General features: G+C 47.9%; 1 protein-coding gene across 1 annotated transcript; it reads left to right on the top strand.

Annotated features, from left to right (window-relative positions):
- Nucleotides 1–36467: 36467 nt before the first annotated feature.
- On the top strand, nt 36468–101318 carry LOC141153931 (uncharacterized). Its single transcript, XM_073639228.1, has 30 exons — nt 36468–36688; nt 39155–39231; nt 39703–39792; nt 39871–39989; nt 43235–43354; nt 43490–43571; nt 45595–45662; nt 56841–56915; nt 57064–57203; nt 62939–63068; nt 70943–71068; nt 71176–71319; nt 71459–71618; nt 71704–71857; nt 73573–74059; nt 74485–74544; nt 74629–74796; nt 75807–75932; nt 76040–76183; nt 76323–76482; nt 76568–76721; nt 78434–78920; nt 79348–79407; nt 79492–79659; nt 87264–87458; nt 88256–88368; nt 88475–88572; nt 88662–88818; nt 90008–90522; nt 100983–101318. The coding sequence occupies exons 1-30, from the start codon at nt 36537–36539 to the stop codon at nt 101081–101083; spliced, it is 4830 nt and encodes a 1609-aa protein (XP_073495329.1). The 5' UTR covers nt 36468–36536; the 3' UTR covers nt 101084–101318.
- Nucleotides 101319–144179: the final 42861 nt, after the last annotated feature.

Below are 144179 nucleotides of genomic sequence, written 5' to 3'. Positions count from 1 at the left end.
TTGCTAAAGTGGACTTAGTCGCTTTCCTTCCTCTGTTCTGCCCTGAGTGTTGTATGAATAGGTTTCCATCCAATCTCCAAGACTCTGCGGACATCTAGGAGGTGGAACTCTGCTTCCTTTGGATTTGAAGGATTCTGGCAGAAGGAGGGAAGGATGATTTCCTGGGAACGATGGGAGTCCGTAACTACCTTTGGGAGAAAGGAAGGGTTCAGGCGAAGCGTAATCCTATCTTCAGTCACGTTCATGTAAGGTTCCCTGATAGAAAGGCCCTTAAGTTCTCCTACTCTCCGTGCTGAAGTGATGGCTACTAAGAAGGCAGTCTTATGAGAGAGAGTCTGTATTGAGCTAGAGGTTAGAGGCTCTAAGGGAGAGAGGGTTAAACCCTTGAGTACCACATTTAGATCCCAGGATGGGACCTGAGACTGAATTTTTGTGTGAAGCCTGAGTGCTGAAGTTATGAATCTCTTGATCCTATGAGAGGCTAAATCTTGGTCGAATATGGAACTTAGGGCTGAAATCTGCACCTTAAGAGTGCTAGGTTTGAGACCCAATTCCAATCCACTCTCTAGAAAATCAAGGATCCGAGCAATGTTGGGGTGTGAGGTGTCAGGAATATCCGGAGCGTACCATGATAGAAATTTTTTCCATATTTTGCCATATATCGCGTTGGTTACTGGTTTCCTACTCTGTTGAAGAGTTTTTATAACTTCTTCCGAGAGACCTTTGGATCTTAAGATCTCGGCTTCAGTAACCAGGTTGCCAGGTTTAGCCACTGAGGATTGGGATGGAACAGGGGCCCTTGAGAGAGAAGATTGTTGACTTGTGGTAGTATTACCGGACCCTCTAGGCAAAGTTCTGCGATAGCCCCGAACCAAGGCCTTTTGGGCCACAGAGGGGCCACCAGAATTATTGCCACTCTCTCTATCCTGACTTTCTGGATGGTTCTTGCTATCAGCGGTATCGGAGGGAACGCATAGGCCAGCCTGAAATGCCAGGGATGGGCTAATTCATCCAAATTCATTGCCTTGTCTCGTCTGTCCAAGGAAAAGAAGAGGGGAAGTTTTGTGTTTGACCGACTGGCAAAGAGATCTACCTCGGGGAGACCCCATTTGGCTACCAGCGACTGGAAGATCTGAGGATTCAGGCTCCATTCTCCTGGCTGGATATCTTCCCTGCTTAGAAAGTCTGCTTGGACGTTGTTTAAGCCTTTCAGGTGGATTGCTGAAAGTGATAGGAGATGACGTTCTGCCCAAAAAAATATTCGGCCTGGAATCTGTTTTAGGCTGTGTACCTTCGTACCTCCTTAATGATGAAGGAAGGCAACTGTGGTCACGTTGTCTGAGAGAATCTTGATGTGAGAACCCTGGATTAAGTCAACTGCCGCTCTGAGCTTTTTTTCTACCGCCATTAGCTCCCTGAAATTGGAAGATCGGGCACTGATCTCGGGACTCCATCTGCCTTGAAAGGGAATCTGGGCCACCATAGCTCCCCAGCCTCGTAGACTGGCATCGGTAGTTACTGTAATCAGAGGGTCCTGGGTCCAAGAAACCCCCCTCTGAAGATTTCGGGAGCTTAGCCACCAAAAAAGAGTTTTTATCCGACCGGGGGTCCTGCACCGTTTGTTTAGTGAGTCCTTTTGTCTGTTCCAGGATCTTAGGATATGATCCTGGAGAAGCCTTGAGTGGGCTTGGGCCCACAACACCGACTGGATACAGGCTGTCATAGACCCCAATACAGACATTGTCGCTCTCAACGTTGGATTCTCTTGGCGTCTGAAATTTGAGATTTTGGATCTGAGAGCTGTCTGATGCTCCAATGGTAGAAAGGACATCTGTTTGTTGGAGCCCAGAGATACACCTAGGAATTTTCTCCTTGATGAAGGGAGGAGTTCCAATTTTTTTAGGTTTGGAATTCAACCCAGAGACCGTAGGGTTCTTAAGGTTATACAGACGTGAAGATTGAGAGCTGCTACTGAGGGAGGGACAATCAACATGTCGTCCAAGTATGGAATTATGCACACGCCCTGTTTCTGGATGAGTGCGATGACTTCTGCCATGATCTTCGTAAACACCCGGGGTGTTGAAGAGATGCCGAAGGGCAGTACGTTGTGCTGGTAGTGGACTGTTATATTGTCCCTGAGGACTGCAAACCGCAGGAACTTTCTGTGGGACTGATGAATCGGCACATGGTAGTGCGCATCCTTTAAATCTATAGTTGCCAAGACGAAGTCTTTCCCTATTAGGGGAATAGTTGATTTTATAGCCTCCATCTTGAAACGTCGATATTTGATGTGATGGTTTAGGGACTTCAGATTGATTATGATGCGTGGGGTCCCTGATGGCCTCCGTATTAGGAATATTTTTGAGTAGTGACCCGACCCCTCCGAACTAGAGACACTACTCCCGAATCCAGAAGGTTTTTAGGGCGACTGATAGTAGATCCTGAGCCCCCCGAGAAGGAAGGGACGTGACCCTCAGGATCTGAGGGGGGCGACTCTCGAATTCCAATAAAAGACCCTCCTCGATGGTACTGAGGATTCACTGGCAGGAAGATATTGCCTGCCACTGGGGAAAGAAATTCGAAAGCTGCCCCCCTACACGGACCAAGTCATTGTCTGTCCTGTTGCTGGTGTTGTTGCTGGGGTACAAGGATGTTGCGACCCTTGCCGCCTTTGGAATAGCCCCAGCGCCCAGATTTTCCCTTTCCTCTGTATTGTGAGGGGTGACTTTGGGAAGGCCAAAAGGAACGTTTCTTAGCCTATTTCTGTTCAGGAAGTGTTTTCTTCCTGTCCGAGGCCTTTTCCAGGATTTCATCCAGGGCTGGGCCAAATACATATTTTCCTTGGAATGGAATGGAACAGAGCTTGCCTTTAGAGGTGACGTCCCCACTCCATGTTTTGAGCCATAGTGCACGGCGAGCAGTATTGGACAGGACAGCTGCCCTAGCCGCGATACGGACTGACTCAGCCGAGGCGTCCGCTAAGAAACCTGTGGCTTTTTGAAGGAGAGGGATGGAGTCAAGTAGGTCTGCCCTGGACTTGCCCTGAGACAGGTGTTCCTCCAGTTGGGTCAGCCATTTGAAGAGGGATCTGGCCACAGAAGTCGAAGAAATATTGACTTTAAGAGAGGCAGAGGAGGTTTCCCATGATTTTTTAAGGATGCTTTCCATTTTGCGGTCCAAAGGATCCTTTAATTGGGACGAGTCCTCAAAGGGAAGTGAGGTTTTTCTCACTACCCTAGCCACCTGGATGTCCACTTTGGGGACTTCCCATTCAAAACCATCACCCTCTAACGGAAACCTATGTTTTAATTCCGAAGGGGTGGAGAGGCGATTTTCCGGGGACTCCCATTCCTGTCGGATGAGATCCCTAATTACCTCATGGACTGGAAAACCAGTCTGTTTTTTTTGTTTTAAGACCCCTAAACATCTCGTCCTGAACAGAACAGGGAACCTCCACTTCTTCCAGCCCCATAGTGCCTCTAACAGCGTCCAGTAGTTCCTCTAAGTTGTCCGAGGAAGAATAATATCTACTGGTTTCGATTGCTTTGGCAGGCCCCACGGACGCCAATTCCTCAAAATTATCAGAGGCTGAGCTACTAGCGTCCATAGAGACCACATCAGAGTCTAACTCTTGGATCTTCCTCTTCTTAGGGGGAGAGGGCCTGGAGGAGGAATAGACAGGCAGGGCAGCAAAGGAGGCCTGGACCTCCTGTCTAACCACCTGGACCTCCTGTTTAACCAGTGATCTAAGCTCCTCGATCAGTGAGGGGTTTTCTTCTCTAATTATTTTATCCGTACAGGGCTGACACAACTTCTTATAAGATGAGGACAGCTTTTTTGTACAGATGCCACATCTACGGCGCTGGTCTTTATCCTTCTTAGAAGAGGGGGCCTTGTCCTCATAAGAAAGGGGAGAGAAGGGGACCCATGTGGAATAGAAGGAGGGGAGATCTAGTGTCATCTCAAAAGGAGGCCGAGATAACCCCATAGTGACCACCCAGGTACTACTCACTGTAGCCGAGGGCATGCTGGGCTCTGCAGATGCAGGGGTACAGGACCTATCACCTTCCATAGTGGGAATGTCGTGGGAATAGCCTTACCTTTGGTGTCTTCAGGCGGGTTTTAAATAAAACCGTGCCTCCCAGCAAGGGACCTCAGTCCCCTCCCCTTTCCGGTCACTTTAAAGGGCCAATCCAGGTTTGGTATGGGCCTTTGGTCCTTCATTCAGCGTTCCTCGTGGAATGGCCCGACCGGAGCGATGGCCGCAATGACGTCACCCGCGCACGCCCAACCGCCCGCCGGTTCTGGAGCCTGGGATCCACATACAGCGTGGAATGCTCCTGTTGGAGCAGCAGAGCCGCGGCGACACCACTTCCGGTGTGTGTGCGCACGGCAACCGGGCTCCAGGAAAGGGGAGATGCCGGAGGGCGGAAGCGGCCTCCAGCATGAATGATCCCCCGGCTTGCTTTACCCTCAGTGGGGTGCAGGAAGCCAGGGTGGTCCCCCCCAAGGGGGAACAGCAAGGAGGGAGCACCCCGACCGACCACTGCCCGGCACACAGGTAGGAAAAAACAGCGCTGCCCTGCCGGCCTGACAGCACTGCAGGATCTCTCCATGCCCCAAGGGGGACAGGAAAACACTGGGGATTGACGGTGGGGAGGAGCTTTTAATCTCTCTGTGTTCCTGTCCCCCAATAGGGCATGGACAACATCCTCCAATGCTGTCGTGGAATGTGTATTGAGAAATAGGGGGACCCCACGTCATTTTTTGGGGGGTCCCCCATTTTAATAGCCAATAAAGGCTAGGTATTCAGCTGGGGGCTGATATTAGTAGCCTGTGAAGCTCCGTGGGTATTATCCCCTTCCCAGGCTTAAAACATCTGCCCCAGCTGTCTGCTTAACCTCTGCTAGAGTATAAAATTAGAGGGGACCCCACAACATTTTTTTTTGTTAATAAATTCTTTAATTTAACAATAAATGACAAGTACAGTAACCAACAGTCACTGTACTAATTATTTACAGTACAGACCAAAAGTTTGGACACACCTTCTCATTTAAAGATTTTTCTGTATTTTCATGACTTTGAAAATTGTACATTCACACTGAGGGCATCAAAACTATGAATTAACACATGTGGAATTATATACTTAACAAAAAGTGTTCTAGGTTCTTCAAAGTAGCCACCTTTTGCTTTGATGACTGCTTTGCACACTCTTGGCATTCTCTTGATGAGCTTCAAGAGGTAGTCACTGGAAATGGTTTTTACTTCACAGGTGTGCCCTGTCAGGTTTAATAAGTGGGATTTCTTGCCTTATAAATGGGGTTGGGACAATCAGTTGTGTTGTGCAGAAGTCAGGTGGATACACAGCTGATAGTCCTACTGAATAGACTGTTAGAATTTGTATTATGGCAAGAAAAAAGCAACTAAGTAAAGAAAAACGAGTGGCCATCATTACTTTAAGAAATGAAGGTCAGTCAGTCCGAAAAATTGGACAAACTTTGAAAGTATCCCCAAGTGCAGTTGCAAAAACCATCAAGCGCTACAAAGAAACTGGCTCACATGAGGACCGCCCTAGGAAAGGAAGACCAAGAGTCACCTCTGCTTCTGAGGATAAGTTTATCCGAGTCACCAGCCTCAGAAATCGCAGGTTAACAGCAGCTCAGATTAGAGACCAGGTCAATGCCACACAGAGTTCCATCAGCACACATCACTTCAAACACTGTTAAGAGGAGAGTTTGTGCAGCAGGCCTTCATGGTAAAATAGCTGCTAGGAAACCACTGCTAAGGACAGGCAACAAGCAGAAGAGACTTGTTTGGGATAAAAAGAACACCAGGAATGGACATTAGACCAGTGTAAATATGTGCTTTGGTCTGATGAGTCCAAATTTGAGATCTTTGGTTCCAACCACCATGTCTTTGTGCGACGCAGAAAAGGTGAACGGATGGACTCTACATGCCTGGTTCCCACCGTGAAGCATGGAGGAGGAGGTGTGATGGTGTGGGGGTGCATTGCTGGTGACACTGTTGGGGATTTATTCAAAATTAAAGGCATACTGAACCAGCATGGCTACCACAGCATCTTGCAGCGGCATGCTATTCCATCCAGTTTGCGTTTAGTTGGACCATCATTTATTTTTCAACAGGACAATGACCCCAAACACACCTCCAGCCTGTGCAAGGGCTATTTGACCAAGAAGGAGAGTGATGGGGTGCTACGCCAGATGACCTGGCCTCCACAGTCACCAGACCTGAACCCAATCCAGATGGTTTGGGGTGAGCTGGACCGCAGAGTGAAGGCAAAAGGGACGAGTGCTAAGCATCTCTGGGAACTCCTTCAAGATTGTTGGAAGACCATTTCCGGTAACTACCACTTGAAGCTCATCAAGAGAATGCCAAGAATGTGCAAAGCAGTCATCAAAGCAAAAGGTGGCTACTTTGAAGAACCTAGAATATAAAACATATTTTCAGTTGTTTCACACTTTTTTGTTAAGTATATAATTCCACATGTGTTAATTCATAGTTTTGATGCCTTCAGTGTGAATGTACAATTTTCATAGTCATGAAAATATAGAAAAATCTTTAAATGAGAAGGTGTGTCCAAACTTTTGGTCTGTACTGTATGTGACGGACATCTTTCTATCTATTCTATGTGTGTAGATCTGTTCTTTCTATTCTATATTGTCGGGTACCACTGTGTTGTAACTGTACAGGTTGATGAATTGCCGGCTTTTAAAGAGACGGTGCGTGAAAATCGGACGGCACTTGCATGACACTCGTCCGTTTTTTCGGTCCAGAAAACGGAACTTTTTTTTCACACATATGGGTATGAGCCCTAAATCTGGTCTTTTGTGCCACCATACTTATCAATGTCATGCTTGTTCAAATGCCATTTTATGTGACTCTACAGTTTACAGGGCCTGTACAGTTTCTTGCTAGACCAAAACTCCCTGACTTCTCATTTCTGCTATTTCCCACTGATCAATGGAAGAATTGGAATCCTCTCAGAAAAATTACAGACAAAACTGCATTACATCAGATTAGAGTGAATATTCCCTGACATATGGTGATATGGTGCGGTATTTATAATAGTAGATATATAATTATTACTGAGAGTTTTATCATGTACAATCCTATGACCTTTGCACTTGACCTGCAATGAGCTGTGAACTTATCTTTTTCTTAAGTATATGGATAGAAGATAATTAACGGTAGACAAAGCTTTGAGAAAAAAATGGTCAGAATATCTGCTATTTCATGCTTTTAAATAATATTCTGCATGTAAATACATTTATGCCCAATAAAGACAGAAGTATTCCAGGAGTGTAACAAGCAAAACGCTCCTCCATTTAATGGAATGATCTTTCATGTAGCACATAAGATCATGGTTCTCGGTGTTATATCCTCTTGTGTAAGGCTATGTGCCCACGATGCAGAAATGCTCCGGATTTTTCCTGAGCATTTTTGTATCTCCCTGGCAGAAAAAACACATGCGGATTGTACATGTGGATTGTACATGAAGATTGTACATGAAGATTGTACATGAGGATTGTACATGCGGATTGTACATGCGTTTTTCCTGCCAGGGACATGCGGATGTGAAACGTTCTTCACATGCATTTCCGCATGCGGGTTGTCAAGCGCTTTCCAAGCGATTTGAGGCTGCGTGCCCACTATGCGTTTTTCAAGCATTTTTTATGCGGGATTTCCGCAGTGGAAACGCTTTAAAAATACTTAGTAATACGTGCCCCAAGGTCCCCAATGATAATCCGCATGTACTGTGCAATTTTCCGCTGCGGATTATCATTGCGGAAAAATCTGCAGTATGTCCATTATTTGTGCGTTTCCGTATGCGGAATTGACTTCACAATGCATTTGAAAAAAAAATCCGCATGTAAAAACGCATGTAAAATCCGCATGCGTTTTTACTGGCAAGGACATGCAGAAACGCTGCGGAAATTTTCTGCTTCAATTCTGCATCGTGGGCACATAGCCTCAGCATCACTTGGAAAGTGCTTGACAACTTGGTCACACTATATAAATCCATGCAACCGGCATGGATTTATATAGTGTGACCGTAAAGAATGGTAAAAAATAAATATATACTTACCTTCTGATGGCCCCCGGTGTCTTTATCCGATGCGTCCTGGCTTGCCGGCAGGTCGCGGTAGACTAAAGGACCTGCAGACGTCAGCGGTTGCGTGACTCGTCACATGACTAAATTACATCATGGCAGGTCCTTGAGTCCACCGCGAGTTGCCGGCAAGCCGAGACAAGGACACCGGGGGCCATTAGAAAGTAAGTATAATATTTATTTTTTATTTTATTCTTTTTTTTTTTTTACAGGTACTATGGTACCCAGGTCCGTAGGAGAGTCTCCTCTTCTCCAAAGCCGGGTACCATCCGAACATTGAAACGCATGGAATCCGCATGTACAGATGCAGTGATGCGGATTCCATGCTTTCCAATGCAAGTCAATGGCAGCGAAAACGCTGCGCTTCCGCAAAATAATTGGTAGTGCTGCGGATTTTTCCGCAATGATAATCTGCAGCGGAAATTGCCGCAGCATGTGCACAGCACATGCAGATTATCATTGGGGAACATGGCAGACCTTCTACCAAACGTTTTTTAAGTGTTTCTGCAGCGGAATTGCTTAAAAAACGCATAGTGGGCACACAGCCTTACACAGGACTCGTACTGCCAAATACAATGGCAGCCTATGCGCACTGAGCGATCTACTACAGAGTGCTCGGTGGGAATCGTTTACTTTGGTCTGAGAATGAAGCAGATTTCTGTTATAAAATATATAACAAAGCTGCTTATTTTCACTTGTACTATTGATTTCTGAAATATAAATGAAAATGATAGTTACGCTTTAATTTCATAGCCTTGGCTTATCTTAAGGAGTCATCACCTCCCTTCCATTGCCCTCCTGTAACTTTGCCTTACAGAGGTGCGTCAGTGCTCTGGGAGTGTACAGAACAAACAAGGTGAGCACTACCATTATATAGGGATCCACTCTCCAAGTGCTCCAACAAGGTGAGGGTCACCAATAAAGTATTCATTTTTATTAAGAAACAGGATACCAAATAAATCACAATTAAAAGCATTTTTCCTCCTGCTATGTTGCACTTGTCCTTACTTTACTTATGCCTGTTTATTTGGCTTATTAATCCACTACCATTTATGTTGTACATTGGCACCCGACCATAGGTATAATTTTTCATGCTCCAATCTTCTCAGCTGTGGTTCACTTTACATCTGACCATCCCCCTGGACTGTGGACACCTTGCCTCAGGTTTCTTCTCACTTACCATATACCATTTAAGATACAGTCTAGGGCATTGTTTAGTCCATTTATTCATTTTTAACATAACATGACTATTTACATCTTTTGCTTAGACGTTCAGTGCATTAATAGGGGATTAACTATAGTATGAAAACCCAGACAACCTCTTATACACTTTATTATGGCCCCCACGTCTCCATATATATAGTATGATGACCCCCACAACCTCTTATAAACTTTATTATGGCCCACACAGCTCCTTATATATAGTATGGTGAACCCCATAACCGGATAATATAAAAAACAATAAAGATTATACTCACCTAATCCTGATTCCTGGTATGGCAGCCTCCATCTCCTCTTCTGACTTATATGGCGGGCCTACAGAGGTGGCCTGATGCAGTTATACTGCCTGCGTGGGCACACTGAAATCTTGGTAGCTGCAGGCCTATAGTGGTCCGCGGCTTAGGAGACAGACAATAATAGGGCAAGGAGCATGTTGCTCGCTGCTTTATCACGGAATCGAACCGTGCCGGCGTCATTACCTACAGATAGGACACAATCAAAAATGTGTAAAATGTAACATTATAGATGTTATATATAGTATGGTCTGGCGGACACATAGTATAGGACTATTTCTATTTTGTGTGCATGTTGACTCTGACACAGTTCAATGCGGTGGTCGCAGGAGATCCGGGTGTCAGGGCACGAAGTTTGGGGCCAGAGCACCGGATCTTTGATGCTAGCAGTTCCCCTGAAAACCACTATGAATAGCAGGTATTAACTGAAAGTGGAGGGAGCACCGAAATTAATTGGCTGTGTATTAAAGGGAATCTGTCCGCCCAAACTTACAGTATAACCTATGCACATAGCCTTGTACAGGATTTAGCCTAAAAAAAAATTGCAGCTTTAGAGATCTAATCGCTGCCTCCGTTCTACAGTGACTGAAGTGTAATCCAATATGCCACTAAGGTGCTCGATGCATCCTGGGTGTGGCAAGAGGCTCAGCGCACCGTGCTGCCCATGCATTTTACGTGTCCTGGCTCTATCCCCGACAAGGTAGTGTGATTAGCTTATACCATCAGTCAGGGCTCACAGATTCCTCTTAAAGTCCATTTAGACGTGTTGATTTTGGAGGATTCACATATACAAGTTTATCGGTGCTCATTTTCTGGCCTGATGAAAGATCTCGACCTGCACATGTGCCAACTTCGGCGCCATTTTATCGAAGACCCGAAGACCAGACGTGGAATCACACACTGCAAACCCGTCACCCACCCAATGATGGCGGCGTGAAATTTCAAAACGGAGGCAGGTGACAGAATAGTCCGTGAGTAGAAACAAAGGAGGCAGGCGGAGGGAGCAGAAGAAGACGACCCAATGCCGCCAGCTCCGCTCTGATGCACCGAAGACATCATCAGAACAAAACTTAAAACCATGATTAACCCCTTAACAACATTAGACGTGCTAATACGCGTCTGTGCCCTGGGACTTAAGAGCCAGACCCGTATTAGTACGTTATCGCGCACGCACACAGGCTGTGTGGGCGCGATCGCCGCCGGGTGTCAGCTGATTGTCACAGCTGACACCCGGTACTATGTGCAGGGAGCGGTCCCGAACCGCTCCCGGCACATTAACCCCCGCAATGCTGATTGAAGTCGATCGCAGCATTGCGGTGGCAAGGGGAGGTGATCGGTATACTCACCTCCTCTTCCGGCCTCCAGCGCTGTCTGCTGCGGCTTCCCGGGTGTTGCCATAACGACCCGATGTTGTCATGACAACATCCGGGTCACCAGGCAGCAGGAACATTGTTTGGACATGCGCAGTGCATGACAAAAACAATCTTATCACTGTGCAGCGCTGACTGCCTGCATGGCACAGGGATCGTGCTCTATCCCTATGCTATGCAGGCGATCAGAATAAAAAAAGTGAAAGTCCCACAGTGGGATAAAGTAAAAGTGTAAAAACTCCCAGAAAGTGAAAAAAATAAATAAAAAAAAATAAAAAAATTGTAAAAATATTAAAAAAAAAATAATAATAATAATAATCCACTAAAAATAAAAATATAATGTACCCATCAATAAATATTATGAAAAAAAGCAAACAAACAATAAAAGTACACATATTTGGTATCGCCGCGTCCGTAACGACCTGACCTAGAAAACTGTTCCACTAGTTAACCCCTTCAGTGAACATGGTAAAAAAATAAAACAAGAAGCAAAAAACAATGCTTTATCATCATACCGCCAAATAAAAAAATGGAATAACACGCGATAAAAAGACAAATATAAATAAAAATGGTACCGCTGAAAACGTCATCTCGTCCCGCAAAAAACAAGCCGCCATACAGCCCCATCATCCGAAAAATCAAAAAGTTGTAGCTCTCAGAATAAAGCGATGCAAAAACTAGATTTTACAAAATATGTGTCTTTTAGTGTGTGACAGCTGTCAATCATAAAAACCCGATATGATTTTGGTATTGCTGTAATCGCACCGACCCGAAGAATAAAGTAATCTCATCACTTATACCGCACGAGGAACGGCGTAAAAAATAAACGCTAGGGCTGGGGTTGGGGTTGTGCTAATGTTAGGGTTGGGGTTGTTTTTTTTTATTTCAAAAGTAAAAAAAAAAAAAGATGATGATATGGCAACTAGTGTTGAACGCAAGTGCTCGCTACTTGAGTTTGCATCGGGTGCCCCATATGCTTCGCGGCCAAAAAAAACTTGCGGGGATTGCCTGCCATGCACGAGCAATCCCCGCATGTTTTTTTTTGGGTGTCTAATAACCGTGAAACATGTGGGCGGGGACTCGAGCATGTCACTCGAGCACCCGTGATACATACCTGAGTACCCGATGCAAACTCAAGTAGTGAGCACTTGCGCTCAAGAGTAATGACAACTTATTCAATATGATGACCCAATGTTATCAAATTCTGTGTCGTACCTCTGGGTTCAAAATGTTCACTATACCCCTTAATAAAATCCTTGAGGGGTATAGTTTCCAAAATGGGGTCACTTGTGGGGGAGCTCCACTGTTTAGGCACATCAGGGGCTCTCCAAATGCGACATGGTTCCAATTTGTTAGCGGACACCATGTCACGTTTGGAGAGCCCCTGGTTGCCTAAACATTGGAGCTCTCCCACAAGTGACCCCATTTTGGAAACTAGACCACCCAAGGCACCTATCTAGATGCATAGTGAGCACTTGGAACCCCCAGGTGCTTCACAAATGGATTCGTAAAAATGAAAAAGTGGAAAAAAAAATACTTTTTCATTTTTACGAATCAATTTGTGAAGCACCTAGGGGTTCCAAGTTCTCACTATGCATCTAGATAGGTGCCTTGGGGCGTCTAGTTTCCAAAATGGGGTCACTTGTGGGGGGTTTCCACTGTTTAGGCACATCAGCGGCTCTCCAAACGCAACATGGCGTCCGCTAATTATTCAAGCAAATTTTACAATCAAAAAGTCAAATGGCGCTCCTTCCCTTCCAAGCCCTGCCGTGCGCCCAAACAGTGTTTTTTCCCCACATATGGGGTATCTGCGTGCCCAGGGGAAATTGCACAACAAATTTTGGGGTCCATTTTTTCTTGTTACCCCTGCGAAAATAAAAAAAATTGGGTCTAAAGTAACATTTTTGTGAAAAAAGTTAAATGTTCATCTTTTTCTTCCACATTCCAAAAATTCCTGTGAAGCACCTGAAGGGTTAATAAAGTTCTTGAATGTGGTTTTGAGCACCTTGAGGGGTGCAGTTTTTAGAATGGTGTCACTTTTGGGTATTTTCTGTCATAAAGACCTCTAAAAGTGACTTCAAATGTGATGTGGTCCCTAAAAAAATGGTTTTGTAAATTTTGTTGGAAAAATGAGAAATTGCTGGTAAACTTTTAACCCTTATAGCTCCCTAACAAAAAAAAATTTTGGTTCCAAAATTGTGCTGATGTAAAGTAAACATGTGGGAAATGTTATTTATTAACTATTTTGGGTGACATATCTCTCTGATTTAAGGGCATAAAAATTCAAATTTTGAAAATTGCAAAATTTTCCAAATTTTCGCCAAATTTCCGTTTTTTCACAAATAAACACAAGTGATAGCGAAGAAATTTTACCACAGTCATGAAGTACAATATGTCACGAAAAAACAATCTCAGAATCAGGGGGATCCGTTGAAGCGTTCTAGAGTAATTACCTCATAAAGTGACAGTGGTTAGAATTGTAAAAATTGGCCTGGTCATTAACGTGCAAACCACCCTCGGGGGTAAAGGGGTTAAAAAAGGAACACTGATTGGATTCCTTCAACAAAGATATCAATTTAATCAGCGTAATAGTGCCATTATGGCCATACCAATACTTTAAAGTGTTAAATCCTGTAGACAAGTTGTCTTTAACGTTCCTTGAGGTCTCTGCAGACCCCAGAGCATAATAAACGAAGAGGAGAGGCTAAAAAATGAATAGCTGGCTGGGGACTATAAAGATCTGACTAGTGAGGAGAAGCCCCAGGCTGGCTTTCCTCCGCCCAATCCAAGAAGACTGACATGTCTCTCCTTAGGTACACAAATGGGGAGAGACCTGTCAATCATTCAGATCAAGGCAAGGTCAGCTTTTCAGATTAAAACATAACTGACTGCAAAAACGCAGCCGGTGGTTCGGATGGGATAAATCTGGTGACAGGATCCCTGTAAAAATATACTTTACAGAAGCCGCAAGGACCATAAGCAGCAGTTGATGACTCGCTGATATACAATCATAGATGTGGAAATGTAAAAAAAATTTACATAAAAAAATCAATTTAGGTACTTCGGTTCTGATGACAGGTTCTCTTTTGATTTGCCCTAGAAGCGCATGTAATAAAGAGGGGCCACTCAGTGTCCTGTATGTGATCATGGGAGTGGGACACTGCACCAAACACGCAGTGTGAACATGCCAAGTGCCATGTGTTGTACAGTGGGAGAAATAAGTATTTGATCCCTTGCTGTTTTTGTAAGTTTGCCCACTGACAAAGACATGAACTGTCTATAATTTTAAGGGTAGGTTAATTTTAACATTGAGAGCTAGAATATCCCCCCAAAAAAGTCAAGAAAATCACATTGTATAAATTAAATACATTTTTTTGTATTTTGCAGTGAAAAATAAGTATTTGATCCCCCACAAACCATTATGAGTTCTGGCTCCTACAGACGAGTTAGACGCTCCTAATCCAATCGTTACCTGCATTAAAGACAGCTGTCTTACATAGTCACTAGTGATGAGCGAGTATGTTTTGTTAACCCTTTTGGCGAGTATGCTCGGGCCGAGCACAGAGTAGTTACAGCTGCTTGGTGATATGTTTGAATCACTCCCGTGTGCATGATTTGCGACTGTTTGACAGCTCTAATACATGTGAGGAACGTCTATTTCTTACACATTCCTCACATGTATTAAAGCTGTAAAACAATCACGGGAGTGATTCAAACATATCACCGAGCAGCTGTAACTACTCGGTGCTCGCCCGAGCATACTCTGCGAAAGGGTTAACAAAACATACTCGCTCATCACTAATAGTCAATTAATCAGTCAGACTCTAACCTCTACAACATGGGCAAGATCAAAGAGCTTTCTAAGGATGTTAGGGACAAGATCATAGTCCTGCACAAAGCTGGAATGGGCTACAAAACCATAAGTAAGACGCTGGGTGAGAAGGAGACAACTGTTGGTGCCATAGTAAGAAAATGGAAGAAATACAAAATGACGGTCAATCGACATCAATCTGGGGCACCATGCAAAATCTCACCTTGTGGGGTATCCTTGATTATGAGGAAGGTGAGAGATCAGCCTAAAACTACACGGTTGGAACTTGTTAATGATCTCAAGGCAGCTGGCACTGAAGGCCCATCTACACCTTTCTGACTACAGGCGTGTCTGATGCAATATTAGTTGGTGATACTGCACATTTGGCTTCTATTTTGCAAAAGTGGAAATGATTGCTTGAATATGACTATTGTAGTATTGTTGTCACTTTTATTACAGAAGGGTTTGACCGAAACCTCGACTGACACTAGTGTGTGACATCACAGTGATTTATATGTATGACATCGCGCCCTATTTGCATTGTATACACTGACATAGCTGCATGTGACATTTGCAGGTTTGCCCCCATATAATATTCTGGGTTCTGTGCAATATTGGCCACTAAAGACATTTTCTAATATTAGCCTGTGACGTTATATGGATTTTTTCTTATTTATTCTTATGATCATGTTGAAAGGTTCCCAAAGTAGATGGATGCATAATCAGTGGACTCTCCACTAGATTTTTTTTAGTTGGGTTTTAATGTTTTTGGCATGTTCACGACTCTGTATATGTGTCTATATTATATATATATATATATATATATATGTGTCTATATATGTCTATATATATATATATATATATATATATATATATATATATATATATATATATAAATAAATTGATGTATTTTTGCACTTCTCTATATACTATTTGAGATATATATATATATATATATATATATATGTGTGTTTTTTTTCTGTAGGTGATCACTGCTCAGTTACATGCAGTCTTTTCTTATTTGCCACATGTAAGGCAGCTGGGACCACAATCACCAAGAATACCATTGGTAACACATTACGCCTTAAAGGTTTAAAATCCTGCAGTGAACGCAAGGTCCCCCTGCTCAAGAAGCCACATGTGCAGGCCCATCTGAAGTCTGCCAATGAACACCTGGATGATTCTGTGAGTTATTGGGAGAAAATGCTGTGGTCAGATGAGACAAAATTTGAGCTTTTTGGCATTAACGCAACTCGCAGTGTTTGGAGGAAGAAGAATTTTGAGTACAACCCTAAGAACATCATCCTAACCATGAAGCATGGTGGGGGAAACATATTTTGGGGGTGCTTTTCTGCAAAGGGGACATGATGACTGCACCGTACTGAAGAGAAGATTGATGGGGTCATGTATCGCGAGATTTTGCTCAACAACATCCTTCCCTCAGTAAGAGCATTGTAGATGGGTCATGGCTGGGTTTTCCAGCAAGACAATGACCCAAAATATACAGCCAAGGCAACAAAGGAGTGGTTCAAAAAGTAGCACATTAAGGTCATGGAGTGGCCTAGCCAGTATCCAGACCTTAATCCCATAGAAAACTTATGGAGGGAGTTGAAGCTCCGAGTTGCCAAGCGACAGCCTCAAAATCTGAATGATTTAGAGATGATCTGCAAAGAGGAGTGGACCAAAATTCCCCCTGACATGTGAGCAAACCTCATCATCAACTACAACAAAAACGTCTGGCTGTTGTGCTTGCCAACAAGGGTTTTGCCACCAAGTATTAAGTGTTGTTTGCCAGAAGAATCAAATACTTATTTCTCACTGCAAAATGCAAAAAAAAGGAGATTTTTGTGTACTCACCGTAAAATCTCTTTCTCTTAGCCTCTAATTGGGGGACACAGGACCATGGGTGTTATGCTGCTGTCCACTAGGAGGCGATGCTATGCATAATCTGAAAAAGATTAACCGTGGCTCCTCCTCTGCAGTATACACCCCTGGACGCCGTCAGCCTTCTCCAGTTTTGTGCAAAAGCAATAGGAGGAACGTAACATGGATAACATACCATGCCTATAAGAAGGCAACTATGTACGAGCTCAAGAAAAAAACAATATGAGAACTCAACATAACAACGGCCCGGAACAGGCAACAGGGTGGGAGCTGTGTCCCCCAATTAGAGGCTAAGAGAAAGAGATTTTTTACGGTGAGTACACAAAAATCTCCTTTACTCTGTCGCCTCATTGGGGGACACAGGACCATGGGACGTCCCAAAGCAGTCCCTGGGTGGGAAGCAATGGACGAATATTGTGTAGACAGGCCCCTATAATTGGGGCACTGCCGCCTGCAGGATACGTCTACCCAGGCTCGCGTCTGCTGAGGACTGGGTATGAACCCTGTAGTGTTTGGTAAACGTGTGTAGGCTAGTCCAGGTGGCTGCTTTACACACTTGTGCCGAGGCCTGGTGCCGAATGGCCCAGGAGGCCCCTACCGCACGTGTAGAGTGTGCCGTAATACCTGCTGGATTTTATCCACCTGGCAAGGGTAGCTTTGGAAGCTGGCAGACCCTTGAGGCCGCCTTCCAGAAGAAGGAAAAGAGAATAAGACTTCCGGAAGGGCGCAGTCCTAGACACATAGATACGTAATGCCCTGACAAGGTCAAGCGTATGCAGAGCCTTCTCCACTCTATGAACCGGGACCGGACAGAGGGATGGCAGTGAAATTTCCTCATTGAGGTGGAAGTTGGACACAACCTTTGGAAGGAAGGATGGGACAGGACGGAGAACTACCTTATCCTGGTAAAAAGCCAGGAAGGGTTGCCTGCAGGAGAGTGCTGTGACTTCAGACACCCTGCGTAGCGAGGTGAATGCCACTAGGAAAATCACTCTCTGGGATAGAAGGCGGAGTGAGACCTCCCTAAGGGGTTCAAAAGGTGTTTCCTGCAATGCTGTCAGCACCAGGTTGAGGTCCCACGTTTCTAGTGGTCGTCTGTAGGGGGGAACCAAATCGGGAAACCCCCTGAAATGTCCTGACTTGCGGCTTGTTAGCAATGCACCTCTGAAAAAGCACTGAGAGAGCTGACACCTGGCTCTTAAGGGAGGCCAGGGACAGTCTGGCCTCCAGACCCGATTGGAGAAACCCAAGTACCCTGGGGAGGGAATAAGGGAATGGGGTCTGGTCACGAGATTCGCACCAGGTAAAGAAAGCTTTCCAGGTACGGTAATAAATCTTTGCAGAGGTTGGCTACCGTGCTCTGATCATGGTTCCAATGACGTCAGGCGAGAACCCTGACTGGGTTAAAATCCAGGTCTCAATGACCATGCCGTCAAATTGAGGGCCCCTGAGTTCTGGTGGTAGAACGGGCCTTGTGACAGAAGATAAGGGCGGTCGGGGAGACGCCAGGGGACGTCTCCTGTGAGCTGCACGATGTCGGCGTACCATGTACGTCTGGGCCAGTTTGGTGCGATTAGGATAGTTGGAACTCCCTCTTGCTTGATCTTCCTCACCACTCTGGATATCAGGGGGAGAGGTGGAAAAATGTACAGGAGCTGGAACTGGGTCCAGTCCTGAACCAGGGCGTCCGCTCCTAGCGCCCGTGGGTCGTGTGTTCTGGCCATGAAGTTGGAGAACTTGGCATTGAAGTGGGATGCCATTAGGTCCACGTCCGGAGTCCCCCAGCGATGGCAGATCTGGCGAAAAACTTCGGGATGGAGAGACCACTCTCCCGAGTCCATTCCTTGCCGGCTGAGGAAGTCGGCTTCCCAGTTGTCCACACCCGGAATGTGGACCGCAGAGAGAACCGAACCTGTGTCTTCCGCCCAGTGGAGAATGTGTGTCACTTCTCGCATCGCCTGTGCGCTGCGGGTCCCCCTTTGGCGATTCACATATGCCACAGCCGTGGCATTGTCCGACTGTACTCTGATGTGAGAGGCTGCCAGTAAGTGATGGAAGGCTCTCAACGCCAGGAGGATGGCACAAATTTCCAAGATGTTGATGGGCATGGTCGCTTCTGCTGGGGACCACTTGCCATGTGCTCTGTGGTGTATGTTATGTTCTGCTACCAGAGCTAAGGAAAGAGAGGAGATCTGTCCCTACGATAGAACTCAGCTTAATCCCTACGATGTAACAGGGGACCTGATCCTGCGATCAGACCTGCTAAAGTCCTAAGCTAGTCTGTACGAAGACCTATAGATGTGGGGAGGGAATCCCTACAAGTACTAAGGACTGGGAGGAATATGGGACACCTCCTAACAGAAATAGTAGCAGACAGACGAACAAACAAAATATATAGAACATAGAGGTCAGTAGACCAAGCAAACTAACAGAGCAAGACACAGAGCACAGGCTAGCTAGAAAGTAGATATACAATGAAGTCCAGCAAAGCCAGAAGGGCGGAGCAGGATTAAATAGGCCAACAAGGTCATGTGACCAGCAAAGGAAAAAAAACCTAACAGCAAGGTTCTAACAGTACCCCCCCTTCTAAGAGGATCCTCCGGATCCCCTAGGACCAGGCTTATCAGGAAATCTCCTGTGAAACGCTCTGATAAGTCTGGACGCGGAAACATCATCTGACCTCACCCAAGAGTTATCCTCGGGTCCGAAACCTTTCCAGGCCACAAGATACTGCAAACTACCTCTATACCGTCTAGAGTCAAGGATGCGAGAAATTTCATATTCCCCGTCCTCCACCACCGGAGGAACAGAGGCAGAGGCGTCACCATCCGACACAACAGCTTTTTTTAACAGAGAGACATGAAAGACCGGATTAATTCTCCAGGAGGTAGGAACCTCCAACCTAACAGCAGATTGGTTGACAACCTGAAGCACCTTAAAGGGCCCTACAAACTTGGGACCCAATTTCTTAGAAGGAATCCTCAACCGCAGATTCCTAGAGGACAACCAAACCATGTCACCAACAGCGAACAAAACCTCCTGTCGTTTCCTATCAAAGTAGTCTTTAGATTTTCTGTTGGCCTCCTGAAGATTACCACGCACATCCGTCCAAACTCTTTCCAAATCACCGGAAAAATTCTCCTCCTCAGGCACAGCAGATCCCAACTTGGAGAACGACCCAAACGACGGATGTCTCCCAGAACAACAAAAAAAAGGCGAACAACCAGCAGAAGAAGATGTATGATTGTTCAGAGCAAATTCGGCAAGTGGCAGAAACTCAGACCACCCCTCTTGATTGTCTGCCACAAAACAACGCAAGAACTGCTCAACATCCTGGTTTTTCCTTTCTGTCTGGCCATTAGATTCAGGATGATATCCGGACGAAAACGACAAATGAATTCCCAACCTGTCACAAAAGGCACGCCAAAAACGAGCCACGAACTGAGGACCCCTATCAGAAACAATGTCAGTAGGAACGCCATGAAGTCTGACAATTTCCTTGACAAAGGCCTTAGCGAGAGTTTTAGCGCAGGGCAGTTTGACGAAGGGAACCAAGTGACACATCTTGCTAAAACGGTCCACGACCACCCAGATGACAGTAAAACCCTCAGAGGGGGGAAGGTCAGTTATAAAGTCCATAGCCAAATGTGTCCAAGGAGCACTGGGGACCTCCAAAGGACAAAGCAACCCCGCAGCAGGAGTATGTGAGGACTTAGATCTAGCACACACAGTACATTGGCGCACCCACTTAATGACTTCCTTCTGCCATCCAGGCCACCAAAAACTGCGACCCACCAGTCTCTTGGTCTCAGAGATTCCGGGATGACCTGCCAACCGAGATTCGTGACACTCAACAAACAAATCTCTCCTAAAGGTCCCAGGCACAAACAACCTCCCATGGGGAGTGTTAGATGGGGCATTCTCCTGAGCTTTAAGAATCTCATCTTCCAAAACGGAGTCTAAAGCAGCTATCACAACACCTTCTTGTAAAATGTTTTCCTCTTTCTCAGCACCGACTATGGGAGAAAAACTGCGAGACAAGGCATCCGCCTTAACATTCTTAGTACCAGGGATGTAAGTAACGGAGAAATTAAACCGCGAGAAAAACAGTGCCCACCTAGCCTGACGGGCATTCAGGCGCTTGGCAGCGTCAAGATATATCAGATTTTTATGATCCGTAAGAACCTGAACGGGAAATTCCGCACCTTCCAAGAAGTGGCGCCAGTGTTCAAATGCGAGTTTAATAGCCAATAATTCCCGATTACCAATATCGTAATTCAATTCAGTCTCCGAAAATTTTTTTGAAAAAAAGGCACAGGGATGTAATCCATCCCCGTTATCCTGAGACAATACTGCGCCAACCCCCACAGAGGAAGCATCAACCTCAACCAAAAATGGCCTAGTAACATCAGGCTGCATAAGGATGGGAGCAGAGGTGAACCTCTCCTTGAGATACACAAAAGCTTCAATGGCCTCAGAAGACCACTGAACCGCATCAGCACCTTTCCTGGTGAGATCAGTCAGAGGTTTGACAATACTAGAAAAATTTTTTATGAATTTTCTATAGTAATTGGCGAAACCCAAAAACCTCTGTATCGATTTCAAACCAATAGGCCTAGGCCATTCCTGCACAGCCTGAACCTTAACCGGATCCATCTCAAAACCTTTGCTGGAGATAATGTAGCCCAAAAAACTAATTCTCTGTACAGCGAACTCACATTTCTCCAGCTTAGCAAAAAGCGAATTGTCCATTAATAACTGTAATACCTCACGCACGCTCCGCCAATGAGACTCCAGATCTGGCGAATAAATCAAAATGTCATCCAAATACACAACCACATTTTTACCGATCAAAGGTCTAAGGATGTCATTAATCAGATTCTGAAAAAATGCAGGAGCATTAGTAAGACCAAAAGGCATAACCAGATTCTCAAAATGACCCACAGGAGTGTTAAAAGCAGTCTTCCATTCATCACCCTCCTTCATGCGCAACAGATTGTATGCCCCCTTAAGGTCAATTTTAGAGAACCACTTGGCCCCCAATAACTGGTTAAACAGATCAGGAATCAATGGCAGTGGGTAAGGATTGCGTACCGTAATTTTGTTAATCTCACGAAAATCCAGACAAGGACGTAAACCGCCGTCCTTTTTTTTTTACAAAAAAAAATCCAACCGCCACAGGAGACTTAGAGGGCCTAATGTGACCGGCGGCCAAACTTGTCTGTATGTATTCCTCCATCAATTACATTCAGTGTAGACCCGCAATCAACAAACACCCGAAATTCCATTAATTTTTCCTGAGCAATCGTGGAAGCAGCTAAAAATATACCCTTGGAATTTAAACAGGCAATACGGGCGTGACTGACCATTTTTTTTTCTTTCTTCATACGAAGCTCACAGCCTTTAATCAAATGACCAGATTTTCCGCAATAGAAACACAAGCCTTCCGAAAAACGACGGTCTTTTTCTTGAGAGCGAGGTGCCACCGATCCAATCTCCATCGGTTCACCACTGTTAGTACACACATTCTCATAACCAGAAACTGACATAGCAGAGGATTTGCTCTCATTAACCCTAGCACGCAGTCTTCTATCCACCCGTATAGCTAATTGCATAGCCTGTTGCAAATCCTCAGGTGTAGGATAAGCAATTAGCAGGTCTTTAACCCTTTCACTGAGCCCAGCAAGAAATAAACTTTTCAGAGCAGAATCGTTCCACCCTGTTTGAGTGGACCAACGACGAAAATGAGTACAATATTTTTCGACATTACCTGATCCTTGTTTTAAACGTCTCAACTCAGTCTCAGCTGATGCCACACGGTCAGGATCATCATATAATAGTCCTAAAGCAGAAAAAAAACTATCCACTGATCTGAAGCATGTATCACTAGGTTGCAAAGAAAAGGCCCACTCCTGAGGCTCTTTGCGCAAAAGTGACATTATGAACCCTACGCGCTGGGATTCATCCCCAGAGGACTTGGGTCTCAAACGAAAATACAATAAGCAAGCATTTTTAAATGAAAAAAATTCTCGATGTTCACCAAAAAATAAATCCGGCAAACATACCTTAGGCTCCAAGAAATATGCTCCAGGACAGTTACTCACGTGCTGACGGAGCTCGGCCACTTCCAGAGAGAGTCCCTGCAGGTGTTTAGCCAAATCCTGAACCGACACCATGATGGAACAAAAAAAAAAAAAAAATCTTTCCTTAGAGAATTTGCAGGCTGGACTTACTGTTATGTTCTGCTACCAGAGCTAAGGAAAGAGAGGAGATCTGTCCCTACGATAGAACTCAGCTTAATCCCTACGATGTAACAGGGGACCTGATCCTGCGATCAGACCTGCTAAAGTCCTAAGCTAGTCTGTACGAAGACCTATAGGTGTGGGGAGGGAATCCCTACAAGTACTAAGGACTGGGAGGAATATGGGACACCTCCTAACAGAAATAGTAGCAGACAGACGAACAAACAAAATATATAGAACATAGAGGTCAGTAGACCAAGCAAACTAACAGAGCAAGACACAGAGCACAGGCTAGCTAGAAAGTAGATATACAATGAAGTCCAGCAAAGCCAGAAGGGCGGAGCAGGATTAAATAGGCCAACAAGGTCATGTGACCAGCAAAGGAAAAAAAACCTAACAGCAAGGTTCTAACAGTGTAGGTGTAAGGCACCCCAACCTGTCAGGCTCGCGTCAGTGGTCAGAACCTTCCATTGACCCATGAGAAAGGATTTCCCCTTTGTTAGGGAGGTTGGCTTGAGCCACCAGTGCAAGGACCTCCTGGTTGACGTCAACTGGAACTCCCTGTCGAGAGAAAAAGGGTTCCTGTCCCATGACTTGAGGATGGCTAGTTGGAGAGGCCCGAGGTGAATCTGGGCAATTGGGACCGCTTCTATTGCCGCCACCATCCTGCCAAGGACTCTCATGGCAAACCGGAGAGATCGAGGGGGTTTGCTTAGGAGGGTGTGAACTCCTAAATGGAGAGGCAGTGCCTTGTCCTTGGGAAGGAGCACTAGACCCCTGGAGGTGTTGAATAACATTCCCAGGAAGGTCAGAGACTGACTCAGGGTTGGTGATGACTTTTGTAGGTTGACTAACCAGCCTAGGCGACTCAGAATGTCGATTGTGATTGAGACACTGAGCTCGCAGTCCTTGAAGGTGGAAGCCTTGATAAGGAGATCGTCCAGGTATGGAACGACTACTATGCCTCTGGAGTGCAGGACGTCCATGGTGGCCGCCATGACTTTGGTAAACACTCTGGGAGCCATGGCGAGTCCGAACGGGAGAGCCACGAACTGGTAGTGGTCCTGGTCGACTGCGAACCTGAGAAATCTCTGATGGGCGGGCACAATTGGTATATGCAGGTATGCGTCTTGTATGTCTATGGAGGCGAGAAATTCTCCCTTCTCCATGGACGCAATGATGGACCGAAGGGACTCCATGTGGAAATAACGTACCCGTACATATTTGTTGAGCTGTTTTAGGTCCAGTATGGGCCGTACGCCGCCTCCTTTCTTGGGGACTACGAATAAATTGGAAGCGCTCGGCCGCGGGGACCAGTACTATGACTCCTGCTTGAAGAAGCGAGGAGACCGCTTGGTGGAAGGCAAGAGCCTTGGCTGGCAGTTTTGGGGGAACAGACAGAAAGAGTCTGTTTGGTGGGTTGGAAGTGAACTCTATTTTGTATCCCGAAGACACTAGTTCCCTGACCCACCTGTCTTCTGTAATAGGCAGCCAGACTTGATGAAATAGCGAAAGACGGCCGCCTACAGGTGGGGTGTCTTCCAGAGTCCGTGAGTCATGATGAGGAGGAAATCTGAGATTTTCCTCCTTTAAACTTTGACTGGCCTGCTTTTGACTTCCAGGTCTTGTCCGACTTTTGCGTCGACCGCGAGTTGTCTGTGCATGGGGCGTGGTTGCTATTTTGTGCTGGTCGCGAGACGGACCAGCCCGAAGAGTTCCGAAAGGATCGGAATCGAGTTTGGTTACGCTTCTTGTAAGTGTGTTTGGGCTTCAGTTGGGGGAGAGAGGTACTCTTACCCCCGGTTGTGTTGGATATCATGGTGTCCAACTGTTCACCAAAAAGTCGACCACTGAGGTACGGGAGGTGCGTGAGGGACTTCTTTGAGGCTGCATCTGCTTTCCATTCCTGCAGCCAGAGGATACGCCGAATCGTGATGGCGTTTGATCCTATCCCAGCTGCACCCCTTGCAGAATCCAGAGCTGCATGGAGCATGTAATCTGCTACAACTGCTATTTGAGCCGCTTGGTCCGACAGCTCAGGAGCAGATACTTGTAGGCTAGCTTGTAAATTTTGGGCCCAAGCCAGGATGGCCTTGGCAGCCCAAACTGAGGCGAACGCGCGAGCCAGGGAGGCCCCTGCGGCCTTGAAAACTGAACGAGCCATGCGTTCTACCCGCCGGTCTGCTGTGTCCCTGAGGGTTGAGCTATCTGGCAGTGAAAGGAGTGACTGTGCTGCTAGCCTAGAGACTGGGGGATCCACTTCAGGTGGATCTGTCCATTGTTTGGTTACCTCCTGTGGGAAGGGGTACCGCGCCTCCAGATACAGTACAGACCAAAAGTTTGGACACACCTTCTCATTTAAAGATTTTTCTGTATTTTCATGACTATGAAAATTGTACATTCACACTGAAGGCATCAAAACTATGAATTAACACATGTGGAATTATATACTTAACAAAAAAGTGTGAAACAACTGAAACTATCTCTTATATTCTAGGTTCTTCAAAGTAGCCCCCTTTTCCTTTGATGACTGCTTTGCACACTCTTGGCATTCTCTTGATGAGCTTCAAGAGGTAGTCACCGGAAATGGTTTTCACTTCACAGGTGTGCCCTGTCAGGTTTAATAAGTGGGATTTCTTGCCTTAGAAATGGGGTTGGGACCATCAGTTCTGTTGTGCAGAAGTCTGGTGGATACACAGCTGATAGTCCTACTGAATAGACTGTTAGAATTTGTATTATGGCAAGAAAAAAGCAGCTAAGTAAAGAAAAATGAGTGGCCATCAATACTTTAAGAAATAAAGGTCAGTCAGTGCGAAAAATTGGGAAAACTTTGAAAGTGTCCCCAAATGTAGTTGCAAAAACCATCAAGCGCTGCAAAGAAACTGGCTCACATGAGGACCGCCCCAGGAAAGGAAGACCAAGAGACACCTCTGCTTCTAAGGATAAGTTTATCCAAGTCACCAGCCTCAGAAATCTCAGGTTAACAGCAGCTCAGATTAGAGACCAGGTCAATGCCACACAGAGTTCTAGCAGCAGACACATCTCTACAACAACTGTTAAGAGGAGACTTTGTGCAGCAAGCCTTCATGGTAAAATAGCTGCTAGGAAACCACTGCTAAGGACAGGCAACAAGCAGAAGAGACTTGTTTGGGCTAAAGAACACTAGGAACGGACATTAAACCAGTGGAAATCTGTGCTTTGGTCTAATGAGTCCAAATTTGAGATCTTTGGTTCCAACCACCGTGTCTTTGTGCGACGCAGAAAAGGTGAACGGATAGACTCTACATGACTGGTTTCCACCGTGAAGCATGGAGGAGGAGGTGTAATGGTGTGGGGGTGCTTTGCTGGTGACACTGATGGGGATTTATTCAAAATTGAAGGCATACTGAACCAGCATGGCTACCACAGCATCTTTCAGGGGCATGCTATTCCATCCGGTTTTCGTTTAGTTGGACCATCATTTATTTTTCAACAGGACAATGACCCCAAACACACCTCCAGGCTGTGTAAGGGCTATTTGACCAAGAAGGAGAGTGATGGGGTGCTATGCCAGATGACCTGGCCTCCACAGTCAACAGACCTGAACCAAATCGAGATGGTTTGCGGTGAGCTGGACCGCAGACTGAAGGCAAAAGGGCCAACAAGTGCCTAGCATCTCTGGGAACTCCTTCAAGATTGTTGGAAGACCATTTCCGATGACTACCTCTTGAAGCTCATCAAGAGAATGCCAAGAGTGTGCAAAGCAGTCATCAAAGCAAAAGGTGGCTACTTTGAAGAACCTAGAATATAAGAGATATTTTCAGTTGTTTCACACTTTTTTGTTAAGTATATAATTCCACATGTGTTAATTCAAAGTTTTGATGCCTTCAGTGTGAATGTACAATTTTCATAGTCAAGAAAATACAGAAAAATCTTTAAATGAGAAGGTGTGTCCAAACTTTTGGTCTGTACTGTATTTGCGATTGGCAAACTTCTTCTCAGGCTGGGAGAACTGCTTTTTAAGGATTGCCTTAAACTCTGGGTGGTCAAAGAAGACCTTAGGCGGTTTCAGAACTCCTTCAAAGGAAATCTTATGTCCTGGTGTCTCCGGGGGTGGATCAGAGATGTCCAGCACCCTATGGATGGATGAGATTAGATCATCAACTAGTACTGTATTGCTAGGGGGGATAGGGATTAGGGACCCTTCGGTTTCCTTTTCTGACTCGGAATCACAGATGTCTTCCGAATCCTGTGTATCACTAAGGCGTCTGCTGAAGGGTGAACCGGAGCGGAGGCCTTCTCTGGTCAGGGATGGCTGTGGGGATCTGTATTGTCTGTCCCTGGCAGGGGATGGTCTAGATGAGCTGGGACTACATTGTCTCTCCCTAGAAGGGGATGACCATGTGGTATGGGATGACGCAGATGAACGTGACCTGTGGGTTTGCTTGCGTCCTGATCTAGATGTGGATGTGCCCATGCCGTCAAGTCCCTGAGTGGAACTCTCCCTTTGCTGGGTAGTGTTCATAGCCGAGGCATGACTCTGCAGAGCCTGAAGCAATGTGGATGTGAGGTTATCTATAGATTGCGTCATAGATTGCGACATCTGAGTGACCCATTCTGGCGTGGCATTAGACACCGAAGCATTGGCAGGGGCTTATTGGGGCTCTGCACAAGAGTCTGGATGCAGTCCTGGCAGTGTGGGTACGTGCTGCCACTGGGGAGAGTATTACTGCAGGCTGTACAGAGTGCATATTAGCAGTCCTGCCTGGTTCTCTTGGACCTTGAGCCCGGCATAGTGCCCAGGGGTGGCTATGTAGAGGGCCCTGGCTATGCAGAGGAGCTTATAGGATTCACAGCCAAGGGAGAGACTCCAGTGTGTCTCTAGGTCCAGCGCCGAAGATCCACAGTCCTGTGCCCCCCAGAGACTGGCAGGCCTGGTCTGTATGTGCCGACCGGTAGCTGCAGGGTTAATCTTTTCCTGCAGTAGATAATGGCTGCCGGAGTTGAGGAAGAACGTGGGCGGATTGCTGAAATAGGGCGGCAGTTTGCTATGAAAACGCGCCCTTTCAGTCTGGATCCGCCCCTTCTATGACACTGTAGTGTGACATATTTGTCATCCGGGGGGCGGGCCGGGGGCGGAGAGGGGGTGGCGGTTCGGCTAGGCCGGAGCCGCGGTGTAAATTAGAAACCTGATGCCCAAAGGGGCTCCAGGCCGGCGCGGAAGTCCGGGAGGGGGCCGGATCTGAACCAGACCCCCCCCGGATCTAAAGGCAGTAATAGCGGTGGGAGTATCAGTGGAAGGGGGAGCCCTTGAAAGGTCTCCCTGAGGCACCATAGTGCTGGTGCTGCCATAGAGACAGGGCCAGGAAGGCCTGTGTCTGTATTTGCTATGCCTGCCTGCACTCCCCCCCCTGGCCCCAACAGGAGTCCGCAGCAGGGCTGGGGTCCCTGGATTCAGTGCAGTGTGCTAGCTACTGGGAGCTGCAGATTGCTGCCTGTACAGGCCCTACCTGAGGCGTCTCAACCTAATACTCCCAGAGGGGGATTAGGGAGGGTGCTGCTGTCACCATCAGGGGGCTTTATCCTTGCCCTCAACCCAGAGGCCAAAAGGAATTGGGGAAGGAGGGGGGTCTCGACTTCGAACCAGCACCCGAGGGGCTGGGGAAGGAGCGACATGGTGAATAGTCATCTCGACTTCAACTGTGCACCCCGTAATAGGGGGCAGAGGAAGGAGCCATGCCGGGAGTCTCGCCGGAGACCCACTTTTCTTCATCTGTAATCCCGTCGGAAAAATACGGAGTAAAAAATTTTAGGTGTGCCTCTTTGCGACACTAAGCAAAAACTGGAGAAGGGGTGTATACTGCAGAGGAGGAGCCACAGTTAATCTTTTTCAGATTATGCATAGTGTCGCCTCCTAGTGGACAGCAGCATAACACCCATGGTCCTGTGTCCCCCAATGAGGCGACAGAGTAAGTATCTAATTTATACAATGTGATTTTCTTGATTTTTGGGGGGATATTCTAGTTCTCAATGCTAAAATTAACCTACCCTTAAAATTATAGACTGTCCATGTCTTTGTCAGTGGGCAAACTTACAAAAACAGCAAGGGAGCAAATACTTATTTCTCCCACTGTATGTGCGACCGATCTCCCTAGCTCCCACAGGATGCTAAAGAAGAGAACACGCAAAGTCCATAGTATTATGCACAGGGAGAAAGGGACTGTCCACTTTTGGGAACAATTTCCTTTTTTTTTTTTTTTGGGGGGGGGGGGGGTAAATACTTTTTTGGGCTCAAAATCATTTTGGAAATTGGGTTTCAATTAAAATGTGCCTGTGTGTTGCACTGTCTATGGCTGGCTGCAGAATGAGTTATTTATGTTGCTCACTTATATAGCACCATTAATTCCACAGCGCTTTACAGACATTATGGGCACTGTCCCCAATGGGGCTGACAATCTAAATTCCCTATCAGGATGTCTTTGGAGTGTGGGAGGAAACCTACGCAAACATGGGGAGAACATATAAACTGTTACGGGTCCAGGAGGTGGAACCTCTGTGCTACGGTGCAAGGAGGGACTAAGAGGGGCGTAACTAAGTATCAACTCGGACCGACCCTGGTCGTACGGCAGCTAACGACTCCGTGACCAGGGAGGGACCGAGCAGAGGGACCAGGTGCTACTCTGGGGACGACCTTGTAAGGGAGCAGGTGACTCCCACGGTACAGATGGCAGGGACTGACCAGAACAGCAGGTAGGCACAGCAGGCAGGCTGGCAAGCAGAAGCCTCCAGGTAGGCTATCAGGTAGACACGGCAAGTGACGGCAGGAGTCTCTAGGTGGGCTGGCAGGTGGTCACGGCAAGTGACGGCAGGAGCCTGCGGGTAGGCACGGTGGGTAACGAGCGGGTAACAGGCAGGTCACAGGCAAGTGCTCCCAGGTGAGCGGGCTGGCAGGCACGGCAGGTAACAGGCAGGCAAAAGGCAAGTGCTCCCAGGTGAGCGGGCTGGCAGGTAACAGGCAAGTGCTCCCAGGTGGGCGGGCTGGCAGGCACGGCATGTAGCAGGCTGGCGGGCAGGACTGGTAGTCAGGCAAGCAGCGGGACCTGAGGGCTGAAGCAGAGGTCAGAAACACTGTGCAACAACTTTTGCTCGGGCACCTCCATCTTGGAGGAGGTGCCTAATATATGGGAGGACCCTCGGCTATTGGCCGGGGACTCCTTAGGACGGCGCGCGCGGCTCCTTTAAGAGGGAGGGAGCGCGCGCCCTAAGCACAGTGCCCGGGGAGCTGCGCGCGCTGGCAGCAGGAAGAGGAGCGCTGGAGAACGCAGAGCGGGGAGGTGAGTGGGATGGCGTCTCTGCCTGGCAAGGGGCAGAGACGCCGATGCTACAGTACCCCCCCCTTTACGCCTCCTCTTTTTTTAGGCCAGAAAGGAATTTTTCAAGGAGAAGCGGGGCATGAATGTTCTCCCTGGGTTCCCAAGTTCTCTCCTCTGGGCCAAACCCCCTTCCAATCTACTAGAAAAAGGGTCTTTCCTCTTACCCTCTTAGTGGCCAGAATGTTCTCTACCTCAAAAACGTCCTCAGCGGAAACCGGAGAGGGGGGAGTACCTGGATTGTTGGAAAAAGAGTTAAACACAACTGGTTTGAGGAGAGATACATGGAAGGAGTTGGGAATCCGTAAGGTGGCCGGGAGTTTTAACTTGTAGGCCACTGGGTTGATTTGTTTGAGAACTTCAAATGGACCGATGAACCGAGGACCCAACTTATAAGAGGGTATTTTGAGTCAGACATGTTTGGAAGAGAGCCAGACTTTATTTCCCGGGCGGAATTGAGGCGGATCCAGACGTCTCGTCAGCATGTTTCTTCATCCGCTCGGAGGACTGAAGAAGTGCGGACCTAGTATTTTCCCAAATGGTGGAGAATTCGCTGAGAAGAGCCTCCGCGGCAGGGTTGTCCACCGAGGCGGAGATGGGAAACGGAATCCGAGGAAGTTGACCGTAGACCACGAAGAACGGGGATTTAGAAGTAGATTCGCTCTCATGGTTGTTGTAGGAGAATTCGGCCCATGGTAGGAGCTCCACCCAATCGGTATGGTGAGCGTTAACAAAGTGCCGGAGGTAGCTGGTAAGGATTTGGTTGATACGCTCCACTTGGCCAATGATACATCCATTGGACTGTGGATGGTAGGCGGAGGAGAAATCCAGGGTGACATCCAGTAGCTTACAGGTAGCTCTCCAGAAACGTGAGGTGAACTGAACCCCTCGATCCGACACAATGTGGAGGGCTAGGCCATGGAGACGGAAGATATGACGGAAGAAATCCTTTGCCAGCTCCGATGCAGATGGGAGACCAGGCAGAGGGATGAAGTGGGCCATCTTAGAGAAGCGGTCGGCGACCACCCAAATGACTGTACAACCGGCAGAAACAGGGAGATCAGTAATAAAGTCCATGGCAATGTGCTGCCACGGGGCAGCAGGTACGGGAAGAGGCAGGAGGCGACTGGCTGGAAGATGTCTGGGAACTTTGTTGCGGGCAAAGGACGAACAGGCCGAGACGAAGTCTATCACATCCTTGCGCAGGGTAGGCCACCAGTAATGCCGGGTAATGAGTAGGAAGGTCTTCTTTTGGCCAGCATGGCCGGCTAGTTTAGATGAATGACCCCAGTGGAGAACCTTCTCACGATCTGGAACTGCTACAAACGTCTTACCGGGTGGAAGACGAGTCAGATCCAAGGGGGCCACATTCATCACTTTGGAGGTCGATGATGTGCATAGGCTCCTCCTCTTGATCGGAGGACAGGAAGGAACGGGACAAGGCGTCGGCTTTGACATTCCGCCGGGCGGAAATGTAGGACGAAGTCGAAGCGGGCGAAGAACAAAGACCACCGGGCCTGACGCGGATTGAGTCTTTGGGCATTCTGGAGATATGCCAGGTTTTTGTGATCCGTATAGATGATCACCGGGTATAGAACCCCTTCAAGCAGGTAACGCCACTCGTCCAGCGCCAATTTAACGGCTAACAGTTCTCGGTCTCCTATGGAGTAGTTGCGCTCAGACGAGGAGAAGAGTTTGGAGAAGAAGCCGCAGGTTACCATTCTCCCGGATGAAGACTTTTGGGTGAGCACCGCTCCAGCTCCGGAGGAGGAAGCATCAACCTCCAGGTAGAACTGTTTGTTGCAGTCCGGATGGTGCAGCACTGGGGCAGAGGAGAAGGCTTCCTTTAAGGAAAGGAAGGCCTCCTCAGCTTCGGGCGACCATTCCTTGGGATTTGCTCCCTTACGGGTGAGCGCAGATATGGGAGCAGTCCGGAAAGAGAAGTGCGGGATGAAGAGACAATAGTAGTTGGCGAAGCCCAGGAATCGCTGAATCGCCTTCAACCCCTCCGGACAGGGCCACTTTAGGACAGCAGAGAGCTTCTCGGGATCCATTCGTAGGCCTGTCTGGGAGATAACATAGCCCAGGAATGGAAGAGAGGTCTGCTCGAAGAGGCACTTCTCGAATTTTGCATAGAGGTGATTCTGCCTGAGCCTAAGCAGGACCTGACGAACATCCCTCCGGTGTGTGGGAAGATCCGGAGAGAAGACCAAGATATCGTCCAGGTACAGCACCACGCAAGAGTAAAGAAGATCACGGAAGATGTCATTGACCAATTCTTGGAAGACGGCGGGAGCATTGCAGAGACCGAAGGGCATCACACGGTATTCATAGTGACCGTCCCGTGTATTGAATTCCGTCTTCCACTCGTCTCCTTGACGGATTCGGACCAGGTTATACGCCCCACGTAGATCTAGCTTGGAAAAGATCCTAGCTCCCTTAAGACGGTCAAACAACTCGGAGATGAGCGGCAGGGGGTATTTGTTTTTTACCGTGATTTGGTTGAGTCCTCTATAGTCAATACAGGGGCGTAATGAACCATCTTTCTTCTTGACGAAGAAGAATCCGGCTCCAGCCGGGGAGGTAGATTTCGGAATGAATCCCCTGGCCAGATTCTCCTCGATGTACTCCGACATGGCCCGGGTTTCGGCCGACGACAACGGGTAAATACGCCCACGGGGTGGAGTGGCGCCGGGTACCAGGTCGATCGGGCAATCATATGGCCTATGAGGTGGCAGTGTCTCTGCTTCCTTTTTACCGAAGACATCTGCATAGGACCAGTAAGGTGCCGGTAGACCGGGTAAATTAGCCGGGGTAGGTGGAGGAGGAGCCGGGCGAACCAGAACCAGGCAGGTCTTATGGCAATCCTGCCCCCGCCAGAGTACTTCACCGGATTGCCAGTTCAGCACGGGTTCATTTGTCTGGAGCCAGGGTAGACCTAGCAAAAGGGAGTGAGAGAGTCCGGACAGCACATGGAAGGAGATCTTCTCAGAGTGCAGCATTCCCACCTGCAGGGTTATGGGTTCAGTGACGAGCAGGATGGTCACCGGAAGGAGTCTTCCATCCGCGGAGGCGACTGACAATGGTTCAGCCAGGGGTTTGGTGGGAATCCAGTATCTCTCTACCAGGGACTGGGAAATGAGGTTTCCAGCAGCTCCAGAATCCAGGTGAGCAATTTAAAAGTGACGGTTCTCTCCCCAGGAGATAGAGACAGACAAAGTCAGGGACGGAGAGGGCTTACTTCTGCATAGGACGACCTCTCCGAGCGGTCCTAGACACTGGAGTTTCCCGGCTTCTCCGGGCAGGAACGGATGAGGTGCTCCTTACTGCCACAATAGAAACAGCTCCCCTCGGCTCGGCGTGACTCTTAGCGAGATTTGACCATCTTGGTCTGGTCGATCTGCATAGGTTCGGGTGAGTGCGCCCGGGGACTTACTGGTTGAGAGGCAGGTCTCTGGAAAGTAGGAGCAAGGCGAGGAAACTTTCTCTCCCGGGTAGTCTCTTTGGTACGTTCTTGGAAACGGATGTCAAACCGGGTAGCTAGTGACACCAGGTCATCCAGGGTGGTAGGAATGTCCTGACCAGCTAAACCGTCCTTAATCCGACCGGAAAGACCCTCCCAGAAGACGGACACCAGAGCCTCGTTGTCCCAGGCAAGCTCAGAAGCGAGGGTACGGAACCGTATGGCATATTGGCCCATGGTGAGACTCTCTTGGCAGAGACGTAGCAGAGAAGAGGCTGAAGAGGATTTTCGTCCTGGTTCATCAAAGACTTTTCGGAAAGCAGCAAGGAAAGACGAAAGGTCGGACACCAGGGGATGCCCTCTCTCCCACAGGGGATTTAGCCATGCCAGTGCTTCCCCAGTGAGGTGAGACATGATGAACGCCACCTTGGCCCGGTCGGAGGGAAACTGATGTGCCAAAAGTTCAAAGTGCAGCATGCACTGGTTCAGAAAGCCCCGACATGAGACGGGGTCACCTCCAAAACGAGGAGGCGCAGAAAGCCGGGGACCTGGGCTGGATGCCATGGTATAGGTGGGCAGCGGTGCTGCCGGAGCGGAAGTCATACGACTCGAGGTGGATACAGGTGGGACAGACAGCGTGTCCAGACAGGAGTTGACATTCCGCAGGTAATTCAGAATGGTTTCCTGTTGGGATCTCTGACGAGAAACCTCCTGGTACAGGTCAGTAAGCGAGGGGGCTTGGGGGCTACCGGGTTCCGGGAGGTGGAACCTCTGTGCTACGGTGCAAGGAGGGACCCAGAGGGGCGTAACTAAGTATCAACTCGGACCGACCCTGGTCGTACGGCGGCTAACGACTCCGTGACCAGGGAGGGACAGAGCAGAGGGACCAGGTGCTACTCTGGGGACGACCTTGTAAGGGAGCAGGTGACTCCCACGGTACAGATGGTAGGGACTGACCAGAACAGCAGGTAGGCACAGCAGGCAGCCTGGCAAGCAAAAGCCTCCAGGTAGGCTATCAGGTAGACACGGCAAGTGACGGCAGGAGTCTCTAGGTGGGCTGGCAGGTGGTCACGGCAAGTGACGGCAGGAGCCTCCGGGTAGGCACGGCGGGTAACAGGCAGGTCACAGGCAAGTGCTCCCAGGTGAGCGGGCTGGCAGGTAACAGGCAAGTGCTCCCAGGTGGGTGGGCTGGCAGGCACGGCAGATAACAGGCTGGCGGGCAGGACTTGTAGTCAGGCAAGCAGCGGGACCTGAGGGCTGAAGCAGAGGTCAGAAACACTGTGCAACAACTTTTGCTCGGGCACCTCCATCTTGGAGGAGGTGCCTAATATATGGGAGGACCCTGGGCTATTGGCCGGAGACTCCTTTAAGAGGGAGGGAGCGCGCGCGTGCCGTAAGCACAGTGCCCGGGAAGCTGCGCGCACCGGCAGCAAGAAGAGGAGCGCTGGAGGTGAGTGGGACGGCGTCTCTGCCTGACAGGGGGCAGAGACGCCGATGCTACACAAACTCCTTGCAGATGTTGTCTTTGGTGGGATTTGAACCCCGGACCCCACAGCAAGGTAATAGTGCTAACCACTGAGGAGCCACTGCCCTGCCCTGAGTTAACTGAGAATCCATCACTGAGCTCGTCCTCAGTCTTAAAGGATCCGTTCCCGGGTGCAGCTTAGTATTAAAAAAAAACAAAGCGTGCTGTACTCACCTTACCCAGGTCCAAGGGAAACTCTACGCCATTGCTCTTGTGTATGGCATTGCCTGCGGTGCAGACGTCACATGGACAGTACGGCAGCCAATCAGTAAGCTCAGCGCCTCTGCCAGTATAGATGGAACGCCCCTGTCAGTACTGCTGAGCTCACTGATTGGTTGCCCCAATGTCGATGTGATGTCAGCACTGAAGCCATTGCCAAACATTGGGAGCAGCGGTGGAGAGTCGCTGATGGACCCGGTGAAGGCAAGTTCAGCGCTGTTTGGTGTTTTTACACTAAAAAGTGCCCAGGGACACATTAATTAAAAGGAGACCACGGTTTTAAAGTCTTAAGACAGAGCTTGTAGATCTTCTCTCAGCTGATTTATGGCCACAGACCACATAGTCACATGGACTGTGCAGAGACGCATCGGGCCTGTAAAAGCCAATCAGGGCAACATTTGTAATGAAACTCAATTGGAAAAATGATTTTAAGCCCCAAATACATGAATTTAGATGAAAGAAAGAGCTGTGCACACTAGATGGCCGCCCCCTGTAATAACCGAGCTCCTCAGTGTACACAAGGGGGCAGCATCTCCTCCCCACTGGAAACAGCTGGACCCCACAATCAGGCAGCAGTGTATGTGCTTCTGACTCAGTCATGCACTGCCCCCTGCAGGTGAAAACAAAGACTGACGACTACATAGAAATTGGACAGAAATATTCCAGCATCTCGCTGCATAGAACAGACTTTCCACAGCCCTGTGACCTGCGCAGTGTCCGCCTTCATATAAGCCACAGGAAAGACTTCTTCACGCCACAATTCGCACTGCCAAGTTTGTCCCTTGCAGCGTTCCGTACACAGGCACAACGGAACATACCATTTTTACTTTATATCGGGAGAAGCATTGTAGGGCACGTTTGTACTGCAATTAGATTCACGTCTGTAGCTATCACTTCTCTAAATATGTCACGCGTTCCACTTCAACTCCAGCTATGAATGTATTATGTTTTATCTAAGGAATGAAATAATGAAAACTCCGAATGGTATAGTCCGGCCTAGATGACGATCCTGACACGTCACTGCAGGGATGAACCAATCAGCGTTTGGCTCGAGGGAAATTCAAACTTACACCGTTGCTGGCAGCTGGGACGGGAGAGAGAGAGAAACTGTCCCTGGTGGCGACATGTCTGTGGAGGACGCTGTGAAGGTGTGCCTGAGGGTCCGGCCGCTCAACCTGAGGTAACTGCCAGTAATGGCGCCTCGCCTGCTTATATGGAGCCGGGGGTAGGCTGCCACTTATCGCTGAGCCCTGGTGTGCGGCCCGGGAAGCGTCACTGCCTAATCCTGTCTGTCACCTAGAGCAGAGTCCCCCAACTCCACTCCTCAAGACCACCAACAGGCCATGGTTTCAGGATTTCCTTCGTATGGCCCAGGGGATAATTCCATCAGCTCCACAGGCAATAATTCCATCACCCGAGCAATACTAAGGAAATCCTGAAAACATGACCTGCTGGGGAGCCCTGACCTAGAGCATGCCGTGCTGTCTGTCTGCAGGCCGTGTATCATGGCGGAGGGGTGGGGTTGTGGTATGATATAGCCGGTGCTCTCAGAACTAAAGGGGAATTCTGGGACTTTACCATTAATGGCCTGTCCTTAGGATAGGTGATCAATGTCTGACCGGTGGGGTGCGACACCCGGCCCCCTGTCTATCAGCCGGGGCTGCCCAGCTCTGTCAATGGGATAGTGGCTGCGGCCGAACACTGCACATCCGCCCTGTTCACATCAATAGGAGGATGTTCAGTGCCCGCCGCAGCCACTATTCCATTGATGTGAATGTGCTGCTTACACTTGAACAACTGATCGGCAGGGGAGCTGGATGTCACATCCTCGCCGATCAGACATTGATCACCTATCCTAAGGACAGGCCATTAATGTTAAAGTCCCAAACAACCCCCTTAAACCTCTGCTATCTCTGTAGGCACTTAGGCTATGTTCACACGTTGCATTTTTGCTGCTTTTTTTTCTGCAGGCAAAACCTGCTCTCTTGGCAGTAAAGAATCCGCTTACAAAAAGCAAGTTTTACTGCCTTTTTTTCAGGTACATTTGTGTGTTGTGCTTGCTGATAAAGCTTAGTGTCCCCCAAAAATACATGTTTCAACTTCCTGAGTTTTCTGCACCAAAAACGCAGCAGAACCTGATACCTGCGTCTTTTGCTGTGTTTTTGCACTTACTCATTGCTTTCTATGGGTGAAGAAATGTTGCAAGTGACATGCTGTAGTTATCTAATTCAGTCAGGAAAACAAAACAATGTGTGCATGAGATTTCTGAAATGTAGCTTTTGCTGGTACTGTAAAACACAGCAAAAATTTGCATAAAAAACCTGCAACCTGTGAACATAGCCGTTGGGCTCATTCACACGTCCAATTTTTCCATGTACAAAATAGACCAGTTTATTCTGATCTGACTTTGATCAGAGTGTTTGTTTTTCATGTATGTGGAGAAATGGAGGGGGGAGGTCTCCACCTTCTCCTGTATGACAGTTCATGAAAATCAGGCCGTGCTCAGATGTCATCCAACCAATCAAAATCAAACCTGTCTGAAAATTCAGGGACATGTGCCCAGCCCCATAGATTATCACAGATACAAGCGGTATCCGTGAAAATCGGACGTCTGAAAGAGACCTTCTCCAAATAGAGCTCTCAGATAGGATAGCCCACTAGACTGACAATCCCAGGTAGGCAGAGTTTTACAGCAGTTAAGTCTTAATTTTTCTGGATATGGGGCCAAGTACCAACAAGCCAATAGCTGCTAACTACCTGCTGTTCTGCCCGGCGACTATTTCTGCTAGCTTAGAGCGATCACGGACCGTACCTGCCGATGATTCTTCTGCTGACGTCCAGTCTACAGAGCAGCGCCTTTCCTTCTGCTCCTCACCGTTCTGCTCTGTTGATGGAGCATATCTGCCAATCTCATGCTGACTGACCGTTGGCTCTCCGCTGCCTAATTGCAGGGAGTTGACTGTTAATCAGGATGACGTTGGCAGTGACGCCCCATCGACGGAGCAGCCCGTGAGAGGAAGAGCTCATTTGTTGACATGAGGTCAAATAAAGCAGGGAATTGCCACTGCCAGCAGAGTCCCTGTGCAGAACAGGCAGGTAGTTGGCAACTACCTGCCTGATAGTTCTTAGCCCCAACGTCCTGGATAACCCCTATAATTATAAGCTCTCCCTGCTCTATAACATGGTGCCTGCAGATTAGATTGAATTTTCTTGGTGACTGGTTCCTTTTATTTTGGCTGAAGCAAAGTGTCAGTCACAGGAAAGGCGATGACTTCTAGATCAGTGGGGTCTAACTGCTGGGATCCCAGCGAGCACCAGAACTGGGAACATTATCCCCCTTAGAAGGGAGGGGCAGTGTGCAATGCAAGAGTTGGTGACACTCCAAATATTTCTTTTATCTATTGTATTCTGTAGCTTAAGCAGGACAACCCTCTACACGTGCGTCACAGGGACGGCAAGGGAGATCTGGGGATATCTCAATTAACAGTGATTGTTAATGGATGGCTGGGAGAACCTGTGAAGAGAACATTTACGAGTGGCCGCAGCCCCGAGTTCATCAATATTTTTCTCATTTAGAGAGGAAACCCCTTTGGTGTCATGGTGGGCGAAATGATCTGTATTGTATTAAAGTCTCTCTAATTTGCAGAGAACAGGTGAACCTAGTATGGAAAGTTGAGAACAACACCATTACTCAAGTTGATGGCTCACGGTCTTTCAATTTTGGTAAGCGTTTGTAGTTCTTTGTATTTGATAGCTTGCTGTTTTCAAGGCAATGTTGTATGCCCTTTATAAACCTACTGTACATTCTGATTTAAATTGGATCCAGTCAGGGACTTGAGTGAGATTTTGGGTGTAGGGAACGCCGCTACACATCATGAATTAGACAAGCTGTGGCATCATGCCCCAAGCCAGAATGAGAAACTGACGTGGAAATGACAAAAGTTGACAAATTTTTGTGAAACTCCAAGTTGAACCTAAGTTTTGTGACTTTTCATAACTTTTACGTCAGACTTCTGGTGCGACAGCTCTGATGAATCGGGGCTGTTTTCTGCACATACCCTGAGCGCCTCTATAGTGGCTTATCAGGAGGGTACAATAATCATGTGTATTGCCCGCTTAACATGTACAATATGGGGCACTATTGTCATTATCTTGGCATATAGGAAGTGTAAAGTCTTCTATTTCGTTCTTTAGATCGTGTCTTTCATTCTCATGAAACGACAGCTCAGGTTTATCAGGAAGTGGCTGTTCCCATTATCCGCTCCGCTTTACATGGTTACAATGGTGAGTAATTTCTGCCTCTGATCCAGCATTACTACAGGATGTGTTGAGTTGGTGATAATAGATATATCTTTGTATTAGGCACAATTTTTGCCTATGGGCAAACCTCTTCGGGAAAAACCTACACCATGATGGGGGCACCAAAAAACTTGGGAATAATCCCTCAAGCTGTTGGAGAGGTTTTTAAAATCATTCAGGAGGTAAGTTCATTGGCTGCTCGTTGTAGCACTTTCACTATATTTTGAGATGAATTGTAGCTGCTGTGGCTTATAGGACATACCCGAGCAGTGGGGACATCTGTTATTTCTAAATCGCCTAATGGTGCATATAGAAAGGGATATCCTAAAGCAGAAGACCTAGTGTTAAAGAAACTTGATGAATGAAATACACACTTCATGGCCTGTGCACATGTTGCAGATTTGTCACAAAACCTGAAGGGTTTCCTGATGCCAGCAAAGCGAATGAGAATCCTGAGGTCTCAAGCACACGTTGCTTATTTGTGACTTGCAGATTTAAATCTCCAGCATGTCAATTCTCTCAGCGTTTTTGCGGTAGATTTCCTTTCTAATGAGTGGAGGAAAATCTGCATCTAAAGCGCCTATTTTATTCAGCGTTTTTCTTGCCAAAAGATGCAGAAATTTCTGAACCAAATACTTAACGTGCACATACCTGAAAAAAGTTGGTCAGTTTATTTTCAGACATATGCTGAAATATCGTGTAATATGCCACTTACTGATGTTAGCAGATCAGTGCCGATTTCTTCTTGTTAGTAGTATTTTCCATGGACTTCACACCACTTCCATCCTAAGCATGGGTCACAAGCTACCCCGTCAGCAACCAACACATCCATGCGTTACACAATCAGAAGTCTCCCATGTGCAACAACAGCCATGATCAGGCCAGTAGCACCATGCAGGACTGCACTAATAAGGGGGTAGTCTTTCACAAAAGAAGAAATCGACAATTACATATTCTGTTTCCACCACTCGTGGCCAACTTCTTAAAGGGGTGTTCCCAAGTTTAAAAGTTATCCCCTATTCCTTGGATAGAGAATATCTTTCCGATTGCTGGGGGTCTGACCTTCATGACCCCATCAATCCGAAGCAACAGGACTCTGAAGAGCCCCAGCTAAATGGAATGGAGGCCAGTCAGGCGCATTATGGCAAATGGTCTATGTGTTTGATGTCATGGATCTAGAGTTCATGGAACCAATTGTGAGTTCCATATTACACCTATGCTAGATATAGTCCATGTTGGCTTCCAACAGATATATAACTATAATCCCATAGGACACACTATACACAGCAAAACCCAAAGCAGAACTTTTATTATCTGTGATCTTTACAAAGAAAACCTATTTCTGACACCCATAAGATAACAGAAGACACACAAAGACTGTGATCTATGATAAAGTAATCTGGCTCCCACATGGGCTCATACAGAATATACTGTGCGGTTACACTGGTTAGGGCAGTTCTTAATTTGGAACAATTTTCTATCATCCAAAAATAAATGCTGCATCGAGAGCATTTAATGAAATATGGCATATTCACAAAAAAAAAAATAGATCCATTTCAAGTCAGTGGGTGAAGCAAACCCCACACATCAGCAGTGTAACTGGCTTTCTGATGGACAGGTCTGTTCACACGCTCCGCCACCAGCAGCCATTGTATGGCCAGGACGTCTGTGCTATCTGTGAGGAGAGCTGCATAAAACAAGAGCAGGAGGAGAACCTGTCATATCTAAATAATGGTAATCGCCACAAATATCCCAACACATCTGATAAAATGAAGATAATGTGGACAACCCTGATAACTGATTCTGCAGCCAGCAATAGTCAATGTAATACAGAAGCTATAGAATGCACATTTTTAATGCAACCCAATTGCAAAAAAAAAAATCTTTAGCCCCAAATACGTGCATTTAAGTAAGGAAAAAAAATTGTCCACAAACGGCGGGTTTTAATGAATTAGTCGCATCCTACTCCAGTAGTTCTTCATTAAGAGTGGCATGCACAGCACCAGCCTTAACCCTCCGTCAGGCGCCTGTCCGGCACTCCGAGTTCAGGCACAGTTAGAAAACCCCCTATAATATCTAATTATCTCAATTTCTGGGCTCTAAAAGTATTCAGTGACCTTTAGGGATGTATTAAAGGAGAGTACACAATCGGATGCAAAAAAAACCCAAAACATTTATTAACTATAAGGCTGCTTGCCCACGAAGCATTTTCCAAGCATTTATGCTGCGGAAACGCTTGGTAATCCGTCCCCAATGACAAGCCGCAATGTCAATGCCCATGCTGCGCTCAAAAATCTGCAGCATGTCCATTAATTTTGCGGACACGCAGCGTAATCACCGCCATTGACTTGCATTGGACCGCGTGACATCCGCATCACTACATGTGCACAAGCGGATATCACAAGGTTCAATGTGCGAATGGTACCCAGGTCTGGAGGAGAGAAGACTCTCCTCCAGACCTGGGTACCATAGTACCTGTAGAAAAAAAAAAGAATTTAAAATATGACGTCATGGCTGGTCCTTCACACCACCGCGAGCAGTGCAAGAGACCAGACAAAGGGGAGAAAACACAGGGAGGACATCGGAAGGTGAGTATCATCCTTTTTTTTTTTTTTTTACCATTCTTATTCTTTTATTTTTTAACTGACTTGGTCACACTACTATAAATCCAAGCCGTTTGCATGGATTTATATAGTATGAACAAGTTGTCAAGCACTTTTCCAAGTGATGCTAAAATCGCTTGGAAAAGCTCTTGATAACCCGCACGCAGAAATGCATGCAAAAACGCTTCACAAACGCTTCTACCTGGCGGGAAAAACGCTTGATAACCCGCATGCAGAAATACAAGTGAAGAACGCTTGACAAACACTTCTACTTGGTGTGAAAAACGCATGTAAAAACCACATGCGTTTTTCCTGCCAGGGAGAAGCGGAAAAAATCTGCAGCATTTCTGCATCGTGGGCACATAGCCTAAATGTAATAAAACAAAAAGTACCAAATTTCACAACTACTGCCAAATGGCTTCCTGTTTTCAGGACATAATTATTACTAAACCTTAAAATTAGGAAAAAAAACGTAATTGTAAGGCACTTAGATGCTACTGGAGTCATATTCACTCAGATTGAGATGTTAAAGTTCAGCAGAAGAAACATTGGTAGAGAGAAAAAAGAGGTTGGGAGATGAGATTATCATATCAGATTATTATTACGTGTTCGGGCGCAATGTGCCTGAGAGGCCATTTCTAAGAAAGACCTGACATACTTTAAGGGAATGCCAAATGTTGCTATTCGTGTTTTCTCCTTGGCTTTTCCTCGGCACATCTGGTTGAACACTCCACGACATCTCCTCTGAATGTGACTGTATGGATTGATGAGGACCTGATGGGTAGGACGGTATTGTGCAGTTCACCATTTGTTGTTCTTTTTAGATCCCAGCCCGAGAGTTTTTATTGCGAGTTTCCTATTTGGAAATCTATAATGAATCTGTCACAGATCTTCTGTGTGATGACAGAAAAAAGAAACCTTTGGAAGTACGTGAAGACTTCAATGTAAGTGGAAGCTAAAAATCGTTTTTTACTTTGACAAATCTTATTAATGGCCTACTTAATGCAAGTCTTTGTAGCTTACTTTCCTTGACGTGGCTAAGCTAAACCTACTTTTGTGCGTCATTGCCTATTTTGCAGCGTACAGTGTATGTTGCGGACTTGACTGAAGAGGTTGTCACTATACCTGAGCAAGTGATGCAATGGATCAAAAAGGGAGAAAGTAAGAATCTTTTATTGTTAGTGTGGGGAACCCTGCAGCAGCTTACCACGGGGAGACACATGGGTAGAGACATGCTGCATCCTTCCCTGCAGACAGACCCCTCATACAGGCACCGAACCGGTTCAGATGACCAGAGTAAAGCTAAATGCTGAACTTTACCCTGGACATGGGCTTCTAAAGGGAATCTGACAGTAGGATCAGCCCTCCTAAGCCGTCTATATGGGCATGTAGGTCATAGGAAGCTGAATAACATGATACCTTTTATACCTGCGATCTGAATCCACACTTTTCTTCTATGTAAATGAGCTGTTCAAGGCTATGGGCCTGACACTGATCTGCATGAGAATCTGCCTCCAGAGCTTATTATACATGAAAGGGGTCGTTACCATTGCGATGTGTAATGGCCGCTCTTTGCAGAGCGGTGTGTGATTATATCTGACATCTGCATGTTCCTCTCATCTTCCATCTCAGTCAGACAGGGTTGTAATATTATTACAGAGCTCTCCAAGCTCTGCTGTATTGTAAGAGTGCACAGACGCGTTTCTGCCCCTGAAGATAACTGCGTTTTGGAAATATCATGCATTTTATTCATATGTTGGGTCATGTGAATTGTGTATTATGGTTTTAGGTGTATACGTTAGTATGATAATGTATAGAGTAAGATATAGATTACAGCATATGGTTGTGACTATAGGGTAAGAGACTTTGGTAAGCATTATAGGTGTAACCTGGTTAATGTATCGTTAGTGTAATAAGCATAGTGTGCAGTAGGAGTATAGGGAATAAAATATAAGATTATAATACATAGTGTTGTGAGGGTGATCTGCCCAGTTACATATAGTAGGGAGAGTCATAGAGTTGGAATTAGCCCATAGTGGCAGGGGAAAGCCCTAGGAAAAAGGAATTGCTTCCTGATAGATGGTCAGATGGGGAAGTACAGTCATCAAGTTCAAGTGCAGTTGGCTGCTGGCGCCAGCAATATTCTACCATTGGGAGTCCTTGCGGAGCTCAAGGCTCAATACAGGTACTACGAAGAGTGCTTTATCCTCTGGTGTACAGGGGACGATGGATGCAGAATCATGTGAAGGGAAGGTAACTGATCCCGGGTGCACTGTGGAACTGGATGGGAAATCCCTGGGACTGACAGGTAGTAAACGTATGGATAGCCCAAGAGAAACAGATACTAATGCTGGAAACGTACTGTATTAAGGAAACAAGGAATAAGTTTTGTGCTCTATACTGAGTATTAAAATCTGATGAACTTGAACTGTCCAGCAAACCTTTGGTTGTTTAAAACGAACTGCGTGTCCCCTTAGTTATGTGTGGCGGCTCCTGAAGATGGAGGCCTGCGGCCTACAAATGAGTATGATGCACCCCACACCTGACAGCACATTGGGACTGGGGCACAATATTCCTGTAAAGTGCCAGGGCATTATGGAGCAGCAGCTCTTCCCACGGTCATTTTACAGCTGCAGAAAATTGTTTGCAAGAAGACAAATTTCAGTTCCCTGGTTCTGTGTTAGTTACTTGTCTCACACTGGTAACTCTCCTTTTATTTATAATGAGCTGGAGGCAGATCCTCAGGAAGATCTATATCCAGCCCATAGTCTGGAACAGCTCATTTACAGTACATGTAAGGAAAACGTGGATTTCTCTGGAATAAGACATCAGATTGCAGATATCAAGATATCCTTTTATTCAGCTTCCTATGACCTGTGTGTCCATATAGATGGCTTAGGAGGATTGATGCTACTGAGAGATTCCTTTTTAAATATTTGCATATTCGGGACACTGATATCATCATGTGTTGCTGCCTGCCACAGCCACCAACCTAGCAAGCAATGTGGATATGGACAAAAAAGTCTTGTATGGGGGGTGGGGGGGTCAGCATAAAGGGACATACCATAATTTTTATTTTTTGGTTTATCAAAGACCAATAGAATGTTGTCAAGCACCTTTTTATAGACACTTTAAAAGTTACTGCTTGAAAAGTTTTCACTCTTTTATATATTCTCTATTGCAGAAAACAGGCACTATGGAGAAACAAAAATGAATGACCACAGCAGCCGCTCCCACACTATTTTTAGGATGGTAAGAGATTTTTCTTTTAGTGTGTGATGGCAGCCAAACCTAAAAAAAAAACCTATATAAATCTGGTATTGCTGTAATCACACTGACCCGAAGAATAAATCCATCTAATCACTTATAGGACCGGCATGAAAAAAATTAAATAAAATCAATTCTTGTCCTGCTGTTTTGTTCATTCTGCCTCCCAAAGATCACTGTATGGCTCGGCTCACATTTATCCTGTGCTCTACAGTGGGTTTCCATGTAAATCTCTGGAATACGTTATTCAGGCAGAACCCCTGGTGGAAGATTCCCTATAATAAGGCAGATGGAGGCACTGTGGATGCTGTCTGGCCTGTGATCCAGCAGCGTCCGTCTTTTTAAGTGTGTGTACGCGGTTGACCAGTTTTGTGTAAGTCTGAAAAGGACGACGCTGACAGAGGCCAGACAGAGTCCATAGTAACTCTGCTGCATCATTATAGTGAATGGGTCCCTCGGGGATTTCATCTGAATCGCGTCACTCGGAGATTTAGATGGAAACCCTGATATAAGTGCTAAGTGTAGAACACAGGATAAATGTGATCCCAAATGTTATGTAAAGTGTTTCCAGTAAAAGCTTCACATAAAAAGCCGTCACTCAGGTCCGTCATCTGTTATCAGAATATAGGGGCTTACACATTACTGGTAGCACAAAGGATCTGAAAAAGCGCCATTGCTATGGTTATACCCCCCTCTCCTCCCCAAAGTGAAATCCAGCAAAATCTGCTTTCCCAAATCCAAATGTCCCCCCTCCCTTCTGAGCCCCATTGTGCCTAAACCACAGTTAGCGTCCACATCTTTGCATTTCCATAGCTATGAAAGCCCGCCTAATTTATGGGTGCATGTCTCCAGAAGCATGAGCTCGGCAGAACTGGTCACTACAATGTACGAGCACTGTGAAGTATGGGCCCTATTCTGGCAGATTTGTGGGTTTTTTTTTTTTCTTGTCCCCTTTCCCTTCCTCGGCAACATCCGCTACTGCTTGTTTCTGGAAAACACCCATGGAGTCAAAATCATCACTGCTCCTGTGAATAAATTCCCAGATGGGTGTAATTTACAGAATGGGGTCACTTGTGGGGGAGTTTTGCTGCTCTGGCACTTAAGGGCTCTGTATATGAAGTCTGCATACTATTCTATGATTTGTTCTCTTGAGACAAATAGCGCTCCGTCCCTCCCGGGTCTCGCCGTGTGGCCAAGCAGTACTGTACAGCCTCATATGGGATATTGCCACATTCAGCAGAAATTGTGTGACACATTTTGGCATCATTTTTATCCATTTTCCAGTGTGAAAATGTAAAATCTGGGGCTAAAACTATTTTACCACAATAAAAAATAAACTTATTTACTCGGTCGCCTGATTGGGGGACACAGGACCATGGGTGTTATGCTGCTGTCCACTAGGAGGCGACACTATGCTTAATCTGAAAAAGATTAACGGTGGCTCCTCCTCTGCAGTATACACCCCTGGACGGAGTCAGCCATCTTCAGTTTTTGCTTAGTGTTTCAAGGAGGCACACCTAAAGATTTTTACTCCATTTTTTTTTTTTCCGACGGAATTACAGATGAAGATAAGTGGGTCTCCTGCGAGACTCCAGGCATGGATCCTTCCTCGGCCCCCTTTTATGGGGTGCACAGTTTAAGTCGAGACGTCTCCTTACCATGACGCTCCTTCCCCAGCCCCTCGGGTGCTGGTCCGAAGTAGAGACCCCCCTCCTTCCCAAATTCCTTTTGGTCTCTGGGTTGAGGTCGAGGCGAGGGTAACAGCCCCCTGATGGTGACAGCAGCACCCTCCCTAATCCCCCTCGGAGGGGTATTAGGTTGAGACGCCTCAGGTAGGGCCTGTGCAGGCAGCAGTCTGCAGCTCCTAGTAGCTGACGCTCTTAACCGAGTTTCAGGAATCCCAGCCTTGCTGCAGACTCCTGTTGGGGCCAGGGGACAGTGCAGGCAGACAAGGCATGCAGAGATACAGGCCTTCCCAGCCCTGTCTCTCTGCTGGCACCTCAAGGTGCCTCAAGGGGACCCTTTAAGGGCCCCCCCTTAATCTGATACCCCCCACCGCCATCTCTGCCGTTAAAACCGGGGGGGGGGAGGGGGGTACGGTTCAGATCAGGCACACACACACACACACACACACACACACACACACACACACACACACACACACACACACACACACACACACACACACACACACACACACACACACACACACACCCCGGACTACCGCGCCGGCCTGGAGCCCTTTTGGGCATCGGCTATAAATTTACACAGCGGCTCCGGCCTAGCCGAAGCCGCCGCCCATTCTCCGGCCCCCTGGATGACGAATGACACTCTACAGTGTCATAGAAGGGGCGGAGACTAACTGAAAGGGCGCGTTTTTCAGCATACTGCCACCCTTTTCAGCTCTCCGCTCACCTTCTTCTCCACACTCTGGTGGCCATTATCTGCTGAAGGATCATTGACCCTGCAGTTACCGGTCGGCAGCCAGTCTCCGGGGGGGCACAGGATTGTGGATCTACGGCGCTGGACTTAAGAGGCACACTGGTGGGGTAAGATCACAGCTGGAGTCTCTCACTCGGCTGTGAATCCTATAAGCTTCTCTGCATAGCTGGCCCCCTCTGCATAGCCACCCCTGTATACTACGCCGGGCTCAAGGTCCAAGAGAACCAGGCAGGACTGCTATTATGCACTCTGTACAGCCTGCAGTAATACTCTCCCTAGTGGCAGCACGTATCCACATTGCCAGGACTGCATGCAGACTGCTGCGCCAGAGCCCCATGAAGCCCTTGCCAATACTTCAGTGCCTAATACCACACCGGAATGGGTCCACTCAGATGTCGCAATCTATGACGCAGTCTATAGATAAGCTCACATCCACATTGCTTCAGGCTCTGCAGAGTCATGCCTTGGCTATGATCACTACTCGGCAAAGGGAGAGTTCCACTCGGGGACATCATGGCACGGGCACATCCACGTCTAGATCAGGACACAAGCGGACGCACAGGTCACGTTCATCTGCGTCATCCCATACCACACGGTCGTCCCCTTCCAGTGAGAGACACCGTACTCCCAGCTCATCTAGACCGTCCTCTGACAGGGACAGACAATGTAGATCCCCACAGCCATCCCTGACCAGAGAAGGCCTTAGCTCCGGTTCTCCCAGCAGGAGACGCCTTAGTGATACACAGGATTCGGAAGACATCTGTGATTCCGACTCAGACAAGGAAATCGAAGGGTCGCTAATCCGTATCCCCCCTGGCAATACAGTGCTAGTTGATGATCTAATCTCATCCATCCATCGGGTGCTGGACATTTCCGATCCACCCCTGGAGACACCAGGACATAAGATTTCCTTTGAAGGAGTCCTGAAACCGCCTAAGGTCTTCTTTGACCACCCAGAGTTTAAAGCGATCCTTAAAAAGCAGTTCTCACAACCTGAGAAAAAGTTTACTAATCGCAAATGTCTGGAAGCGCGGTACCCCTTTCCACAGGAGGTCACCAAACAGTGGACAGATCCACCTGAAGTGGATCCCCCAGTCTCCAGACTAGCAGCACAGACACTCCTTTCACTGCCAGATAGCTCAACCCTCAAGGACACAGCAGACCGGCAGGTGGAACGCATGGCTCGTTCAATTTTCGAGGCCGCAGGGGCCTCCCTGGCTCCCGCGTTCGCCTTAGTTTGGGCTGCCAAGGCCATCTTGGCCTGGGCCCAAAAATTTACAAACTGGCCTCCAAACATCTACCCCTGAACTGTCGGACCAAGCGGCCCAAATAGCAGTTGTAGCAGATTACATGCTCCATGCAGCTCTGGATTCTCCAAGGGGTGCAGCGGGGATAGCATCAAACGTCATCACGATTCGGCGTATCCTCTGGCTGCGGGAATGGAAAGCAGATGCAGCCTCAAAGAAGTCCCTCACGCACCTCCCATAGCTCAGTGGTCGGTTTTTCGGTGAACAGTTGGACACAATGCTATCCAACGCCATTGGGGGTAAGAGTACCTCTCTCCCCCAACTGAAGCCCAAACATACTTACAAAAAGCGCAATCAAGCACGATTCCGATCCTTTCTGAACTCTTCCGGCTGGTCCGTCTCGCGACTAGCACAAAATAACAACCGCGCTCCACACAGGGACAACTCGAGGTCGACGCAAAAGTCGGACAAGACCTGGCAATCAAGGGCAGGCCAGTCAAAATTTAAAGGAGGAAAATCTCGCATTTCCTCCTCATCTTGACTCACGAACTCCGGAAGACACCCCACCTGTAGGAGGCCGTCTTAAGCTCTTTCACCAAGTCTGGCTGCCTATTACAGAAGATAGGTTGGTCAGGGAACTAGTGTCTTCAGGATACAAGATGGAGTTCACTTCCAACCCACCAAACAGATTCTTTCTGTCTGTTCCCTCAAAACCGCCAGCCAAGGCTCTTGCCTTCCACCACGCGGTCTCCTTGCTTGTTCAAGCAGGAGTCATAGTACCAGTCCCCATGTCCGAGCGCTTCCAAGGGTTCTACTCACATTTATTCGTAGTCCCCAAAAAAGGAGGCAGCGTACGGCCCATACTGGACCTAAAACAGCTCAACAAATATGTACGGGTACGTCATTTTCGCATGGAGTCCCTTCGGTCCTTCATTGCGTCCATGGAGAAAGGAGAATTTCTCGCCTCCATAGACATTCAAGACGCATACCTACATATACCAATTGCCCCCGCCCACCAGAGATTTCTCAGGTTCGCAGTCGACCAGGACCACTACCAGTTCGTGGCTCTCCCGTTCGGACTCGCCACGGCTCCCAGAGTGTTTACCAAAGTCATGGCAGCCACCATGGACGTCCTGCACTCCAGAGGCATAATAGTTGTTCCATATCTGGATGATCTCCTCATCAAGGCTTCCACCTTCAAGGACTGCGAGCTCAGCATCACAATCGACATTCTGAGTCGCCTGGGCTGGTTAGTCAACTTAAAGTCATCACCAACCCCGAGTCAGTCTCTGACCTTCTTGGGAATGTTATTCAACACCCTCAAGGGTCTAGTACTCCTTCCGAAGGACAAGGCACTGCCTCTCCATATAGGAGTCCGCACCCTACTACTCAAACCCCCCTCGGTCTCTCCGGTTTGCCATGAGAGTCCTTGGCAGGATGGTGGCGGCAATAGAAGCGGTCCCATTTGCCCAGCTTCACCTCAGACCTCTCCAACTAGCCATCCTCAAGTCATAGGACAGGAATCCTTTTTCTCTCGACAGGGAGTTTCAGTTGACGTCGTCAACCAGGAGGTCCTTGCACTGGTGGCTCAAGCCAACCTCACTAACAAAGGGGAAATCCTTTCTCACGGGTCAATGGAAAGTTCTGACCACCGACGCGAGCCTGACGGGTTGGGGTGCGGTACACCTACACCACAGAGCACAGAGCAAGTGGTCCCCAGCGGAAGCGACCATGCCCATCAACATCTTGGAAATTCGTGCCATCCTCCTGGCATTGAGAGCCTTCCATCACTTACTAGCAGCCTCTCACATCAGAGTACAGTCGGACAATGCCACGACTGTGGCATATGTAAATCACCAAGGGGGGACCCGCAGTGCCCAGGCGATGCGAGAAGTGACACACATTCTCCACTGGGCGGAAGACACAGGTTCGGTTCTCTCTGCGGTCCACATTCCGGGTGTGGACAACTGGGAAGCAGACTTCCTCAGCCGGCAAGGAATGGACTCGGGAGAGTGGTCTCTCCATCCCGAAGTTTTTCGCCAGATCTGCCATCGCTGGGGGACTCCGGACGTGGACCTAATGGCATCCCACTTCAATGCCAAGGTCTCCAACTTCATGGCCAGAACACACGACCCGCGGTCGCTGGGAGCAGACGCCCTGGTTCAGTACTGGACCCAGTTCCAGCTCCTGTACATTTTTCCACCTCTTCACCTGATATCCAGAGTGGTGAGGGAGTTCCAACCATCCTCATCACACCAGACTGGCCCAGACGTACAGTACAGACCTAACCTTTGGACACACCTTCTCATTTCAAGATTTTTCTGTATTTTCATGACTATGAAAATTGTGCATTCACACTGAAGGCATCAAAACTATGAATTAACACATGTGGAATTATATACTTAACAAAAAAGTGTGAAACAACTGAAAATATGTCTTATATTCTAGGTTCTTCAAAGTAGCCACCTTTTGCTTTGATGACTGCTTTGCACACTCTTGGCATTCTCTTGATGAGCTTCAAGAGGTAGTCACCTGATATGGTCTTCCAAAAATCTTGAAGGACATCCCAGAGATGTTTAGCAGTTGTTGTCCCTTTTGCCTTCACTCTGCGGTCCAGCTCACCCCAAACCATCTCGATTGGGTTCAGGTCTGGTGACTGTGGAGGCCAGGTCATCTGGCATAGCACCCCATCACTCTCCTTCTTGGTCAAATAGCCCTTACACAGCCTGGAGGTGTGTTTGGGGTCATTGTCCTGTTGAAAAAGAAATGATGGTCCAACTAAAGGCAAACCAGATGGAATGGCATGCCGCTGCAAGATGCTGTGGTAGCCACACTGATTCAGTATGCCTTCAATTTTGAATAAATCCCCAACAGTGTCACCAGCAAAGCACCCCCACACAATCACACCTCTTGCTTCATGGTGGGAACCAGGCATGTAGAATACATCCGTTCACCTTTTCTGCGTCACACAAAGACACGGTGGTTGCAACCAAAGACCTCAAATTTGGACTCCTCAGACCAAAGCACAGATTTCCACTGGTCTAATGTCCATTCCTTGTGTTCTTTAGCCCAAACAAGTCTCTTCTGCTTGTTGCCTGTCCTTAGCAGTGGTTTCCTAGCAGCTATTTTACCATGAAGGCCTGCTGCACAAAGTCTCCTCTTAACAGTTGTTGAAGAGACGTGTCTGCTGCTAGAACTCTGTGTGGCATTGACCTGGTCTCTAATCTGAGCTGCTGTTAACCTGCGATTTCTGAGGCTGGTGACTCCGATAAACTTATCCTCAGAAGCAGAGGTGACTCTTGGTCTTCCTTTCCTGGGGCGGTCCTCATGTGAGCCAGTTTCTTTGTAGCGCTTGATGGTTTTTGCAACTGCACTTGGGAACAATTTCAAAGTTTGCCCAATTTTTCGGACTGACTGACCTTCATTTCTTAAAGTAATGATGGTCACTCATTTTTCTTTACTTAGCTGCTTTTTTCTTGCCATAATACAAATTCTAACAGTCTATTCAGTAGGACTATCAGCTGTGTATCCACCAGACTTCTGCACAACACAGCTGATGGTCTCAACCCCATTTATAAGGCAAGAAATCCCACTTATTAAACCTGACAGGGCACACCTGTGAAGTGAAAACCATTTCCGGTGACTACCTCTTGAAGCTCATCAAGAGAATGCCAAGAGTGTGCAAAGCAGTCATCAAAGCAAAAGGTGGCTACTTTGAAGAACCTAGAATATAAGACATATTTTCAGTTGTTTCACACTTTTTTGTTAAGTATATAATTCCACATGTGTTAATTCATAGTTTTGATGCCTTCAGTGTGAATGTACAATTTTCATAGTCATGAAATACAGAAAAATCTTTAAATGAGAAGGTGTGTCCAAACTTTTGGTCTGTACTGTACGTGATACGCCGACATCGTGCAGCTCACAGCAGACATCCCCTGGCGTCTCCCCGACCGCCCGGATCTTCTGTCACAAGGCCCGTTCTACCACCAGAACTCAGGGGGCCCTCAATTTGACGGCATGGTCATTGAGACCTGGGTTTTAACCCAGTCAGGGTTCTCGCCTGACGTCATCACAACCATGATCAGAGCACGAAAGCCAACCTCTGCAAAGATTTATTACCGTACCTGGAAATCTTTCTTTACCTGGTGCGAATCTCGTGGCCAGACCCCATTCCCTTATTCCCTCCCCAGGGTACTTGGGTTTCTCCAATCGGGTCTGGAGGCCAAACTGTCTCTGGCCTCCCTTAAGAGCAAGGTATCAGCTCTCTCAGTGCTTTTTCAGACGCGCATTGCTAACAAGCTGCAAGTAAGGACATTTCTTCAGGGGGTTTCCCGATTGGTTCCCCCCTACAGACGACCACTAGAAACGTGGAATCTCAACCTGGTGCTGACAGCATTGCAGGAAACACCTTTTGAACCCCTTAGGGAAGTCCCACTCCGCCTTCTATCCCAGAAAGTGGTTTTCCTAGTGGCAATCACCTTGCTACGCAGGGTGTCTGAACTCACAGCACTCTCCTGCAGACGACCCTTCCTGGCTTTTTACCAGGACAAGGTAGTTATCCGTACGGTTCCATCCTTCCTTCCGAAGGTTGTGTCCAACTTCCACCTCAATGAGGAAATTTCACTTCCATCCTTCTGTCCGTCCCCGGTTCATAGTGGAGAAGGCTCTGCATACGCTTGACCTTGTCAGGGCATTGCGTATCTACAGTGATGGCCAAAAGTATTGGCACCCCTGCAATTCTGTCAGATAATACTCAGTTTCTTCCTGGAAATGATTGCAATCACAAATTCTTTGGTAGTATTATCTTCATTTAATTTGTCTTCAAAAAAAAAACACAAAAAGAATTGTCCTAAAGCCAAATTGGATATAATTCCACACCAAACCTAAAAAAGGGGGTGGACAAAAGTATTGGCATTGTTTGAAAAATCATGTGATGCTTCTCTAATTCGTGTAATTAACAGCACCTGTAACTTACCTGTGGCACCTAACAGGTGTTGGCAATAACTAAATCACACTTGCAGGCAGTTAACAGGGATTAAAGTTGACTCAACCTCTGTCCTGTGTCCTTGTGTGTACCACATGGAGAAAAGAAAGAAGACCAAAGAACTGTCTGAGGACTTGAGAAACCAAATTGTGAGGAAGCATGAGCAATCTCAAGGCTACAAGTCCATATCCAAAGACCTGAATGTTCTTGTGTCTTCCGTGCACAGTGTCATCAAGAACTTTAAAGCCCATGGCACTGTGGCTAACCTCCCTAGATGTGGACGGAAAAGAAAAATTGACGAGAGATTTCAACGCAAGATTGTGCGGATGGTGAATAAAGAACCTCGACTAACATCCAAACAAGTTCAAGCTGCCCTGCAGTCCGAGGGTACAACAGTGTCAACCTGTACTATCCGTCGGCGTCTTAATGAAAAGGGACTGTATGATAGGATACCCAGGAAGACCCCACTTCTTACCCCGAGACATAAAAAAGCAAGGCTTCACAATATTCGTCCATTGCTTCCCACCCAGGGACTGCTTTGGGACTTCCCATGGTCCTGTGTCCCCCAATGAGGCGACAGAGTAAAGGAGATTTTTGTGTACTCACCGTAAAATCTCTTTCTCTTAGCCTCTAATTGGGAGACACAGCTCCCACCCTGTTGCCCGTTCCGGGCCGTTATGTTGAGTTCTCATATTGTTTTTTTCTTGAGCTCGTACATAGTTGCCTTCTTATATGCATGGTTATGTTATCCATGTTACGTTCCTCCTACTGCTTTTGCACTAAACTGAAGATGACTGACGCCGTCCTGGGGTGTATACTGCAGAGGAGGAGCCACGGTTAATCTTTTTCAGATTAAGCATAGTGTCGCCTCCTAGTGGACAGCAGCATAACACCCATGGTCCTGTGTCCCCCAATTAGAGGCTAAGAAAAAGAGATTTTACGGTGAGTACACAAAAATCTCCTTTTTTCTTCACTGCCCAATGTTATAAAATTGTGACCCACCTGTGGTGTCAATATGATCACTGCACCCTTAGATGAATTAATTGAGAGGTGTAGTTTGTAAAATAGCTGTTCTGGCACCTCAGGGGCTCTGCCAATGTGACATGGCACTGCAAACCACAACCGTAAAATCTGCATTACATTATGGCTTTCCTTCCTTTCTGAGCTTTGCACTGGGCCTGAGAAGTCGTTCCCAATTACATGGAGGGTATTGGCGCACTCAGGGAAAAAATGGACCTCCCAGTTAGCTTTACAATTTCTCCTATTAGATTAATTTGTTGGAAAAATTGCTGAGCGACTTTTAACCCTTCTAATTTCATAACAAAAAAAGTTTAAAAATTCTGCTGATGTAAAGTAGACGTGGTAAATGTTATTTATTAACTATTTTGTGTGACATGTCTCTCTGGTTTGAAAATTGGGAACTTTTTTTTTCTTTTTTCTTGTCAAATTTTTGAGCTCTTCATAAAACTATGCAAATCATATCGACCTAAATTTACCCCTAAGATGAAGTACAATATGTCACGAAAAAACAATCTCAGAATCAGTGGGATCCATTGAAGCGTTCCAGAGTAATTACCTCATAAAGTTACAACGGTCAGAATTGTTAAAATTTGGCCTCATCAGGAAGGTGAAAAATGGCTTGGGAGGGAGGTGAAAAAAAAAAAAAAAAAAAAAAAAAAACCTTTTCAGCCTGATATTCGGTTCTCGGTGCCTCTTCACTCCAGGCTCTAGCTTACCAGCTCTGAGGCCTCGGAGTGTCGCTGTGCGCCATACAGTCACCCGTTAGGACATTACGATGTCCTTCGCCCTAGTGATGACATACATGGCACGCGTGCGCAGTGACTTCTAAGGCCTTGTCAAACCATGGACTGATTTGAAGAGCATATAGGGGGGAGAGTAAAAAAGGAGCTGAGGTCCAGATAGCGGGACAAACGAGTGTGAAGTGAGTGGAGTTTATTATGATTGTGATGATACCCCAGAGCAGAGGTGGCCAACTAATTTTCCCAAGGGACCACATCCGAGACTGAGGCTGGGGTCACATATGCATGCAAGAAATTGGTCCGATTTTTCATCCAAGAAGGTGGGATTTTTTTTTTCTCACTTGTCATCCGTGTGCAGTCTGTAGGCAATTTGTTTTTTGTTTTGTTATTAATCCGTTACAGGACTATTTACAGTTTCCTATGCTACAGAATTGTAGTGAATGCTGTGTTTTACGGTGGTGTGAGTGTCCATCGGGAGAAGGCGGCCGCATGATGCAGCCCGTGGGCCACTGTTTGCAGCCCATAGTGCAACAGCTTGAGGGCCGGCTGTGGCCAGTGGGCTGCACTTTGCCCAGGTCTGCCCCTAGCATAATAAGCAGAGAATAACTTTCCTGCAAACCTAATTTCCCTGTAAAATTCTCGCACTTACACCAGTTCAGATGAGCAGATGTGATATGTGGTGTGGTTTTGTTCATTTCTTTTTTTAAACAAATTGTTTCTCTAATAGATTGTTGAAAGCCGTGAGAGAAATGACCCAGAGAGTTCTGAAAACTGTGAGGGAGCGATTATGGTGTCTCATCTGGTAAGTAATGTATTTAGCGACCAGATTTTTTCCCCAAAAACACTTTGATGGCCTATCCGCAAGTCTGGTGACAAATGTTTGACCCCCAAATAGTTCCCTTCTTATTGAGTTGGGTTCTGTTCTCTTATCACCCTTTTAATTTCTTCAGAATCTCGTTGATTTGGCTGGCAGTGAACGGGCAAGCCAGACTGGGGCAGAAGGCGTGAGGCTTAAAGAAGGCTGCAATATCAACCGCAGCTTGTTTATCCTTGGACAAGTCATTAAAAAACTTAGTGATGGCCAGGTTGGGTAAGTCCCTATTGACTTTTTTTTTAAAGTAGACTATAGTGAAATCAGTGTTTACTCTGTCGCCACATTGGGGGACACAGGACTATGGGTGTTATGCTGCTGTCCACTAGGAGGTGACACTATGCTGAATCTGAAAAAGATTAACGGTGGCTCCTCCTCTGCAGTATACACCCCTGGACGGCGTCAGCCATCTTCAGTTTTTGCTTAGTGTCGCAAGGAGGCACACCTAAAGATTTTTACTCCATTTTTTTCTGATTATTTTTTTTTCCGACGGAATTACAGATGAAGATAAGTGGGTCTCCGGCGAGACTCCCGGCATGGATCCTTCCTCGGCCCCCTTCTAGGGGTGCACAGTTTAAGTCGAGACGTCTCCTTACCATGTCGCTCCTTCCCCAACCCCTCGGGTGTTGGTTCGAAGTCGAGACCCCCCCTCCTTCCCCAATTCCTTTTTGTCTCTAGGTTGAGGTTGAGGCGAGGATTACAGCCCCCTGATGGTGACAGCAGCACCCTCCCTAATCCCCCTCTGGGGGGTATTGGGTTGAGACACCTCAGGTAGGGCCTGTGCAGGCAGCAATATACAGCTCCTAGTAGCTGGCACTCTGCACCACCTTTCAGGAATCACAGCCCTGCTGCAGACTCCTGTTGGGGCCAGGGGACAGTGCAGGCAGATAAGGCATACAGAGACACAGGCCTTCCCAGCTCTGTCTCTCTGCTGGCACCAGCGCTATGGTGCCTCAGGGTGACCCTTTAAGGCCCCCCCCCCTTAAGCTGATACCACCACCGCCTTCCCTGCCGTTAAAACCAGGGGGGGGGGGGGGGGGTCCGGTTCAGATCCGGCACCGCCCCCGGACTACAGCGCCGACCTGGAGCCCTTTTGGGCATATGTTATAAATTTACACCGAAGCCGCCGCCCATTCTCCGCCCCCCGGATGACCAATATGACACTACACAGTGTCATAGATGGGGCGGAGACGAACTGAAAGGGCGCGTTTTCCAGCATACTGCCGCCCTTTTCAGCGCTCCGCCCACCTTCTCTGCACTCCGGTGGCCATTATTTGCTGAAGGATCGTTAACCCTTCAGTTACCGGTCGGCAGCTAGTCTCCGGTGGGGCACAGGATCGTGGATCTAAACGGCGCTGGACTTACGAGCCACACTGGTGGGGTAAGATCACAGCTGGAGTCTCACTCTGCTGTGAATTCTATCAGCTTCTCTGCATTGCTGGCCCCCTCTGCATAGCCACCCCTGTATACTACCCCGGGCTCAAAGTCCAAGAGAACCAGGCAGGATTGCTATTATGCACTCTGTACAGCCTGCAGTAATACTCTCCCTAGTGCCAGCACGTATCCACATTGCCAGGACTGCATGCAGACTGCTGCGCCAGAGCCCCATGAAGCACTTGCCAATACTTCAGTGCCTAATACCACACCGGAATGGGTCACTCAGATGTCGCAATCTGACGCAGTCTATAGATAACCTCACATCCACATTGCTTCAGGCTCTGCAGAGTCATGCCTCGGCTATGAACACTACTCAGCAAAGGGAGAGTTCCACTCGGGGACATGATGGCACGGGCACATCCACGTCTAGATCAGGATGCAAGCCGACCCACAGGTCACGTTCATCTGCGTCATCCCATACCACACGGTCGTCCCCTTCCAGTGAGAGACACCGTACTCCCAGCTCATCTAGACCGTCCCCTGACAGAGACAGACCATGTAGATCCCAACAGCCATCCCTGACCAGAGAAGGCCTCCGCGCCGGTTCTCCCAGCAGGAGACGCCTTAGTGATGCAAAGGATTTGGAAGACATCTGTGATTCCGACTCAGACAAGGAAACCGAAGGGTCCTTAATCCCTATTCCCCCTGGCAATACAGTGCTAATTGATGATCTTATCTCATCCATCCATCGGGTGCTGGACATCTCCGATCCACCCCTGGAGACACCAGGACATAAGGTTTCCTTTGAAGGAGTCCTGAAACCGCCTAAGGTCTTCTTTGACCACCCAGAGTTTAATGCGATCCTTAAAAAGCAGTTCTCACAACCTGAGAAAAAGTTTACTAATCGCAAATATCTGGAGGCGCGGTACCCCTTTCCACAGGAGGTCACCAAACAGTGGACAGATCCACCTGAAGTGGATCCCACAGTCTCCAGACTAGCAGCACAGACACTCCTTTCACTGCCAGATAGCTCAACCCTCAGGTACACAGCAGACCGGCAGGTGGAACGCATGGCTCGTTCAAATTTCGAGGCCTCCGTTTGGGCTGCCAAGACAATTTTGGCCTGGGCCCAAAATTTACAAACTGGCCTACAAGCATCTACCCCTGAACTGTCGGACCAAGCGGCCCAAATAGCAGTTGTGGCAGATTACATGCTCCATGCAGCTCTGGACTCTGCAAGGGGTGCACCCGGGATATTCTCAAACGCCATCACAATTCGGCGTATCCTCTGGCTGCGGGAATGGAAAGCAGATGCATCTTCAAAGAAGTCCCTCACACACCTCCCATACCTCAGTGGTCGGCTTTTCGGTGAACAGTTGGACACAATGATATCAAATGCCCCAACTGAAGCCCAAACACAGTTACAAAAAGCGCAATCAAGCACGATTCCGATCCTTTCGGAACTCTTACGGCTGGTCCGTCTTGCGACCAGCACAGAATAACAACCGTGCTCCACGCAGGGACAACTCGAGGTCGACGCAAAAGTCGGACAACACCCGGCAATCAAGGGCAGGCCAGTCAAAATTTAAAGGAGGAAAATCTCGCATTTCCTCCTCATCATGACTCGCGAACTCCGGAAGCCACCCCACCTGTAGGCGGCCGTCTTTTGCTCTTTCACCAAGTTTGGCTGCCTATTACAGAGGACAGTTGGGTCAGGGAATTAGTGTCTTCAGGATACAAGATTCTTTCTGTCTGTTCCCGCAAAACCGCCAGCCAAGGCTCTTGCCTACCACCACGCGGTCTCTTCGCTTCTTCAAGCAGGAGTCCTAGTATCGGTCCACACGGCCGAGCGCTTCCAAAGGTTCTACTCCAATTTATTCGTAGTCCCCACAAAAGGAGGCAGCCTACTGCCCATATTGGACCTAAAACAGCTCAACAAATATGTACAGGTACGTCATTTTCACATGGAGTCCCTTCGGTCCATCAATGCGTCCATGGAGAAGGGAGAATTCCTCGCCTCCATAGACATTCAAGACGCATACCTACATATACCAATTGTGCCAGCTCATCAGAGATTTCTCAGGTTCGCAATCGACCTGGAACACTACCAATTCGTGGCTCTCCTGTTCGGACTCGTCACGGCTCCTAGAGTGTTTACCAAAGTCATGGCAGTCACCATGAGTCGTTTGGGCTGGTTAGTCAACTTAAAAAAGTCATCACCAACCCCGAGTCAGTCTCTGACCTACTTGGGAATGTTATTCAACACCCTCAAGGGTCTAGTACTCCTTCCCAAGGACAAAGCACTGCCTCTCCGTATAGGAGTCCGCACCCTACTACTCAAACCCCCTAGGTCTCTCCGGTTTGCCATGAGTCCTTGGCAGGATGGTGGCGGCAATAGAAGCGGTCCCTTTTGCCCAGCTTCACCTCAGACCTCTCCAACTAGCCATCTTCAAGTCATGGGACAGGAATCCTTTTTCTCTCGACAGGGAGTTTCAATTGACTTCGTCAACCAGGAGGTCCCTGCACTGGTGGCTCAAGCCAACCTCACTAACAAAGGGGAAATCCTTTCTCACGGGTCAATGGAAAGTTCTGACCACCGACGCGAGCCTGACGGGTTGGGGTGCTGTACCCCTACACCACGGAGCACAGGGCAAGTGGTCCCCAACAGAAGCGACCATGCCCATCAACATCTTGGAAATTCGTGCCATTCTCCTGGCGTTGAGAGCCTTCCATCACTTACTGGCAGCCTCTCACATCAGAGTACATTCGGACAATGCCACGACTGTGGCATATGTAAATCACCAAGGGGGGACCCGCAGTGCCCAGGCGATGCGAGAAGTGACACACATTCTCCACTGGGCGGAAGACACAGGTTCGGTTCTCTCTGCGGTCCACATTCCGGGTGTGAACAACTGGGAAGCAGACTTCCTCAGCCGGCAAGGAATGGACTCGGGAGAGTGGTCTCTCCATCCCGAAGTTTTTCACCAGATCTGCCGTCGCTGGGGGACTCCGTACGTGGCCCTAATGGCATCTCACTTCAATGCCAAAGTCTCCAAGTTCATTCCCAGAACAAAGGCCCCCCTTTCGCTGAGAGCGGACGCATTGGTTCAGAACTGGACTCAGTTCCTGCTCCTGTACATCTTTCCACCTCTTCACCTCATATCCAGAGTGGTGAGAAAGATCAAGCAAGAGGGAGTTCCAACCATCCTCATCGCACCAGACTGGCCCAGACGTACGTGGTACGCCCACATCGTGCAGCTTACAGCAGACGTCCCCTGGCGTCTCCCTGACCGCCCGGATCTTCTGTCACAAGGCCCGTTCTACCACCAGAACTCAGGGGCCCTCAATTTGACGGCATGGCCATTGAGACCTGGGTTTTAACCCAGTCAGGGTTCTCGCCTGATGTCATCGCAACCATGATCAGAGCACGAAAGCCACAGTCTGCAAATATTTATTACCGTACCTGGAAAGCTTTCTTTACCTGGTGCTATTCTCGTGACCAGACCCCATTCCCTTGGGTACTTGGGTTTCTCCAATCGGGTCTGGAGGCCAAACTGTCTCTGGGCTCTCTTAAGAGCCAGATGTCAGCTCTCTCTGTGCTTTTTCAAATTTCACTGCCATCCCTCTGTCTGGCCCCGGTTCATAGAGTGGAAAAGGCTCTGCATACGCTTCACCTTGTCAGGGCATTACGTATCTGTGTCTAGGACTGCGCCCTTCCGGAAGTCTTATTCTCTTTTCCTTCTTCTGGAAGGCGGCCGCAAGGGTCTACCAGCTTCCAAAGCTACCCTTGCCAGGTGGATCAATTCCACCATACAAGAGGCCTACCGCCTCAAAAATTCACCTCTTCCAGCAGGTATTATGGCACACTCTACATGTGTGGTAGGGGCCTCCTGGGCTATTCGGCGCAACAAGTGTGTAAGGCAGCCACCTGGACTAGCCTACACACGTTTACCAAGCACTACAGGGTTCATACCCAATCCTCGGCAGATGCGAGCCTGGGTAGATGTATCCTGCAGGCGGCAGTACCCCAATTATAGGGGCCTGTCTACACAATATTCGTCCATTGCTTCCCATGGTCCTTTGTCCCCCAATGAGGCGACATAGTAAAGGAGATTTTTGTGTACTCGCCGTAAAATCTCTTTCTTTTAGCCTTTAATTGGGGGACACAGCTCCCACCCTGTTGCCCGTCTCGGGCCGTTGTTACGTTGAGTTCTCATATTGGTGTTTTTTCTTGAGCTCGTACATAGTTGCCTTCTTATAGGCATGGTTATGTTATCCATGTTACGTTCCTCCTACTGCTTTTGCACAAAACTGAAGATGGCTGACGCCGTCCAGGGGTGTATACTGCAGAGGAGGAGCCACCGTTAATCTTTTTCAGATTAAGCATAGTGTCGCCTCCTAGTGGACAGCAGCATAACACCCATGGTCCTGTGTCCCCCAATTAGAGGCTAAGAGAGAGATTTTTTACGGTGAGTACACAAAAATCTCCTTTTTTGGGTTGTTTTTTTTGTTTGTTTTTTCGGATTTTGTGATTCATTAGTTACATAAAAAAAAAAATATTTTTCTTTTGCCAACAGTGAATTCATTAATTATAGAGACAGCAAGCTAACAAGAATACTTCAGAATTCATTAGGTGGAAATACAAAGACTGTAATCATTTGTACCATCACACCCATTTCTTTGGATGAGACCCTGAGTACTTTGCAGGTAAGTGATAGTAATTTCTTCTATATATACATTGCTGACCAAAAGTTTGGACACACCTTCTCATTTAAAGATTTTTCTGTATTTTCATGACTATGAAAATTGTACATTCACACTGAAGGCATCAAAACTTTGAATTAACACATGTGGAATTATATATTTAACAAAAAAGTGTGAAACAGCTGAAAATATGTCTTATATTCTAGGTTCTTCAAAGTAACCAGCTTTTGCTTTGATGACTGCTTTGCACACTCTTGGCATTCTCTTGATGAACTTCAAGTGGTAGTCACCGGAAATGGTCTTCCAACAATCTTGAAGGCGTTCCCAGAGATGCTTAGCACTTGTTGGCCGTTTTGCCTTCACTCTGCGGTCCAGCTCACCCCAAACCATCTTGATTGGGTTCAGGTCTGGTGACTGTGGAGGCCAGGTCATCTGGCGTAGCTACCCATCACTATCCTTCTTGGTCAAATAGCCCTTACACAGCCTGGAGGTGTGTTTGGGGTCATTGTCCTGTTTGAAAAATAAATGATGGTCCAACTAAACGCAATCCGGATGGAATAGCATGCTGCTGAAAGATGCTGTGGTAGCCATGCTGGTTCAGTATGCCTTCAGTTTTGAATGAATCCCCAACAGTGTCACCAGCAAATCACCCCTACACCATCACATCTTCTCCTCCATGCGTCACGGTGGGAACTAGGCATGTAGAGTCCATCCGTTCACCTTTTCTGCGTCGCACAAAGACACGGTGGTTGGAACCAAAGGTCTCAAATTTGGACTCATCAGACCAAAGCACAGATTTCCACTGGTCTAATGTCCATTCCTTGTGTTCTTTAGCCCAAACAATTCTCTTCTGCTTGTTGCCTGTCCTTAGCAGTGGTTTCCTAGCAGCTATATTACCATGAAGGCCTGCTGCACAAAGTCTCCTCTTAACAGTTGTTGTAGAGATGTGTCTGCTGCTAGAACTCTGTGTGGGATTGACCTGGTCTCTACTCCGAGCTGCTGTTAACCTGTGATTTTTGAGGCTGGTGACTCGGATAAACTTATCCTCAGAAGCAGAGGTGACTCTTGGTCTTCCTTTCCTGGGGCGATCCTCATGTGAGCCAGTTTCTTTGTAGCGCTTGATGGTTTTTGCAACTGCACTTGGGGACACTTTCAAAGTTTGCCCAATTTTTTGGACTGACTGACCTTCATTTCTTAAAGGAATGATGGTCACTCATTTTTCTTTACTTAGCTGCTTTTTTCTTGCCATAATACAAATTCTAACAGTCTATTCAGTAGGACTATCAGCTGTGTATCCACCTGACTTCTGCACAACACAACTGATGGTCCCAACCCCATTTATAAGGCAAGAAATCCCACTTATTAAACCTGACAGGGCACACCTGTGAAGTGAAAACTATTTCAGGTGACTACCTCTTGAAGCTCATCAAGAGAATGCCAAGAGTGTGCAAAGCAGTCATCAATGCAAAAGGTGGCTACTTTGAAGAACCTAGAATATAAGACATATTTTCAGTTGTTTCACACTTTTTTGTTAAGTATATAATTCCACATGTGTTAATTCATAGTTTTGATGCCTTCAGTGTGAATGTACAATTTTCAAAGTCATGAAAATGCAGAAAAATCTTTGAATGAGAAGGTGTGTCCAAACCTTGTGTCTGTACGGTATATATATATTTTTTTGTTCTACTCTCATTAACTCCTTCCCAAAGTATCTATAATATAACCATGGATGCGTCCCTCTGTCCGATGCCTCTATAGACTACACAAGCTTGATGCTCCTGCGCAGTCTGGCTCCAGACAAAAGAACACATCCAGCCGTTACAGGTAAGAGCAGTGTATGGCGCTGGAGATCGCGGTATGCGTAGACACTGAATGCATACCGTGCGCTCCGGCGCCATAAGTACATACCTGACCTGAAGGAATGTTGCCGCGGCGCCTCTGTTCGGGCCGGAGGCCTGGGAAGGAGCGCGGCGTCGGAATCGGCGCATGCGCATAGCGCGTTTGTCTTCAAAAAAATGACGCCGGACAGCGCGGTATGGGCATGTGCGTACTCTGGCGCCACACTCCTCCCCCGGCCTCCGGAGGACTATTCCGGCAGAACAGGACACAGCGCGGAAGTACAAGGAAGAAAGGTGAGTGTAATTGTTTATTTTTTTTTTGTGTGTGTGTGTGAGAAGCATGATGCGGATGAGGGGTGCCATGCATACCAGGATGGAGATCGGGGGGATGATGCATACCAGGATGGAGATCAGGGGGAGCCATGCATACCAGGATGGAGATCAGGGGACATCTATAATATAACTAGGGATGTGTCCATCTGTCCGAAGCCTTTATAGACTGTGCAAGCGCGATGTGCCTGTGCATTCTGGCTCCAGACAGAAGAACGCATCCAGCCATTAGAGGTAAGAGGAGTATATGGCGCTGGAGATCGCGGTATGCGTAGGCACTGAACGCATACTGGGATCTCCGACGCCATAAGTGCATACCTGACCGGGAGGAGTGTTGCCACAGGGCCTCTGTTCAGGCCGGGGGGGAGGGAGTGCAGCGTCGGAATCGGCGCATGCGCATAGTGCACTATCCGGAGCCATTTTAGTGAAGACACGTTTGCGGTGTGTCGTCAACAAAATGGCGCCGGACAGCGCGGTGTGGGCACGCGCCACACTCCTCCGGATGGGGGTAGTACAAAACAGGATGGGGGCAGCACATAGCAGGATGGGGGAAGCGTATACCAATAAAAATGCTTGCCACCCGGGCATAGAACGGGTTCAATAACTATTGTCCTATATTGGGGGTGAGTGTATGGCGCTGGCCTGGAAGCGGAGCCTGCATCACACCTGACAGATGCTGTACGTATTATACAGCAGGCAGCTGCCTGTAACAGAAGCAACCAAAGGAAGCTTTGATCACTGTGGTATTTGAGTGGGGGAAATGGAGACACACGAATATCTTAAAAAAAAAAAAAAAAAAAATTGAAATAAAGAACTAAACAAGTTTGGAATCGCAATATGTATAAGAAAAATAGGAAAAAGGAGTGGAGTACTCCTATGAACACAGATTTAGTGGTTTGCTAATAAGGCAAAACGCAGTCTGGGCAGCATGGAGGGTCTCTACCTTTTACACACCGTGGGTAAACAATGCATTGTGCATTTGATTATTATATTTTTGATGTGCATAACTATGGGTACTTTCAGCAGCAGAAGGGAAGGAAGGGAGACACAGATCCATTACTAGTGGGTAGGCGGAGCCCCACAGGATAGTTCACCTCAGATTTATAAAAAGTGACGACCGGCCCCTCCAGCTTATGCTCCTCCTACTTCCATGTTCCTCAGTCTGAAATTTGAGGTCGCAGAGGATAGTCGCTGCCTTCGCAACTCTTCAGAAGATTTTCTTATTTTTATTCCGGAGACCTGGACCCCCCGTGGTCTAGAGGTCTCAGGGGGTCTCAGCCCTGCTGGCCCCGGGGGATACAGGGCGCTCCCTGGCGGAGACGCACACCGCTCGTGTGGGGTCCCTGCGCGCTCCGCCGTGGGGGGGAGCAAGGGCCACGGTGCCACACATCCCTGGGGGTCCCTGTGGCGCTCAGCTGGGTAAGTGCTCTTATTGAGTGCTTTCAGCGGCTGCTGCGGCAGCCGCTGTCACTGTATATGTGTTTTGTGGTGACTGCTGTTTTTTTCTGGCTTGCAGGGATTTCTCCTCTGCATGCAGTGTTTGATCCTCGGCTGGCAGGGGTGCAGGGACGGAGGATTCGCGCGCTCCGTTCGTAGCTCAGCGGGGGGCGTGGCTTAGCGTCTCTCTGCTGTCGGTCTTAGCTCGTGACAGGAAGTGCCTGGAAAGCGCGCGCTGGAGATGTCCCAGCCCTTTCTTCTTCCGGCCAGCGTCCATCCTTGTGCAGCGTCTCCTACTCCCTGCTCCCCGCTCTCAGCACACCGAGAAGAGCAGTCTCTACGCCAACTGGTGAGTCTCTCCTGCCTTTTAGGCAGAAAGTTCCTTCTTGGGTATTACAGCGCAGAGCACTTTCCTTATGTCCTAGGCTGACAGGGTGTGCTGTATACGGCGCTGCTACTTCCCTGCTGAGATGGCTCTGACGCACACCTCACAAAAAGGGTAGTGCTTATCAGTAGCATTAACCCCTTCTGAACGGGGTCTGGCCCATCAGGCTGTTAACCCTCTCTGGAGGTTCACCCTTCTGGGATCAGAGGGTGCTTCTCTCTAGTCTGTTAAGCTACCCCTGCAGCCTGCAGAGCAAAAGTTAACCTTTCTCCTTCTAAGGAGGAGCTTTAACCCTTCAGTGCCGGGTGATTTTTTTTGTGCAAGAACAGGCTGTGGTAGTGGAATTCACACATCCTTGGTTACTGTACCCATTGTAAGGTTTTTACCTCCTCATCCGCGACGCTCGCAACTGTGTGGGGGCATGTCGGATCAGGGACCAGGGGGCGCGGACCTCTCTTCCGGTCCGCTTCAGGATCGGTCACGCGTATCTGATACGCCGGGGTCTTCAACGGCGTCAGGTTCGACGCTAGTTGGGGGTCTCAGTGATGTTAAGGTGGAGGCTCTCACTCGCTCCATTGACAGTCTGTCTGACCTTCTGGGTCATTGGGTCTCTGCTAAGTCCCAACCGACGTCTAGAAGCAAGAAGCGTCACAGGCCTGTGGCGGCGCCGTCTCCTCCGCGCAGTGCGTCTGAGGCTTCAGAATCGCCGACACACTCTTCTGGTGAGATCTCCGATTCTGATGAAGAGAATCGGCGGGGCCGCTCTGCTTCGCTTTCGGGCCGCGTGGACGCTTTTGTTGAAGCTATGCGGGAAGCGTTACAACTGTCTGAAGAGGTGACGGGGCACCCTGGCAAATCGGCCCGGCTGTATCATGAGTTTCGTATGGCTCGCTCGACGCTGCCGGTGCACAAGGAACTTAAGGTGTTGGAGAAGGAACGCCTGTGTCCTTATAAATGTTTCCAAGGGTTGCGGTTTTTTGATGCCCTGTATCCTTGTTCCACGGAAACGATCACTAATTGGGTCCCCTCTCCTGAAGTGGATGTGCCATTGTCTCAGCTGAGCAAATCCTCTTTGCTTCCTGTTAAAGGTAAGGCGAGTCTTCAGGACCCGCTGGACAGAAGGACGGAGTTAGCGGCAAAGTCCATCTACGAGGCCGCGGGTCACGGATTCCGAGCGGCCATGTGGGCTGGTGAGGCTTCGCTGCGGTGGTTGGATCAGCTGCAGACAGCATGGCAAGATGGGACTCTGCTGTCTGAGGTTGAAAGACTCTTCCAGCTGTTGGAAGAGGCGGCCCGATATGGCAGGGACGCAGTGCTGGATACTACTTCGGTGATGTCCAGGGCTCAATCCTCGGCCGTCACAGTCAGGAGAGCACTGTGGCTTAAACAGTGGACCGGAGACGCAGTATCCAAACAAGGTTTGCTGAGTCTGGCGTACAAGGGCGGTCAGCTGTTTGGTTCGGACCTCACGGAGCTGATTGCTAACGCCAAGGCCAAAGATACGGCTTTGCCGCAGCGAAAGGCAGCGGTTTCTACGCCGGTAGTGGTCTTCGGTCCTTTCGGCCCAGGGGGTTGGTTCGGTCAGCCTTCTTGGAGATCGGATCGTCCCTCATCTTCCAGAAAAAAGACCTCCCAGAAATCCCGTACTCCCTGGAAACAACATTTCCGTCAGGACAAGCGGGAGGTTGACAAAAAGCCTGCTAAGGCGGACTGACGCCAGGAACCCTCTCGAGGGCTCTCGGGTGGGAGGTCGTCTGCTACAATTCAGGTCGATTTGGGCGTCACGCGTATCTGACGCCTGGGTGACGCGGGTTATGTCGGAAGGTTATTTCATAGGGTTTCATTCTCGACCCCCGGACAGGTTTCGTCAGTCGCGCATCCCGTCTGAGCCCAGGCTAGCTGCTGCGGGAGGTCGACTCTCTTCTGCAGCAGGGTGTGGTGATTCCGGTTCCGCCGGAGGACAAGGGAAGGGGGTTTTACTCCAACTTTTTTGTGGTTCCCAAAAAGGAGGATAAGTTTCGCCCCATTCTGGACCTCAAAGAATTGAATTTGCATGTCCGGACCCGGAAATTCCGTATGGAGTCTCTTCGCTCCGTCATGGCGGTCCTGTCGCAGCATGATTGTTTGGTGTCGATCGACATCCGCGACGCCTATTTGCATGTCCCTATCGGCAGGGCTCACCAGCGCTTCCTGCGGTTCGCCATAGGTCAGGCCCATTACCAGTTTGTGGCCCTACCGTTCGGGGTGGCCTCGGCGCCCAGGGTTTTTACAAAGATTCTGAAGCCGCTCATGGCGCTCCTTCGAAAACAAGGAGTTACGATTCTCCCCTACCTGGACGACCTGTTAATTGTGTCACCCACAGCGGAGGAGGCGGTGATAGCTCGCGATCTCTCCCTTCAGCACCTGGAGGACTTCGGGTGGCTGGTCAATTTGAAGAAGTCGTCATTGGAGCCGTCGCAGTCAATCCTGTTCTTGGAGACTGGCTGGGGGGGGGTTTGGAACGATCTCTGGGTTCAGGGGGTCTGGTCGTCAGAGGAGTCGTCTCTGCCAATCAACATCTTGGAGTTGAGAGCGATATTTCTCTGCCTCCGAAATTGGACGGTTCCTTAGAGCGGTCTGCCGGTCCGGATTCAGACGGACAATGCGACAGCGGTCGCATATATCAACCATCAGGGAGGGACGAGGAGTTCCAGGGTTCCAGCCATATCCGCTATTCACATCCCAGGAGTGCTGAATATCACGGCGGACTTCCTCAGTCTCGAGTAGGTGGATCCCGGGGAATGGGGTCTTCATCCGGAAGTTTTTGCACTGCTGTGCTCCCGTTGGGGGACTCCCCAAGTGGACTTGATGGCATCCAGGCTGAATGCCAGGATTCCGACGTTCATGTCCAGATACAGGGACCCGGAAGCTGTGGCGGTAGATGCTCTAGTGGCCCCGTGGGACCAGTTCGTGCTGATCTACGTGTTTCCGCCGGTATCCTTACTTCCACTGGTGATTCGGCGGATCAAACTACAGCGTATTCCGACTATTTTGGTGGCGCCGGATTGGCCGCGGAGGGCTTGGTATTCAACGCTGGTGTCTCTTCTGGCGGCGCCTCCGTTTCCACTGCCTCTTCGCCCGGACCTTACAGGTAAGGTCTTACCAAAATCCATCTTTTTGATGCATCTGAAGTTTGCAATTTGGACTATTCCCTTAGACTCTGCATATTGTATCTTTCAACAAGTCTTCACTTAAAATCTATATAATGAATATTGTTCCCATGGGTGATACTGCATATTACTAGCCCACCTTCATGTTCCTTGTCTCCTTAGACTTATTATAGATACATGTTATGTGCTATTTTTAATATATTCCAATAAATATTGTTTTTACGCTACTTGATGGCTTATGGCTACTCCTGTAGTTGTGTTTTTGTTTTCACACTCATGGGTATGTTCATGGACTCTGCGGGAAGGAGGAAATAAAAATTAACTTGGCAGTGGCGGGAAGGGGCTTATACTGCTGACTATGTTCTGATTAAAATTTCTTCTGACTGCTGTATGACTTGTCAAATCTGGGGACAATTGACAAAGGGTGCAATTCCCCGTTTTATATTTAATCTGCTGCAGCCATTTTACCACCACTTGCATAATTGAGGTATTGGACGTCTAAGGGTCTGTTATACATGGATGCCTTTGAAATGTGTGCTGATGGATTGGTGGTTTCTACCGTTGTGCAGCAGCCCTCCTCACTGACATCGGGGAGGAATCCTCCCGCTCATTGTTTCTAGTGCAGACCCTGAATGACTGAAAAGGATGCGCAATTGTGTGGACATGGCCTTGTGACCAAATTGACTTAATTTTTGTTGTCATTGTATGAAATTATATAATTTAGATATTTTTTTTCAGTTTGCAAGTACAGCTAAGCATGTGAAAAATACTCCTCATGTTAATGAAGTACTGGATGACCATGCTCTGCTTAAAAGATACAGAAAGGAAATCCTGGACCTGAAGAAACAGCTAGAAGAGTTGGAAGTAAGCGTTTTATCGACCTGCTACCCCAGTGCTTTCTGGATGGCGTAGTGTTTAGTATGGGCTGTATGCATTTACAGTTATCATATACACCATTCCCTCTTACACAGGCTTCAACTGATATAAAAACACACGCTATGGAAGAATACAACCAATTGCTATCAGAAATCAAAGAGCTTCAAAAGGAAAAAGAGGACCGGATATGTAATTTGGGAAACATGATGGTTGCGTCTACACAACATGAAGACCAAAGGGTAAACCTTTTTATTAAAATATTTGTATTTATTTTTTTCTCGCAATCGTATGATTTCAAGATTTATTTCCTTGATCTCTTTCCACTTCTTCCGTTTGACCTATAACACTACACAATTTCTTTCCCTTAATATCTTAAAGTGTAAGAAAAGGAGGAGAGTCACATGGGCTCCTGGAAAACTTCAGGGCAGCTTGCACTCTGCTGGGATCTCACACTTTGACATTGGCTCGAAATTAACTGCGAACATTGCCAAGAGACAAAAGGTTTCAGAGTTTTCAGCCATCCCAGAGATTGATGATTGTGAGTGATTTGTGATCAAGCAGTCAGAACTTCTTGCTGCCTGAATAATGTTTATAATTGGTGTTTTTTTCCATGGTCTCTCCAGCAATTTGCACAGAGTTTTCTGAACTTGATGATACGGGCAGAGTACTTGATGATCTTGCTATAGATGCAGATTGGAATTCTCGAAGCCACGTTACTTACAGGGAGAGAACAGCTCTGTCTTATTCAATGATAGATTTTTCATCAGAAAGCACAAGGTTTTATTATTTATTTTTGATAGATATACAGACCGTATGGGCAGAAGTATTGGGACACCTTCACATTGTACCATCAGGAGGGTTTGTCATCAATTCTACTATAGAGACCAGTAATATGGAGCTGGTTCCCCCTTTGCAGCTGTAGCCACGTTTGCAAAGGCATTATAAAGGACAATAAAGTGTCTGAGGATATTTTGAACCCATTAAACCCTGACGAGCATTTATGAGGTCAGACACTGATGTTGGATCAGAGGAATTGACTCTGTTCTAGTTCCTACCAAAGCTGTTGGATGGAGCTGAGGTCTGGGCTCTGTACAGGATGGTCAGTATCTTCCACATTAAACCTCCTTTACGGACCTTGCTTTCTACATTCAGGCACAGTCCTGCTGGGACTGAAAGCATTCCCTATGCTGTTTACGCAAAGAATTGCCCAAAATGTGTTGGCATGCTGAATTAACCCCCTCTATGACATGGCCAATTTCCATTTTTGCATGTTAGTTTTTTCCTCCCCTTTTTTTTCCCCAGGGCCATAACTCCCCTGTTTGATTTTTCTGCCTACATGGACATACGAGGGCTTGTTTTTTTGTGGGACAAGTTGTACTATTGAATGACTCCATTAATTTTACCACATAGTGTACTGTAAAGAGGGGAGAAATTGTAGGGAAAAAGAGGCAATTATCACTTTGTTTTTACGGTGTACATTTTATGATCAAAGTGACCTCGCAATATGATTCTGCTCATCAGGATGATTACGGGGATGCCAAACGTGTCCAGTTTTTTTTTTTTACTTTGGTGATGAGAATTTTTTTATTTTGTGTCGCCATTTTCCATCTGTCGATGAAGCAGTGTGACTGCTTATTTTTTTGCAGGACGAGACGCCGTTTTGATTTCTTGTTACATTTTTTTTTTTTTGTGGAATTGCAGCGACTGTGTCTACCGATCAGGTTGATCTATGTTTTAATATTTTGATGGAACAGACTTTTCTGAACGCGGGAATACCACGTACGTGTGTACATGTATGTATAGATAGAGACACGGACACATACACATTCTCTAAATCTATCTCTTTTTAATGGGGCAAAAGGGGGTGGATTTGAACTTTTTATATATTCTTCTTCTTTTTTTTTATTTTTTACTTTTTGCTGTGCTTGTTATTCCCGTCAGGGGACTTGAAGATGCTATCATCTGATTGCTTATGCTATGTACAGCAATGTCACAGCATCGCTGCATATAGTAAGAAGTACGGTCTTCTTTGAAGCCCTGCCACAGGCTGGGTTGTAAAGGGGCTCCCTAATGACAAGCACGGGGGCGTCTGCAGCAGAACCCCATCTGTCATGACAAGCCTTCAGCGACCCGCGATTGTTAGAGGCAGGTCCTGACTGTAACACACAGCCATGATCTGCTGGGTATGGGACCGGTGAGCCCGATCCATACACCCGCTTCCAACTTGCGTCGTACATGTATGGTGGATGTTCTGAAGGGGTTAATATTTCTTTTCCCAGTATATGAGCTCTTTAGAATGACCCCCTTCTTTCACACGTTGGTAAAGGCAGACTCCATAGCTGGGGCTGGAGTAAGAAGAGTGTCTCAATACTTTTGTCTTTTATAGAGCTCTAAATTATATGTATTAATGTAATTGTATATTAAATATAACAAATTATCCAGAAGTATTTGCTATTGCTTTCCAATCTAATACATACATCTTCCTTATTCAGTGCTCCGATAAAAGACATTTCCCTGCAAAAATATAAAGAAATGGAGCAGAAAGTTGCCGAGTTAGAAAACCAGTTAAAGAAGCTGACAAAAGATTCCGAGGAGGGAGTTGGCAAAAGAGAATCTCTTGAGAAAGAGGCTTCAGATGTAAAAGAAGTCGAATCAAACACTGATAAAGATGTCCAAACCCTACAGCTGGAAGACACGTGTGTAAGAGACCAGACTGGAACACCGCCCGAGGACGGCCAGCAAAGTCCTGTGCCCGGAGACCACCCGGAGGTCCCCCAAAAGCTGACGCCACTGAAGACTGACGATGAACCAGAGCTGGAATCATTACCTGGTTCTCCCCTCAGCGCCCCCTTAGATGCAGTGTGCCAAGATCCTGATGAAGAAGTCCTTTCAAGCAATGTTCATGATATGTGCTGGGAACAAATCCGAATGCTAGAACAGAAGATAGCCGATTTGGAAGGAAGTGCGTGTCCTGAAAATGTAAGAAGCCCAGGTTTTACATGTAAAGAGTTTTAACTCCTAAGTGTATGTTCACACTACGTTTTATCCACTGGTCAGGGGCTCCTTCGAGGCTTAAGTCTGAAGCCCTGAAAAATGTCATTCAGACGTTTGCACTGGATGGGGCCATTGGCTTTAAAACACCACTCCAGCGTTGTTGTTTTTTTGTGTCAAACTGCTCCTTTCAGATGAAAACTTCCACTGCTAAAATCTATGGAACTTTGTTATATTGCAAACCTATGAATTGTGTCCAGTCATCCTCATTATGAAACGTTCCCACTAGTATGACTCTACCATCGTTCAGGCAAAGTGGATTTGGATTCTTCTGAAAATTAAGGTTGAAATGTCTGTTTTTTTTTTTCTTCTCTAAGATGAAGATGTAACTTGCTGTATATGATTTATTTCAGAATAGCCAAAATGACTTGGTGGAAAGTCTTCAAATATGTGAAGCTCTTATGGCAGAGAAAGTAAGTGCTAGTTTGTTGTCTTTATTGGAGCACGCTATGCACTGTTTAATACTAAATCAACTTTATTTTCTTTATTTACCTTAGCAAAGCGCTCATAATCAACTGGGAAATATGCAAAATGACTTTGATAATCTGATAGCTGAGAACGAAAGCCTGAAAAGAGAACTTGCTGACTTGGAAAAATGTCTTCAGGAGAAACATGAAACCAATGAATTTGAAATGCTGGAGAAAGAAGCTCAAAAAGAGCATGAGGTGAATACCGAGGGCACAATGACCATATGGAAAGGTGTACTGGATGTTAAATGGATACTCCTAGTCCTGTTATAGAGAGAGACCCTGAATCCAGTGATGTATCGCTTAGTTTATTGGGTGCAGCAGTTGTGATGCAATCAGATATTTTTTTTTAGATGTAGCAGAGCTCAGAAAGCTAACCCTGCCCACACCCCTGATTAGCAGCTTTCTGTGTACATTGTTGTAGCAATAATATCTTGCCCGGACCTTACAGGTAAGGTCTTACCAAAATCCGTCTTTTTGATGCATCTGAAGTTTGCAATTTGGACTATTCCCTTAGACTCTGCATATTGTATCTTTCAACAAGTCTTCACTTAAAATCTATATAATGAATATTGTTCCCATGGGTGATACTGCATATTACTAGCCCACCTTCATGTTCCTTGTCTCCTTAGACTTATTATAGATACATGTTATGTGCTATTTTTAATATATTCCAATAAATATTGTTTTTACGCTACTTGATGGCTTATGGCTACTCCTGTAGTTGTGTTTTTGTTTTCACACTCATGGGTATGTTCATGGACTCTGCGGGAAGGAGGAAATAAAAATTAACTTGGCAGTGGCGGGAAGGGGCTTATACTGCTGACTATGTTCTGATTAAAATTTCTTCTGACTGCTGTATGACTTGTCAAATCTGGGGACAATTGACAAAGGGTGCAATTCCCCGTTTTATATTTAATCTGCTGCAGCCATTTTACCACCACTTGCATAATTGAGGTATTGGACGTCTAAGGGTCTGTTATACATGGATGCCTTTGAAATGTGTGCTGATGGATTGGTGGTTTCTACCGTTGTGCAGCAGCCCTCCTCACTGACATCGGGGAGGAATCCTCCCGCTCATTGTTTCTAGTGCAGACCCTGAATGACTGAAAAGGATGCGCAATTGTGTGGACATGGCCTTGTGACCAAATTGACTTAATTTTTGTTGTCATTGTATGAAATTATATAATTTAGATATTTTTTTTCAGTTTGCAAGTACAGCTAAGCATGTGAAAAATACTCCTCATGTTAATGAAGTACTGGATGACCATGCTCTGCTTAAAAGATACAGAAAGGAAATCCTGGACCTGAAGAAACAGCTAGAAGAGTTGGAAGTAAGCGTTTTATCTACCTGCTACCCCAGTGCTTTCTGGATGGCGTAGTGTTTAGTATGGGCTGTATGCATTTACAGTTATCATATACACCATTCCCTCTTACACAGGCTTCAACTGATATAAAAACACACGCTATGGAAGAATACAACCAATTGCTATCAGAAATCAAAGAGCTTCAAAAGGAAAAAGAGGACCGGATATGTAATTTGGGAAACATGATGGTTGCGTCTACACAACATGAAGACCAAAGGGTAAACCTTTTTATTAAAATATTTGTATTTATTTTTTTCTCGCAATCGTATGATTTCAAGATTTATTTCCTTGATCTCTTTCCACTTCTTCCGTTTGACCTATAACACTACACAATTTCTTTCCCTTAATATCTTAAAGTGTAAGAAAAGGAGGAGAGTCACATGGGCTCCTGGAAAACTTCAGGGCAGCTTGCACTCTGCTGGGATCTCACACTTTGACATTGGCTCGAAATTAACTGCGAACATTGCCAAGAGACAAAAGGTTTCAGAGTTTTCAGCCATCCCAGAGATTGATGATTGTGAGTGATTTGTGATCAAGCAGTCAGAACTTCTTGCTGCCTGAATAATGTTTATAATTGGTGTTTTTTTCCATGGTCTCTCCAGCAATTTGCACAGAGTTTTCTGAACTTGATGATACGGGCAGAGTACTTGATGATCTTGCTATAGATGCAGATTGGAATTCTGGAAGCCACGTTACTTACAGGGAGAGAACAGCTCTGTCTTATTCAATGATAGATTTTTCATCAGAAAGCACAAGGTTTTATTTATTTTTGATAGATATACAGACCGTATGGGCAGAAGTATTGGGACACCTTCACATTGTACCATCAGGAGGGTTTGTCATCAATTCTACTATAGAGACCAGTAATATGGAGCTGGTTCCCCCTTTGCAGCTGTAGCCACGTTTGCAAAGGCATTATAAAGGACAATAAAGTGTCTGAGGATATTTTGAACCCATTAAACCCTGACGAGCATTTGTGAGGTCAGACACTGATGTTGGATCAGAGGAATTGACTCTGTTCTAGTTCCTACCAAAGCTGTTGGATGGGGCTGAGGTCTGGGCTCTGTACAGGATGGTCAGTATCTTCCACATTAAACCTCCTTTACGGACCTTGCTTTCTACATTCAGGCACAGTCCTGCTAGGACTGAAAGCATTCCCTATGCTGTTTACGCAAAGAATTGCCCAAAATGTGTTGGCATGCTGAATTAACCCCCTCTATGACATGGCCAATTTCCATTTTTGCATGTTAGTTTTTTCCTCCCCTTTTTTTTCCCCAGGGCCATAACTCCCCTTTTTGATTTTTCTGCCTACATGGACATACGAGGGCTTGTTTTTTTGTGGGACAAGTTGTACTATTGAATGACTCCATTAATTTTACCACATAGTGTACTGTAAAGAGGGGAGAAATTGTAGGGAAAAAGAGGCAATTATCACTTTGTTTTTACGGTGTACATTTTATGATCAAAGTGACCTCGCAATATGATTCTGCTCATCAGGATGATTACGGGGATGCCAAACGTGTCCAGTTTTTTTTTTTTACTTTGGTGATGAGAATTTTTTTATTTTGTGTCGCCATTTTCCATCTGTCGATGAAGCAGTGTGACTGCTTATTTTTTTGCAGGACGAGACGCCGTTTTGATTTCTTGTTACATTTTTTTTTTTTTGTGGAATTGCAGCGACTGTGTCTACCGATCAGGTTGATCTATGTTTTAATATTTTGATGGAACAGACTTTTCTGAACGCGGGAATACCACGTACGTGTGTACATGTATGTATAGATAGAGACACGGACACATACACATTCTCTAAATCTATCTCTTTTTAATGGGGCAAAAGGGGGTGGATTTGAACTTTTTATATATTCTTCTTCTTTTTTTTTATTTTTTACTTTTTGCTGTTCTTGTTATTCCCGTCAGGGGACTTGAAGATGCTATCGTCTGATTGCTTATGCTATGTACAGCAATGTCACAGCATCGCTGCATATAGTAAGAAGTACGGTCTTCTTTGAAGCCCTGCCACAGGCTGGGTTGTAAAGGGGCTCCCTAATGACAAGCACGGGGGCGTCTGCAGCAGAACCCCATCTGTCATGACAAGCCTTCAGCGACCCGCGATTGTTAGAGGCAGGTCCTGACTGTAACACACAGCCATGATCTGCTGGGTATGGGACCGGTGAGCCCGATCCATACACCCGCTTCCAACTTGCGTCGTACATGTATGGTGGATGTTCTGAAGGGGTTAATATTTCTTTTCCCAGTATATGAGCTCTTTAGAATGACCCCCTTCTTTCACACGTTGGTAAAGGCAGACTCCATAGCTGGGGCTGGAGTAAGAAGAGTGTCTCAATACTTTTGTCTTTTATAGAGCTCTAAATTATATGTATTAATGTAATTGTATATTAAATATAACAAATTATCCAGAAGTATTTGCTATTGCTTTCCAATCTAATACATACATCTTCCTTATTCAGTGCTCCGATAAAAGACATTTCCCTGCAAAAATATAAAGAAATGGAGCAGAAAGTTGCCGAGTTAGAAAACCAGTTAAAGAAGCTGACAAAAGATTCCGAGGAGGGAGTTGGCAAAAGAGAATCTCTTGAGAAAGAGGCTTCAGATGTAAAAGAAGTCGAATCAAACACTGATAAAGATGTCCAAACCCTACAGCTGGAAGACACGTGTGTAAGAGACCAGACTGGAACACCGCCCGAGGACGGCCAGCAAAGTCCTGTGCCCGGAGACCACCCGGAGGTCCCCCAAAAGCTGACGCCACTGAAGACTGACGATGAACCAGAGCTGGAATCATTACCTGGTTCTCCCCTCAGCGCCCCCTTAGATGCAGTGTGCCAAGATCCTGATGAAGAAGTCCTTTCAAGCAATGTTCATGATATGTGCTGGGAACAAATCCGAATGCTAGAACAGAAGATAGCCGATTTGGAAGGAAGTGCGTGTCCTGAAAATGTAAGAAGCCCAGGTTTTACATGTAAAGAGTTTTAACTCCTAAGTGTATGTTCACACTACGTTTTATCCACTGGTCAGGGGCTCCTTCGAGGCTTAAGTCTGAAGCCCTGAAAAATGTCATTCAGACGTTTGCACTGGATGGGGCCATTGGCTTTAAAACACCACTCCAGCGTTGTTGTTTTTTTGTGTCAAACTGCTCCTTTCAGATGAAAACTTCCACTGCTAAAATCTATGGAACTTTGTTATATTGCAAACCTATGAATTGTGTCCAGTCATCCTCATTATGAAACGTTCCCACTAGTATGACTCTACCATCGTTCAGGCAAAGTGGATTTGGATTCTTCTGAAAATTAAGGTTGAAATGTCTGTTTTGTTTTTTTTCTTCTCAAAGATGAAGATGTAACTTGCTGTATATGATTTATTTCAGAATAGCCAAAGTGACTTGGTGGAAAGTCTTCAAATATGTGAAGCTCTTATGGCAGAGAAAGTAAGTGCTAGTTTGTTGTCTTTATTGGAGCACGCTATGCACTGTTTAATACTAAATCAACTTTATTTTCTTTATTTACCTTAGCAAAGCGCTCATAATCAACTGGGAAATATGCAAAATGACTTTGATAATCTAATAGCTGAGAACGAAAGCCTGAAAAGAGAACTTGCTGACTTGGAAAAATGTCTTCAGGAGAAACATGAAACCAATGAATTTGAAATGCTGGAGAAAGAAGCTCAAAAAGAGCATGAGGTGAATACCGAGGGCACAATGACCATATGGAAAGGTGTACTGGATGTTAAATGGATACTCCTAGTCCTGTTATAGAGAGAGACCCTGAATCCAGTGATGTATCAATTAGTTTACTGGGTGCAGCAGTTGTGATGCAATCAGATATTTTTTTTTTAGATGTAGCAGAGCACAGAAAGCTAACCCTGCCCACACCCCCGATTAGCAGCTTTCTGTGTACATTGTTGCAGCAATAATATCTTGCTGATAAAACACTCACTTTATTGAAAGAGCATACAGCCTAGTCAGTGACACATCTCTGAAATATGGGTCGCAGCCCCTACCTCGTGCTGCCCTTAGATTACATAGCAAAAACCTTACTCTGTCGCCTCATTGGAGGACACAATACCATGGGTGTTATGCTGCTGTCCACTAGGAGGCGACACTATGCATAATCTGAAAAAGATTAACCGTGGCTCCTCCTCTGCAGTATACACACCTGGACGGCATCAGCCTTCTCCAGTTTTTGCTTAGTGTCGCATAGGAGGCACACCTAAAACTTTTACTCCGTTTTTCACCGACCGGGATGAAGAAAAGTGGGTCTACTGCGAGACTCCCGGCATGGCCCCTTCTTCGGCCCCTTATTACAGGGTGCACGATTGAAGTCGAGATGGCTATTCCCCATGTCGCTCCTTCCCCAGTCCCTCGTGTGCTGGTTCGAAGTCGAGACCCCCCTCCTTCCCCAATTCCTTTTGGTTTCTGGGTTGAGGTTGAGGCGAGGATATAGCGCCCTGACGGTGACAACAGCACCTCCCTAATCCCCCCCTGGGGGTATTAGGTTGAAACGCCTCAGGTAGGGCCTGTACAGGCAGCAGCTCCCAGCTGAACCCAGGGACCCCAGCCCTGCTGCAAGCTCTTGTCGGGACCTGGGGGAGCGCAGGCAGAACACAACAGAGGCACAGGCCTCCCTGCGCCCTGTTTCTGCGGCAGCACCAGCTCTATGGTGCCTCAGGGAGACTCTTCACAGGGCCCCCGCTTCCGCTTATACCCCACCACTATCCTGCCTTTAAATCCGGGGGGCTCCAGTTCAGATCCGGTCCACTCCCGGACTTCCACGCCGGCCTGCAGTCCCTTTGGGTATCAGGCATCTAATTTAGGCCGCAGCTTCGGCCTAGCCGAAGCCGCCACCTCCTCTCCCCGGCCCGCCCCCCGGATGACAAATATGACACTCTACAGTGTCAGAGAGGGCGGATCGAGACTGAAAGGGCACGATTTCACACAGTTCTGCCGCCCTTTTCAGCTCTCCGCCCCCCTTCTTCCTTAACTTTACTCCAGCGGCCATTATCTGCTGCAGGATAAGGGAAAATAAGCCAGTCTTCGGGAGACACAGGACCGTGGATCTTCGGCGCTGGACCTAGGGGCACACCAGTGGGATAAGATCATAGCTGGAGTTCTTCCTCGGCTGTGAGTCCAGGCTCCTCTGCATAGCCACCCCTGTAGGGCCCTCTGCATAGCCACCCCAGTGCACTATGCCGGGCTCAAGGTCCAAGAGAACCAGGCAGGACTGCTATTATGCACTATGTACAGCCTGCAGCAATACTGTCCCCAGTGGCAGCACGTACCCGCACTGCCAGGACTGCATCCAGACTACTGTGCCAGAGCCCCAAGAAGCAGTCTATAGATAAACTCACATCCACATTGCTTCAGGCTCTGCAGAGTCATGCCTCGGCTATGAACACTACCCAGCAAAGGGAGAGTTCCACTCAGGCACTTGACGGCACGGGCACATCCACGTCTAGGTCAGGACGCAAGTGAACCCACAGGTCACGTCCATCTGCGTCATCCCATAGCACACGGTCATCCCCTTCCAGGGAGAGACATCGTAGTTCCAGGTCATCTAGACTGTCCCCTACCAGGGACAGACAATGCAGTTCTCCGCAGCGATCCCCGACTAGAGAAGGCCTCCACCCTGGTTCATCCAGCAGGAGACGCCTTGGTGATAAACAGGATTCGGAAGGCATCTGTGATTCCGACTCAGACAAGGAAACTGAAGGGTCTCTGATTCCCCCCCCCCCTAGCAATACAGCTCTAGTTGAGGACGTAATCTCGTCCATCCATCGGGTGATGGACATTTCTGATCCGCCCCCGGAGGCACCACAACACAAGATTTCCTTTGAAAGACTTCTGAAGCCGCCTAAGGTCTTTTTTGAACACCCAGAGTTTAAGTAGATCCTTAAAAAGCAGTTCTCACAGCCTGAGAAGAAGTTACCAATCGCAAATATCTGGAGGCGCGGTACCCCTTCCCACAGGAGACCACCAAGGAGTGGACAGATCCACCCGAAGTGGATCCCCCAGTCTCTAGGCTAGCAGGACAGTCACTCCTTTCACTGCCAGATAGCTCAACCCTCAGGGACGCAGCAGACCGGCAGGTAGAACGCATGGCTCGTTCAATTTTCGAGGCTTCAGTTTGGGCTGCCAAGGCTATCCTGGCTTGGGCCCAAAATTTACAAGCTGGCCTCCAAGTATCTGCTCCTGAGCTGTCGGACCAAGCGGTTCAAAAGTAGTTGTAGCAGATTACATGCTTCATGCAGCTCTAGATTCTGCAAGGGGGTGCAGTGGGGATAGCATCAAACGCCATCACGATTCGGCGTATTCTCTGGCTGCGGGAATGGAAAGCAGACGCAGCCTCAAAGAAGTCCCTCACGCACCTCCCGTACCTCCAGTGGTCGACTTTTTGGTGAACAGTTGGACACTATGATATACAACGCCACCGGGGGTAAGAGTACCTCTCTCCCCCAACTGAAACCCAAACACACTTACAAGAAGCGTAACCAAACTCGATTCCGATCCTTTCGGAACTCTTCGGGCTGGTCCGTCTCGCGGCCAGCACAAAATAGCAACCGCTCCCTACGCAGGGACAACTTGCGGTCGACGCAAAAGTCGGACAAGACCTGGCAGTCAAAAGCAGGCCAGTCAAAGTTCAAAGGAGGAAAATCTCAGACTTCCTCCTCATCATGACTCACGGTCTCCGGAAGACACTCCACCTGTAGGCGGCCAACTTTTGCTCTTTCATCAAGTCTGGCTGCCTGTTACAGAAGACAGGTGGGTCAGGGAACTAGTGTCTTCAGGATACAAGATACAGTTCACTTCCAACCCACCAAGCAGACTCTTTCTTTCTGTTCCCCCAAAACCGCCAGACAAGGCTTGTGCCTTCCGCCAAGCGGTCTTCTCGCTTCTACAAGCAGGAGTCATAGTACCGGTCCCCGCGGCCGAGCGCTTCCAAGGGTTCTACTCCAATTTATTCGTAGTCCCCACGAAAGGAGGCCGCCTACGGCCCATACTGGACCTAAAACAGCTCAACAAATATGTACGGGTACGTCACTTCCGTATGCAGTCCCTTCGGTCCATCATTGCGTCCATGGAGAAGGGAGAATTTCTCGCCTCCATAGACATACAAGACGCATACCTGCATATACCAATTGCACCCGCCCATCAGAGATTTCTCAGGTTCGCAATCGACCAGGACCACTACCAGTTCGTTGCTCTCCCGTTCAGACTCGCCACGGCTCCGAGTGTTTACCAAAGTCATGGCAGCCACCATGGACGTCCTACACTCCAGAGGCATTGTAATTGTTCCATACCTGGACGATCTCCTTATCAAGGCTCCCACCTTCAAGGACTGCAAGCTCAGCGTCTCAATCACAATCGACATTCTGAGTCGCCTGGGCTGGTTAGTCAACCTACAAAAGTCATCACTAACCCCGAGTCAGTCTCTGACCTTCCTGGGAATGCTATTCAACACATTCAGGGGTCTACTGCTCCTTCCAAAGGACAAGGCACTGCCTCTCCATCTAGGAGTTCGCACTCTCCTCAGCAAACCCCCTCGATCTCTCCGGTTTGCCATGAGAGTCCTCGGCAGGATGCTGGCGGCAATAGAAGCGGTCCCATTTGCCCAGCTTCACCTCAGGCCTCTCCAACTAGCCATCCTCAAGTCATGGGACAGGAACCCTTTTTCTATCGAGAGGGAGTTCCAGCTGACGTCGTCAACCAGGAGGTCCCTGCACTGGTGGCTCAAGCCAACCTCACTAACCAAGGGGAAATCCTTTCTCACGGGTCAATGGAAGGTTCTGGCCACCAACGCGAGACTGACGGGTTGGGGTGCTGTACACCTACACCATAGAGCACAGGGCAAGTGGTCCCCAGCGGAAGCGACCATGCCCATCAACATCTTGGAAATTCGTGCCATCCTCCTGGCATTGAGAGCCTTCCATCACTTACTAGCAGCCTCTCACATCAGAGTACATTCGGACAATGCCACGGTTGTGGCATATGTGAATCACCAAGGGGGAACCCGCAGTGCACAGGCGATGCGAGAAGTGACACACATTCTCCACTGGGCGGAAGACACAGGTTGGGTTCTCTCTGCGGTCCACGTTCCGGGTGTGGACAACTGGGAAGCAGACTTCCTCAGCCGGCAAGGAATGGACTCGGGAGAGTGGTCTCTCCATCCCGAAGTTTTTCGACAGATCTGCCATCGCTGGGGGACTCCGGACGTGGACCTAATGGTATCCCATTTCAATGCCAAGGTCTCCAACTTCATGGCCAGAACTCACGACCCGCGGTGCTAGGAGCTGACGCCCTGGTTCAGGACTGGACCCAGTTTCAGCTCCTGTACATTTTTCCACCTCTCCCCCTGATATCCAGAGTGGTGAGGAAGATCAAGCAAGAGGAAGTTCCAACCATCCTCATCGCACCGGAGTGGCCCAGACGTACATGGTACGCCGACATCGTACAGCTCACAGCAGACGTCCCCTGGTGTCTCCCCGACCGCCCGGATCTTCTGTCACAAGGCCCGTTCTACCACCAGAACTCAGGGGCCCTCAATTTGACGGCGTGGTCATTGAGACCTGGGTTCTAACCCAGTCAGGGTTCTCGCCGGATGTCTTTGGAACCATGATCAGGGCACGGAAGCCAACCTCTGCTAAGATTTATTACCGTACATGGAAAGCCTTCTTTACCTGGTGCGAATCTCGTGGCCAGACCCCATTCCCTTATTCCCTCCCCAGGGTACTTGGGTTTCTCCATTCGGGTCTGGAAGCCAGACTGTGCCTGGCCTCCCTTGAGAGCCAGGTGTCAGCTCTCTGTGCTTTTTCAGAGGTGCATTGCTAAAAAGCTGCAAGTAAGGACATTTCTTCAAGGGGTTTCCCGATTTGGTTCCCCCCTACAGACGACCACTAGAAACGTGGAACCTCAACCTGGTGCTGACGGCATTGCAGGAAACACCCTTTTGAACCCCTTAGGGAACTACCACTCCGCCTTCTATCCCAGAAAGTGGTTTTCCTGGTGGCAATCACCTCGCTACGCAGGGTGTCTGAACTGACAGCACTCTCCTGCAGACGGCCCTTTCTGGCTTTTTACCAGGACAAGGTAGTTCTCCGTACGGTCCCATCCTTCCTTCCGAAGGTTGTCTAACTTCCACCTCAATGAGGAAATTTCACTGCCATCCCTCTGTCCGGTCCCGGTTCATAAAGTGGAGAAGGCTCTGCATACGCTCGACCTTGTCAGGGCATTACTTATCTATGTGTCTAGGACTGCGCCCTTCCGGAAGTCTTCTTCTCTTTTCCTTCTTCTGGAAGGCGGCCGCAAGGGTCTGCCAGCTTCCAAAGCTACCCTTGCCAGGTGGATCTAATCCACCATAGAAGAGGCCTACCGCCTCAAAAATTCTCCTCTTCCAGCAGGTATTACGGCACACTCTACAGGTGCGGTAGGGGCCTCTTGGGCCATTCGGCACAAGTGTGTAAGGCAGCCACCTGGACTAGCCTACACATTTTTACCAAACACTACAGGGTTCATACCCAGTCCTCAGCAGACGCGAGCCTGGGTAGATGTGTTCTGCAGGCAGCGGTACCCCAATTGTAGGGGCCCGTTTACACAATATTCGTCCATTGCTTCCCACCCAGGGACTGCTTTGTGACGTCCCATGGCCCTGTGTCCCCCAATGAGGCGACAGAGTAAAGGAGATTTTTGTGTACTCACCGTAAAATCTTTCTCTTAGCCTCTAACTGAGGGACACAGCTCACACCCTGTCGCCCGTTCCGGGCCGTTATGTTGAGTTCTCATATTGTTTTTCTCTTGAGCTCGTACGTAGTTGCCTTCTTATAGGCATGGTATGTTATCCATGTTACGTTCCTCCTATTGCTTTTGTACAAAACTGGAGCAGGCTGACGCTGTCCAGGGGTGTATACTGCAGAGGAGGAGCCATGGTTAATCTTTTTCTGATTATGCATAGTGTCGCTCCTAGTGGACAGCAGCATAACACCCATGGTCCTGTGTCCCCCAATTAGAGGCTAAGAGAGATTTTACGGTGAGTACAGAAAAATCTCCTTTTCTTGTCCTGTTTAAATATCAGGCTGAGAAATTGAGAGGAAATGCAGCAGCCAGGGCTGTGGAGTCGGTAAGCCAAACCTGCGACTCCGACTCCTCAATTTCCCTTACACCGACCCCGACTCCCACATATATTGCTTATATTTAAGTGAAAAATTTACTGTATTACAATGTGAACATCAGACATTTAATAATTTTTATGATACAATAATCAAGAAATTTAGATACAATATAATGATGGATAGATGGATGGATGGAGAGATAGAGTGTGATAGACAGATGACAGCTACAGACAGCAAATACATTGCACATTTAGTTCACACAGATTGTACAGAGAGCACATAATAATCACCTACCATATTAGCATTAGTTACCTTCCTGTGACAGAGATGAGCAGTAGTACTTTCACATTCTCCAGCTCGGGGCCCAGGAATCGGATCCTGTGCAGGGCAGGCTCCCCTCCCCCTCCTCTCTCTGGTGAAGACGGCAGAAGACAGGACAGAGGAGGGGAGATTGCCCCCTGCAGTCTGGAGTCAGTGCAGGACGGGAGCACTGCAGCATACAAGTGAGTTTTGCTAGGTGCGTGCCCCTGCTTCTAGGGAAGGGTGGCAGCTGCCCCTCGCTGGCTACGGCCATTATTCACACACAGCGTTTTTGCGGATCCGTTTTTTGCAATAAAATGCAGTGTCTCTGGGCATCTCATCAAAGTCAATGGGTTTCAAGATATGACATTCAGACACATCGTTTTGTGAGGATCCGTTTTTGGGCTCAAAAACGGATCCTCACAAGTAATGAGCATGTCCGTTTGTTTGGCGTTTTTCTAATCTGCTTTTGCTATTGAAAACATTATCTATGAGCTCAAAAACTTTTCAGGTGATGCGGTTTTTTAAAAAGCTGATCTGCTTTTGCAGCTGAAAAACGTATCCTCAAATTGATACTCTCCATATGGCTACTTCTATAAGGTTACTAATTGAGTTTCCATTATATTTCACTCATTATAATTCAAATGAAGTGGTATTTCTAATTATCCTCTAATGTGGTTAACTATTTTGTAGAACTGCATTATTACACTAATCTTCATTCTGCTCACTTGCCTGTATAAGGAATCATATGGACTTTGCATTGCGAGTGGTTCTTTTCCAGTGTATAGTTTACAAGCGTGGCAAACTAAATCATGTCTGCCAATAACATTTGTGGGTGCTCTAGAAATGATATTTTTTGTTGGGGTTTTACTGAAAATGCAGGGCCGGATCCAGGACTTAGAAAAGCAGCTGCGTGCATTCGAAGCAGATGCAAAACAAAAAGAACAAAGGGCGCTACTGCTCGAAGACCAGCTGCGCTCCAACGTCGCAGAGTCAAAGCTTTCTGAGGTGCAAGTTATTGTGAAAGAAAAAGAGCAGCTTCTCCAGGCAGCACAGAAGGAAATACAGATGCTCCAGGTAATATCTACATTACCGGAATGTATTTTAATAGCTGCTTTATTAACTATTGCTTAGCTGTATTGTTAGAAGTACAAATTATAAGCAAACTGATGAGCTCCAAGATTGCGCTCATATAAGGAGAGTAAGACCTAGTTTTACTTAGAGGTTGTCCACTACTTTTAACATTGATCCATGGGATAAGTCGTCAATGTCTGATCGGTGGGGGTGCAATATCCGGCACCTTCGCCAATCCAGCCGTTCTTGGTGGCAGCTGAAAGTGCACAATTTACGAAGCTGCTCCATCTACTGATTGTGGCTGTGGCCAGGTTCTGTACATCTGCCTCCTATTCCAATCAACAAGGGGCAGAAGTGCAGTACTTGACTGTGGACCCTATCAGTAGACTGACCACTTCCGGGCGGCACCAAGAACAGTTGATTGGCAAGGGTGTCTGGTGTCGCACCCCCCGCAATAAGACATTGATGACCTATCCTAAGGATAAGTCATCAATGTTAAATTAGTGGACAGCCTCTTTACAGAAATGAATCCTGCTGTGCAGCAGTGGTATAATTACTGCATGCCCACTGTGTAGTGAAGCAAGAGGCTGCAGGGAGAATAGAGCTTTGTTTTATCCTGGCAGCCTCCCTTTCAGTTAGACTAATGCACTTTTATAAAATGCTGTTTACCTACAGCATATAATGCTAATCTGCAGCTAAATGGTGGGGGTTTTCAGGTATCCTTTAATTCTGCTTCATCCATCTTTAGACATCTGAGAAAAGTTAATACAGTTGTGGGTTGTATTTTTTTTTTTCATAAGGGAAAGATCTCCAAAGGTGCAGCACCATACAAAGATGAAATAGAAAGCCTCAAATCCCGAGTCGTCATGTTGGAGATGGACCGGTTGAAAGTTTTAAAATCTGCAGAACAGCAGTAAGGATATTAATACATTTTGATGTGTTGGTTGTACATATATATTTTTATTAAATACCCTTTCACTTTCAATAAGTTGAACTAAATATGTGTGAATGTTCTCTAGAATATCCTCTTTAAAAGTTTCTGTTGATGATAAAGAAACGCGCTTACGAAAGTTAAAGGAAGAGCTCAGACGAACCCAAAAGGACACAGATACTTCCAGTAAGTAGGCAGAGCTTGATCCTTGTTGCGGCCATGGCTTTATAATGCCTGAAACAAGTGCAATATTCTAACACAGGTTTTTCCCTCAGTTTGTTCTACCAGTTCAGTTTACCCTCAATACCCTCTGACATGTGGGGGTGGAAGTGGCATTGTGCAGAGCACGGCTATGCTAATGCTTCAGTCACAAAATGCCGCATTAAAGAGAGAAATTGGACAGTACAAGAAAAAAGTCCATCAGCTTTCAAGGTATGGCTGCTATATCTCATGCTCCTTAATCTACCCGTTAGAAGTCTGGTAGGAGTTGGGAACTTGTTCTCCAACCATGGATCAGAAGTGTTTCTAAACTGCACTAAAGAGATATCTCCTCCAATAACAGCAACAAAAACCAGCAGGTCCTTCTTAGAATGCATTATATACAAAGGCAGTGCCACAGGAAGAAGCACTAATACAACTGATATGGTCAGACTCCTGATGTGCACTTCCTTCTTTCAATAAGACTAAAGTTGTTGGCCATATCTATTTCAAACCCAATGATTTTGGTGGGATTGGTCGACCATCTAATATTTATGGGGTCCTCCAGACTCTACCTGTATGGCAGTGTCTTACTCCCCTCTTCCTCCTAAATGCATGGGCACTTAGCTGAGCTGTGTGGGAGAAGCCTGGAGAGATGGCCAACAATTATCTAATATTAATATGGAACTCCCAACTTTTCCCTGGCAGTAGATGTCAATGAAGATGATGATTGGGCATGTTGCATTTCATCTTCCCAATCGTTGGGTTCACTGGCAGATGAAGTGACTGGCGGTGACTTTCACTGTGGGCAATTTCGTTTTTCTTTTTTTTTTTCCCATATTAAGATCCGCCAAGTTTCCCTGCCTATAGGGAAACAAGGTGGCCACCAACACCTCTAATTGGTCCAGTATATGACATGCAACCACGTTTCCACAAAGCTTCCACTTTATTTTGCAATCACCCCGACCAACGCTTTGTGTCAGCCATTTCCAGAACATACGAATATCCCCCACTCCTCCAATTCAGTCTGTTCTGCAGCAGAGCCGTATAAGTGCTACTTATTCAGCGGTCCATTCTCTAGACCTCAGAGCAGGGCTTATATTCCAGTATTTGTCTAGAGAAAATGGTCGTAAAGTCTCCCTGTGCTCCATTTAGTATTTATAGGAGAACTGCCAAAGGCTTTTTAAAAAGGCCCATTAATGTGAAATTGAGGTTTTATCGCTCCACCTCAGCCTAAAAACAGCGGGCTGATATTTCTTACCTTTACAACCTGCAGTCTTTAGGGTCTAGTTACGGCCTTATAATTGGGGCCTGATGTTATAAAGGCTTACACACGGAGAGCAGTAACAACTTGCATTTTCTGTGGAAACCACAATTTAGATGTTGAAATGTTTCTTTTCTTGTGTACTCCCTCCTTTAATAGGAATTTACACTCTTGTGAAGAAGAAGTTAAAAAGTTGAAGGAGCCATCACTGAAGACCCCTACTACCCTCCTTAGTTCATTGCATAGTCATGAAGTCGTCGGTCATGAGGATACTGACCGTTCTAGAGCAACACTAGTGTCTCCTCCACGCAAGTCCGAGATACCAACCAGCCATATAGCTTCCCTGGCCAAAAGTGCAATACATGAAGACAATCCACGTCTTCTAAGTAAGATTGATGTCCACAAACCTAAACCAATGTCTCCAAATAAGATGGAGCGACACAGTGCTCCAGCCATGTCTCCGGATAAAACCAGGCTTTATGGAAAGCGGCCTTTTTCTCCACTGAAGACTGATGGCCCTTTGCTCAGCACTTTAATTGAATCACCCCATAAAAAACCTAACTTGCCAGAAAAAGTAGACTCTCCTAAAGAGAAATTCTTTGATGCGAGATCGAAATCTTTACCTTACAGCCCGGGCAAGTTTTTTGATAACTCCACCCTTGGCACTTTACCAGGTAATTAATGTGATGTCTGAGCCCGTTATGTCTTTGATCATATGGTTTTATACACAGTATGCGGTCATCTCTTCATACCACTGAGACCCATAAAATGTTTTTAAATGTGTATGAAAAGCAGTCTGATGGGGCTGTAAGCCTACAAAAGTATTGTTTTTTGTGGTTGTATAGCTGACTTGACAATCCAAGTTAAACTTTGTACTAAAAACTTGCCTCAAATTTTAGGGCAGCCTAAAGTGATCGCTTTTATGCTAGCTTTCTTTTGATATGGGTATATACCTGCCATATGATAGAAAACAGCAGGTTCCTTTCGCCGCTAAAAGCTGGTACAGCGAAAATGAAAGGGGTAGTTCTTTGTGAAGGGGTTGTTCTGTCTCAAAAGAAAAGTCTGCAGTCACTGTGCACATGGTCATGATTCGGCAGTCTATAGTCCCAATGTGCACACTGTCCACTCACACCGGTAATACCGGGGAATCCTGACAGTAGCTTGATGCATGTATGTGATTTGCGTACCTATGTTCACATGCCATCTAGTCGCACCCAGCCTCTCAAAGGGGAATTGAGTGAATTGAAGGAGTCTAGTCAGCTTGTGACCCCAAGTATATATATTGCATGTGTGCAATCGCGTGACTGCTAATATCTCTGCAGCAGAGAGGTAAAATAAAAAGTTCAGTGGACAAAATATTTGGTACCTAATGAGTTATCAGGTAGGTTTCTCAGTTTTCAATTGGGGCCATGTACTCACACACTAAGATATTATGGGGGCAAGATCTTTTTTTGCCGAGTTGCAGCCTACTTGTGATTTGGCCAATTTCATAAATGGGGGTGAAGTACATGCCCCAGTGAAAACTGATAACTTATATTAAGTCCAAGTAAGTTAACTCATTAGCTGCCAGATACTGTGGTCTCTAAAATCTCCGCCTTCTGCTTTGCAGCCCCTATTGCTTGTTTCCAATTCAACATAAAACATTTGGTGAAAGGTCCTCTTTAAGGCTAGGGCTATAGGAATACAATTCTAAGCAATTAGATGAAAGGGTATGTATCAGATTATATTAAAAATGGATTCCCTGTGTCATTGACAGATCTCTGTATGCCATCTTCAGATGATAATCCTAGCGAAGAATCTGGTAATGGTTGTCAGATGGTTTACTTTGTACTCTCTATGTCAAGACCTCACCCATGGCCTAAGGCTGCTGCACACGGACCCATAGTTTTTTATCCACACAAATGTTTTTTAAAACTGATCCCTGAGACCAATTCTCATCCGTTTTGCAAATCAGACTGTGCCATGAAGGTGTATGGAGATCATTACAATTAGATGACCTCCTTTATCGTCTTTGTTTTATCCATTTTAACTGATCCATTGCGGAGTCATTGTTATAAAAGCTCTACCTGCTTCAGCCTTTAAAGGATCAGAAAAAACAACACATGAGCGAAATGATCCGTTTAACAGATGGAAAAACAAATACTGATGTGAATGTCGCCTGACAACTGGTCTCCTCTTGTCCCCACTACCATATGGAGGGCATGGAGAATGTTTGTATTTTTATTTAGATTTTAATTTTTTATCGTCCTTACTTTCCCAGTTACTCTTATTCTTTTTTTATTTTATTTTTTTAATTGTAATAGTTTATTTGTATTTAATATAAGTAACTGGCTCAGAAAAAAAAGGTGTAATTGGGTGTTATTACTGGCACGGGTCTAATATTTTAGTTGTGCAATACCACCTTGTCTATGTGGATCCAGTGGTTTCTGATGCCTTATTGTTTTGAATGTTACAGAAGGTTTGGTCTTGACATAAAGCAGGTGATCACACTGGGTGTATCGTACAGGTGGAGTGGGTTATCTTACACTTTTTGAGCACATGTTACTGAAAATATGGGTAGTTCGAATAGAGCCAAAATTCATCATTTTACGATTTATTGAAGCCCCTTTCCTGACTCTTGTCTTGTATCCGCTGACACTTTATCTGTCAAATCCTTCAAAATGGCATATTCGTTTCATGAAATTGGCACAAAATGAGCAATGCTCTTTTAGTTTTGTTTCTAACCAGTTCTTGAAAATTTTTAGAATAAAGTTCTAAATCCTGAAAACTCACACGTTTTGTCCAAAAATTTGCACTAAATAAATTCTGTCCAGGCAGGGACTGAAGTGAGATGCGCTAATGCGAAATCTGGTAAAAGTCGCATTTTATTTGTGTCTAAAATATCTGAATAAGCAAAGTTGTTGAGGAAAAATAAAAAACAAACTACCAAAACATAAGGTCTCTAAAAAGCAGCAAATTATTAAAAAAAAAAAAAAAAAAAAATGGAGAAACAACAACAATGAATCAGGGCCAATATCTTGCAAAACATTGAACTTTACTCAATTGAGGTGCATTAATCAAGGCCCCAATTAATCAGTTCCTTTCCATTTGTCTTGTGGTATTAGTTGCCGTTTATACGCCGGCGCACTTGATTCATGAATTTGGTGCAAAATCAAAAATGGTCTTTCTTCCAGTATTAAGTAGCCTAAAATGCACAAACCATTCTTGTGTGCTCAAAAATACACCAGGGGGATACTGGAGTGAAGTTGCACCAAATTCAGCAAGTCGCAATTGATGACTCGGGCTAAAACATCTGGAATTTCTAGACACTGCCCGCAAAGCAGAAAGCAAAAAAATCCAAGACAGCACATACAAAATAACTTCAAAAAAGGCGCAAATAGTGAATTGGGAGAAAACAGAGAAAAAAGGTGCAAAGCACACACAACTAAACAAGAGACGCAAAGGCAGTGATGAATCAGGGCCCAAGTTTCTGATAATAGTTGAGTAAGGCTGTGTGCCCACGATGCGTTTTTTCAGCAGCAGAAGGGAAGGAAGGGAGACACAGATCCATTACTAGTGGGTAGGCGGAGCCCCACAGGATAGTTCACCTCACATTAGAAAAAAGTGACGACCGGCCCATCCAGCTTAGGCTCCTCCTACTCCCATGTCCTTCAGTCTAAAATTTGAGGTCGCAGAGGATAGTCGCTGCCTTTGCAGCTCCTCAGAAAAAAAATTTATTTTATCATTTCCGGACCTGGACCCCCCGTGGTCTAGAGGTCTCAGGGGGTCTCGGCGCTGCTGGGACCCCTGACCCTCCCCTGGCAGATCTGCGTACCCCCTAAGGACGTCCCAGCAGAAGCCTGCCGGCCCCGGAGGATACAGGGCGCTCCCTGGCGGAGACGCACACCGCTTCTGTGGGGTCCCTGCGCTCTCTGCCGTGGGGGGAGCAAAGGGCCACGGCGCCACACATCCATGGGGGTCCCTGTGGCGCTCAGCTGGGTAAGTGCTCTCAATGTCTGAGTGCTTCAGCGGCTGCGGCGGCAGCCGCTGTTACTGTTACAAGTGGTGACTGCTGTTTTGTCCTTGCAGGAAGGATATCACCGCTGCATACGGCGTTTGTGTAACTCTCTGCTAGCAGGGGAGCAGGGACGGAGGAGCCGCGGGCTCCGTTAGTATGCGGCGGCTGGGGGCGTGGCTTTGCGCCTCTCGGCTGCCTGTCATCTTAGCCTCAGGCAGGAAGCGCCCGGAAAGCGCGCGCTGGAGCTGACCCAGCCCCTTCTTCTTCCGGGTCCTTCTGCCGGCGTCCATTACCTCGTGCAGCGCCTCCTGCTCCCTGCTCCCCGCTCTCTACACCACCAGACACCGGGAAGAGCAGTCACCGCGGCCAGCTGGTGAGTCACTTCTGCCTTTTAAGGCAGAAGATTCCTTCTTCTCACTATTGCAGCGCAGAGCACCTTATTGCTGGCCTGTTAAGGCAGACAGGGTGTGCTATATCCGGCGCTGCTACCTCTCTGCTGAGGAGGCTCTGGGACTCGAACACCTCTGTCCTTTTAAGGCAAAGGTGTATTGCGTGGTCAGCAGCATTTACCCCTTCTGAACGGGGTCTGGCCTCATCAGGGCAGTTAACCCTTTCTGGATGTGCATGCTTCTGGGATCAGAGGGTGCATCACCCTAGTCTGTTAGGTTAACTTTTGCTCTGCAGGCAGCTGGGGTAGCTCTTCTCCCTCTAAGGAGGAGATTTAACCCTTCAGTGCTTGGTGATTTTTTGTGTAGGAACAGGCTGTGGTAGCGGAATCACACATCCTCAGTTACTGTACCCATTGTAAGGGGTTATTACCGCCTTATCCGAGACGCTCGAAACTGTGTGTGGGCATGTCGGATCAGGGACCAGGGGGCGCGGACCTCTCTCCTGGTCCGCTTCAGGATCGGTCACGCGTATCTGATACGCCGGGGTCTTCAACGGCGTCAGGTTCGACACTGGTCGGGGGTCTCAGTGATGTTAAAGTGGAAGCGCTCACACACTCCATTGACAGTCTGTCTGACCTCCTGGGTCATTGGGTATCAGCTAAGTCCCAACCGACGTCACGAGGCAAGAAGCGCCACAGGCCTGTGGTGGCGCTGTCTCCTCCGCGCAGTGCGTCAGAGGCTTCGGAATCACCGACAAACTCTGCTGGTGAGATCTCCGATTCTGATGAAGAGGATCGGCAGGGTCACTCTGCTTCGCTTTCGGGCCGCGTGGACGCTTTTATTGGGGCTATGCGGGAAGCGTTACAGCTGTCTGAAGAGGTGACGAGGCGCCCTGGCAAGTCGGCCCGGCTGTATCAGGAGTCGCGTCGGGCTCGTTCGACGCTGCCGGCGCACGATGAACTTAACGAGGCGGTGGAGAAGGAGCGCCTGTGTCCGGATAAACGCTTCCAGGGGATGCGGTTTTTTGATGCCCTGTATCCCTGCTCCACGGAGACGATCGCTAATTGGGTCCCCTCTCCTGAAGTGGACGTGCCATTGTCTCAGCTGAGCAAATCTTCTTTGCTTCCTGTTAAAGGGAAGGCGAGTCTACAGGAACCGCTGGACAGAAGGACGGAGTGAGCGGCGAAGTCCATCTCCGAGGCCACGGGTCATGGATTCCGAGCGGCCTTGGGGGCCATGTGGGCTGGTGAGGCTTCTCTGCGGTGGTTGGATCAGCTGCGGACGGCGTGGCAAGATGGGACTCCGCTGTCTGAGGTGGAAAGGCTCTTCCAGCTGTTGGAAGAGGCGGCCCGATATGTCAGGAACGCAGTGCTGGATTCTACTTCGGTTCTGTCCAGGGCTCAATCCTCGGCCGTCACAGTCAGGAGAGCACTGTGGCTTTAACAGTGGACTGGAGACGCAGTATCCAAACAAGGTTTGCTGAGTCTGGCGTACAAGGGCGGTCAGCTTTTTGGTTTGGACCTCACGGAGCTGATTGCCAAGGCCAAGGATACGGCTTTGCCGCAGCGGAAAGCAGCGGCTTCTACGTCGGGCAAGTCAAGTGCCGGTAGTGGTCGTCAGCCCTTTCGGCCCAGGGGACTTTTCGGTCAGCTCTCTTGGAGATCGGGTCGTCCCTCATCTTCCGGAAAGAAGACCACCCAGAAATCCCGTACACCCTGGAAACAACATTTCCGTCAGGACAAACGGGAGGTTGACAAAAAGCCCGCTAAAGCGGACTGACGCCAGGAACCCACTCGAGGGCTCTCGGGTGGGAGGTCGTCTGCTACAATTCGGGTCGATTTGGGCGTCCCACGTATCGGACGCCTGGGTGACGTGGGTTATGTCGGCAGGCTATTTCATAGAGTTTCATTCTCGACCCCCGGACAGGTTTCGTCAGTCACGCATCCCGTCCGAGCCCAAGCTGGCTGCCGCACTGCTGCGGGAGGTCGACTCTCTTCTGCAGCAGGGTGTGGTGGTTCCGGTTCCGCTGGAAGACCGGGGAAGGGGGTTTTACTCCAACCTTTTTGTGGTCCCCAAAAAGGAGGACAAGTTTCACCCCATTCTGGACCTCAAAGAATTGAATTTTCATGTCCGGACCCGGAAATTCCGTATGGAGTTTCTTCGCTCTGTCGTGGCGGCCCTGTCGCAGTACGATTTCTTGGGTCGATCGACATCCGCGACGCCTATTTGCTTGTCCCTATCGGCAGGGCTCACCAGCGCTTCCTGCTTTTCGCCATAGGTCAGGCCCATTACCAGTTTGTGGCCTACCATTCGGGTTGGCCTCGGCGCCCAGGGTTTGTACAAAGATTCTGGCGCCGCTCATGGCGCTCCTTCGAAGGCAAGGAGTTACGTTTCTCCCCTACCTGCACAACCTGTTAATTGTGTCGCCCACAGTGGAGGAGGCGGTGACAGCTCGCGATTTCTCCCTTCAGCACCTGGAGGACTTCGGGTGGCTGGTCAATTGGAAGAAGTCGTCATTGGAGCCGTCGCAGTCAATCCTGTTCTTGGGGATGCATTTCGACACGGTACGGGCAGTGGTGTCCCGGCCTCCGGACAAACAAGCGAACCTTCGTCACCATGTCCAGGCTATGAGGTCGGCGATGGCGATGTCCCTTCGGAAGTGTATGCGCCTTCTGGGTCTAATGGTGTCGGCAATGGAAGCGGTACCGTTTGCACATTCCCGGGGTCTCCAAGATCTTATTCTGACCCGTTGGGATCGATCGCTGGATCGCTGTGTCGGTATCTCCCGCAGGGTGCGAGAGTCTCTTGGATGGTGGTTACGTCCGGAGGCTTTATCCCTGGGGAAATCCTTCCTCCTCCCACGGTGGTCGGTCATTACCACCGATGCCAGCCTGACTGGCTGGGGGGGGGGGGGTTTGGAACGATCTCTGGATTCAGGGGGTCTGGTCGTCAGAGGAGTCTTCTCTGCCGATCAACATCCTGGAGTTGAGAGCAATATTTCTCTGCCTCCGAGATTGGACGGTCCCTTTTGAGCGGTCCCTTTGAGCGGTCTGCCGGTCCGGATTCAGACGGACGATGCGACAGCTGTCGCGTATATCAACCATCAGGGCGGGACGAGGAGTTCCAGACTCATGATGGAGGTCTCTCGGATCCTGGTATGGGCCGAGTCCAGGGTTCCAGCCATCTCTGCGATTCACATCCCAGGAGTGCTGAATATCACGGCGGACGTCCTCAGTCGCGAGCAGGTGGATCCCGGAGAATTTTTTGCACTGCTGTGCTCACGTTGGGGGACTCCCCAAGTGGACTTGATGGCATCCAGGCTGAACGCCAGGATTCCGACATTCATGTCCAGGTACAGGGACCCGGAGGCTGTGGCGGTAGATGCTCTAGTGGCCCCGTGGGACCAGTTCGAGCTGATCTACGTGTTTCCGCCGGTATCCTTACTTCCTCTGGTGATCCGGCAGATCAAACTCAAACGAATTTCGGCTATTTTGGTGGCGCCAGATTGGCCGCGGAGGGCGTGGTGTTCAACACTGGTGTCTCTTCTGGCGGCGCCTCCGTTTCCACTGCCTCTTCACCCGGACCTGTTAACCCAAGGGCCCATTCGCCATCCGGACCTGAAGTCACTTCGTTTGACGGCGTGGCACTTGAGACTGAGATCTTGACCCGTCGTGGGTTTTCAGCCGAGGTCATTGCCACCTTGCGGGCGGCCAGAGGTCCAGCTACGACTAGGATTTATCACAGAACTTTGGAGGCCTTCTATTCATGGTGTACTGGATCGTCAAGGAACCCGAGGGTTTTTTCCATTCCCATCTTCTTGGCTTTTCTGCAATGTTGTTTGGCCAAGGGTCTGGCTTTTGGTACCTTGCGGGGTCAGGTATCTGCACTATCCGTGCTTTTTCGGAAGGCTATTGCCTCGCGCAGGGATGTGCGTTTGTTTTTTCGCGGGATTGCACGTCCTTTTCCGCCTCGGAGGGCGTTTGTGGCTCCTTGGCGGCTCAATCTAGTCTTGGAGGCTCTTCAGCATGGGCCGTTTGAGCCTATGGATTCAGCTACGCTTTACTTGCTTTCTTGGAAGGTGGCAGTCACCTCTTTGAGAAGAGTTTCTGAGTTGGCACGGTCTTGCTCGCCTCCTTTTCTGCAGTTCCACTCGGATCGCGTGGTGCTTCGTACCCGTTGCGATTTTCTGCCTAAAGAGGTGTCGCGTTTCCACGTCAATCAGGACATCGTGTTGCCTTCCCTCTGTCTGAAACTGAAGAGTCCAAATGAGCGGGCCTTGCACTCGTTGGATTTGGTGCGGGCATTGAAGTTCTATCTTACAATCACGCAATGGTTTCGGAAGTCGGACTCTCTTTTTGTGATTCCTGCTGGTCGTCGGCGTGGTCAGCGGGCTTCCAAGGACACTATAGCTCGGTGGATACATTCGGCTATCCTGGAGGCATTCCGGTAATGGTTCGTCGTGGGCTTTTCGTCAGGGGGCCTCGGCAGCGCAGCTCTGCCGGGCGGCTACCTGGCGCTCCGTTCACACTTTTACTAAATTTTAAAAAGTGGACGTGAGTGCTTCCGCCGATGCGGCCTCGGGACGCAGGGTCCTGCAGGCGGCGGTGGTTTAGGTTTTATCTTTATCTAGTTTTGGCGCTTGTTGCGCGCTTGCCTAAGTTGTTGGGGTGTTGGCGATTCTGCCACTGTTTCCCACCCTTGAGGTCTGGACTGCTTTGGGACGTCCCACTAGTAATGGATCTGTGTCTCCCTTCCTTCCTTTCTGCTGCTGAAAGACGGATTTTGGTAAGACCTTACCTGTAAAATCCTTTTCAGCGAAGGAAGGAAGGGAGACACAGCACCCTCCCATGGCAGAAGTGTATTATTGTTTTCCAGATGCGGCGCGACTCCTCTCTGATGGCGGTCATCTGGGCGGGGGTCGGCGCGCTAGGGCTCTGTTCCAGCATTGCCAGCTCATCGCAGTTGTCAGGTCCAGTGAGTAGTGCCTGGGACTGTGTGTTTTTTCTGTTATATGCATAACCTGTTCTCTCGCATTTCTGAATTTTCGGAAGGGGTTGTGTTGTTCCGCTGGTGTTATCTGCTCTTCCTTAGCTTGTGTACGGACTGAAGGAAATGGGAGTAGGAGGAGCCTAAGCTGGAGGGGCCGGTCGTCACTTTTTTCTAATGTGAGGTGAACTATCCTGTGGGGCTCCGCCTACCCACTAGTAATGGATCTGTGTCTCCCTTCCTTCCTTCGCTGAAAAGGATTTTACAGGTAAGGTCTTACCAAAATCCGTCTTTTAAGCGTTTCCGCAGCGGCAAAAACGCTTTGGAAACACTTAAAAAAAAAAAAAAAACGATTGGTAGAAGGCCTGCCATGTTCCCCAATGATGATCCGCATGTGCTGTGCACATGCTGCAGAAATTTCCCCTGCGGATTATCATTGCGGAAAAAAACGCAGCACTACCAATTAATTTGCGGAAGTGCTGCGTTTTCGCCGCCATTGACTTGCATTAGAACGTATGCATTCCGCTTCACTAGATAAGGACATGCGGAATGCACGCGTTCAATGTGCGGATGGTACCCAGGTCGAGAGGAGACTCTTCTCCGGACCCGGGTACCATAGAAACTGTGAAAAAAAGAATAAAATAAAAAATAAAGATTATATTTACCTTCTGACGGCCTCCGCTGCACTCGTCCTTTCATGCCGGCAGCTAGCGATGGACTGAAGGACCTGCGCTGACGTCATAGTCATGTGACTTGTCATGCGACGCTGACGTCGGCAGGTCCTTCAGTGTACCGCTGCCGGCAGCCAGGACGGAGGAAATCAAGACTGCGGGGGCCATCGGAAGGTAAGTATATATTTATTTTTTACCATTCTTTCGGTCACCGTATATAAATCCATGCCGGTTGCATGGATTTATATAGTGTGACCAAGTTAACACGCACTTTCCAAGTGATGCTAAAATCGCTTAGAAAGCGCTTGTCAACCCGCATGCGGAAATTCAAGTGAAGAACGCTTCACATCCGCTTGTCCCTGGCAGGAAAAACGCATGTACAATCCGCATGCGTTTTTCTGCCAGGGAGATGCAGAAACGCTCAGGAAAAAATCCGGAGCATTTCTGCATCGTGGGCACATAGCCTTACAAAGGCAATTGCTTCCTCTACTTAAGAGAGCTTTCCACTACAGGATAACCACTTATCTGTTAACATGCCCCACATACAAGTAAAAAACACTTGGGCCCCAATTCATCAAGACCGGCGTGAGGAGATGTGCTGGAGTCACACTTGATTCATGAAGAGGTGCATGGCTCTTACTGAATCTGGAGCGTTTGAGTGGCGTGGGCCTTGCAACAAATCCTATTCCAGTCCCTGATGGTGTAAGATTTGTAGAGTAGTAAAAGCCACCACTTGTCCTGAATTTGAGTGGGGATCTCCACTCTCCAGCTTCACCTGCTTTTTCAGAGCTGGGTGAAAATGTCATAAGTCAAGTTGTGCCAAAGTTTTATGCGAATTTTCAAAGCTTTTAAACACCAGAATACTGACTTAATGGCTTTGATGAATCGGGCACATACTCTCCTCCTGACTTCTGCCATTCCAGTGATGATGGTGCGGTGTCTGGAATGGTACCATCATCACTGGAGTGGCAACAGTCTGGAAATTGGTGCATGTTGGTTTGGGGTTTTTTGGTGTTTTTTGTTTCATTTGTGTTTTTTCTTCTCGTTATGCTAATCTTTATAAGCTAACACGTGTCCCTTTTTCTTTGTAGATCTTGATTTTTCTGCTGGAACTACTGCTGATAGTGCCATCAATGACTGGTGGGATCGAACTGGAAAAATTGACAAGCCAAATGACTGTAAAACATCTTGAGCTTCTGCCCACAAGCCATTCTGGGACATTTAGTCACTGATTACAACAGTGTTTGTACAATGTTTGTGTACTGGAATTTTAGGGGTTTTTTTTACTAATCATTTCAGAAGTTAATGGTCTTAAATATAGGAATCTGTAAATATATTTTCCACATTGATAGATATCTATTTTAGCTTTTGTCTGTCCTCTTTTCTGATCTGATATTAATGTTTAGTAAAGTGCAATGTTTGAATGCGGCTCTTCTTTTATTGCATTATAGCACATTATTTAACAGGAAAACTTCTGAACAAAAGTACGTGCAAGGACTGGAATATCTTAGGCTGTGTGCCCACGATGCGGATTTAATGCGTTTCCGTGGTGCCATTTCTGCCGCGAAAACGCATTAAAAATGCATGTTAAGTTGTCTGCCATGTTTCCCAATGATGATCCGCATGTGCTGTGCACATGCTGCGGAAATTTCCGCTGCGGATTATCATTGCGGGAAAAAAGGGACATGATTTAAACTTATATACTTTTTTAAATATTTTTAAACTTTTTTTTACACTTTTTGCATGCTTCAATAGTCTCCATAGGAGACTAGAAGCAGCGGCTGTCCGATCGCCTCTGCTACATAGAGGTGATGAGCAGATCGCCTCTATGTAGTAGAAATGCTCACTTGCTATGCGCGCCGACCACTGGGCGGCGCTCATAGCAATCAAGACATGACAACCACAGGTTTCTGCTGCAGACCCCGAGTTGTCATGCTAACCCATCGGTGACACACGATCACGTGACGGGGTCACCGATGGGCGAGGCCTAGGGCACGCTTCCCAGAAGCGCGAGTTAAATGCCGCTGCATTACTGATAAACAGCTGCGGGTGGATCGCGATTCCACCCACGGCTGTTGCGGGCACATGTCAGCTGTATAAATCAGCTGACATGTGCCCGGTTCAGCGTGGGCTCATGTCGGAAAGGGGTTAAACATGCCCTGTGGACAAAACGCACATGTATTCCACACTTAAAGCTAAAAATGCTGCATCGCCGCAAAAAAAAAAAAGCAAAACCTTGATTACTCTCGCCTCATTGGGGGACACAGGACCATGGGTGTTATGCTGCTGTCCACTAGGAGGCGACACTATGCATAATCTGAAAAAGATTAACCGTGGCTCCTCCTCTGCAGTATACACCCCTGGACGGCGTCGGCCTTCTCCAGTTTTTGCTTAGTGTCGCATAGGAGGCACACCTAAAACATTTACTCTGTTTTTCTCCGACGGGATTACAGATGAAGAAAAGTGGGTCTCCTCCGAGACTCCCGGCATGGCTCCTTCCTCTGCCCCCTATTACGGGGTGCACAGTTGAAGTCGAGATGGCTATTCCCCATGTCACTCCTTCCCCTCGGGTGCTGGTTCGAAGTCGAGATCCCCCTCCTTCCCCAATTCCTTTTGGTTTCTGGGTTGAGGTCGAGGCGAGGATAAAGCCCCCTGATGGTGACAGCAGCACCCTCCCTAATCCCCCTCTGGAGGCATTAGGTTAAAACGCCTCAGGTAGGGCCTGTACAGGCAGCACTCTGCAGCTCCCAGTAGCCAGCACACTGAAGCTGAATCCAGGGACCCCAGCCCTGCTGCGGGCTCCTGTCGGGGCCGGGGGGAGTGCAGGCAGGCATGGCACAACACAGGCCTCCCTGCGCCCTGTCTCTGTGGCAGCACCAGCTCTATGGTGCCTCAGGGGGGACTCTTCACATGGCCCCACTAACGCTTATACCCCCACCGCTATCCTGCCTTTAAATCCGGGGGGGGTCCGGTTCAGATCCGCCCCCCTCCCGGACTTCCGCGCCGGCCTGGAGTCCCTTTGGGCATGAGGCATCTAATTTAGACCGCAGCTCCGGCCTAGCCGAAGCCGCCACCCCCTCTTTGCCCCCCGCCCCGCCCCCCCGGATGACAAATAAGACACTCTACAGTGTCATAGAAGGGGCGGATCCAGACTGAAAGGGCGCAATTTCACAGTAAACTGCCGCCCTTTTCAGCTCTCCGCACCCCTTCTTCCTTAAACTTTACTCTGGCGGCCATTATCTGCTGCAGGAAAAAGAATTAACCCTGTAGCTACCAGTCGGCAGATACAGACCAGGCCTGCCAGTCTCCAGGGAGGCACAGGACTGTAGATGTTCGGCGCTGGACCTAGAGGCACACTGGTGGGGTAAGATCACAGCTGGAGTTTTTTCCCTCGGCTGTGAATCCTATAACCTCCTCTGCATAGCCAGGGCTCTCTGCATAGCCACCCCTGTGCACTATGTCGGGCTCAAGGTCCAAGAGAACCAGGCAGGACTGCTAATATGCACTCTGTACAGCCTGCAGTAATACTCTCCCCAGTGCAGCACGTACCCGCACTGCCAGGACTGCATCCAGACTGCTGTGCCAGAGCCCCAAGAAGCCCCAGCCAATGCTTTGGTGTCTAATGCCACACCGGAATGGGTCACTCAGATGTCGTAATCTATGACGCAGTCTATAGATAACCTAACCTCCACATTGCTTCAGGCTCTGCAGAGTCATGCCTCGGCTATGAACGCTACCCAGCAAAGGGAGAGCTCCACTCAGGGACATGATGACACGGGCACATCCACGTGTAGGTCAGGACGCAAGCGGACCCATAGGTTACGTTCATCTGCGTCATCCCATACCACACGGTCATCCCCTTCTAGGGAGAGACACCGTAGTCCCAGGTCATCTAGACCGTCCCCTGCCAGGGACAGACAATGCAGATCTCCAGCCATCCCCGACCAGAGAAGGCCTCCGCTCCGGTTCACCCAGCAGGAGACGCCTTAGCGATACACAGGATTCGGAAGACATCTGTGAGTCCGACTCAGACAAGGAAACCGAAGGGTCCCTAATCCCAATCCCCCCCTAACAATACAGCGCTAGTTGAGGATGTAATCTCATCCATCCATCGGGTGCTGGACATTTCTGATCCGCCCCTGGAGGCACCAGGACACAAGATTTCCTTTGAAGGAATTCTGAAGCCGCCTAAGGTCTTCTTTGACCACCCAGAGTTTAAGGCGATCCTTAAAAAGCAGTTCTCTCAGCCTGAGAAGAAGTTTACCAATAGCAAATATCTGGAGGCGCGGTACCCCTTCCCACAGGAGGTAACCAAACAATGGACAGATCCACCTGAAGTGGATCCCCCAGTCTCTAGGCTAGCAGCACAGTCACTCCTTTCACTGCCAGACAGCTCAACCCTTAGGGACGCAGCAGACCGGCAGGTAGAACGCATGGCTCGTTCAAATTTCAAGGCCGCAGGGGCCTCCCTGGCTCCCGCGTTCGCTTCAATTTGGGCTGCCAAGGCCATCCTTGCTTGGGACCAAAATTTACAAGCTGACCTCCAAGTATCTGCTCCTGAGCTGTCGGACCAAGCAGCCCAAATAGCAGTTGTAGCAGATTACATGCTTCATGCAGCTCTGGATTCTGCAAGGGGGTGCAGCGGCGATAGCATCAAATGCCATCACAATTCGGCGTATCCTCTGGCTGCGGGAATAGAAAGCAGACGCAGCCTCAAAGAAGTCCCTCACGCACCTCCCTCGCCACCGGGGGTAAGAGTACCTCTCTCCCCCAACTGAAGCCCATACGCACTTTCAAGAAGCGTAACCAAACTCGATTCCGATCCTTTCGGAACTCTTCGGGCTGGTCCGTTTCGCGACCAGCACAAAATAACAACCGCTCCCCACGCAGGGACTCCTCGCGGTCGACGCAAAAGTCGGACAAGACCTGGCAGTCAAGAACAGGCCAGTCAAAGTTCAAAGGAGGAAAATCTCAGATTTCCTCCTCTTCATGACTCACGGACTCCGGAAGACACCCCACCTGTAGGCGGCCGTCTTTCGCTCTTTCATCAAGTCTGGCTGCCTATTACAGAAGACAGGTGGGTCAGGGAACTAGTGACTTCGGGATACAAAATAGAGTTCATTTCCAACCCACCAAACAGACTTTCCTTCTCTTCCCCCAAAACCGCCAGCCAAGGCTCCTGCCTTCCACCAAGCGGTCTCCTCGCTTCTTCAAACAGGAGTCATAGTACCGGTCCCCGCAGCAGAGCACGTCCGAGGGTTCTACTAACTTATTTGTAGTCCCCAAGAAAGGAGACGGCGTACGGCCCATACTGGACCTAAAACAGCTCAACAAATATGTACGGGTACGTCACTTCCGCATGGAGTCCCTTCGGGCCATCATTGCGTCCATGGAAAAGGGAGAATTTCTCGCCTCCATAGACATACAAGACGCATACCTGCATATACCAATTGCACCCGCCCATCCGAGATTTCTCAGGTTCGCAATCGACCAGGACTACTACCAATTCGTGGCTCTCCCGTTCGGACTCGCCACGGCTCCCAGAGTGTTTACCAAAGTCATGGCAGCCACCATGGACGTCCTGCACTCCAGAGGCATAGTAGTCGTTCCATACCTGGACGATCTCCTTATCAAGGCTCCCACCTTCAAGGACTGCAAGCTCCGCGTCTCAATCACAATCGACATTCTGAGTCGCTTGGGCTGGTTAGTCAACCTACAAAAGTCATCACCAACCCCGAGTCAGTCTCTGACCTCCCTGGGAATGCTATTCAACACATTCAGGGGTTTACTGCTCCTTCCCAAGGACAAGGCACTGCCTCTCCGTCTAGGAGTTCGCACCCTTCTCAGCAAACCCCCTCGATTTCTCCAGTTTGCCATGAGAGTCCTTGGCAGGATGGTGGCGGCAATAGAAGCGGTCCCATATGCCCAGCTTCACCTCAGGCCTCTCCAACTAGCCATCCTCAAGTCATGGGACAGGAACCCTTTTTCTATCGAGAGGGAGTTCCAGCTCACGTCGTCAACCAGGAGGTCCCTGCTCTAGTGGCTCAACCCAACCACACTAACAAAGGGGGAATCCTTTCTCATGGGTCAATGGAAGGTTCTGACCACCGACGCGAGCCTGACGGGTTGGGGTGCTGTACACCTACACCATAGAGCACAGGGCAAGTGGTCCCCAGCGGAAGCGACCATGCCCATCAACATCTTGGAAATTTGTGCCATCCTCCTGGCATTGAGAGCCTTCCATCACTTACTAGCAGCCTCTCACATCAGAGTACATTCGGACAATGCCACGGCTGTGGCATATGTGAATCACCAAGGGGGGACCCACAGTGCCCAGGCGATGCGAGAAGTGACACACATTCTCCACTGGGCGGAAGACACAGGTTGGGTTCTCTCTGCGGTCCACATTCCGGGTGTGGACAACTGGGAAGCAGACTTCCTCAGCCGGCAAGGAATGGACTCGGGAGAGTGGTCTCTCCATCCCGAAGTTTTTCGACAGATCTGCCATCACTGGGGGACTCCGGACGTGGACCTAATGGCATCCTACTTCAATGCCAAGGTCTCCAACTTCATGGCCAGAACACACGACCCGCGGGCGCTAGGAGCGGACGCCCTGGTTCAGGACTGGACCCAGTTCCAGCTCCTGTACATTTTTCCACCTCTCCCCCTGATATCCAGAGTGGTGAGGAAGATCAAGCAAGAGGGAGTTCCAACCATACTAATCGCACCGGAGTGGCCCAGACGTACATGGTACGCCGACATCGTACAGCTCACAGCAGACGTCCCCTGGCGTCTCCCCGACCGCCCGGATCTTCTGTCACAAGGCCCGTTCTACCACCAGAACTCAGGGGCCCTCAATTTGACGGCGTGGCCATTGAGACCTGGGTTTTAACCCAGTCAGGGTTCTCGCCGGACGTCATTGGAACCATGATCAGGGCACGGAAGCCAACTTCCACTAAGACTTATTACCGTACATGGAAAGCCTTCTTTACCTGGTGCGAATCTCGTGGTCAGACCCCACTCCCTTATTCCCTCCCCAGGGTACTTGGGTTTCTCCAATCGGGTCTGGAGGCCAGACTGTCCCTGGCCTCCCTTAAGAGCCAGGTGTCAGATCTCTCAGTGCTTTTTCAGAGGTGCATTGCTAACAAGCCGCAAGTAAGGACATTTCTTCATGGGGTTTCCCGATTTGGTTCCCCCCTACAGACGACCACTAGAAACGTGCGACCTCAACCTGGTGCTGACAGCATTGCAGGAAACACCGTTTGAGCCCCTTAGGGAAGTCCCACTCCGCCTTCTATCCCAGAAAGTGGTTTTCCTTGTGGCAATCACCTCGCTACGCAGGGTGTCTGAACTAACAGCTCTCTCCTGCAGACGACACTTCCTGGCTTTTTACCAGGACAAGGTAGTTCTCCGTACAGTCCCATCCTTCCTTCCGAAGGTTGTGTCCAACTTCCACCTCAATGAGGAAATTTCACTGCCATCCCTCTGTCCGGTCCCGGTTCATAGAGTGGAGAATGCTCTGCATACGCTTGACCTTGTCAGGGCATTACGTATCTATGTGTCTAGGACTGCGCCCTTCCAGAAGTCTTATTCTCTTTTCCTTCTTCTGGAAGGCGGCCTCAAGGGTCTGCCAGCTTCCAAAGCTACCCTTGCCAGGTGGATCAAATCCACCATACAAGAGGCCTACCACCTCAAAAATTCTCCTCTTCCAGCAGGTATTATGGCACACTCTACATGTGCGGTAGGGGCCTCCTGGGCCATTCGGCACCAGGCCTCGGCACAACAAGTGTGTAAGGCAGCCACCTGGACTAGCCTACACACGTTTACCAAACACTACAGGGTTCATACCCAGTCCTCAGCAGACGTGAGCCTGGGTAGACGTATTCTGCAGGCGGCGGTGCCCCAATTGTAGGGGCCTGTCTACACAATATTTGTCCATTGCTTCCCACCCAGGGACTGCTTTGGGACGTCCCATGGTCCTGTGTCCCCCAATGAGGCAACAGAGTAAAGGAGATTTTTGTGTACTCACCGTAAAATCTTTCTCTTAGCCTCTAATTGGGGGACACAGCTCCCACCCTGTTGCCCGTTCCAGGCCGTTATGTTGAGTTCTCATATTGTTTTTTCTTGAGCTCGTACATAGTTGCCTTCTTATATGCATGATTATGTTATCCATGTTACGTTCCTCCTATTGCTTTTACACAAAACTGGAGAAGGCTGACGCCGTCCAGGGGTGTATACTGCAGAGGAGGAGCCACGGTTAATCTTTTTCAGATTGTGCATAGTGTCGCCTCCAAGTGGAGAGCAGCATAACACCCATGGTCCTGTGTCCCCCAATTAGAGGCTAAGAGATAGAGATTTTACGGTGAGTACACACAAATCTCCTTTTTTAAACTGTTTTTGCAATGTGGTTTTCCGAGTAGTCAACAGCGCATTTAAGGACTCAGTCCAGATTTCAGGGTTGTGAGAAAATCTGGACTGTTTTCATCCCTTCCTAGCCAGGTGACTTTTTTCATTTTACTTTTTCATTTTGTGTTTTCCCTCCATTCCAAAAGCCCTAACTTTGTTTTTTGGGAGGTCAGGTTACCAAACATTCAGGTGTTTTTGTTTTTTTCGTCATGGTGAGCTGCTATTTTTATTTGCACCATTTTGGATTTCATGCCAAGTTTTGAACGCTCATTATTGCACGGGTGTAGTGACTGGAAAAACCTCCATGTTTCACTACAGGCCTCATGAATTTAGAAAAAATATATATTTAGAAAAATGGTGCACACAGTGAAGTTGTGACATGCGTTATTAGTGACCGCATTTGTAGTTTGATTAACAGTGGGGAGAGTTAGGATAAGTGCACACACGTTGTGTTTTGCTGCGTATTTGCAGCAGATTTTTATGTAAATTTTCAGCTACGTCTAGCAGTACCAGCAAAGTGTATGAGAAACCAGAATTCACTGTTCCCGCATGTTGCTTTTTTGTTTGCTGCGCATTTTCAGAGACCAGAAGAACGCTGAAAGAAGTGACATGTCACTTCTTTCAGTGTTTTTTCAGCAGAAACGTGCGTATTTTGTTGCGTATTTTGCTATGTTTTTCACTCATAGGAAGTAATGGGTGGTCAAAAATACGCAGAAAATACGCACATTTTGACGCGGCTAATCTCCTGCCAGAGATAAGTTATTAGCAGATTTGGTGCAGAAAAAACACGTGAGCTCTTATCCTTAAGATTGTTTAGCCCCTCCCACTCTGGGCTAGTCCTAAAGAGAAGAGACAGTTTCCTGTCAGAACTACAGATCTCTGCTTACAGTGAAAGCAGACCTTAGGTCTGACTAGTCAACAGAGCAGCGTGATGTGGGTGTCCCTGACTTGAGTGGAGACACAGTGGATAGCGAGATTTAGATCAGAGACAAGGAAAAGTGACAAAAAGACAGAGTGATGCACAGGAGACTGGTCCAACTAGCGGGTATGGCCCAGAGTTAGCAACATAGAGAGGTAACTGGTCAGGACTGAACTGGGAACGTGAGACAAAGAGAGGACCCAGGGTGGAAACTCCAAGGTGTTAGCAAACAGAAGCTAAGTAAAGACTGTGAAGAATATTTCAGATATAATCCCATGTCAATCATTGTGCCCTGTTTGGCGGGGGATTATAGAAGTCTACAATGTACAGCTGTAACCGGACACTTTTGGAGCTAAACAAGAAGGGAGGGTGCTGAGGGACAGTGAGTGGGAAAAAAAAAAAAAACACCTTCTACTGTGAAGCTGCCACAGGAAGACCTCCTGTGGACCCCAGCCATGCGGCATGTCCCTTGTGTCATACAAATATAATTCAATTCCGAGTTATGGGAATACGATACATCCCAGCGATACACCAAATAGATTTTTGGAATCACATGAACAGGAGGAATCACATGAACAGGAGGAATGTCACCCTAGCTTCCAGCACAGTCTAGCACGTAGCGATGAGGATATACACGGCACAGCCTTTCGGAAATTCCTAGGGCCACAGTGTTTGGTCTCCCCACATAGCGGGGGCCCTGCTGGATCCGATGACACCATAACCGGCTCCCTAGAGCCGTCCATTAAGGAAGTTTAGCCCATTTGTAGTTTTAGAGTTTTTAGCTGAGAGACCAGGGGTGGAGATTTAGGTCCAGCCAGGGGGAAGTAGGGGGAGTGACCCAGAGGGGTTAAGAGCTCCAGCAGCCCTAGCTCTGTCGGTTTTTTATTTCCCTGGAAGGTCACGACACATCATGTGGGAGAAGTCCGGCAACAAAGGGGACCACAAGCCTCCCATCTGGCGGCCCCTCCCCTGCACACCAGGCCTTCCATCTGACTGGTAACTGACTCTTAATAACTGCTTATACCTTTTGTACCACAACTATTGTGTTTGCATCTCTGACCATTATGTATGTATAACCCTTATGTATATAGTGTAATGTCTAGTGTGCCCTTAAGGCTATTAAATATATAATTTAACTTTGGGCTGCTGTTTTATCTTGATCCACGAACCCTCACGTCCGTTGTTCGGTCAAATAAACACGCTACCGGGGCTGGTTCCTGGCCCGATATAATCCCCCAGTCCTAGCGGGAATTATATTTAATAGGAACTGGTGGCAGTTCTACCAGACTGACAAGGTTCTGCTTCACAAGGGCTAGTGAATGGGCCTCTCAGCTTGTCAGGGGTGTGAGCGAGTGTGGTGCTACGTCAGTGACTGAGTGGGCCACCTCTTCTCACTCCTGGTGCCTTCCTGTACCCGTGTGGACAGGGAGTGTCTGTGTAGAACTGTACCATTCTGGCCTTACACGTCCCCGAGAGGATGTGGAACGTCACATTAGTGCAAAGGGCAGATCCATATCACGTGATCCATCTGATGTAATTGTAATATCAGGCTGGTGGCGAGGTGTGGATGCTTCTCAAGTGGTGGCAACAGTTGGATTCTGCGGGATCTCTCTGGTGCCATTCTTCACAAGTGGTGGGATTCTGCGGGATCCCTCGGGAGGCATTCTTCACAAAGACCATAGTGGCAATCTAGCTCGCCTAAGGGGAATAGGAGTATGTGGAAACATGGGTTCAAGTGGACAGTGGTACCATTATTGGGGACTGGAGAGACTCCTGAATTACTGCGCTGGGTGATGGTGATTGTAGAGTTGCTAGCTGAGGCAAAGGCAAATGAGCCTAAAGCAGGAAAGCAGAAAATGTGTGAAGAAATGTTCGTGAAGTCATGCACTCTCTATCTACTGTACATAGCTCCTGCCAAGTTACTGTTCAGTAAAAAACTGTTTATTTTTGGCTGATGGTCTGCTTCATTGAACTCTTCACCTGGAGTTGCCTGCATCATGCGGCCTGCAAGGGCGTAGCTCCCCAATGGGCATAACTCACACACCCAGCCAGGACCCCCATCTTCAGGTAGCGTGAAAGACGAGTACCTTGCCCACGGCTCCGCCTCGTGTCACATTACAGTACTACTCTATATTGAAAGAGCAGATACTACCATTACTCCTTGCCTTGGTTGTGGTGCACTTTTCCAACATTCCACTATTGCATTTCTGAAGAACAGGATGAGAGCGATTCAGTAGCCAAGTAGGTCTCCCGATTTGAGCCCAACCGAACACCTATGGGTAATTCTGAAGGGGCAAGTTCAGCATCACTTGCAATACTCGTATGCCGCCAACTTGTTCATTCAATACCTAGAAAACTCGGTGCTGTCCTTCAAAAACCATGGAGATCATACAAAATACTAGATGTAGTTTTGATGTGTGGTGTATTCATTTTTGCATCAATTTGTGTAAAACTGCAGATTTTGTAATGAAAGCTATATTAACCTAATTTTCATGTTATGGGTTAAAAAAAAGTCCTATAAAACTCAGCCCTGTCAAAATTTGGGAAATTGTTCTTGTGTTCAGTGAGATATTGATTAAAATCTTACTTCTTTTGAAAGGAGGTGTACCCATTTATCCTGAGCAGTGTATGTGTGTGTGTGTGTGTGTGTATATATCTCGATCAGTGATAAAATATATACAATCAATGAAGGAAATAATTTTGATCCCTTGCTGTTTTTGTAAGTTTTCCCATTGACAAAGACATGAACAGTCTATAATTTTAAGGGTAGGTTAATTTTAACATTGAGAGAGAGAATATCCCCCCAAAAAATCAAGAAAATCACATTGTATAAATTAGATAAATTGTTTTGCATTTTGCAGTGAGAAATAAGTATTTGATTCCTCTGGCAAACAACACTTAACCCCTTTACAGCCCATGACGTATTAATACGCGTCTGTGCCCTGGGCTTTAAGAGCCTGACCCGTATTAGTACGTCATCGCGATCGCGTGCGCACACAGGCTGTGCGGGCGCGATCGCCGCCGGGTGTCAGCTGATTGTCACAGCTGACACCCGGTACTATGTGCAGGGAGCGGTCCCGCACCGCTCCCCACACATTAACCCCTGCAATGCTGCGATCAAAGTCAATCGCAGTATTGCGGTGGCAAGGGGAGGTGATCGGTATACTCACCTCCTCTTCCGGCCTCCAGCGCTGTCTGCCGCGGCTTCCCGGGTGTTGCCATGACGACCCGATGTCGTCATGACAACATCCGGGTCACCAGGCAGCAGGAACATTGTTTGGTCATGCGCAGTGCACGACCACACAATGTTCTCACTGTGCAGCGCTGACTGCCTGCATGGCACAGGGATGGTGCTCCATCCCTATGCTGTGCAGGTGATCAGAATAAAAAAAAGTTAAAGTCCCAGAGTGGGACAAAGTAAAAAAGTGTAAAAACTGTCAGAAAGTGAAAAAAAAAAAAAAAATTGTAAAAATATAAAAAATAATAATAATAATCCACCAAAAATAAAAATATAATGTACCCATCAATAAATATTATTATGAAAAAAAAAAAGCAAACAAACAATAAAAGTACACATTTGGTATCGCCGCATCCGGAACGACCTGACCTATAAAACTGTCCCACTAGTTAACCCCTTCAGTGAACACGGTAAAAAGTAAAAAACAAAGCAAAAAACAATGCTTTATCATCATACCGCCAAACAAAAAATGGAATAACACGCGATCAAAAAGACGAATATAAATAAAAATGGTACCACTGAAAACGTCATCTTGTCCCGCAAAAAAACAAGCAGCCATACAGCTCCATCATCCGAAAAATCGAAAAGTTTTATAGCTCTCAGAATAAAGCAATGCAAAAAAATATTTTTTTTTGTAAAATAGCTTTTATTGTGTAAAAGCGCCAAAACATAGAAAACAATCTAAATGTGGTACCGTTGTAAACGTACTGACCCAAAGAATAAAGCTACCTTATCAATTTTACCACACGCGGAATAGAATAAAAATAAACAACAAAAAAAACAATTCCTGAATTGTTGGTTTTTGTTTATTCTGCCTCCCAAAAATCGGAATAGAAAGCGATCAAAAAATGTCACGTGCCTGAAAATGGCACCAATAAAAACGTCATCACATGACTCTGTCTGCCAAAATATGGAAAAAATTATAGCTCTCAAAATATGGCGATGCAAAAACTAGATTTTACAAAAAATGCGTCTTTTAGTGTGTGACAGCTGTCAATCATAAAAACCCCATATGATTCTGGTATCACTGTAATCGCACCGACTCGAAGAATAAAGTCGTCTAATCACTTATACCACACGAGGAACGGCGTAAAAAAAGCAGCTCTCGGGTTAGGGTTGTGCTAGGGTTGGGGTTGGGGTTGGGATTTTTTTCGAAAGTAAGAAAAAAAGATGACTATATGGGCACTAGTGTTGAGCGCAAGTGCTCGCTACTTGAGTTTGCATCGGGTGCTCTGGTATGCATTGAGTATCGTGGGTATTTGAGTGACATGCTCGAGTCTCCGCCCCATATGCTTCGCGGCCAAAAATACTTTGCGGGGATTGCTTGCCATGCACGAGCGATACCTGCATGGTTTTTTTTGGGTGTCTAATAACCGTGAAACATGCGGGGCAGGGACTCGAGCATGTCACTCGAGCACACGCAGTACATGGTGCATACCTGAGTACCCGATGCAAACTCAAGTAGCGAGCACTTGCGCTCAAGACTAATGACAACTTATTCAATATGATGACCTAATGTTATCAATTTCTGTGTCGTACCTCTGGGTTCAAAATGTTCACTATACCCCTTGATAAAATCCTTGAGGGGTCTAGTTTCCAAAATGGGGTCACTTGTGGGGGGTTTCCACTGTTTAGGCACACAGGGGCTCTCCAAACGCGACATGGTGTCCACTAACAAATTGAATGGAAAATCGGCTCAAATTGTTAGCGGACACCATGTTGCGTTTGAAGAGCCCCTGTGTGCCTAAACATTGGAGCTCCCCCACAAGTGACCCCATTTTGGAAACTAGACCCCCCAAGGCACCTATCTAGATGCATAGTGAGCCCTTGGAACCCCCAGGTGCTTCACAAATTGATTCGTAAAAATGAAGAACTGGAAAAAAAAAACTTTTTCATTTTTACGGATTAATTTGTGAAGCACCTGGGGGTTCAAAATACTCACCACCAATCTAGATAAGTTCCCAGGGGGGGTCTAGTTTCCAAAATGGGGTCACTTATGGGGGGTTTCCACTGTTTAGGCACATCAGGGGCTCTCCAAACGCAACATGGCGTCCGCTAATTATTCAAGCAAATTTTACAATCGAAAATTCAAATGGCGCTCCTTCCCTTCCGAGCCCTGCCGTGCGCCCAAACAGTGGTTTTCCCCACATATGGGGTATCTGCGTGCCCAGGGGAAATTGCACATCAAATTTTGGGGTCCATTTTTTCCTGTTACCCCTGCGAAAATAAAAAAAATTGGGTCTAAAGTAACATTTTTGTGAAAAAAGTTAAATGTTCATTTTTTTTCTTCCACATTCCAAAAATTCCTGTGAAGCACCTGAAGGGTTAATAAAGTTCTTGAATGTGGTTTTGAGCACCTTGAGTGGTGCAGTTTTTAGAATGGTGTCACTTTTGGGTATTTTCTGTCATAAAGACCTCTCAAAGTGACTTCAAATGTGATGTGGTCCCTAGAAAAATGGTTTTGTAAATTTTGTTGGAAAAATGAGAAATAGCTGGTCAACTTTTAACCCTTATACCTCCATAACAAAAAAAAATTTTGGTTTGCAAAATTGTGCTGATGTAAAGTAAACATGTGGGAAATGTTATTTATTACCTATTTTGTGTGACATATCTCTCTGATTTAAGGGCATAAAAATTCAAATTTTGAAAATTGCAAAATTTTCAACATTTTCGCCAAATTTCCATTTTTTTCACAAATAAACGCAAGTGATATCGAAGAAATTTTACCACAATCATGAAGTAAAATATGTCACGAGAAAATAGTCTCAGAATCAGGGGGATCCGTTGAAGCGTTCCAGAGTAATTACCTCATAAAGTGACAGTGGTCAGAATTGTAAAAATTGGCCTGGTCATTAACGTGCAAACGACCTTGGGTTATAAAGGGGTTAATACTTGGTTGCAAAACCCTTGTTGGCAAGCACAACAGTCAGACGGTTTTTGTAGCTGATGATGAAGGTTGTTCACATGTCAGGAGGGATTTTGGTCCACTCCTCTTTGCAGATCATCTCTAAATCATTAAGATTTTGAGGCTGTCGCTTGACAACTTGGAGCTTCAACTCCCTCCATAAGTTTTCTATGGGATTAAGGTCTGGAGATTGGCTAGGCCACTCCATGACCTTAATGTGCTTCTTTTTGAGCCACTACTTTGTTGCTTTGGCTGTATGTTTTGGGTCATTGTCTTGCTGGAAGATCCAGCCACGGCCCATTTTTAATGTCCTGGCGGAGGGAAGGAGGTTGTCACTCAGGATTTTACGGTACATGGCTCCATCCATTCTCCCATTGATGTGGTGAAGTATTCTTGTGCCTTTAGCAGAGAAACACCCCCAAAACATAATGTTTCCACCTCCATGCTTGACAGTGGGGACGGTGTTCTTTGGGTCATAGTCAGCATTTCTCTTCCTCCAAACACGGCAAGTTGAGTTAATGCCAAAGGCTGTGTTCCCACTATGCGTTTAAGCGTTTCCGCAGCAGCAATTCCGCTGCAGAAACGCTTAAAAACGCTTGGTAGAAGGTCTGCCATGTTCCCCAATGATAATCCGCATGTGCTGTTCCGAAATTTCCGCAGCACTACCCTTAATTTTACGTAAACATGGCATTTTCGCCGCCATTGACTTGCATTGGAATGCATGGATTCCGCATCACTGGATCTGTACATGCGGAATCCATGCGTTTCAATGTGCGGATGGTACCCGGGTGTGGAGAAGAGGAGACTCTCCTCCGGACCCGGGTACCATAGTACCTGTAAAAAAAAAAAAAGAATAAAATAGAAAATAAATATTATACTTACCTTCTGACGGCCCCCGGTCCCCTTGTCTTCGCTTGCCGGCAACTCGCGGTAGACTAAAGGACCTGCGCTGACGTCATTTAGTCATGTGACGGGTCACGCGACGCTGACGTCGGCAGGTCCTTAAACTTACCACGAGCTGCCGGCAAGCAGAGACAAGGACTCCGGGGGCCATCAGAAGGTAAGTATATATTTATTTTTTTATTTTTTACCATTCTTTTACGGTCACACTATATAAATCCATGCCGTTTGCATGGATTTATATAGTGTGACCAAGTTGTCAAGCACTTTCCAAGTGATGCTAAGAACGCTTGGAAAGCGCTTGTCGACCCTCATGCAGAAATGCATGTGAAGAACGCTTCACATCCGCTTGTCCCTGGCAGGAAAAACGCATGTAAAATCCGCATGCATTTTTTATGCCAAGGAGATGCAGAAACGCTCAGGAAAAATCTGGAGCATTTCTGCATCGTGGGCACATAGCCAAAGAGCTCAATTTTTGTCTCATCTGACCACAGCACCTTCTCCCAATAACTCACAGAATCATCCAGGTGTTCATTGAGAAACTTCAGATGGGCCTGCACATGTGCCTTCTTGAGCAGGGGGACCTTGTGGGTACTGCAGGATTTTAAACCTTTAAGGTGACTGTGGTCCCAGCTGCCTTGAGATCATTTAACAAGTTCTCCCCGTGTCGTTTTAGGCTGATCTCTCACCTTCCTCATGATCAAGGATACTCCACGAGTTAAGATTTTGCACGATGCCCCAGATCGTTGTTGATTGACAGTCATTTTATATTTCTTCTATTTTCTTACTATTGCACCAACAGTTGTCTCCTTCTCACCCAGCGTCTTTCTTATGGTTTTGTAGCCCATTCCAGCTTTGTGCAGGTCTATGATCTTGTCCCTGACATCCTTAGAAAGCTCTTTGGTCTTGCCCATGTTGTAGAGGTTAGTCTGACTGATTAATTGAGTCTGTGTACAGGAGTCTTTTATACAGGTGACTATGTAAGACAGCTGTCTTTAATGCAGGTAATGAGTGGATTAGGAGCGTCTAACTGGACTGTAGGAGCCAGAACTCGTAATGGTTTGTAGAGGATCAAATAATATTTTTTGCATTTTGCAGTGAGAAATAACTATCTAATTTATACAATGTGATTTTCTTGTTTTTTGGGGGGGGGATATTCTATCTCTCAATGTTAAAATTAATCTACCCTTAAAATTAAAGACTGTTCATGTCTTTGTCAGTGGGCAAACTTACAAAAACAGCAAGGGATCAAATAATTATTTTGTTTACGGTATATAGAGCTTAAGAGCAGCACCAGCAAACAAAAATTTCTGGGTGCCCGTCCTCCAGGCATGTACCAAACCTTTTATCTAATCTTGAAAAAATGAAGACCGCACTCCTTCTTGGAAAATATAGACCAGTAAGCTTAACGTCTGTTGTGGGTAAATTGTTTGAAGGATTTCTTAGAGATGCTATTGTAGAATATCTTAATGATAATAACTGTCTAACTCCATATCAACATGGATTCATGAGGGATCGCTCCTGCCAAACAAACCTGATCGCCTTCTACGAGGAGGTGAGCTCACAGCTGGACCGCGGAGAGTCAGTGGATGTTGTATACCTTGACTTCTCCAAAGCGTTTGATACTGTGCCACACAAAAGGTTGGTATATAAAATGAGAATGCTTGGTCTGGGGGATAATGTGTGCAAGTGGGTAAATAGCTGGCTGAGTGATAGAAAGCAGAGGGTGGTTATCAATGGAGTAAGCTCAGGGTGTGTCAGGGTTACTAGCGGGGTGCCTCAAGGGTCTGTCTTGGGCCCTATATTATTTAATATATTTATTAATGATCTAGTGGAAGGGTTGCATAGTAAAATAGCAATATTTGCAGATGATACTAAACTTTGTAAAGTAGTTAATACAGATGAGGATAGGGCACAGCTACAGGAGGATTTAGATAAATTGGGGAGTTGGGCCAAAAAATGGCAAATGGGGTTCAATGCCGATAAACGTAAGGTCATGCACATGGGAAAGAAAAACAGCAGTCACCCATACATATTAAATGGGAAACCGTTGGGGAAATCTGACATGGAGAAGGACCTGGGCGTCTTGGTTAATAGCAAATTAAATTGGAGTGCCCAGTGTCAGGCAGCAGCTGCGAAGGCAAATAGAGTCATGACATGCATCAGAAGAGGAATAGGGGCATATGATGAGAACATTGTTCTTCCTCTGTATAAAGCGCTGGTAAGGCCGCACTTAGAATATTGTGCACAGTTCTGGGCTCCGGTGCTCAGGAAAGACATATTGGAGCTAGAGAGGGTACAAAGGAGGGCGACTAAGGTAATAAAGGGAATGGAGGGACTAGAATACCCAGAGAGGTTGTCAAAATTAGGCCTATTTACATTGGAAAAGAGAAGGCTTAGGGGAGACCTCATAAACATGTATAAATACATCAGGGGGCAGTACAGAGATCTCTCCCATGACCTATTTATACCAAGGATGGTGACAAAGACGAGGGGGCACACTATGCGTCTGGCGGAAAGGAGGTTCCTGCACCAGCATAGAAGGGGATTCTTTACGGTCAGAGCCGTGAGACTCTGGAACTCTCTGGCAGAGGAAGTGATGATGTCCAACTCACTTAATGAGTTCAAGAGAGGCCTGGACGCCTTTCTTGAGAACAATAAAATGACATCTTATGCTTAGTTAATTAATCCAGGGATTTAATCTGACTGCCAGATTGGTGTCGGGAAGTGAATTTTTCCTCAATGATGTAAATTGGCCTATACCGCATGGTATAGGAATAGCAGAATAGCTGCAGTGCACAAGAAATAGGCTGAACTGGATGGACGCTTGTCTTTTTTCGGCCTTATAAACTATGTAACTATATATATATATATATATATATCTATATATATAGATATATATATAATTAGCTCAAAAGAGCTCTGGCAACGTTTTGGCTCAGTGTGTGAACGGACAGGGTATATAAGAATACATACATTTATAATTTAATTATACAATTAAAGTGCTGTGCATGATTCTTTTAAAAGACATAACATACATGATTCCATAAAATGACACTAGAGCACTGGAATGCAGCTCATAATTTCATCAATACACAATCTGTGTTCTCATATTTTATAAAATAGTTAATTAGATATTAATAACAGGTGTCCACAATTACTATAACAAGACTCACCACACCGAATTATCATCCGAATACCGGTGTCTTGTTACAACAACTGCACATGTCAAAGTAATCGTTGCAGGGAGCGTCTTAGATGGGCGGATGTACCAACCGCGCCACCTTAGATGTGGTACAGACCATGCACAGCCATTGCGTATGTGCTGATTCTGTGCTGTCTGGTCGTTACAGGATCAGGTTTCTTATCCACACACGGCACCGACCAGACAGCTCAGAGCTCGGGCTCAGTCAGCAAATCGCTACCTGTATGCTGTAATAGGCAGCCTCCTGTCATTACTGCTCTGACACATCCAGGCTGGGACTGGCCCCATCCCCAGTGGAGTATATATTAACAAATCCTATACCTGTTATATATAAATACAAATGTACAAAACATACCCACATATACACAAAGCTATACTTTATATACATGCAGTAGACACAGGTGTGTTTTATACATGGGCATATTCTACCTGTGTGTATGATATGTGGCTATGTATTCTGATTATACACTGCTCAAAAAAATAAAGGGAACACTGAAATACCACATCCTACATCTGAATGAATGAAATGTTCTCATTGAATACTTTGTTCTGTACAAAGTTGAATGTGCTGACAACAAAATCCACAAAAATCATCAATGGAAATCAAATTTATTAACCAATGGAGGCCTGGATTTTGAGTCACCCCCAAAATTAAAGTGGAAAAACACACTACAGGCCGATCCAACTTTGATGTAATGTCCTTAACCCCTTTGCGACCTTGAGATTTTCCGTTTTTTGCATTTTCGTTTTTTGCTCCCCTTGTTCCCAGAGCCATAGCGTTTTTATTTTTTGTCAATATGGCCTTGTGAGGGCTTATTTTTTGCGGAACAAGTTGTACTTTTAAAAGCCATTACTAGTTTTACCATATCATGTACTGTTAAACGGGAAAAAAATTCCAAGTGCAGTGAAATTGCAAAAAAAGTGCAATACCACAGATGTCTTTTATTTATTTTTTTTTACCACGTTCATTGAATGCTAAAACTGACCTGCCATTATTATTCTCCAGGTCATTACGAGTTCGTAGACACCAACTATGTATAGGTTCTTTTTTATTTAAGTGGTGAAAAAAAAATCCAAAGTTTGCTAAAAAAAAAAAAAATAAATAAATAAAAATGGCACCATTTTCCAAGACCCGTAGCGTCTCTATTTTTCGGGATCTTTGGCCGGATGAGGGCTTATTTTTTGTGTGCCGAGCTTATGTTCTTATTAATACCATTTTGGGGTACATCCGATGTTTTGATCGTCCGTTATTGCATTTTATTGCAATGTTGCGGCGACCAAAAAAACGTAATTCTGGCATTTAGAATTTTTTTCTCATTACACCGTTTACCGATCGGATTAATTGTTTATTTATATTGATAGATCGGGCGATTCTGAACGCAGCGATACCAAATGTGTGTATGTGGGGTTTATTTTTTATTTTATTTTGAATGGGGCAAAAGGGGGTGATTTCAACTTTTATATTTTTTTAAAAACATTTTAATCAGCTGACATGTGCCCGGTTCAGTGCGGGCTCAGCGCCGGAGCCCTCACTGAACCGGGGGTGCTGGCCTGGGGCGTACTAATACGCCCTGGGCCAGTAAGGGGTTAAAACAAGTCAAAATGAGACTCAGTATTGTGTGTGGCCTCCATGTGCCTGTATGACCTCCCTACAACGCCTGGGCCTGCTCCTGATGAGGTTGCGGATGGTCTCCTGTGGGATCTCCTCCCAGACCTGGACTAAAACATCCGCCAACTCCTGGACAGTCTGGTGCAACGTGACGTTGGTGGATGGAGTGAGACATAATGTCCCAGATGAGCTCAATCGGATTCAGGTCTGGGTAACGGGCGGGCCAGTCCATAGCTTCAATGCCTTCATCTTGCAGGAACTGCTGACACACTCCAGCTACATGAGGTCTGGTATTGTCCTGCATTAGGGGGAACCCAGTGCCAACCGCACCAGCATATGGTCTCACAAGGGGTCTGAGGATTTCATTTCGGTACCTAATGGCAGTCAGGCTACCTCTGGCGAGCACATGGAGGGCTCTGCAGCCCTCCAAAGAAATGCCACTCCACACCATTATTGACCCACTGCCAAACCGGTCATGCTGAAGGATGTTGCAGGTAGCAGATCGTGTCTCCAGACTCTGTCACATGTGCTCAGTGTGAACCTGCTTTCATCTGTGAAGAGCACAGGGCGCCAGTGGCGACTTTGCCAATTCTGGTGTTCTGTGGCAGCGGTCCTGCTGCTGGGTTGTTGCCCTCCTACGGCCCCTCCACGTCTCCTGGTGTAGTGGCCTGTCTCTTGGTAGTGCCTCCAGCCTTTGGACACTACGCTGACAGACACAGCAAACCTTCTTGCCCCAACTCGCATTGATGTGCCATCCTGGATGAGCTGCACTATTGAGCAACTTCTCTGGGTTGTAGAGTCAGTCTCATGCTACCACGGGTGTGAAAGCACAACCAACATTCAAAAGTGACCAAAACATCAGCCAGAAAGCATTGGTGCTGAGATGTGGTCTGTGGTCCCCACCTGCAGAGCCACTCCTTTATTGAGTGTGTCTTGATAATTGCCAATAATTTCCATCTATTGTCTATTCCATTTGCACAACAGCATGTGAAATTGATTGTCAATCAGTGTTGCTTCCTAAGTGGACAGTTTGATTTCACAGAAGTTTTATTTACTTGGAGTTATATTCTGTTGTTTAAGTGTTCATTTATTTTTTTGAGCATTGTATAGATTATCTCTCTATCTCTATATAGTTTACACTCCATCCCCAGGTCCAGTCTGAGTCTCCTGCACCGCTGTCTGGAATTGGCTGCAGCGATGACGTCACGTCAACAGTGTGGCAGCCAATCACTGAGCTCAGCAGCTCTGAATGGGGCATTCTGTCTATTCTGGCAGAGCTGCTGCACTGTCGAAATGACATCAGCATTGCAGCCAATTCCGGACACCGGTGCAGTAGCTGAAACTCATCAGTGGACCTAGGGACAATGAGTACAGCATGGTTTGTTTTTTAATACAGTAGTGTTCAAAATAATAGCAGTCCAATATGACTAACCAGATTAATCACAGTTTTTGGTATAAATTATACTACCACATGTCAAACAATTTACCAGTTGGCGCAGAAGATTCTAAGAAAACCAACAGACTCAGCATTCATGATCTGCATGTTTTGGAGTCTGTGTATTTGAATAATTAATTCAAAGGGGGTGTGTTCAAAATAATAGCAGTGTGAGTTCAGTTAGTGAGGTCAATCATTGTGTGAAGAAACAGGTGTGAATCAGGGGACCCTTATTTGAAAGGTGAAGCCAGCACATGTTGTACATGAATTTCTCCTTGAAAGCCTGAGAAATATGGGCCATTCGAGACATTGTTCAGAAGAACAGTGTACTTTGATTAAAAAGTTGATTGGAGAGAGTAAAATTTATAAAGAAGTGCAGACAATGATAGGCAGTTCAGCTAAAATGATCTCCAATGCTTTAAAATGGAAAGCAAAACCAGAGAGATGTGGAATAAACTGGAAGACTACTATTCGAATGGATCGAAACATAGCCAGAATGGCAAAGGCTCAGCCAATGATCAGCTCCAGGATGATCAAAGACAGTCTCAAGTTACCTGTGAGCACTGTGACAGTTAGAAGACGCCTGTCTGAAGCTAATCTCACAAAGTCGTATTGTTAAAAAAAACACATGTACTGAAGCGGATACAATTTGCAAAAGAACACATCAACTGGCCTAAAGAGAAATGGAGAAACATTTTGTGGACTGATGAAAGTAAAATTCGTCAGACGACCCCCAAATTCTTTATTCAAGCCACAGTACACTCTGAAGACAGTGAAGCATGGTGGTGCAAGCATCAAGATATGGGCATGTTTCTCTTACTATGGTGTCAGACCTATTTACCACATATCGGGGATCATGGATCAGTTTGCATTTATTAAAATACTTGAAGAGGTCATGTTACCTTACGCTGAAGAGGATATGCCCTTGAAATGGATGTTTCAAAAAGACAACGACCCTAAACACACCAGTAAACGAGCAAAATCTTGGTTCCAGTCCAACAAAATTGAGGTTCTGGAGAAGCCAGCCCAATCCCCAGACCTTAATCCGATAGAAAACTTGTGGGGTGACATCAAAAATGCCGTTTCTGAGGCAAAGCCAACAAATGCCCAAAAAATTGTGAGATGTAGTCAAAGCATCCTGGGCTGGAATAAAAGTTGACAGGTGTCAGAAGTTGGTTGACTCTATGCAACATAGATGTGAAGCAGTTCTAAAAAACTGTGGGTATACAACTAAATATTAGGTTAGTGATTCACAGGAATGCTAAATCCTAAAAAAAAAAAAAGAGTACATATTGTGAGTTTGTAAACACAATTGCAGACGCTGCTATTTTTTTTAGAACTGCCCAATGTTCATTTTTTGTTATTTTCTGTAAACTAGTTAAAAATTATAGAAATTTCTCCATGTTTTGAATTAGAAAACAGTGTGCAATGTTCCCAATGCATGGAAATAAAAACTAGTATAAAGATTTTGTGCTTAACTCACGTTTTTGAACACACTGCTATTATTGTGAACACTACTGTAACAAACTGCGTTCAGGGATCTGAATTTTTATAGCTTAAAGGGACAACTTCTTTAAAGGGAGGTGCCTCTATTTTTATTTTGTATGAATAATTATTGATTATATAATAAATTATATTTAATACAAAATTAAATGCACTGGTTAAATATTTTTTTATTTATTAATTTAATCTTCAGCCACTGAGGGCGACCATTTGCATTTGCTGGTGTGTTAAGTGTCGTGCTCAGACACTAAAGACCTCAAATACCGCAGCCCCTGTCCATTGTCTGACTGCATCTCTTACATTGTGGCTGCCTCCAGCTGTGACCTTGGCACACCCCCAGGGCTGTCTAAATCATAGCTGTGGGAGAAAATTGGCGCCTTTTTGTTGTGGCCCGCAGCTGTGTTGCGAGCTCCAGTTTCCCCCTGTCACCACCCCCAGTGCTCCATGTGAGCGAACATTGGCAGGAGGTGCCGGGATGCAGAGGTTCGGGATGAGATGAGTATCTGTGGCGGTGAGCAGACAGCCGCTGCTGGTCACCACTCCCTGCTGCGGCTGCATTCAGAGCACTGAAGTGTTATAGTCTTACTGCTGTGCTCTGAACACTGACAAAACACTGCTATGTCACTGTAAATCTCTGAAGGAACCATACACTGACATAACAAACCATGTATCTAATCTCAGCCTGCGTGATACCCCACAGAGCCATGTATCTCATCCCAGCCTATGCGATCCCCCACAAAACCTCGTATCTCATCCAAGCCTGCGCGATATTCCACAGAGCCGTGTATCTCATCCCAGCCTGTGCAATACCCTACAGAGCCATGTATCTCATTCCAGCCTGCGAGATATCCCACAGAGCCGTGTATCTCATCCCAGCCTGCGAGATATCCCACAGAGCCGTGTATCTCATCCCAGCCTGCGAGATATCCCACAGAGCCGTGTATCTCATCCCAGCCTGCGAGATATCCTACAGAGCCGTGTATCTCATCCCAGCCTGCGAGATATCCCACAGAGCCGTGTATCTCATCCCAGCCTGCGAGATATCCCACAGAGCCGTGTATCTCATCCCAGCCTGCGAGATATCCCACAGCCGTGTATCTCATCCCAGCCTGCGAGATATCCCATAGAGCCGTGTATCTCATCCCAGCCTGCGAGATATCCCACAGAGCCGTGTATCTCATCCCAGCCTGTCATATCCCACAGAGCCGTGTATCTCATCCCAACCTGTGAGATATCCCACAGAGCCGTGTATCTCATCCCCCCAGCCTGTGAGATAACCCACTGAGCCGTGTATCTCATCCCAGCCTGCGAGATATCCCATAGAGCCGTGTATCTCATCCCAGCATGTCATACCCTACAGAGCCTTGTATCTCACCCCTGCCTGTGAGATATCCCACAGAGCCGTGTATCTCTTTCCAGCATGTCATACCCTACAGAGCCTTGAATCTTATCCCAGCCTGCGAGACATCCCATAGAGCCGTGTATCTCATCCCAGCCTGCGAGATATCCCACAGAGCCGTGTTTCTCATCCCAGCATGTCATGCCCTACAGAGCCTTGTATCTCATCCCAGCCTGCGAGATATCCCACAGAGCCGTGTATCTCATCCCATCCTGTGTCATTCCCTACAGAACCTTGTATCTCATCCCAGCATGTCATACCCTAGAGAGCTGTGTATCTCATCCCAGCCTGTGAGATATCCCAAAGAGCCGTATCTCTCTTCCCAGCCTGTGTCATACCCTACAGAGCAATGTATCTCATTCCAGCCTGCGAGATATCCCACAGAGCCGTGTATCTCATCCCAGCCTGCAAGATATCCCACAGAGCCGTGTATCTCATCCCAGTCTGCGAGATATCCCACAGAGCCGTGTATCTCATCCCAGCCTGCGAGATATCCCACAGAGCCGTGTATCTCATCTCAGCCTGTGAGATAACCCACAGAGCCCTGTATCTCATCATCCCAGACTGTCATACCCTACAGAGCCGTGTATCAACCCAGCCTGTGAGATATCCCACAGAGCCGTGTATCTCATCCCAGCCTGCGAAATATCCCATAGAGCCGTGTATCTCATCCCAGCCTGCTAGATATCCCACAGAGCCGAGTATCTCATCGCAGCCTGCGAGATATACCATAGAGCCTTATATCTCATCCCAGCCTGCTAGATATCCCATAGAGTCGTGTATCTCATCCCAGCCTGCGAGATATCCCATAGAGCCGAGTATCTCATCCCAGCCTGCGAGATATCCCACAGAGCCTGGTATCTCATCCCAGCCTGCGAGATATCCCACAGAGCCTGGTATCTCATCCCAGCCTGCGAGATATCCCACAGAGCCTGGTATCTCATCCCAGCCTGCGAGATATCCCACAGAGCCTGGTATCTCATCCCAGCCTGCGAGATATCCCACAGAGCCTGGTATCTCATCCCAGCCTGCGAGATATCCCACAGAGCCTGGTATCTCATCCCAGCCTGCGAGATATCCCACAGAGCCTGGTATCTCATCCCAGCCTGCGAGATATCCCACAGAGCCTGGTATCTCATCCCAGCCTGCGAGATATCCCACAGAGCCTGGTATCTCATCCCAGCCTGCGAGATATCCCACAGAGCCTGGTATCTCATCCCAGCCTGCGAGATATCCCACAGAGCCTGGTATCTCATCCCAGCCTGCGAGATATCCCACAGAGCCTGGTATCTCATCCCAGCCTGCGAGATATCCCACAGAGCCTGGTATCTCATCCCAGCCTGCGAGATATCCCACAGAGCCTGGTATCTCATCCCAGCCTGCGAGATATCTCACAGAGCCTGGTATCTCATCCCAGCCTGCGAGATATCCCACAGAGCCTGGTATCTCATCCCAGCCTGCGAGATATCCCACAGAGCCTGGTATCTCATCCCAGCCTGCGAGATATCCCACAGAGCCTGGTATCTCATCCCAGCCTGCGAGATATCCCACAGAGCCTGGTATCTCATCCCAGCCTGCGAGATATCCCACAGAGCCTGGTATCTCATCCCAGCCTGCGAGATATCCCACAGAGCCTTGTATCTCATCCCTGGCTGCGACATATCCCATAGAGCCGTGTATCTCATCCCATCCTGTGTCATACCCTACAGAGCCTTCTATCTCATCCCAGCCTGTGAGATATCCCACAGAGCAGTGTATCTCATCCCAGCCTGCGAGAGATCCCACAGAGCCTTGTATCTCATCCCAGCCTGTGACATATCCCACAGAGCCTTGTATCTCATCCCAGCCTGTGCCATACCCTACAGAGCCTTGTATCTCATCCCAGCCTGCGAGATATCCCACAGAGCCTTATATCTCATCCCAGCCTACGAGATATCCCACAGAGCCTTGTATCTCATCCCAGCCTACGAGATATCCCACAGAGCCTTGTATCTCATCCCAGCCTGCGAGATATCCCACAGAGCCTTGTATCTCATCCCAGCCTGCGAGATATCCCACAGAGCCTTGTATCTCATCCCAGCCTGCGAGATATCCCACAGAGCCGTGTATCTCATCCCAGCCTGCGAGATATCCCACAGAGCCGTGTATCTCATCCCAGCCTGCGAGATATCCCACAGAGCCGTGTATCTCATCCCATCCTGTGTCATACCCTATAGAGCCTTGTATCTCATCCCAGCCTGTGAGATATCCCATAGAGCCGTGTATCTCATCCCAGCCTGCGACATATCCCATAGAGCCGTGTATCTCATCCCAGCCTGTGAGATATCCCACAGAGCGGTGTATCTCATCCCATCCTGTGTCATACCCTACAGAGCCTTCTATCTCATCCCAGCCTGTGAGATATCCCATAGAGCAGTGTATCTCATCCCAGCCTGCGAGAGATCCCACAGAGCCTTGTATCTCATCCCTGGCTGCGACATATCCCATAGAGCCGTGTATCTCATCCCAGCCTGTGACATATCCCACAGAGCCTTGTATCTCATCCCAGCCTGTGCCATACCCTACAGAGCCTTGTATCTCATCCCAGCCTGCGAGATATCCCACAGAGCCTTGTATCTCATCCCAGCCTGCGAGATATCCCACAGAGCCTTGTATCTCATCCCAGCCTGCGAGATATCCCACAGAGCCGTGTATCTCATCCCAACCTGCGAGATATCCCACAGAGCCGTGTATCTCATCCCAGCCTGCGAGATATCCCACAGAGCCGTGTATCTCATCCCATCCTGTGTCATACCCTATAGAGCCTTGTATCTCATCCCAGCCTGTGAGATATCCCACAGAGCCGTGTATCTCATCCCATCCTGTGTCATACCCTATAGAGCCTTGTATCTCATCCCAGCCTGTGAGATATCCCATAGAGCCGTGTATCTCATCCCAGCCTGCGACATATCCCATAGAGCCGTGTATCTCATCCCAGCCTGTGAGATATCCCACAGAGCGGTGTATCTCATCCCATCCTGTGTCATACCCTACAGAGCCTTCTATCTCATCCCAGCCTGTGAGATATCCCATAGAGCAGTGTATCTCATCCCAGCCTGCGAGAGATCCCACAGAGCCTTGTATCTCATCCCTGGCTGCGACATATCCCATAGAGCCGTGTATCTCATCCCAGCCTGTGACATATCCCACAGAGCCTTGTATCTCATCCCAGCCTGTGCCATACCCTACAGAGCCTTGTATCTCATCCCAGCCTGCGAGATATCCCACAGAGCCTTGTATCTCATCCCAGCCTGCGAGATATCCCACAGAGCCTTGTATCTCATCCCAGCCTGCGAGATATCCCACAGAGCCGTGTATCTCATCCCAACCTGCGAGATATCCCACAGAGCCGTGTATCTCATCCCAGCCTGCGAGATATCCCACAGAGCCGTGTATCTCATCCCATCCTGTGTCATACCCTATAGAGCCTTGTATCTCATCCCAGCCTGTGAGATATCCCATAGAGCCGTGTATCTCATCCCAGCCTGCGACATATCCCATAGAGCCGTGTATCTCATCCCAGCCTGTGAGATATCCCACAGAGCGGTGTATCTCATCCCATCCTGTGTCATACCCTACAGAGCCTTCTATCTCATCCCAGCCTGTGAGATATCCCACAGAGCCGTGTATCTCATCCCAGCCTGCGAGAGATCCCACAGAGCCTTGTATCTCATCCCTGGCTGCGACATATCCCACAGAGCCGTGTATCTCATCCCAGCCTGTGACATATCCCACAGAGCCTTGTATCTCATCCCAGCCTGTGCCATACCCTACAGAGCCTTGTATCTCATCCCATCCTGTGTCATACCCTACAGAGCCTTCTATCTCATCCCAGCCTGTGAGATATCCCACAGAGCAGTGTATCTCATCCCAGCCTGCGAGAGATCCCACAGAGCCTTGTATCTCATCCCTGGCTGCAACATATCCCATAGAGCCGTGTATCTCATCCCAGCCTGTGACATATCCCACAGAGCCTTGTATCTCATCCCAGCCTGTGCCATACCCTACAGAGCCTTGTATCTCATCCCAGCCTGCGAGATATCCCACAGAGCCTTATATCTCATCCCAGCCTACGAGATATCCCACAGAGCCTTGTATCTCATCCCAGCCTGCGAGATATCCCACAGAGCCGTGTATCTCATCCCAGCCTGCGAGATATCCCACAGAGCCGTGTATCTCATCCCAGCCTGCGAGATATCCCACAGAGCCGTGTATCTCATCCCATCCTGTGTCATACCCTATAGAGCCTTGTATCTCATCCCAGCCTGTGAGATATCCCATAGAGCCGTGTATCTCATCCCAGCCTGCGACATATCCCATAGAGCCGTGTATCTCATCCCAGCCTGTGAGATATCCCACAGAGCGGTGTATCTCATCCCATCCTGTGTCATACCCTACAGAGCCTTCTATCTCATCCCAGCCTGTGAGATATCCCATAGAGCCGTGTATCTCATCCCAGCCTGCGAGAGATCCCACAGAGCCTTGTATCTCATCCCTGGCTGCGACATATCCCACAGAGCCGTGTATCTCATCCCAGCCTGTGACATATCCCACAGAGCCTTGTATCTCATCCCAGCCTGTGCCATACCCTACAGAGCCTTGTATCTCATCCCATCCTGTGTCATACCCTACAGAGCCTTCTATCTCATCCCAGCCTGTGAGATATCCCACAGAGCAGTGTATCTCATCCCAGCCTGCGAGAGATCCCACAGAGCCTTGTATCTCATCCCTGGCTGCGACATATCCCATAGAGCCGTGTATCTCATCCCATCCTGTGTCATACCCTACAGAGCCTTCTATCTCATCCCAGCCTGTGAGATATCCCACAGAGCAGTGTATCTCATCCCAGCCTGCGAGAGATCCCACAGAGCCTTGTATCTCATCCCAGCCTGTGACATATCCCACAGAGCCTTGTATCTCATCCCAGCCTGTGCCATACCCTACAGAGCCTTGTATCTCATCCCAGCCTGCGAGATATCCCACAGAGCCTTATATCTCATCCCAGCCTACGAGATATCCCACAGAGCCTTGTATCTCATCCCAGCCTGCGAGATATCCCACAGAGCCGTGTATCTCATCCCAGCCTGCGAGATATCCCACAGAGCCGTGTATCTCATCCCAGCCTGCGAGATATCCCACAGAGCCGTGTATCTCATCCCATCCTGTGTCATACCCTACAGAGCCTTCTATCTCATCCCAGCCTGTGAGATATCCCATAGAGCAGTGTATCTCATCCCAGCCTGCGAGAGATCCCACAGAGCCTTGTATCTCATCCCTGGCTGCGACATATCCCATAGAGCCGTGTATCTCATCCCAGCCTGTGACATATCCCACAGAGCCATGTATCTCATCCCAGCCTGTGCCATACCCTACAGAGCCTTGTATCTCATCCCAGCCTGCGAGATATCCCACAGAGTCTTATATCTCATCCCAGCCTACGAGATATCCCACAGAGCCTTGTATCTCATCCCAGCCTGCGAGGTATCCCACAGAGCCGTGTATCTCATCCCAGCCTGCGAGATATCCCACAGAGCCGTGTATCTCATCCCAGCCTGCGAGATATCCCACAGAGCCGTGTATCTCATCCCATCCTGTGTCATACCCTATAGAGCCTTGTATCTCATCCCAGCCTGTGAGATATCCCATAGAGCCGTGTATCTCATCCCAGCCTGCGACATATCCCATAGAGCCGTGTATCTCATCCCAGCCTGTGAGATATCCCACAGAGCGGTGTATCTCATCCCATCCTGTGTCATACCCTACAGAGCCTTCTATCTCATCCCAGCCTGTGAGATATCCCATAGAGCCGTGTATCTCATCCCAGCCTGCGAGAGATCCCACAGAGCCTTGTATCTCATCCCTGGCTGCGACATATCCCACAGAGCCGTGTATCTCATCCCAGCCTGTGACATATCCCACAGAGCCTTGTATCTCATCCCAGCCTGTGCCATACCCTACAGAGCCTTGTATCTCATCCCATCCTGTGTCATACCCTACAGAGCCTTGTATCTCATCCCATCCTGTGTCATACCCTACAGAGCCTTCTATCTCATCCCAGCCTGTGAGATATCCCATAGAGCAGTGTATCTCATCCCAGCCTGCGAGAGATCCCACAGAGCCTTGTATCTCATCCCTGGCTGCGACATATCCCATAGAGCCGTGTATCTCATCCCAGCCTGTGACATATCCCACAGAGCCTTGTATCTCATCCCAGCCTGTGCCATACCCTACAGAGCCTTGTATCTCATCCCAGCCTGCGAGATATCCCACAGAGCCTTATATCTCATCCCAGCCTACGAGATATCCCACAGAGCCTTGTATCTCATCCCAGCCTGCGAGATATCCCACAGAGCCGTGTATCTCATCCCAGCCTGCGAGATATCCCACAGAGCCATGTATCTCATCCCAGCCTGCGAGATATCCCACAGAGCCGTGTATCTCATCCCATCCTGTGTCATACCCTATAGAGCCTTGTATCTCATCCCAGCCTGCGAGATATCCCACAGAGCCGTGTATCTCATCCCAACCTGCGAGATATCCCACAGAGCCGTGTATCTCATCCCAGCCTGCGAGATATCCCACAGAGCCGTGTATCTCATCCCATCCTGTGTCATACCCTATAGAGCCTTGTATCTCATCCCAGCCTGTGAGATATCCCATAGAGCCGTGTATCTCATCCCAGCCTGCGACATATCCCATAGAGCCTTGTATCTCATTCCAGCCTGTGAGATATCCCACAGAGCGGTGTATCTCATCCCATCCTGTGTCATACCCTACAGAGCCTTCTATCTCATCCCAGCCTGTGAGATATCCCATAGAGCCGTGTATCTCATCCCAGCCTGCGAGAGATCCCACAGAGCCTTGTATCTCATCCCTGGCTGCGACATATCCCACAGAGCCGTGTATCTCATCCCAGCCTGTGACATATCCCACAGAGCCTTGTATCTCATCCCAGCCTGTGCCATACCCTACAGAGCCTTGTATCTCATCCCATCCTGTGTCATACCCTACAGAGCCTTCTATCTCATCCCAGCCTGTGAGATATCCCACAGAGCAGTGTATCTCATCCCAGCCTGCGAGAGATCCCACAGAGCCTTGTATCTCATCCCTGGCTGCGACATATCCCATAGAGCCGTGTATCTCATCCCAGCCTGTGACATATCCCACAGAGACTTGTATCTCATCCCAGCCTGTGCCATACCCTACAGAGCCTTGTATCTCATCCCAGCCTGCGAGATATCCCACAGAGCCTTATATCTCATCCCAGCCTACGAGATATCTCACAGAGCCTTGTATCTCATCCCAGCCTGCGAGATATCCCACAGAGCCGTGTATCTCATCCCAGCCTGCGAGATATCCCACAGAGCCGTGTATCTCATCCCAGCCTGCGAGATATCCCACAGAGCCGTGTATCTCATCCCATCCTGTGTCATACCCTATAGAGCCTTGTATCTCATCCCAGCCTGTGAGATATCCCATAGAGCCGTGTATCTCATCCCAGCCTGCGACATATCCCATAGAGCCGTGTATCTCATCCCAGCCTGTGAGATATCCCACAGAGCGGTGTATCTCATCCCATCCTGTGTCATACCCTACAGAGCCTTCTATCTCATCCCAGCCTGTGAGATATCCCATAGAGCCGTGTATCTCATCCCAGCCTGCGAGAGATCCCACAGAGCCTTGTATCTCATCCCTGGCTGCGACATATCCCACAGAGCCGTGTATCTCATCCCAGCCTGTGACATATCCCACAGAGCCTTGTATCTCATCCCAGCCTGTGCCATACCCTACAGAGCCTTGTATCTCATCCCATCCTGTGTCATACCCTACAGAGCCTTCTATCTCATCCCAGCCTGTGAGATATCCCACAGAGCAGTGTATCTCATCCCAGCCTGCGAGAGATCCCACAGAGCCTTGTATCTCATCCCTGGCTGCGACATATCCCATAGAGCCGTGTATCTCATCCCATCCTGTGTCATACCCTACAGAGCCTTCTATCTCATCCCAGCCTGTGAGATATCCCACAGAGCAGTGTATCTCATCCCAGCCTGCGAGAGATCCCACAGAGCCTTGTATCTCATCCCAGCCTGTGACATATCCCACAGAGCCTTGTATCTCATCCCAGCCTGTGCCATACCCTACAGAGCCTTGTATCTCATCCCAGCCTGCGAGATATCCCACAGAGCCTTATATCTCATCCCAGCCTACGAGATATCCCACAGAGCCTTGTATCTCATCCCAGCCTGCGAGATATCCCACAGAGCCGTGTATCTCATCCCAGCCTGCGAGATATCCCACAGAGCCGTGTATCTCATCCCAGCCTGCGAGATATCCCACAGAGCCGTGTATCTCATCCCATCCTGTGTCATACCCTACAGAGCCTTCTATCTCATCCCAGCCTGTGAGATATCCCATAGAGCAGTGTATCTCATCCCAGCCTGCGAGAGATCCCACAGAGCCTTGTATCTCATCCCTGGCTGCGACATATCCCATAGAGCCGTGTATCTCATCCCAGCCTGTGACATATCCCACAGAGCCATGTATCTCATCCCAGCCTGTGCCATACCCTACAGAGCCTTGTATCTCATCCCAGCCTGCGAGATATCCCACAGAGTCTTATATCTCATCCCAGCCTACGAGATATCCCACAGAGCCTTGTATCTCATCCCAGCCTGCGAGGTATCCCACAGAGCCGTGTATCTCATCCCAGCCTGCGAGATATCCCACAGAGCCGTGTATCTCATCCCAGCCTGCGAGATATCCCACAGAGCCGTGTATCTCATCCCATCCTGTGTCATACCCTATAGAGCCTTGTATCTCATCCCAGCCTGTGAGATATCCCATAGAGCCGTGTATCTCATCCCAGCCTGCGACATATCCCATAGAGCCGTGTATCTCATCCCAGCCTGTGAGATATCCCACAGAGCGGTGTATCTCATCCCATCCTGTGTCATACCCTACAGAGCCTTCTATCTCATCCCAGCCTGTGAGATATCCCATAGAGCCGTGTATCTCATCCCAGCCTGCGAGAGATCCCACAGAGCCTTGTATCTCATCCCTGGCTGCGACATATCCCACAGAGCCGTGTATCTCATCCCAGCCTGTGACATATCCCACAGAGCCTTGTATCTCATCCCAGCCTGTGCCATACCCTACAGAGCCTTGTATCTCATCCCATCCTGTGTCATACCCTACAGAGCCTTGTATCTCATCCCATCCTGTGTCATACCCTACAGAGCCTTCTATCTCATCTCAGCCTGTGAGATATCCCATAGAGCAGTGTATCTCATCCCAGCCTGCGAGAGATCCCACAGAGCCTTGTATCTCATCCCTGGCTGCGACATATCCCATAGAGCCGTGTATCTCATCCCAGCCTGTGACATATCCCACAGAGCCTTGTATCTCATCCCAGCCTGTGCCATACCCTACAGAGCCTTGTATCTCATCCCAGCCTGCGAGATATCCCACAGAGCCTTATATCTCATCCCAGCCTACGAGATATCCCACAGAGCCTTGTATCTCATCCCAGCCTGCGAGATATCCCACAGAGCCGTGTATCTCATCCCAGCCTGCGAGATATCCCACAGAGCCATGTATCTCATCCCAGCCTGCGAGATATCCCACAGAGCCGTGTATCTCATCCCATCCTGTGTCATACCCTATAGAGCCTTGTATCTCATCCCAGCCTGTGAGATATCCCATAGAGCCGTGTATCTCATCCCAGCCTGCGACATATCCCATAGAGCCGTGTATCTCATCCCAGCCTGTGAGATATCCCACAGAGCGGTGTATCTCATCCCATCCTGTGTCATACCCTACAGAGCCTTCTATCTCATCCCAGCCTGTGAGATATCCCATAGAGCCGTGTATCTCATCCCAGCCTGCGAGAGATCCCACAGAGCCTTGTATCTCATCCCTGGCTGCGACATATCCCACAGAGCCGTGTATCTCATCCCAGCCTGTGACATATCCCACAGAGCCTTGTATCTCATCCCAGCCTGTGCCATACCCTACAGAGCCTTGTATCTCATCCCAGCCTCCGAGATATCCCACAGAGCCTTATATCTCATCCCAGCCTACGAGATATCCCATAGAGCCGTGTATCTCATCCCAGAATGCGAGATATCCCACAGAGCCTTGTATCTCATCCCAGCCTGCGAGAAATCCCACAGAGCCGTGTACCTCATCCGATCCTGTTTCATACCCTACAGAGCCTTGTATCTCATCCCAGCCTGTGAGATATCCCATAGAGCCGTGTATCTCATCCCAGACTGTGCCATACCCTATAGAGCCGTGTATCATCCCAGCCTGCGAGAAGTCCCATAGAGCCGTGTATCATCCCAGCATGCGAGATATCCCATAGAGCCATGTATCTCATCCCAGCCTGTGTCATACCCTACAGAGCCGTGAATCTCATCCCAGCCTGCGAGATATCCCATAGAGCCGTGTATCTCATCCCAGCCTGCGAGATATCCCATAGAGCCGTGTATCTCATCCCAGCCTGCGAGATATCCCACAGAGCCGTGTATCTCATCCCATCCTGTGTCATACCCTACAGAGCCTTGTATCTCATCCCAGCCTGTGAGGTATCCCATAGAGCCGTGTATCTCATCCCAGCCTGTGAGATATCCCATAGAGCTGTGTTTCTCATCCCAGCCTGCGAGATATCCCACAGAGCCGTGTATCTCTTCCCATCATGTGTCATACCCTAAAGAGCCTACTATCTCATCCCAGCCTGCGAGATATCCCACAGAGCCTTGTATCTCATCCCAGCCTGTGAGATATCCCACAGAGCCTTGTATCTCATCCCAGCCTGTGAGATATCCCACAGAGCCTTGTATCTCATCCCAGCCTGCGAGATATCCCACAGAGCCTTGTATCTCATCCCAGCCTGCGAGATATCCCACAGAGCCTTGTATCTCATCCCAGCCTGCGAGATATCCCACAGAGCCTTGTATCTCATCCCAGCCTGTGAGATATCCCATTAAGCCTTGTATCTCATCCCAGCCTGCGAGATATCCCACAGAGCCGTGTATCTCAACCCAGCCTGCGAGCTATCCCACAGAGCCTTGTATCTCATCTCAGCCTGCGAGATATCCCATAAAGCCGTGTATCTCATCTCAGCCTGCGAGATATCCCATAAAGCCGTGTATCTCATCTCAGCCTGCGAGATATCCCATAAAGCCGTGTATCTCATTCCAGCCTGCGAGATATCCCATAGAGCCGTGTATCTCATCCCAGCCTGCGAGATATCCCATAGAACCGTGTATCTCATCCCAGCCTGCGAGATATCCCATAGAGCCGTGTATCTCATCCCAGCCTGTGAGATATCCCATAGAGCCGTGTATCTCATCCCAGCCTGCGAGATATCCCACAGAGCCGTGTATCTCATCCCATCCTGTGTCATACCCTACAGAGCCTTCTATCTCATCCCAGCCTGCGAGATATCCCAGAGAACCTTATATCTCATCCCAGCCAGTGAGATATCCCATAGAGCCGTGTATCTCATGACAGCCTGAGAGATATCCCATAGAGCCGTGTATCTCATGACAGCCTGAGAGATATCCCATAGAGCCGTGTATCTCATGACAGCCTGCGAGATATCCCATAGAGCCGTGTATCTCATCCCAGCCTGCGAGATATCCCATAGAGCCTTATATCTCATCCCAGCCTGCGAGATATCCCATAGAGCCTTATATCTCATCCCAGCCTGCGAGATATCCCATAGAGCCGTGTATCTCATCCCAGCCTGCGAGATATCCCATAGAGCCGTGTATCTCATCCCAGCCTGCGAGATATCCCATAGAGCCGTGTATCTCATCCCAGCCTGCGAGATATCCCATAGAGCCTTATATCTCATCCCAGCCTGCGAGATATCCCATAGAGCCGTGTATCTCATCCCAGCCTGCGAGATATCCCACAGAGCCTTGTATCTCATCCCATCCTGTGTCACACCCTACAGAGCCTTTTATCTTATCCCAGCCTGTGAGATATCCCACAGAGCCGTGTATCTCAGCCCAGCCTCTGCCATACCCTACAGAGCCTTGTATCTCATCGCAGCCTGCGAGATATCCCATAGAGCCTTGTATCTCATCCCAGCCTGCGAGAGATCCCACAGAGCCTTGTATCTCATCCCAGCCTGCGAGATATCCCATAGAGCCGTGTATCTCATCCCAGCCTGCGAGATATCCCATAGAGCCGTGTATCTCATCCCAGCCTGCGACATATCCCACAGAGCCTTGTATCTCATCCCAGCCTGTGCCATACCCTACAGAGCCTTGTATCTCATCCCAGCCTGCGAGATATCCCACAGAGCCTTGTATCTCATCCCAGCCTACGAGATATCCCATAAAGCCGTGTATCTCATCCCAGCCTGCGAGACATCCCATAGAGCCGTGTACCTCATCCGATCCTGTTTCATACCCTACAGAGCCTTCTTTCTCATCCCAGCCTGTGAGATATCCCATAGAGCCGTGTATCTCATCCCAGCCTGCGAGATATCCCACAGAGCCGTGTATCTCATCCCATCCTGTGTCATACCCTACAGAGCCTTGTATCTCATCCCAGCCTGTGAGATATCCCATAGAGACGTGTATCTCATCCCAGCCTGTGCCATACCCTACAGAGCCGTGTATCATCCCAGCCTGCGAGATATCCTATAGAGCCATGTATCTCATACCAGCCTGTGTCATACCCTAAAGAGCCGTGTATCTCATCCCAGCCTGCGAGATATCCCATAGAGCCGTGTATCTCATCCCAGCTTGCGAGATATCCCATAGAGCCGTGTATCTCATCCCAGCCTGTGAGATATCCCATAGAGCCGTGTATCTCATCCCAGCCTGCGTGATATCCCACTGAGCCGTGTATCTCATCCCATCATGTGTCATACCCTAAAGAGCCTACTATCTCATCCCAGCCAATGAGATATCCCATAGAGCTGTGTATCTCATCCCAGCCTGTGCCATACCCTACAGAGCCGTGTATCATCCCAGCCTGCGAGATATCCCATAGAGCCATGTATCTCATCCCAGCCTGTGAGATATCCCATAGAGCCGTGTATCTCATCCCAGCCTGCGACATATCCCACTGAGCCGTGTATCTCATCCCATCATGTCATACCCTAAAGAGCCTACTATCACATCCCAGCCTGCGAGATATCCCATAGAGCCTTGTATCTCATCCCAGCCTGCGAGATATCCCATAGAGCCGTGTATCTCATCCCAGCCTGCAAGATATCTCATAGAGCCGTGAATCTCATCCCATCCTGTGTCATACCCTACAGAGCCTATCTCATCCCAGCCAATGAGATATCCCATAGAGCTGTGTATCTCATCCCAGCCTGCGAGATATCCCATAGAACCGTGTATCTCATCCCAGCCTGCAAGATATCCCATAGAGCCGTGTATCTCATCCCAGCCTGTGTCATACCCTACAGAGCCGTGTATCTCATCCCAGCCTGCGAGATATCCCATAGAGCCGTGTATCTCATCCCAGCCTGTGTCATACCCTACAGAGCCTTTTATCTCATCCCAGTCTGCGCGATATCCCATAGAGCCTTGTATCTCATCCCAGCCTGCGAGATTTCCCATAGAGCCTTGTATCTCATCCCAGCCTGCGAGATATCCCACAGAGCCTTGTATCTCATACCACCCTGTGCCATATCCTACAGAGCCTTGTATCTCATCTCAGCCTGCGAGATATCCCACAGAGCCTTGTATTTCATCCCAGCCTGCGAGATATCCCACAGAGCCGTGTATCTCATCCCAGCCTGTGCCATACCCTACAGAGACTTGTATCTCATCTCAGCCTGAGAAATATGCCACAGAGCCGTGTATCATCCCGGCCTGTGAGATATCCCACAGAGCCGTGTATCTCATCCCAGCCTGCGAAATATCCCATAGAGCCGTGTACCTCATCCCAGCCTGCTAGATATCCCACAGAGCCTTGTATCTCATCCCAGCCTGTGAGATATCCCATAGAGCCGTGTATCTCATCCCAGCCTGTGCCATACCCTACAGAGCCGTGTACCATCCCAGCCTGCGAGATATCCCATAGAGCCGTGTATCTCATCCCAGCCTGTGTCATACCCTACAGAGCCGTGTATCTCATCCCAGCCTGCGAGATATCCCATAGAGCCGTGTATCTCATCCCAGCCTGTGTCATACTCTACAGAGCCTTTTATCTCATCCCAGTCTGCGCGATATCCCATAGAGCCTTGTATCTCATCCCAGCCTGCGAGATTTCCCATAGAGCCTTGTATCTCATCCCAGCCTGCGAGATATCCCATAGAGCTGTGTATCTCATCCCAGCCTGTGTCATACCCTACAGAGCCGTGTATCTCATCCCAGCCTGCGAGATATCCCATAAAGCCGTGTATCTCATCCCATCCTGTGTCATACCCTACAGAGCCTTCTATCTCAAAACAGCCTGCGAGATATCCCATAGAGCCGTTTATCTCATCCCAGCCTGCGAGATATCCCTTAAAGCCAGGTATCTCATCCCAGCCTGCGAAATATCCCACAGAGCCGTGTATCTCATCCCATCTTGTGTCGTACCCTACAGAGCCTTCTATCTCATCCCAGCCTGCGAGATATCCCATAGAGCCTTATATCTCATCCCAGCCTGCGAGATATTCCATAGAGCCGTGTATCTCATCCCAGCCTGCGAGATATCCCATAGAGCCGTGTATCTCATCCCAGCCTGCGAGATATCCCATAGAGCCGTGTATCTCATCCCAGCCTGCGAGATATCCCACAGAGCCTTGTATCTCATCCCAGCCTGTGCCATACCCTACAGAGCCTTGTATCTCATCCCAGCCTGTGCCATACCCTACAGAGCCTTTTATCTCATCCCAGCCTGTGAGATATCCCACAGAGCCATGTATCTCATCCCAGCCTGCGAGATATCCCACAGAGCCTTATATCTCATCCCAGCCTACGAGATATCCCATAGAGCCATGAATCTCATACCAGCCTGTGTCATACCCTAAAGAGCCGTGTATCTCATCCCAGCCTGCGAGATATCCCATAGAGCCGTGTATCTCATCCCAGCTTGCGAGATATCCCATAGAGCCGTGTATCTCATCCCAGCCTGTGAGATATCCCATAGAGCCGTGTATCTCATCCCAGCCTGCGTGATATCCCACTGAGCCGTGTATCTCATCCCATCATGTGTCATACCCTAAAGAGCCTACTATCTCATCCCAGCCAATGAGATATCCCATAGAGCTGTGTATCTCATCCCAGCCTGTGCCATACCCTACAGAGCCGTGTATCATCCCAGCCTGCGAGATATCCCATAGAGCCATGTATCTCATCCCAGCCTGTGAGATATCCCATAGAGCCGTGTATCTCATCCCAGCCTGCGAGATATCCCACTGAGCCGTGTATCTCATCCCATCATGTCATACCCTAAAGAGCCTACTATCACATCCCAGCCTGCGAGATATCCCATAGAGCCTTGTATCTCATCCCAGCCTGCGAGATATCCCATAGAGCCGTGTATCTCATCCCAGCCTGCAAGATATCTCATAGAGCCGTGAATCTCATCCCATCCTGTGTCATACCCTACAGAGCCTACTATCTCATCCCAGCCAATGAGATATCCCATAGAGCTGTGTATCTCATCCCAGCCTGCGAGATATCCCATAGAACCGTGTATCTCATCCCAGCCTGCAAGATATCCCATAGAGCCGTGTATCTCATCCCAGCCTGTGAGATGTCCCATAGAGCCATGTATCGCATCCCAGCCTGCGAGATATCCCACAGAGCCTTGTATCTCATACCACCCTGTGCCATATCCTACAGAGCCTTGTATCTCATCTCAGCCTGCGAGATATCCCACAGAGCCTTGTATTTCATCCCAGCCTGCGAGATATCCCACAGAGCCGTGTATCTCATCCCAGCCTGTGCCATACCCTACAGAGACTTGTATCTCATCTCAGCCTGAGAAATATGCCACAGAGCCGTGTATCATCCCGGCCTGTGAGATATCCCACAGAGCCGTGTATCTCATCCCAGCCTGCGAAATATCCCATAGAGCCGTGTACCTCATCCCAGCCTGCTAGATATCCCATAGAGCCGTGTACCTCATCCCAGCCTGCTAGATATCCCATAGAGCCGTGTATCTCATCCCAGCCTGTGAGATATCCCATAGAGCCGTGTATCTCATCCCAGCCTGTGCCATACCCTACAGAGCCGTGTACCATCCCAGCCTGCGAGATATCCCATAGAGCCGTGTATCTCATCCCAGCCTGCGAGATATCCCATAGAGCCGTGTATCTCATCCCAGCCTGCAAGATATCTCATAGAGCCGTGAATCTCATCCCATCCTGTGTCATACCCTACAGAGCCTACTATCTCATCCCAGCCAATGAGATATCCCATAGAGCTGTGTATCTCATCCCAGCCTGCGAGATATCCCATAGAACCGTGTATCTCATCCCAGCCTGCAAGATATCCCATAGAGCCGTGTATCTCATCCCAGCCTGTGAGATGTCCCATAGAGCCATGTATCGCATCCCAGCCTGCGAGATATCCCACAGAGCCTTGTATCTCATACCACCCTGTGCCATATCCTACAGAGCCTTGTATCTCATCTCAGCCTGCGAGATATCCCACAGAGCCTTGTATTTCATCCCAGCCTGCGAGATATCCCACAGAGCCGTGTATCTCATCCCAGCCTGTGCCATACCCTACAGAGACTTGTATCTCATCTCAGCCTGAGAAATATGCCACAGAGCCGTGTATCATCCCGGCCTGTGAGATATCCCACAGAGCCGTGTATCTCATCCCAGCCTGCGAAATATCCCATAGAGCCGTGTACCTCATCCCAGCCTGCTAGATATCCCATAGAGCCGTGTACCTCATCCCAGCCTGCTAGATATCCCATAGAGCCGTGTATCTCATCCCAGCCTGTGAGATATCCCATAGAGCCGTGTATCTCATCCCAGCCTGTGCCATACCCTACAGAGCCGTGCACCATCCCAGCCTGCGAGATATCCCATAGAGCCGTGTATCTCATCCCAGCCTTTGTCATACCCTACAGAGCCGTGTATCTCATCCCAGCCTGCGAGATATCCCATAGAGCCGTGTATCTCATCCCAGCCTGTGTCATACCCTACAGAGTCTTTTATCTCATCCCAGTCTGCGCGATATCCCATAGAGCCTTGTATCTCATCCCAGCCTGCGAGATTTCCCATAGAGCCTTGTATCTCATCCCAGCCTGCGAGATATCCCATAGAGCTGTGTATCTCATCCCAGCCTGTGTCATACCCTACAGAGCCGTGTATCTCATCCCAGCCTGCGAGATATCCCATAAAGCCGTGTATCTCATCCCATCCTGTGTCATACCCTACAGAGCCTTCTATCTCAAAACAGCCTGCGAGATATCCCATAGAGCCGTTTATCTCATCCCAGCCTGCGAGATATCCCTTAAAGCCAGGTATCTCATCCCAGCCTGCGAGATATCCCACAGAGCCGTGTATCTCATCCCATCTTGTGTCGTACCCTACAGAGCCTTCTATCTCATCCCAGCCTGCGAGATATCCCATAGAGCCTTATATCTCATCCCAGCCTGCGAGATATTCCATAGAGCCGTGTATCTCATCCCAGCCTGCGAGATATCCCATAGAGCCGTGTATCTCATCCCAGCCTGCGAGATATCCCATAGAGCCTTATATCTCATCCCAGCCTGCGAGATATCCCATAGAGCCTTATATCTCATCCCAGCCTGCGAGATATCCCATAGAGCCATGTATCTCATCCCAGCCTGCGAGATATCCCATAGAGCCATGTATCTCATCCCAGCCTGCGAGATATCCCATAGAGCCATGTATCTCATCCCAGACTGCGAGATATCCCATAGAGCCGTGTATCTCATCCCAGCCTCCGAGATATCCCATAGAGCCGTGTATCTCATCCCAGCCTCCGAGATATCCCATAGAGCCGTGTATCTCATCCCATCCTGTGTCATACCCTACAGAGCCTTGTATCTCATCCCAGCCTGTGAGATATCCCATAGAGCCGTGTATCTCATCCCAGCCTGTGCCATACCCTACAGAGCCGTGTATCATCCCAGCCTGCGAGAAATCCCATAGAGCCGTGTATCTCATCCCAGACTGTCATACCCTACAGAGCCGTGTATCTCATCCCAGCCTGCGAGATATCCCACAGAGCCGTGTATCTCATCCCATCCTGTGTCATACCCTACAGAGCCTTGTATCTCATCCCAGCCTGTGAGATTTCCCATAGAGCCGTGTATCTCATCCCAGCCTGTGCCATACCCTACAGAGCCGTGTATCATCCCAGCCTGCGAGATATCCCATTGAGTCGTGTATCTCATCCCAGCCTGTTATACCCTACAGAGCCGTGTATCTCATCCCAGCCTGTGTCATACCCTACAGAGCCGTGTATCTCATCCCAGCCTGCGAGATATCCCATAGAGCCCTGAATCTCATCCCAGCCTGCGAGATATCCCATAGAGCCGTGCATCTCATCCCAGCCTGCGAGATATCCCACAGAGCCATGTATCTCATCCCAGCCTGCGAGATATCCCACAGAGCCTTGTATCTCATCCCAGCCTGCGAGATATCCCATTGAGTCGTGTATCTCATCCCAGCCTGTTATACCCTACAGAGCCGTGTATCTCATCCCAGCCTGCGAGACATCCCATAGAGCCATGTATCTCATCCCAGCCTGCGAGATATCCCATAGAGCCTTGTATCTCATCC

This window comes from Phyllobates terribilis, unplaced genomic scaffold (genome assembly GCF_046119375.1).
Source record: "Phyllobates terribilis strain yellow unplaced genomic scaffold, ASM4611937v1 Scaffold_1__5_contigs__length_1240528914, whole genome shotgun sequence".
In the NCBI taxonomy this organism is placed as follows: Eukaryota; Metazoa; Chordata; class Amphibia; order Anura; family Dendrobatidae; genus Phyllobates; species Phyllobates terribilis.
Note: the sequence above shows the minus strand (reverse complement) of the source record. Positions and strands in the feature narration are given on the sequence as shown.

Coding starts and splice junctions, on each gene's coding strand:
- LOC141153931 (XM_073639228.1), top strand. CDS start 36,537: ATGAACCAATCAGCGTTTGGCTCGAGGGAAATTCAAACTTACACCGTT. Junction 63,069..70,942: donor AGACCCTGAGTACTTTGCAG/GTAAGTGATAGT, acceptor ATTTTTTTTCAG/TTTGCAAGTACAGCTAAGCA. Junction 88,573..88,661: donor AAAGGACACAGATACTTCCA/GTAAGTAGGCAG, acceptor TTTTTCCCTCAG/TTTGTTCTACCAGTTCAGTT.